At 36.5% G+C, this 129,889-nt stretch overlaps 9 protein-coding genes across 31 annotated transcripts; 4 read left to right on the top strand and 5 right to left on the bottom strand.

Moving 5' to 3' along the window:
• Window positions 1-4,286: 4,286 nt before the first annotated feature.
• Window positions 4,287-8,708, top strand: LOC110438801 (serine/threonine-protein kinase pim-1). The gene is made up of 7 exons (XM_021478439.3): window positions 4,287-5,933; window positions 6,455-6,823; window positions 7,106-7,200; window positions 7,380-7,430; window positions 7,566-7,938; window positions 8,231-8,404; window positions 8,496-8,708. The coding sequence occupies exons 1-7, from the start codon at window positions 5,756-5,758 to the stop codon at window positions 8,591-8,593; spliced, it is 1,338 nt and encodes a 445-aa protein (XP_021334114.1). The 5' UTR covers window positions 4,287-5,755; the 3' UTR covers window positions 8,594-8,708.
• Window positions 6,296-21,083, bottom strand: LOC110438803 (uncharacterized). Of its 14 annotated transcripts, none has more exons than XR_012384325.1 (10): window positions 20,659-21,083; window positions 20,368-20,574; window positions 18,441-18,583; window positions 17,151-17,199; window positions 15,765-15,818; window positions 15,454-15,540; window positions 13,874-13,944; window positions 13,137-13,242; window positions 12,605-12,642; window positions 11,808-12,478 (listed from the first exon to the last, which is right to left on the bottom strand). XR_012384325.1 is itself a non-coding variant. In XM_073910374.1 (8 exons), exons 1-8 carry the CDS (start codon window positions 20,833-20,835, stop codon window positions 12,367-12,369), a joined length of 927 nt encoding a protein of 308 aa, XP_073766475.1. In that variant the 5' UTR covers window positions 20,836-21,083; the 3' UTR covers window positions 11,698-12,366. The 14 variants fall into 14 exon arrangements, 1 of the variants encoding a protein (XP_073766475.1); XR_012384327.1 differs by having other exon boundaries at window positions 15,633-15,818; window positions 17,151-17,196; XR_012384322.1 differs by lacking the exons at window positions 15,765-15,818; window positions 17,151-17,199 and having other exon boundaries at window positions 11,698-12,478.
• A 23,099-nt stretch (window positions 21,084-44,182) lies between these two features.
• On the top strand, window positions 44,183-48,964 carry LOC796099 (serine/threonine-protein kinase pim-1-like). Its single transcript, XM_009304029.5, has 7 exons — window positions 44,183-46,179; window positions 46,688-47,056; window positions 47,339-47,433; window positions 47,613-47,663; window positions 47,799-48,171; window positions 48,464-48,637; window positions 48,753-48,964. The coding sequence occupies exons 1-7, from the start codon at window positions 46,002-46,004 to the stop codon at window positions 48,848-48,850; spliced, it is 1,338 nt and encodes a 445-aa protein (XP_009302304.2). The 5' UTR covers window positions 44,183-46,001; the 3' UTR covers window positions 48,851-48,964.
• A 2,983-nt stretch (window positions 48,965-51,947) lies between these two features.
• Window positions 51,948-58,245, bottom strand: LOC137496359 (zinc finger protein 335-like). 5 transcript variants are annotated; one of them, XM_073910414.1, is made up of 6 exons: window positions 57,360-57,426; window positions 55,971-56,024; window positions 55,660-55,746; window positions 53,347-53,452; window positions 52,813-52,846; window positions 52,541-52,702 (listed from the first exon to the last, which is right to left on the bottom strand). In XM_073910414.1, the coding sequence occupies exons 3-6, from the start codon at window positions 55,684-55,686 to the stop codon at window positions 52,591-52,593; spliced, it is 279 nt and encodes a 92-aa protein (XP_073766515.1). In that variant the 5' UTR covers window positions 55,687-55,746; window positions 55,971-56,024; window positions 57,360-57,426; the 3' UTR covers window positions 52,541-52,590. The 5 variants fall into 5 exon arrangements, with proteins under 5 accessions (XP_073766512.1, XP_073766516.1, XP_073766513.1 ...); XM_073910411.1 differs by lacking the exon at window positions 52,813-52,846 and having other exon boundaries at window positions 51,948-52,702; XM_073910415.1 differs by lacking the exons at window positions 52,813-52,846; window positions 55,971-56,024; window positions 57,360-57,426 and adding exons at window positions 54,084-54,154; window positions 55,839-55,928 and having other exon boundaries at window positions 51,948-52,702.
• A 297-nt stretch (window positions 58,246-58,542) lies between these two features.
• Window positions 58,543-77,779, bottom strand: LOC137496318 (zinc finger protein 335-like). 2 transcript variants are annotated; one of them, XM_073910389.1, is made up of 6 exons: window positions 77,696-77,779; window positions 75,069-75,272; window positions 74,346-74,498; window positions 74,109-74,270; window positions 73,102-73,364; window positions 58,543-58,780 (listed from the first exon to the last, which is right to left on the bottom strand). In XM_073910389.1, exons 2-6 carry the CDS (start codon window positions 75,082-75,084, stop codon window positions 58,640-58,642), a joined length of 735 nt encoding a protein of 244 aa, XP_073766490.1. In that variant the 5' UTR covers window positions 75,085-75,272; window positions 77,696-77,779; the 3' UTR covers window positions 58,543-58,639. The 2 variants fall into 2 exon arrangements, with proteins under 2 accessions (XP_073766490.1, XP_073766491.1); XM_073910390.1 differs by lacking the exon at window positions 75,069-75,272.
• A 212-nt stretch (window positions 77,780-77,991) lies between these two features.
• LOC110438804 (serine/threonine-protein kinase pim-1) lies at window positions 77,992-82,299 on the top strand. The gene is made up of 7 exons (XM_021478556.3): window positions 77,992-79,535; window positions 80,044-80,412; window positions 80,692-80,786; window positions 80,966-81,016; window positions 81,152-81,524; window positions 81,817-81,990; window positions 82,088-82,299. Exons 1-7 carry the CDS (start codon window positions 79,358-79,360, stop codon window positions 82,183-82,185), a joined length of 1,338 nt encoding a protein of 445 aa, XP_021334231.2. The 5' UTR covers window positions 77,992-79,357; the 3' UTR covers window positions 82,186-82,299.
• On the bottom strand, window positions 79,885-107,472 carry LOC137496355 (uncharacterized). 5 transcript variants are annotated; one of them, XM_073910384.1, is made up of 22 exons: window positions 107,108-107,270; window positions 105,545-105,610; window positions 104,802-104,907; window positions 104,077-104,157; window positions 102,872-102,994; window positions 101,889-102,012; window positions 92,557-92,717; window positions 92,354-92,481; window positions 89,656-89,674; window positions 89,411-89,527; window positions 89,098-89,174; window positions 87,495-88,991; window positions 87,248-87,367; window positions 87,022-87,164; window positions 86,727-86,866; window positions 85,298-85,372; window positions 85,013-85,099; window positions 83,293-83,374; window positions 83,044-83,109; window positions 82,302-82,468; window positions 82,067-82,201; window positions 79,885-80,398 (listed from the first exon to the last, which is right to left on the bottom strand). In XM_073910384.1, the coding sequence occupies exons 1-10, from the start codon at window positions 107,132-107,134 to the stop codon at window positions 89,511-89,513; spliced, it is 852 nt and encodes a 283-aa protein (XP_073766485.1). In that variant the 5' UTR covers window positions 107,135-107,270; the 3' UTR covers window positions 79,885-80,398; window positions 82,067-82,201; window positions 82,302-82,468; window positions 83,044-83,109; window positions 83,293-83,374; window positions 85,013-85,099; window positions 85,298-85,372; window positions 86,727-86,866; window positions 87,022-87,164; window positions 87,248-87,367; window positions 87,495-88,991; window positions 89,098-89,174; window positions 89,411-89,510. The 5 variants fall into 5 exon arrangements, with proteins under 5 accessions (XP_073766485.1, XP_073766489.1, XP_073766488.1 ...); XM_073910388.1 differs by lacking the exons at window positions 101,889-102,012; window positions 102,872-102,994; window positions 104,077-104,157; ... (1 more) ...; window positions 105,545-105,610; window positions 107,108-107,270 and adding exons at window positions 90,376-90,515; window positions 95,812-95,931 and having other exon boundaries at window positions 82,302-82,345; window positions 87,022-87,706; window positions 88,897-88,991; XM_073910387.1 differs by lacking the exons at window positions 82,302-82,468; window positions 87,248-87,367; window positions 101,889-102,012; ... (3 more) ...; window positions 105,545-105,610; window positions 107,108-107,270 and adding exons at window positions 90,376-90,515; window positions 95,812-95,931 and having other exon boundaries at window positions 85,302-85,372; window positions 92,314-92,481.
• On the top strand, window positions 97,370-100,435 carry LOC101883541 (serine/threonine-protein kinase pim-1). The gene is made up of 7 exons (XM_009304026.5): window positions 97,370-97,648; window positions 98,169-98,537; window positions 98,818-98,912; window positions 99,092-99,142; window positions 99,278-99,650; window positions 99,943-100,116; window positions 100,223-100,435. The coding sequence occupies exons 1-7, from the start codon at window positions 97,471-97,473 to the stop codon at window positions 100,318-100,320; spliced, it is 1,338 nt and encodes a 445-aa protein (XP_009302301.2). The 5' UTR covers window positions 97,370-97,470; the 3' UTR covers window positions 100,321-100,435.
• A 2,519-nt stretch (window positions 107,473-109,991) lies between the features above and the next one.
• Window positions 109,992-119,177, bottom strand: LOC141375630 (uncharacterized). The gene is made up of 5 exons (XM_073910391.1): window positions 118,300-119,177; window positions 116,218-116,323; window positions 112,305-112,446; window positions 112,014-112,220; window positions 109,992-110,226 (listed from the first exon to the last, which is right to left on the bottom strand). Exons 1-5 carry the CDS (start codon window positions 118,385-118,387, stop codon window positions 110,086-110,088), a joined length of 684 nt encoding a protein of 227 aa, XP_073766492.1. The 5' UTR covers window positions 118,388-119,177; the 3' UTR covers window positions 109,992-110,085.
• Window positions 119,178-129,889: the final 10,712 nt, after the last annotated feature.

Genomic DNA, 129,889 nt, shown 5'->3' with positions numbered 1-129,889 from the left:
AATAACAAGCTGTCGTGGCTTTAAATTAAAAAGAGCAATTATTTCCTCGTTAAATAAGTCTGCAAGTTCATATTCCATGGATATAGCGATGTTGTTGTAGAATTTGGACATTGACAATGCTAAGCGTGTCTTTATTCGCTTTATTAGATGCGCAGGAGGAAAAAAAAGTCTTTCAGCAGCGCATGTAGTCGCTGGTAGTGCTCTCCCAGTCAGAGCGAGTTTTGTGCTGTGAAATACAGCGCTGCGTGCAATAAACTCACATTCAGGCAGGCGAAGTAGGTCTGTATTCAAGTCAATAAAATAATAACTTTAATGAATAAAATATCTTCGTAAGAATGTGATGAGTTATTCACTTCTCTGCCAGAGACTGCTCTATGATTTAAAAACCGTTTTCAAACTGTATCGTTTAGACCTGGATCATTATTTTATATTAAATGTACTGTAGTTTATTGAGGATGTCTGATGACTAGCGAGAAACAACCGTAACCGTACCGAAGTGTTCTTAGAACAGTTTGGCATGATAGTGGAAAAGCAGCTAATAATATCCCACTCCTTTTGAAATTAGTTTGTAAAACTTCACTTATTTTACCTCTGTGACCCAAAAAGCTAGACTAACCCTAGCCTGAATCTGAAAGACATATGCGAGGAGGTCCCACCATCCTGCGAGGACATTTCTGTGAGGTAGATGCGGGAGATGATGAAGAGCAGGAGGGAAAAGGAGTGAAGTGCCTGACAGTCAGTCTTGATCTGGCCTCCTCATCAGCTGGTTTATAATCACTGTCACCTGTGTGTACAATTAAAATACATTCAAATATAGGAAATGATGAAATATATAGAATATAATCTGCACTCCACTGACCTTGATCATCAAGAGCGCCTGCATCAACAACGTCATCTTTTTCCTCTTCAGGCTGCTCCTCCTTCTTGACCTCAACCACTGCTCGAGCCTTGCTTTCAGATTTTCGAGGACTTCCCCGTCCATGTTTCCTTTGGCCTGGACCGTCAGCATGTGAGACAGCACTTCCAGAACGAGAACCAAAAAAAAGCCTGTAGGCATCAGTACTGCTGGAAATTTTAAATCAGCATAATCCAGTTGTGCCTTTTATTTCGTAACTATTTAGTGCTGATTTGGTGTATTTGTAAGTGAGATGGCTTCTGGAAAAATAAACATAAGAGGGAATTTGTTTTAATCTATTGGGAACTGATTGGAGGTCACTACAACAGACGAATTTGGATCTAAAAAGCCTCTACAAAGTGCCCAAAGGTATTTTCGCAAGCCCTAGATATAGACTCAAGAAGAACTGTGTGCTTTAAAACGGAGAAAACAATGGAGCTGATATTAATAAAAAAAATGTCAAACATTTTATGAATTTGTACTTCAGTTTAATAAGCAGCAATACCACTGAACATCACTGTACCACTGAACAAATACAGTGTTCTTTCAACAACAGCGTGTGGAACTTCTAGCTTTATATATTTTCATTTAACACACTGAAGAATTCAATCAAGAATACAAATTAGAACTTGTGAATCAGAATCAAATCAAACTGTGACACAAAACTGAGAGCCAAAGAAGCTAAACCCAACCAAAGCATCATTCTTGTGCAGCATTACACCCCAACTTTGTACCATTGAAGAAGATATGATCTCCAGGTGGCACGGTAGCTCAGTGGTTAGCACTGTCGCCTCACAGCAAGAGGTTGGCTGGTTCGAGTTCCGACTGGGCCAGTTTACATTTCTGTGTGGAGTTTGTATGTTCCCCTTATTGTAGGCATAGGTTTCCTCCCAAAGACATGATAAAGGTTGAGGGCAAACTTTATAGTGGCTTGAAAAAGCCTGTTAAAAGTAGATTATTTAGTTTGAAAAAGTGTCAAGATGACAAAAAGAATGTTGAAGATCCTTGCAGTCAACAATTTAACCATTTAAAGACTGAAACAAGACAGTCCAGCATGAGTTGTTAGCAAGATTCTAGCATGAATTGTTACTAGTATGTTTCTAGCATGAATTAAACAAGGATCAGTGTTTTCTCATCATCCTTTTTATCGTTGCTTTATTAATTTGATTATTTGAATCAGTTTTTACCTGTGAAATGATTTTGACTACTGAATAAAGTGAACACATTGCTTAATATAAGAATGTTCAGGTCATCAGGTCACCGACTTTTTATAATTCTATTTTCAGGAGCCACCAAACCAGGGCATGGATCATGGAGACCTCGAGTGGAACTGAAGGACTTGATGATAGTAAACAACTGTTTTCCTGTTTGTGTTGATATTATAATTATGTGTTAATACTGTCTAAAGTGATTTTGATATTATTATTATTATTATGTGATAATAATGTTTAAAGTGATTTCCTTTTTATTCAAGACAGACTTTGTGTAGTGAGAAGCAGTGGTGTAAAGTAACACTACAAATACTTAAACTGCTGTAATTGAGGACATTTTCTCAGAAATTGTAATTTACTTAGTAGTTTTAAAAATGTGTGTTGCCTTGACTACATTTTCAGTGCTGTATCGGTGCTTTTACTCCACTACTTTAACCTGTAGTCACTACTTTATTTTGTCTTGTCTATGGGAATAGGAAAAATCAGTCTTGAGATTCCTGTCCAGTTAAATCGCACACAGAAAGTAAATCGCAACATAAAGATCTACCTCAAGACTTGGGCGATTTATAATTGCAGCAAACTGTTTGCAAGCATTAAAATTGTCCAAAATCTTTATACTCAATGACCCAGAGACTGTTTAGATGCATGTCACTGATGAGAAGATCATGGGTGTTTACTGTATGATGACCGAAATGGCCTTAAACACCCAGCAGGCACAAGACCTCAACACGACATCAGACTGACGTTGTCTTCCAATGTCATGGAGACGCTGCATTTTGTTTGGAAATGAAAATCGGATGTCCAACCTAAAATCAACGTCTAAAGATGTTACAGCTTGAGGTTGTGTGGACGTTACCACAATGACAGCTATCAGATGTTGGATTTTGGTCAGTATTTGACATCAACGTGATGTTGGTTTAAGATATTGGCTTGATGCTTTTATAACATAACCTAAAATCAACCAAATATCAACGTCACTTGACATCATTATTGTACATCAAAATGTCTTTAGACGATGACTGGACATTGAATTATGGTCGCCAATGCATCAGCTTTTTACAGCGTAATACTTACTACTCTCGAGTACTTTAGAAAGGACTGTTTTTTACTCATACTTTAAGTAATATTAACAACAGATAATTTTACTCTACTTGCACTAAATTTATAGGCAAGTCATGGTACTTTTACTGTACTCTTTCCACCACTGATCATATGCAGCAGACAACAGCTTTGTAAAACCAGAATTGTACAATATTATAGCACAACTAATGCAAGAAAATCAGTGTTAGATTCAGATAAAGAGGCTTTGATTTCTTTGGTTTGCATTTAAAGTTCCTGTTTGTAGCCATGTTTAAAGAAAGACATCTGTAAAACTAAAGAAGCTAAAGATGAAACAGCAAATGATCAAAACCTTCTTTATAAGCATTTTAGCTACAGCTAGCAACTGTTTCATAGCAATATGACGTCAATCCTCCAGCCTACAGATACAGACTGTCATTAAAGCAGCATCCACAGAGACATGTCCATTATTCTTCTTAAATACAGTTTTCTCTATACATATTTATTTTACCTTTACAAGGCTAAACATTGTAGGAACACAAAGATAAATTTCTTTCACTATTTACAAAGGCTATAAATGAAACTTACAAAAAATTATAAATGACTGATGATTCTGGAAGAAGTCTGTGTTACTTCTCATGGCAGTTTGTGATGTTAATTTGGAGCTGAGATAAGTTTCTGATGTTCCGTCTGTCTCTGTGTGTGTGTGTGTGTGTTGATAATGTGTGTGTCGTGGTTCTACTCAACAGTAAACACTAAACGTCATGCTGGATGCCCTGCTGGTTGCAGTTGTTGGATGCCATGACAGTGTTAGCATGTAGCATGTTCACACAAAATCAGTACAGTTCGCAGTTAAAACAATTTTCTACCTTTTTGTAACTCTATAAAACCTAATGTCAACAAAATCTTCAATCTACACGAATATTAATCATTATTCCAACCTGGTAGCATTCACATCAGTCCAGTGGTTTCTTCGGCTAGAGTGGGTTATTTTGGTGAATGAATCTGTGGTTGAAATGAATTGTGAGAGTCGATTCATTGACCTGTTCATAAATGCAACCGTTGCTTTGTTACTGAATAAATGTCTTATTCACTTAAAACAGGGCTTTACTGCCACCTACTGGCGGGCTCAGTTAATGCATGGAAAACATAATTTTGACTATAGTTGTATATTTTTCTTTATACTTTATTCTAAACATTATTCATGTAAAAAAAGAAGAATTCATAAAGGTAAAGAATTCACAGAAAATGTTTATTTAAATTGCAAATAGTGTGCTTAAATGAAGAGACTGAATTTAAATGAATTTAGAGTGTGCCACTCTAAACAGTTAGGAACCACTGATATACAGTCTAGATAATAGGTCATACCCATGATATCGAAAATGAGCTCAGATTCAATGCAAAAGTAGTGTAACATTACAATAGAGACGGAAATATTGCAATACTGTAAACAATTACTTTCAAATGACAGAAACTAATTAAATATTAAGTGCTATATTTTGAAAGAAATTTGCAAATGAAAGCAAAACCCAGGATGGCAATAAATAAATGGCTGTAAGTAACTGTCAGCTCTTATCTATGGTTTTCTAATGTTGTCACTAATGTTAATTGAGAAGAAGTTTTAGATAAAAATTTTTTTACAAGTCCAGTTACATACAAACATTACTAAATTAGTTAATTTAAATTAAAAACATAATGAGTCACTAAATACCACACAGATATCCTTTAAAACTATTATTAAAATGAGAAATTACATCGTGAAAGACTTATTTTATCTTTGCCATAATCACAGTAAATAATATTTGACTGGACATTTTTCAAGACACTTCTAAACAGCTTAAAATGACATTTAAAGGCTTAACTAGGTTAGTTAGGGTAACTAGGCAGGTTAGGGTAATTAGGCAAGTTATTGTATAATGATGGTTTGTTCTGTGGACCATTGGGAAAAAAAAGCTTAAATGGGCTAATAATATGACGTTAAAATGTTTTTATTTATTTTTTATTTTTTATAAAAACTGCTTTTATTGTAGCCAAAACAAATAAGACTTAATAATAAGTAATATTTATACTATACTCAATAAATAATAAAACTGCAGAAGAAAAATATCAGACATACTGTGAAAATTTCATTGCTCTCTTAAATGTAATTTTGGAAATATTTAATAGAGAAAAAATTAAAAGGTTTCCCAGAGGTGGCTTGCAGCAGGAAGAGCATCTGCTGTGTAAAACATATGCTGGAAAAGTTGGTGGTTCAATCTGCTGTGTCGACTAAGATTAATAATGGGACTAAACTGAAAAGAAAAAGGGGGGATAATAATTCTGACCTAAGTGTGTGTGTGTGTGTGTGTGTGTATAACGTGGATGTGTGGGCACTTTAAGGCAAATTAGCCAACATTAGTTGTTTGAGTTATTGTGTTTTAAAAAGTCCCCGCGTGTTTTGAAAATGTTCTTTCGCGTTCCAAATGGAACCACGTAACTCTGACATCATCAGTGGCTAATTAACGCTGACTGAATCAAGCAGAAACCCTCATTGCTTCTTTCGACGACTAGTAGTTCAGTATTTACTGCGATTCCACACAACGGTGATAAAATGGCTTTTTCAAAGTTAATTTCCCGTTTAAAGAAAGCGTTCGGTATCAAGTGTGCACACGAACCACCCCGTGAGCCACTCGCATCCACCGGCAACATGACAGAAAACCACCGTCATCCGATAACCGATGACCCGCCCCTCTTCCAAGCCTGTTTCCCCAGAAGAGCTACTGTTGATGGTAAATTAGGTTTATGAATTTTAATTACTAAAACAATGCTAAAACACACCGAAAATGTCAGAGTAGCTGTTTAAAGATAAGAAATAAAATTGACTAGAAACATTTAAGAATTTTAGGTAGTTTCTTAAAAGGGACAGTTCACGTAAACGTGAATATTCTGTCATAATTCACTCCTAAAACCTGTTTCAGGTGCTTTCTTGTGTTGAACACAAATACTGAATTCAGCCATTGACTTCCAGTATTTTGAGTTCCTACAGTGAAGTTTAATGGCTGCTGATTTCAGGAATATTCTTCAGAATAGGTCTATTTTTGTGTTTAAAAGAAGAAATTCATAATTAATTTTATTTATGCCTTTAGATATATAGTTTAAACATACTTTTTTATTGCTAATTATCACTTCAATACAGAAAAACTGCAAGATTATAATAAAATACATTGAGTGATGTCTTTGCAAATTAACTTCAAATATCTAGTCAAGAGAGTTACAGAATCATATTAATGATATTCCTTCCCCTCTTTAGATCCGCTCCCTGCACTGGAGATCCATGACCTACAGGACGAGCCGATCAGTAGCTCGAAATTCTTTCACACTGCTGTGAACAATCTGGAGCTGGAGGTTCTCCAACCTTCAATTCCTGATGCTCCAGCAGAAGAAGACTTGAACTTCACTGTGAAATCTGAAGTGAACAGCTTTGAATCTCCAGTGAGCCAGCAGTTCTCAACAGATGGCATCTTTGAAGCGTTCAGCGGAGACTCTGTGCAGGTTGACATTGACTCTGCACTGGATGAAGACTCGGAGTCTTCACTGAACCAGAAGGTCTCACAAGATGACTCCGCTGATGATTCTGCACTGAGTCTTACAGCAGATGATGAGACCTGTTTGGACAATAGTAAGTTTATTGCTAGAATTCATAACATTTGTTTAGGCTTATCAAACATTTTAAAATTATACAGTTGAAGTCGAAATTATTCGCCCTCCTGTGATTTTATTCCATTTTCAAATATTTCCCAAATTATTTTTAACAGAGTAAAGAAGTTTTCACTTCCTTCATTTCCTATAATCTTTTTTCTTATGGAGAAAGTCTTATTTGTTGTAAACTCTGTGTTTTATTTGGTTTATAATTGAATAAGATTTTGTGTCCAGTCAGCTAAATGTTCTTCTTTTTTAACAGATGACATCAGCTCCCGCTACAATCTGGGAAAGCAGCTCGGTGAAGGAGGTTTCGGCTCCGTTTTTGAGGGGATCCGCATACAGGATGGTCTGCAGGTATTCATTTCTGTAGACTCAAATTCTTTGATGAAGTTCACTATTTAAAGAACATCATCAGAAACATGCTTTCATTGTTTTGACATTTCTGAGAATTCAAATTGATGAAACCTCTGTTCAGGATTTGAATGAAATGATCTGGATGCACATGTTAATTGTTCGCTTATTTCTTTAAACAGGTGGCTGTTAAATTTGCCCAGATGACACCACGTATGCGAGATCTCTGCTCTGTAAGTACACTACACTTTCTGTTTTTCTCTTCTCAGTCACTGTGTTCAACTCAAAATGTCTTATATTTAATATTAGACAACAGGCTGTGGTTAAAAATCCTTGTTTGAAAACCAACATCATTATTTTGTTTTCAGTCTCATGACCAGCCACCTCTAGAGATCACCTTGGCAAGTATGGCCAGCAGTGGCTCCAGGTGTGCCAATATAATTCAGCTCCTTGACTGGCAGGTCTTCAAAGACCATTATGTCATGGTCATGGAGCGGCCTACGCCAAGTATGGACCTGGAGGCATTCCTGCAACTCAACGGAGGCGTCCTCACCGAGCAAACGGCACAAACTATCATGGGCCAAGCTGTTCATGCTGCCAATGTTTGCTGCTACCGGGAAGTATTCCACAGAGACATTAAGCTGCAAAACCTGCTTGTAAACCCAAACACACTGGAGGTCAAGCTGATTGACTTCGGCTGCGGAGATTACATGATGGAATCAGCATACTCCACCTTTTCTGGTAGGTGTTTTGAATAGGGTTGTCAAAAGTATCGACTTTGGGACTGACATTTTAAAAATGTCCAATTGAACGCTGTTAAACACCACTGATTGGCCATTGGTGTTCACATGCTCAGCAAATATGACTGTGATGAGTGTCAGTATCGATACTTTTAACAACACTAGTTATGAATGTACATAAGCATTATTAATATACGGTTTAAAAGCTCAGTAATTAGCACACCTGAAACCCATCTGGTATATATATCAACATGATGCTGACACAGAGATTTAACTAAATGTCTCTCCTCCAGGCACAGAAGCGTACATGCCGCCAGAGTTTTACAAAAGAGGATGTTACCATGCCAAACCAGCAACTGTCTATTCTCTTGGGGTTCTTCTCTTCACAATGCTGCATGGAGATTTTCCAACGACGTATGACCTGTACTACCTGGAGCATGACTGGTCCAAATTTACCCTCTCTCAAGGTGAGATGTTCATCAAAGAACAAGTTAAAAAACAGTTTACTAATAATAATAATAATAATAATAATCTCACCTCTCCTTTTGTTTTTCACAGAATGCTGTGATCTGATGTGGGCTTGTCTGCAGCAGATTCCAGAGCACAGAATTCTTCTAGGACAGATGTCTTACCACGACTGGTTCATGCTGGAGTAGCCAGTTGACACCTTTGTTGTTTAAATATAGTGTCTTGTTATTGTATTATTCACTTCTTTATTGTTACAGTTGTTTTTGTGTATGTCTATAATAAAAATATATATTTTTGAACTCACTTGTGATGTGGCTTATATTGTGATCTAGTCCCAGTGACAAAAATCTGGCATGAGGTTTGAACAGCATCCAGTCATTTATAACACACACTGCAGTTGCCACTGGCGTCATTAAGGCGCACTTTTAGAACTACACTTTTAAAGAATACAGTCCAGCGCTGCCCTTTACCTGACCCAAAACCTAAACATATCAGTCACTGCGACATCAGCAAATCATACATATGTCCAATGTTTTACAGTGAAATCAGAGCTGTTTTTAGAAATGTTTTAAAAGAGAAACATCGTAACATGAGAATGTGACATTCAATACAAAACATCTGCATTTTCACAATAAGAGCACCCAGTTTTATTAAGTTCATTGAGTATTCACCGCCCTCATGACAATTGTGCTTCTCAAACAAAATATTCAGTGGTATTTCTTTAAAGTCAATTCTGATAGTGTAGTTTGTGCAGACACACTGAGGTTTATCGTGTTCAGAAGTCTGAATCATCCACATTATTTTATACGCCTCCAAAAACACGTTTACTACACGAATGTCCAGCGTTTGCTAAACAAATAGACTGTTCAACCCTTTACGTTATTAATTTCTTACAACATCTCCAACTATGCTAAAAGCAACGAGTTCTATAGGAAGATGTTGTAAGAAAGTAATAATGTAAAGGGTTGAACAGTCTATTTAGTACTGTGTTTTGGGAAACGGGAGTGACAACTGTATGAAATCCAAAAGTTTGCATTCTTAATCACCTGTTTCTAAATGGTCTGTCTCTAAAAGTGAGGGGGACGTATGCCCCGTCCCCCACGGTTGCTACGCCCCTGCTTACATCTCCAACTATGTTAAAAGCAACAGTTTCTATAGGAAGAAGAAGAAGAAGAAGAAGAAGAAGAAGAAGAGGTAACATTTATTTTGATGGTTCATTTAAGTTTTGTCATTAGATTATAAGTAGACTGTTGGGTTTGGGTTAGGGTTAGTGTAAGTTGACATGTACTAGCAAAGTTTCTTTTAGTCAGTTAAATGTCTGTCAAAGGAGCATATCAAGCTGATTATATTATCAACAGATATTAAGCAGACAGTCTACTAATACTCAAATGGACCATCAATATAAAGTGTTACCCCATTCTTTAATAATGCCCTAGAAAAAAGAAAATCAGCTTCATTTTCATCTCTAATAGTCCACATTTTCTGTAAGGCTGGTGGTGAACTTTATTCAACCTTCTACCAAACTGAGGTACAAGTAAATCTAATCTTTGTTTAAGATGTTTGTCAGATTGATAAATAATTTAGAGATTATCAATTCAATTTCTAAACATCAGAGCATTTTAAACAGCAGCTAGTGTGTGAGATGTGCTCAACCATCACTGCTTCATGTTTGGGTTTTCACAGACAGATTAATCTCTATTATGATTTGGAGTTGTAAAATGGATGAAGTGTGGTCATATTTGTGATTTGATTTACCTGGATTGATCATCTGGTTCCTCTGAAACACAGGCTGTAGATGGAGAAGAGCTCCGGACTGCAGGTTTGATGGTGGATTTTGGTAAAAGAGGAGCTGATTTTACTCCGCTGACGTCTCTTGAGGCTGTTAGAGAAAAACAAACATTTCACATTTCTATTTATTATTTTCAGTCACAAACTCATTATTAAACACAATATCCACAGATTTTTTCATTCACTCGTTTTCTTTTCGGCTTAGTACCTTTGTTAATCAGGAGTCGCCACAGCAGAATGAACCGCCAACTTATACAGCATACAGTATGTTTTACACAGCGGATGCTCTTCTAGCTGCAACCAAGCACTGATACACACCTATACACTCTTGCATTCACACACATTAACTACTGCTAATTTAGCTTATTCAATTCACCAATTGAATTGTCCTTTGACTCTGGGGGAAACCGGAGCACCCGGAGGAAACCCACATGAACACGGGGAGAACATGCAAACTTCACACAGAAATGCCAACTAATCCAGCTGGGGGCTTGAACCAGCAATCTTCTTGCTGTGAGGTGAAAGTGCTACCCACTGAGCCACCGTGTCATCATTCCACTGATTACAGCACAGCAAAATACTTCAAAACCACCAAAGATGATTATAAAAGGATAAAAGCAATGTTAAAGTAATTCTCCCTGAAGAACAAAACATTTGAATCTTTCAGTTGGATTCAAGCTGGAAAAACTATTACTGAGCATTAAAAAATCATCTAAAGACTGAGAAAATAGACCCCATATTCTATTGCTGATTAAATTATCACTGTATGTGTCGTATTATTATTAACTAAATGTATGAATAATGAATTAAATGCAGCTGAAATAGAATACAGCCCTGGTTTTACATTACAAAACATAAACACACACAATCCAAGAAGTTGCTTCAATGTAATGGCAGGATTTACACTATGATTATCCAAAAAACAAATGAAAAAACCATTCAAACTCACCATGCGTCAGTGGAACAAGAAGAAAGAAAACCAGCTCAATTCTCCTGTGATATTGATGTGTGTAGAGGACTCTATTGGGATAAATAAAGCTCAGACCAGACAAGCTGCAGCATTTTAGATCATCTAAAGAGGTTTCACAGCAGATGATGGAAGTTCAGCCTGGAGAACATTGCAGTAGCCTAATATACAAATCACAAGTGCTTGGACAAAAGGTTACGCAGCCTGCTCTGTTACAAAGTGTCTGATCCTTCTAATTTTCTGTAAAGAAAACAAAGCTTGCACAATCATGCAGGTTATGTGACCACTGAAGGACAGCTGAGCATCAAGACTTCTGACTGAATTAAAGGTATAATTGTAGATGACCCTAGCTGAATAGTGAAGTTCAGATGTCTTTGTCTTAGTAGCTTTAAAATTGAATATCATTTATAAAAATAGAAAGTTTGATGGATTCTTGATAGTGAATGTACAAAACAAACAAAAGATAAAAAAAAACTGATCTGAACTTTCAGACGCAACTTAAAGTACATGCATAAGACACTGAATAGAAACAAAAATCAATATGTACACGAGTATAAATATTATTAAATCATATGCAGCAGACAACAGCTTTGTAAAACCAGAATTGTACAATATTATAGCACAACTAATGCAAGAAAATCAGTGTTAGAATCAGATAAAGAGGCTTTGATTTATTTGGTTTGCATTTAAAGTTCCTGTCTGTAGCCATGTTTAAAGAAAGACATATCTGTAAAACTGAAGAAGCTAAAAATGAAACAGCAAATGATCAAAACCTTCTTTGTAAGAATTTTAGCTACAGCTAGGAACTGTTTCATAGCAATATGACGTCAATCCTCCAGCCTAACGTTATATACAGACTGTCATTAAAGCAGCATCCACAGAGACATGTCCATTATTCTTCTTAAATACAGGATTCTCTATACTTATTTCTTTTTCAAGGCTAAAGATACATTTCTTTCAATATTTACAAAGGCATAAATCATATTTTGAGAGGATCTAACTGTACATTCACCTTATAAATGACTGATGATTGTGGAAGAAGTTTGTGTTACTTATGATCAGCGCAGTTTGTGATGCTCATTTGGAGCTGAGATGAGCTTCAGATATTCTTCTGTCTGTCTGTCTGTGTGTGTGCGTGTGTGTGTGTGTGTGTGTGTGTGTGTGTGTGTGTTGATGTTGTTCATAAATAATGTGTGTGTCGTGTTTCTACTCCTCAATAAAAGTGATGACATCATACTGGATGCCCTGCTCTTGCAGTTGTTCCAGTTGTTCAGGTGTGGCTTCAGTGTAAACCGAGTCATTGCTGCATCTGCAATAGCTAAACACACACATTGAGCAAATTTAATCATAATAAGAGTAAAAAAAAATTGAATTGTAAGCGATTTGTAGCATTTGTGTTTAATCATTTGTATGATGTTATTTTACGTTTGATCAATTTCTGTACCTTACTGTAAAAAATGCTGGCTTCCTCACAATTCCTTTCTGTTTTCCCAACAGAAAACAAGTTAACGTAATTATTCTTATGAAATTAAGTGAATTAAACATAAAACAATTAAGTTGTCCCCAAAAGTGGTGCTGTTTTAACTAATTTAAGTCGTTTGAACAAGCTGAAAAGTCATTTTTTGGGTGCTGAATACTGTTAGACTCCCCAGAAAACCATAAAGCGCAGTTTATTTGTATTTTAATATTTGCGCTATTGTATTTTTCTATGCTTTTAAATTGTTTAATATATTTGATGTGGATACACTCCACTTCATGAACAAAACATCCCAATCATGATAAAATGAACAATTCTTTCTAAATAAAGCTATTTAAGTCATCTGGTTAAATGGTATTCATATGACAATATATAAACATCGCAGAAAAACTAAATATCACAAAGTCATTTATTTACAGTCTCATGCAGCCATGAAAGCTTGTAGTAAATAGTTCTGTTTTTTGCATTTTAAGTAAAGGTAAAAGGTGAAAGGTCATACCAGTGACCGCTGAATGAGCGACTGCTTCCAGATCTTCAGGGGCCACAACCTGCTGTTCAGTGGTGATGGGGACATACTGAATCTGTCCATCCTGAGACAGAGCAATCTGACACACAACACAGAGGAGATTTACACTGACACCAGGGAACATTTAAACAAAAATATGTACTACAAACAGAATTTGTTTTCCTTTTTGTCTTTAAAAATGTACTGAATACAGGATAGCTTTGTCAAAACTGTCGTACCCATTCAGATGAGTCTGTGAAAAAGGCCGAAAAATGCTGTACTATTCACGTCAGGCCAGTAGTTGGCAATTTCTCTTTATAAAATACACTATGTGCATGCAAACATATGATGTTTATAGTTTTGTTTTATTGTGAGGTAATCTGTAATCTACACTTACATGCCATGTAATCTACAAAGCCAAAATTTTTATTTAAATCTGTAGCATTTTCAAAAATTTGGTCTTCCAAAACCAATTTTCGAAGATTTGTGTTTTCAGGCCTCTCAAAATGCCATTGTTATGTAAATAAATGTTCAAAATGGAAAAAGACAAGAAAAAAAACAAAACAATAAAAGTTTCTGATTTAGTTAAGACATACATCATGCATTGGTTTTAATGTTAATGCTAAGTAAACACAAACAGTTCAAGTACCTATAAGAAATCATGTCACATTTGAATTACAGCAATTACAACGTGAACAAAGTAAATAATTGTGCTTGTATTGGCTCTGAACTCAATCTGTTGTTTCTGTAGAAACGTCCCATCATGTTCATACTGAATGTGAGTGATTTGCCCGTCCCCCATCTGCAATTCAAAGTCAGGGTTTCAGTCCTAATGATGAAACATAACATCCAACAGACCATACAAGTGGGGTCTCTAAGTTCTCTAAGTTATCCAGAGTTTGGGAAAAAAAACTAAGTAAAGTGGTTGGGAGTAAGAGTTGTTATATTGTAAGGGAGTAAGTTGTTGTATATATTGTTTTGGAGGTTAGTTTTGCGTTTTTATTTTCCTTACCACTCTCTCTCAGCTTCTCACTCCACTATTAGGTTTCTTTCTGGTTTAGGTAACTGACCATCATTGTTATGACAGTGCCAGATCCACCAATCCCTGGATGAGCCAGTGTGTGATGTGCGCTCTGCCTCGGCGTACTTTTGGGTGCCACGTTTTTGCATTTATGCCATGCTTAGGTTATTAGGTGATTTATTATCTTTATTATTATTTATTATTCACTGTGGTAATTCAAGTTTACTTGTTAAACTTCGCTGGGTTTGAGTAAATGCTTTGATGGTTGTTGTGTGATTCTAAACTGAGCCTTATGACCTTTTTGTTAGGTTTGTTTTAGTTTAGATTGATTTAGTTAGGATTAGTTTGAGTTTTGCCCCCTGTGTAGTTTAGAGTTTTGTAGTTTAATTAGTTTAGATCGGGTGTCGTGAATGAAGTTATCGATTCTATTTTCATTATTTATTTTTGACGCAAAGTTTAGACGTTAGATTTAAGGATTGTTTTGTTTTGTTAATTTCTTTGATTTGGCTTTGATTTGGCTTACATTCATTGTGTACTCAGAGAATTTTGTAAATGTATATTTCTTTTTCCATTATTATTGTTACATCTTTTGCTTAAACCATTGATTAAAATGCTTAAATTCTGAATCAATTCCTGCCTCATCCTTAATCTGTCACACACATTACATTTGTCCCACCTAAATGTTATAGCATTCATTTTAAACATCATAAAATCATAACAAGAAGTAAGAAATATAGTCTTGTCAAAGATGTCAACATTAAGGCAGTTTTTTATTAAAACAAAATATGAAAGTGAAAAAGAGAAATAAGCTTGTCTTTATATTATTTTACATATTTTAGGGAGAAACTCACTTAATTTTAACTTTTTTGCAGTGTAATGACTGTCATACTTTTTACAATGATTAAGAGGAGACACAAACTAAAATATACTTCAGTGTAACAATAGATAATAGACTTTAGAATTTTGTCAGACATATTTAAAACAAGAATCATTTGATAACATGTTCGTAAACTCTATTTAAAGATCATAGTTTAGCACCAAAATACTAATAAATTATTATTTGAAATCTTTATACTTTCCACTATCCTTCAAACCACTAATTTTTTCTCATTTGTCTGCAAAATCTTTAGACAAAAAGGTTTAAAACCTTAAAACTAGGGCAGGAAAAAAATCACTTATTATTTTATATATTATAGTAAATGTAGATCAAAATAAAAATCTCTTCAAAACCAAACTTTAGAGTGTGTGTTTACTGCTTGTCTGAAAAAAGCTTTATTAATTGAGTCATACCTCAGTGACCTGGTTGTCTCTGGTCATTAAGTGCTGTACGGTCTGTCCATCTACTGTTGTGATCTGCTGAATATATGTTGCCTCCTTCTAAGAAAAGAAGCATTTTGTCAAAAACATGCCTCTAAAACCTGAGTTTATATTACATTTATACATTTACCACTTTATAAAATCTAAACCACCTTGCATTAGATACAAGATCAAATGTAATACTCTTCTTTGCGATTTTCCATAACCACCCAACATTAAATACAGGCTGTAAATGAGAAAGTCAGAAAGACTTTGATCCTGAGCCACAATGATGTGTTTCTGACCCAGCGCTTGCTGTAATCTCTCTGGGCTGATGACCGTTTGACCCGCCTGCAAATCTATAAATCACAGAAGAAGTAATTTAATGCAACAAAGTAACAAGATGTGTCTAATAAACAGACCAGGGCTGTGTGACTACAGAGTAGAGGAACTATGACGTCACCTTGTAGGCCAATCGGCTTCTAGCATAAAACTGGTTCCTTTCAATAAAATCCCCATAAGATTTTCCCATAGACTTCTCGAAGATTGCAAATAATTAGCTCTGTGTTCAAACACAGTTCATTACACTTACACGTTTTGTCCAACAGGATAATCCTCACACGACATTTATACAGACCTACAGTACATGCCTTTTGGATAGTTTCTCAATGAGAAATACATTTGTTTTGCTTTACAGTTATATAAGTTTTAAAACATGTACTGTACGTTTTAGAAATGTGCCTATATATTCTTATCATAAGACATGTTTAAATAAGTGTATTGCCTGCGTGCACATAGCCTGTTAACCTTAGTGAAAACTTAGCTATGACAAATCCCATATTCTTTTTCATAAACGACAGAAATGAGGGGCAAGTCTGTCAAACGCCTGCAAATGCCATCATGGATAGAGAACATTAACATTCTTTTTTGTTATGACGTACAGAGAAAAGCAGCCCATACAGTCACATATGATATACGTTCTAAGGTGAGTGTAAAAGAGTTTCAGGAGGAGTATAAATATTGCATTTATAGTTAAAAATTTGTTCAGATGAAGAAAAAAAGAGAAAAAAGAAAAAAAAACCATTAGATGTATGTTAATGTAAAATAATCATGTTTAAATGTCAGTAAATATTTATATATTTTTACAAATTTATTAACAACTTTGCATTACTGAGAGCAGGAAAGAGACCGGGTGTCCTATGGTAAGCAGAATCTTTATTAAATAGCTTTATTTAAATAAATGATACCCTAACCCTAATGAAATTAATGAATCTGTCATGATGGTCATTATCTTCACACAATATGAAGGCCCAATAAGAAAAAAACTACAACCTATATAAAATATGATTTATGAAAACACTTTCACCAAATAACAGACAAATCCAAATGTCCAACACAAGCTGTAAATTTGGGCTGCATTCCAGACAAGCTCACCTCAAAGACGTATAATGTCTCTGATAAAAAAAAAAATTCAAAAGTGGAATTTATCTAATGTATTTTGTGTCGTAAAATAAAATGTGAAAGTATCTTGAGTTTGTGGTAGCCACAAGCCTTATTTAAGCGATTTAACCAAAATCACATTTAAGAAGCCCATTGACTTCGGGACAAGGGAACCGGAACTCGCTTCTGGGTTTTTGCAACAAATTGACATCATAGTTCCTCCATTCAATTATATTCATTCCAGCACTTACTCTGCAGTGTAGCTAAAGTTTCTTCATCATTGTTGATGATGATGGTCTGCTGTGACGGGACGAAGCGAGCCGTTACGGTTGAACCAAAAAATAATTTTTGAGAGTTTCAATGAGGAACAATGTGTTTCTGTGTCGTTTACACTTTTACACTGGCAATTTATTACAGTTTCAGCTAAAAATCTTTTTTTTTTAAAATCCCCCGCATCTGAGATAGCCTGTGGGTGTGTAAATTGCCATTTCTTTTAAAGGTGCAGTAGGTGATCTTCCACAATGCTAACAGCTTAGCATTAATCTCTGAATTACAGTACTCTGAATCCTAGCCGTCCAGAGCCACGCCTCCTGAAACAGGAGCACGCTCACCTTAAAGATGACAGCATAACCCTCTCTTGTGTGTTAAAAGTGACTAGTGCTTGTCCGGCGGTGTGCTGGAATTACACTCATTACTAAGCCAAACTGACATGCTATTTCAGAGCGAATATTTAGAGTTGCATGGTAAACATTATAGGGAGAGGCTAGGCAGAATAGCGGTACTTACTTGTGTTTTGTTGTTAAACTAATTCAAATCTACATTATCGATGCTGTTAAAGGTCCCTTATGAAACTGAAAATAGAGTTATCAATCTTTCACCGGAAGATTTTAGTGGCTGAACAACACTTCTGTGAAGATATAACCCATTTGTAACAACAACATACATCGTTACATCCGCTTTGCGTGAAGCTAAAATAATTTTAAAACAAAACATTACCTGTCTAAGAGAAATCCTTCAGCCATGGTGTCATCCTTTCTTCAGTGTGCAAAGGTAACCCCAGTATTGATTCAGGTTTTTAAAAAGTTTTGATTCAGCATGTTTTTGCCGATCGCGCACGCGAGTTCTCTCACTCTCTCGTGAACGCGCAGTTCGTCTATGCACAAACAGCTGTCGACGGAGCTGCGTACAAACGGCTGCGCAGTTGTTTAAATCTGCATTTGCTGACAGACAGTTTGAGCTGCTTATCGGAATTCCATGAGATGTCAGCCTGACTATTTAATTGAATTAACATTTTTTTAGTTTTATGCCTTACCCAAAATATAAAAATGCATATAAACACATTTAGATCATTAACTTTAATCAGTACAATTGGAATGTGAAGAGACTTTCAACCAGCACAACAACAACTGCTTCTGAAGACAGACACCTACTGCACCTTTAAGTTGGGAAAGCATTTATGGTTGTATCTGTATTAATAATGTAAACAGTACAAATTTTAAGATTTGCTAATTTATTTGAACGACTCTTTCTCAGTTGCTCACCTTTGGCCACACACCTGGCAGGAGTAAGGCCTCTTGTTGGTGTGTGTCATCATGTGGCGTCGCAGGTCTTTCATGTTTTTAGAGGCAAAACTGCAGCTGGTGCATTTATGAGGTCTCAAATATGCATGCAAGGCCATGTGAGTCTAGGATAAAAATATATATGTACACATTTATATTTATTATACACAGGCAGAGACTTTAATCCAAAGCTACTTCCCCTACACTTACGTTTTGTCAGTCTGTGCTCTTTTTTAAACACAATGTTATATTGAAGTGCCTTCATTTTGTTTTGGAAGTCAAATGATTTACACCCATTTGAAACAGATTCTGAATCTTTTCTCAGTGTCTGAAACAAATAATTTAAGGATGCTGTCTCTTTAATAGCTACATTCAGAGAGGGTATTATTTTCTGAAATCTGAATATCATCTTTGAAAGCTCCTTATAGGGATAGTTTACCACATTTTGAAGAAAGCAGGAAACCTGTAAACATTGACCTCCATAGTAGGAAAAACAAATACTGTAAAAGTAAATGGCTACAGGTTTCCAGTAGCCTTTAAAATATAATGTTTAGGGTTTAAAAGAAGAAAGAAACTAAAATGGATGAACTTAAGTAAATAATGAGTAATTTTTTTTGGCAGACTTGTTTTTACTTTAAGTGCTCACCGGCCACTTTATTAGGTAAACCTTACTAGTACCAGGTTGGACTCAGAATGCATTTAAAACTGTCCTAATCCTTTATGGCATAGATTCAACAAGGGACTGAAAATATTCCTTAGAGATTTGGGTTCATATTGATATGACAGCATCACGCAGTTGCGGCAGATTTATTGGCTGCCAATCCATGATGTGAATCTCCTGTTCCACAACATCCCAAATGTGCTCTATTGGATTGAGAGCTGGTGACTGTAGAGGCCATTTAAGTACAGTGAACTCATTGTCATGTTCAAGAAACCAGTCTGAGATGATCCACGCTTTATGACATGGTGCTTTATCCTGCTGGAAGTAGCCATCAGAAAATAAGTACACTGTGTTCATAAGGGGATGGACATGGTCAGCAACAATACTCAGGTTGGCTGTGGCATCGACACAATGCTCAATTGATACTAATGAACCCAAAGTGTGCCAGGAAAATATCCCCCACAGCATTAAACCAAAACCACCACCTACAGCCTGAACCAGTGATACAAGGCAGGATGGATCCATGTTTTGATGTTGTTGACGCCAAATTCTGACCCTACCTTTAAAATGTTGCAGCAGAAATTGAGACTTATCAGACGAGGCAATTTTTTCCTGTCTTGTATTGTCCAACTTTGATGAGCCTCTATGAATTGTAGCCTCAGTTTCCTGTGTTTAGCTGACAGGAGTGACACCCGGTGTGGTCTTCTGCTGCTGCTGTAGCCCATGTGCTCAAGGTTTGACGTGTTGTGCATTTAGAGATGCTCTTCTGCATACCTCGGTTGTAACGAGTAGTTATTTGACTTACTTTTGCCATTCTATCAGCTGGAACCAGTCTGGCCATTCTCCTCTGACCTCTGGCATCAACAAGGCATTTGTGCCCAAATAACTGCCGCTCACTTGAGATTTTCTCTTTTTCTGACCATTCTTTGTTAACTTAATCCCATTTGATCAGAAGTTTCCTTTCTATCCGATTCTAATGCTCGGTTTGAACTGCAGCAGATTGTCTTGACCATGTCTTCGTGCCTAAAAACATTGAGTTGCTGCCATGTGATTGTCTGAACTGAAATTTAATGTTAATGAGCAGTTGGACAGGTGTACATAATAAAGTGGCCGGTGAGTGTATATTTATGATGCATTATGTTCTTTAAAACTTCGCAAATCCTTTACAAACAGCCACATTACACATTACAAGAAAAGCAGTATCTGAAAAAAAGCAGCATAAAAAATGAAAAGCTCAACCCAACACACCTTGACTTCTGGCCAAGAAGGTGCTGCGAAATCACAGTCGGGGCATTTGAATGTTTTGGGGTCGATGTGCGCCCTCTTGTGGTTCTCCATGTCCGATCGGCCATGGAAAGCCTCCATGCAGATGCGACATGAGAAGCGCTTGGTGTTCAGCTGTTGAGAATGGGGTGATGAAGACAGCGGAGGAGATGCTGGAGCTTCACTGCTGAGCTGCAGAAAGAGGATTTAATCAATTTAACTTTCCATTAGGACTATTGGTTATTCTATCTGAATTCTTACAAAACACAGTCTCACCTCCACCTGCTGCAGGACTCCGTCTGTCAAGCCTGAGCTAACGTAAAACTTCTCTTTATTTTCTTTGAGAGGTGTAGAGATGGACAAGGGCTCAGTACTCACTTCCATCACCTGAGGCTCTGCTGAGGGCTCCTCTAAACTGCTGTCAAACACACACAGACAAACAAACACACACATTTATGACATAAATACCTCACATTGGTGATTAGGAAATATCATAACCTTTCAAATTGTGCAAAATACTATAAAATATTGTAGGGATTGTTTAGAGTTTAACCCAAAGAATGACCAGTCTGGTAGATGAAGAAGAGCCGGAGTCAGAGATTTAAAAAAAAATAAATTAAGTTTACTGAAGATAGTTTGCAGTTTCATTCGCAGAAGCCAGCTTCAACACTCTCAATGAGTTCCTAGGCCGCTCTGCTTACAGTTTCAACAATCGAACAATTATACTCTTTACACAAGTCCAGAAAGGGTGGGATCCAGGTAAACAGTCCTCATTGGTTACAACAGAAATAGAAAATTCCAAATACATGCGTCAAAGAAACATAGTATCTACTTCCAGATATGGATGGCCTTAGTGTGTGCGTCAAAGAAAGCCTTGTATTTGTATCCAGATATGGATGGCGACCTGATGCCTAGAGGTGAGGTCGCCCTAAGTTATTAGGAGCTGATCTCCAACCTGTAAAAAGCTAAACCATGAACACAATAGACACAAAAGACCATCTGTGTTAAAGACTCAAGGATGTTTCTTGTACGTTCAGCTGTGTTATCAGGCTGGTTCAAGACTGTTTCCATCAACAGTCTGCTGCAATATCTTGGCTACACACAGTCACAGTCTGTCTCCACACAAAAAGGAATTACATTACTATTAATTATACTCAAAAACAGATCAATCAAACAGCTATAAAATTATAGGCAATATATCAGGACAATAAAACAGGTGTCTTCTTCTCCTCTGTATTGGACCTCTAGTCATAGGAACAGATAGAGAGAGAGAGAGAGAGAGAGAGAGAGAGAGAGAGAGAGAGAGAGAGAGAGGTCTCTATGACCTATGACCTGGTTTGAGTGTCTCCTGAAAACAAAGTTAAAATAGACAGGCAAAAAGAGAAACAAGGACACAGAACATTCTTACAGTAAGCAGTTTTAACTTATTCATTAGTTAAAATCAATTCACAGTTAAATACTGAGAAACAGGATGATGAAAAGGATAAACGATGGTCCATGAGGAGACGAATTGGAAAGCAGAAATCCGAATCCTTCAGTCCCCCCTTTTGACCCGAATGGAGTCCAAACTCCACTTCCGGTCAGCCAGTGAGGTCACTAAGGAGAGTGAAAGTAATGACTCATGCTCCCTTAATAAGTTTGCAGAGCTTTCTTCACCCCTTTTTGGACAAGCTGGAACCTAAAAATTCCAGTCCCCAAGCTAAGGGCTCTTTCACTCTCCACCCACAAAAGGAGTTCACGCTTCTCATCATCGGTGGGATTAAGGGTCCTGCAAGCAGAAGTAAATACATACAAAAAACAACAACAGCGGACCAAAGTCCAGAATGTGAACACAAATGCACAAGCCCTAAAAGTCCTCCAGAAGTAAACAACTCATAATTTCCATCGATACTTCCTCTGATGAATCTACAACTTGCTCCAACTCTAAATCCAAACATACAGGCTAATTCTAGTGCTCAGAGATCCTCTGATCAGACACAAAAGGTCATCCACTCGACCTAAGCCACACAGGATTTAAATTCATGACCTGCAAAAACATCTTTATCTTCACCAGTCTTAAAAGCTTCATCAGCGTGTTCACTACTTCAAATTAGAATAATGAAGCATTTTTACATTAACACACATTAAACATGCCAACAGCACAGTAGTCCAATTCAGCACCATTACCATGTTTAATCATCACCTTGCTGAACTCCATGTCAGTCAAGTCCACTTAAAATATATTTTTATTCAAATAATAATGTGATTGTAGTGATGCAACACATTCCTCTGTATTATTGATAGGAAGTGTACAAGCACCCTTGTCCTGGCCATAATGAGCCAAATTCACCTTCACAGTTAACAAACTAATATCAAATCCACTCTCTGGAAGCCGGGCTAAATGAATTGAGCCAGACCCTCAGTCACCTCAAAGAAACTAGATATAGATATTACCTGTTACCTAAAGACCAAGAAATATGTAATGGTTTTTACAAACTATTAATCCAAGTCATTAACATGCAATAAGAGGGATTGTGAATCCATTTCTTTTGTTCCCACGTTTTAGGGGTTTAACAAAATCTTAGTCAAATTCAACAAAGATCAAACCTGAGTAATTCAAACTCAAGCATCTTTTAACAGAAATAAGACTAAACCTTATAATAATCTTCTCAACTTGTCATTTGTACCATTTACTTTACTCTGACTAAACCATTCAACATAACCAGAAGCAAACAGTATGATTTTGTATAAAATTCATTTGATTCTTACTGTCTGGTCAATTAGAAATGCTCACAGGTTAGCTATTTGCTCAAACTATTGATTATTTGAAAATCTTTCATACATGTCATTTGACAGTAAAACCTGTTTGAAAGCATTACCAATTGAACAAGAACAGACTGAGTTAACAACTCTTTTACCACATATAATCAAGACTCTTGCTTGGATATGGACTACAAAATTTTCATTTAAAGACAGTCTAAGTTACTGTAAAACTTGTCAGTATTCACAATAATAATATTGACTTGAGTTGACTTGACTGCTTAAAAATGCTGTTAAAGTTCAAGCTGCATTTTTGTTTCCTTAAATGTTAATTTTCGCTGCAGCAGTATAAATACTTCTTACTGAATTCAACCATCAGATGCAAATACTTTCATTCAACTTTATCTCTCTGTTCTACACAACATCCAAACAATTATGTTCCTCTACCATTGAGGACACACACACATAGACAGCGTGATTTACTGCAGCATTTGCCTTTAACACAAATGACTTCAACTCAATTCTCTGCTTATTTTTCCTATGCTAGAGTGAGGATGCTTTCTGGACTATTGTGGTTAGTGACTTAGCCAATGTCACTGTTTAAATGCCATCAAGTCTAAAATATTTAACATTAATATTCAGATAGCAAAGAATTAACTGTATTTAACCTTTAAACTTCTCAGTCAATTTCGACATGGGTTTGTAACCTGAAATGGATGGCAGTCTTCAATTTCACAGCTATAAGCTAATAAAACTTGTTTTAAAATTATTATTATTCCAGAGAGTAATCTGAATCAGGAAAAGAAGTCATTATTAATGATTGCAAACAGAGCTGGATAACCCATCCATTTAAAGCTCATCTCATGGTCTGCATCATCTTTACATCAGATTCACTCAGCATTATTGACTTCTGCAATGTCTGGCATTTCGCTTATACAATCTGTAATAATATAACACTTATTCCAGAGGTTAGTGACAATATTCATACAACAGGGACAAATCATTCCCTCAGGACAATAAGCATTATTGTACCATAGATATGAATATTGTGACAGCTCATCACTAATTTTGCTTTAGGTGTTGAACTCGCACAAATTTATTCTTAAAATTCTCTGTCCAGTTTCAACTGGATTTACATGATCTTTTATCAAGTTTCAAAGTTTCTGTTCATAATCAATGTCTTTTCTGAGACAATCAGCTGGTGCATTTTGTTTTCTTAATATCGTTGCTAAGCAAGTCGATAGCAGAAACAAAACACAACTCATGGCTTCACTCAAACAGTCTCTGTCTCTCTGTTTCATGCACATAAATTTTCAATAGTCTTAGACTATAACATTAAAATTATTACAATTCAGAATCTTTAATCATTCACCAACGTTCCAAATGTCAAAAGTTTTTATCTCTCAAAACTCAGTTGGAACTATTTAAAGACTAAGAGAATTTCTTGTAATTATTTACCTTAACTGCTTAGTTCCATTCAGCTGTGTTATCCAAACCATCTCACAGCCAGTTTTTATCTTTAGCCAGCACCATCTCGAAAATGTCCTTTGCCATGAATAAGGACCTGCATCAGTAAAATACTATGAAAAATCAGACACATCAGTTAAAAATCATCTCAGCTTCACATTCAGAAATTCTGCATTCTTAAAATTCAGACATATAAAATATCCAGTGCTGTTAAAGCAGCCAACCACATTGATATTGGTAAATTTTTAAGAAACTTTACTGTCTCCAATGGTTCTTGAAAGCCCATTGCCATTATCTTTTTACCAATCATCTCCTTCAGGGTATCATACCCTGGCATAGTCCGTTGATGCTTGTCACAAGGACAGACATGTCCTCAATAAAGGCAGGATTCTCGTGATCAGGTCTGGATGGGGCCACTGAGGCAGACTACTGTAACTTCAAACAGTTCCCCTCTAAGGATGCTTTAGGCCGATAGAGCATAACCCCAGTCCAGCACCATCTTTCACATTAAACATCCCCCTTTTCGGGTAGATGCCCCGGGGTTTACGAGGGGTCCCATGCCTTAGGTTGTTTTCCGCTTTGGCCAAGGGAAAATCTTACCCGTCTTAGGGAACCCCCCTTCGTGCCCACCGGTCAACTGCCACTCACACTGCAAGCTCCTGTGCAGGCCTCCTTCTTGATTCAGAATTTTCTACATGGGAAAGTGCAGTCAAGAACCATGAAAGCCATTGAGACTACCTACTAGAATTCAAACATTGAGACAGGTTAATCAAACACTTAAATCAACTGAATATCAAGCTGAGATTATTCAGGGAGTTTAGATATCACCCTGATTCATTCAGTGTCAGGGTCTGCTACCTCAGTATAGCCATCAGGCCCTGTATGTGATGGTGGAGACTAAAGATAAGACAAAAGTTACAAACAGTAATAAACCACTGAAGACAAGACAAGAAATTTCCAAACAGTAATAACAACTGTTCAAATTAATTATCTCTATAGCTCAGCGGGTATATTAGTGTTTTTCAAGATGCTTTAACAAAAGCATTTTCATTCATTCATTTCTCTGTTCACTTAGTCCCTTTATTAATCCAGGGTCGCCACAGCGGAATGAACTGCCAACCTATCCAGCACGTTTTTATGCAGCTGGTGCCCTTTCCAGCCGAAACCCATCACTGGGAAAACAAACAAAAAAACATTTTGCAATCTCTTATTTGTTAACCTTGATTTTTAATTACTAATACCTCTATTAGTGTATACAAATTGAAATGTAGAATTTCTGTATTCATTCTAGCATTTCCTTTGCATCTGTGTTTTGTGATTTCCAACTGAGCACTGTGCTTATCAATTGTTATGGAACAGGCAAATAGCAGCTCTAAGCTGACATCTAATGAGAGAGAAAGAGAGTTTTGAGCAATCCAGAATGAAAATGCATGTTTACTAAATTTAAACATACATTAAACATAACATTAACTTCAAAAACATAATTTCATTGTAATATCTATCATAAAACAGAGTTGACATGCATTTTCAAAGTAATGCTGTTACAGTCAACAATAGTTTTAGATCTTTCAGGGGTTAACTGCATCCATCAAAGTATTATTTGAAACCCCCATTTATGTTACATTTATATTATTAAAAATATATATATATATCCAACCATAAAGCTGCTTGTTTGCACAGACTTACATGGCACATTTTCATTCAGACATGTCTCTGTTACTTTTACAGCCAAAACTCAGTCAAAAGTCATGGTGAGGGCTAAACCAAGATAACAGTGCAGTCACACAGAATCTTATGTTCTGAGACAAAACATAAGCTATTCTTTATTCCCATAATGTTACTGTCAGTTTCTGTGCTTAGTTTTTGCTACTAGCCCCTCAATATTTAGATTTTAGCTTTTCAATGACAATTAAATGTCAAAGGGATACTTTTTTCCCCCCTTAAAATCAGTTCTAAAATCATTTTAAACCTGAGAGCTTAGCTGAGCCATTTACTGCATTCTGCTCTCATCTATTTCTTTTTAATTCTGAGTTCAACACCAAAAGCAAGAAGAAATTGAGAGGGCACTCTTACCAACAGCGCTTGGCTTCTGCTTGATGAATCTGCAAACCATCCCAAGATGTGCAAACTGTCCAGACCGGTCTAATCCAGTTAGGGTCATATTTTTCTCGGGATTGCTCCTGGTGCATCATTGGTCAATCAACCTCACCCTGATATTTGTAGGTATCTTGTCTGACTTTTGTGGCCACTACTATCTAATGGATCTCTATTATAATGTTATTTTTATTCAATTATTTCTTTCCCTAATAATCTGACCTACACTATTCTTATGGCATGCCTTTTGTCTGTGATGCAGTTAGATAGCAGTGGTGGAACTCAATTACAATCTCGGGTTAATTTAGTTCACTACTAAATAGAAAACCAGTCCAGGTTTTATGCCCGAGAATGTCCCAAAAGCCTCCTAAACACCCATCAAATGAGTACCCTAACTCCGGGTGAAGGAGAAGGTACACCTCTCAACTACTGTTACACTTATCAGTATCGCTATAGGTGTACCACAAAATGCACCAGCTCGCTAAGGGATTCCACAGCAATCTACCACAAAATTCTGTGAATCCACCGGCGCCTTTCATTTACGTCTAAATGAGAACCAAAAACGTTCCGTTACTACCCACTACTTCACAGACAATCCCTAGTCTATAATTTTTAAATCTTCCTACCTTCATTTTGTTGATTGATCAATGGTGTTACCAGTAAACAAGTGCCACGCGTCCTCCACCAAAACTGTAGGGATTGTTTACAGCTTAACCCAAAGAATGACCAGTCTGGTAGATGAAGAAGAGCCGGAGTCAGAGATTTAAAAAAAAATAAATTAAGTTTACTGAAGATAGTTTGCAGTTTCATTCGCAGAAGCCAGCTTCAACACTCTCAATGAGTTCCTAGGCCGCTCTGCTTACAGTTTCAACAATCGAACAATTATACTCTTTACACAAGTCCAGAAAGGGTGGGATCCAGGTAAACAGTCCTCATTGGTTACAACAGAAATAGAAAATTCCAAATACATGCGTCAAAGAAACATAGTATCTACTTCCAGATATGGATGGCCTTAGTGTGTGCGTCAAAGAAAGCCTTGTATTTGTATCCAGATATGGATGGCGACCTGATGCCTAGAGGTGAGGTCGCCCTAAGTTATTAGGAGCTGATCTCCAACCTGTAAAAAGCTAAACCAGGAACACAATAGACACAAAAGACCATCTGTGTTAAAGACTCAAGGATGTTTCTTGTACGTTCAGCTGTGTTATCAGGCTGGTTCAAGACTGTTTCCATCAACAGTCTGCTGCAATATCTTGGCTACACACAGTCACAGTCTGTCTCCACACAAAAAGGAATTACATTACTATTAATTATACTCAAAAACAGATCAATCAAACAGCTATAAAATTATAGGCAATATATCAGGACAATAAAACAGGTGTCTTCTTCTCCTCTGTATTGGACCTCTAGTCATAGGAACAGATAGAGAGAGAGAGAGAGAGAGAGAGAGGTCTCTATGACCTATGACCTGGTTTGTGTGTCTCCTGAAAACAAAGTTAAAATGGACAGGCAAAAAGAGAAACAAGGACACAGAACATTCTTACAGTAAGCAGTTTTAACTTATTCATTAGTTAAAATCAATTCACAGTTAAATACTGAGAAACAGGATGATGAAAAGGATAAACGATGGTCCATGATGAGACGAATTGGAAAGCAGAAATCCGAATCCTTCAATATTTAGCAAATAAAATGTACATTAAATGTATTTTTTAATTTTATTGTTGCATCTACAGGTCACATGGTGTAAACAAAATCAACTTTTTAAAGATATGGATCTCTTATTAATGGAAAAATAGATTTTACAAGATGCATTTGCACAACTTTTTTAGTTTTTGTGTTCATCTTGATATTCTGAATCCACAAGCCCTCTGTGAAACCACACACACTATAACCTTCCAGATAAAACCACCTTTGTGTCACTGTGTGATTGTTGGCATTATTTATTGTGAGAAAATGAGTTTAAGTCTCATAACACTTCACAATAATATTTAATCAACACAATATCGCAGTTTTACACACATTTGTAATGGAAAATGCACCTATTGTCTGTTTTTGACATTCAGTAGTAGTACCTGTGTGTTGTCTCCTCAGAGATCTGCTCCACCACACTGAAATCAGTACCTTCATATGCACCAATGCCAATCTGTGCCACTTCCTGTTCCACTTCCTGTGCCACAGCAGTCTCCTCTTGCTCCACAGCCATCTCGAATGCCTCCTGCACCAGAGTGTCTCCATTTTCTGACACATGGAAGGTTACAATCTTTTGAGGCTGTAAGGATTAGCCTTCACTCAGGAACCAGATCAGGAACACGACCCTGTCTCCAGAGCTTTATCATCTGTTTTCAGCACCGCCACCTGAGAACAGAGATTAAACTGATCATTCGCTATGGAAAAATAATCATTTGTGAATCTTACTTTTTTACAAATTTTATTGACTACCTACAAAGCCCTAAAAAACTTAGCTCGCCAGTATTTGGGGGAGCTCCTGGTGTATTATAGCCCCTCACACCCACTATGCTCAATTAATTCTGGACACTTGATTATTCCCAGAATATCAAAGTCAACTGTAGGCGGTAGATCTTTCTGTCAGTTTAAAACTAGATTAAATACACATCTCTGTGCATTAGCATACACATCAAACACAAATGCTTTTAAAATCTAAATCCTCCAAAGGATGTTTACTCTGCATTATTTAGAACAACTGGAGCCAGGAACACTTCCCAAAAGACATTACAATTTGAACAGCATCTGCACTTATGTTAGTCTGTTTGACTTTCCTTCCTGCAGCTTCTTCACAATGAACGTGTTCTCCAGCCTCCGGCGCCTAGACTGCAGCTCAGCACGAAAATTTCAACTGGGCCTGGTTTCTTAAGGTTTTTTCTTTTACTTTCGTCAATTGTTGAAGTTTGTTCCTTTTCGCTGTCGCCACTGGCTTGCATGGTTCAGGACTTGTAGAGCTGCACATTGATGGATTTGCTCTTTACTGTTTGGACTTTCAGCAGTGAAAATTAAACCACACTGAACTGAACTAAAACTCTGAAAACTGGACTGACACAGTTTCAATTTACTAGAACTTCTATGTTAAGCTGCTTTGACACAATCTACATTGTAATAGAAGTATAGAATTGAAGATGCACTGAAGTGAATTTACGTATGGCCTAATGTCAGATGTCATTAGTGTCCCACTCTTTGATGGACACCAAATTCAAGGACTTTTAAATCATTAATTATTTTAAGTCGGGCATCTTTGCAATTCAGACCCCAGCATACATAGTGCCACGAAAATCCTTCCTGTACTTAACATTTCACTAACACTTAATGTTCATTAAAATGTTATAATTATGATGTTTTGAATGTGTCATTTTAAAACATGTTGACTGTTTTAAACAACTTTAAAAAACTTTAATACACCTAGTAGAATTCAGTACTGGTAATATTCAAATGTGGTACCTGAAGTATAGATAAATTTCATTATTTGTCATTTGTAAAAGATGAATTTCTTATTTTCTTTCCACTCAGTTTTTTGAAAGCAGTAATTGTTAAAATAACACCATCGACTTTAAATTAGGGTTGGGCGATGTCAACCATTTGGCAAAGTACAATGTCTAATGTGAAACATCGCAATGGATGATGGCATCGTCACCAGTGGTGAATTAATTATTTATGAATATTAAATTAATTTATAACAAATTAATTATTTGTAGCCTACCGTTTCAACTACCTGACCCGCATGGTCTTTGTTTTACCCATAACTAAGTGCATGACAGAGTGTGTGTGTGTGGTCACATGATGTGCGTTTTCAGTGGTGTAGTGTGGATAGAGATCTTTTCAGAAATGCTAGGTGAAATGCCAGTGTGAACGTGGATTGTTTTGTTCTGAAATGCCATTTTAAACTAAGACGTATTAGTGTAAACAGGGCATGTGTATTTTTCGCAAGCGGGTTGCTGCTGCGACAAGGCAAGGTAGATGATTGTGATGTCGGCTCAGCATTGTGATGTCTATCGGCCATTGGCAATGGATGATGGCATCGTCTATCTACTATTGATACCTAAAAATCATGCACTTTTAAGGACCTATGTTTGTTTGCAAGTACATTCCAGGCTTTGTATTCATATGTCTGAAATTCAAGTACTTTCAAGAAGCATGGGAACCCTGCAGTTTATATTTCAATAGAATTATGACTTATTCCAATACAAAATACCAATGTGCCACACAATACCTGTAGTTCTCTGTTGTTTTTCGTGTACAGCAGCAGATCTAAAGCATTTTAAGGTGAGAGGTCTGAGTTCTGGGCTATTAGAGAAGGTAAACATTTATTTAAATGAGCAATCTGAATATTATTATCACAATGTGAATGGTGTAATATGTGTAGATGAATTTTTAAAAATACACACATATTTTAGATATAATCACTGATCTACTGATAACTTTTCTACTGACCTTGCTCGTAAATGATGGTAGTGTTGCTCAGTGCATCTTGGGATACAGATGTGTTCCCTATGGACTCCATGGTTTAGAGAGTAAGAGGGTCCACTGTTACCTTTAGGTTTAAAAACAAATCAATATCAAATAATCGATGGTTTGCTGTTTATTAAATGATTTTGAATGCAATAATTAGTGGTTCTTTGGCTCCATAAAGTGCATTTAAAATCCTTTAATACATGGCAAGTCATTGTTTATATCACTAATTACATGGTCATTTGCCAGGTTATTCATTCATTCATTTTCTTTTTGGCTTTGTCCCTTTATTAAAAAAGGTTGCCACAGCGGAATCAACCGCCAACTTATCCAGCATATGTTTTACGCAGCAGATGCCCTTCCAGCCACAACCCATCACTGGGAAACCCATACACACTCATTTACACACACACATACACAATGGACAATTTAGCCTACCCAATTTACCTGTACCGCATGTCTTTGGACTGTGGGGGAAACCGGAGCACCCGTAAGAAACCCATGCAAACGCAGGGAGAACATGCAAACTCCACACAGAAACGCCAACTGACCCAGCCGAGGCTCGAACCAGCGACCTTCTTGCTGTGAGGCGACAGCACTACCTACTGCGCCACTGCGTCGCCTCATTTGCCAGGTTATATATTTGTCTTTGCAGTTTGATATTTGTCTAAAATCTTTTGTGTGTATATGAGATGGCATATCTAATAACTGATAATAACATGTCAGCTTTCTCTCTACAAATATTTGAGAATTCTGTTAAGGTGGTTGACCCCAACAACTCCCTGGTGAAGCACATGATGATGTTCTCATGGTAAGAAGAGAAATGTGTCTCAGCTAAAAAGCTCCAGCAACTCTCATTGAGTTACTATAGTTACTACTAATGTTTGAGGGTGGCAAAAACATTTAGAACTGTGACCAAAACAGACCTACAGGTAACTGTGCATTCAGCATATCAGACTTATATATACTAATATATAATAAGCATAATATATACTGTATCTTCCTGAAAATAAGTAGCATTTTTTTCCCTTTTTTATCTAAAAACAAAATAGTGACATACATTTAAAAGTGATTTACATAATGCATTTCACATCAAGTAAGCAAAACATTCATACATTAGTTTAGACTTTCGGGAAAATATACTAGAATTTTTCTGCCCATTACATACAAGATGCACATCCATGTACTCACAATGGTCCCTTGAAATTCCTGGTTTTCATGCTGTAACCTCAGCTCCTCAATCTGCTCCAGGGTGAAAACAGGTGTCTGCTGTCGCCGGATCGGCTCATCTGGATGTGTTCCACTCCACTCTTTAAAAGTCTCAGGGTGGCGACACTGCACATGTAGCCGCAGGTTCTTCCTGTGTCACATCGTGAAGTGGCACATTTTACAGGAGAAGGGCGTTTCTGGGTAAAGATGAACAGACATGATCAGAAAACATTCCACCAATTTAACTGAGGAATAATTGATGACAGGCATTAAATTGTTAGAAAAATACTGCAACTTTAATAGATCAGAGTCATTTATCCCACTTGTACTACAGTTAGCACACCTAGAGACATTGTTGTATTTAAACTACTGCTGTGTGTGGGACCAGATTCTTAGCTATCTCAGAAAAAGCCTATAGTTTTACTGTGATTAGATTTTTGCCATTTGTGGTCTATGAAACAATTGAAACCATTCAGTATAATGCCTGCCTGGAACTACTTTAGCTGTTTGCTTCCATGAAAATAAATTGCAGACCTCAAAATGTTGATCAGAATCAAATACTGAACAGCCCTGTTTCATTAATTGTAAGGCAAGGCAAGTTTATTTATATAGCACATTTCATACACAGGGCAAATTAAAGTGCTTTACATAAACAAGAATAAAAGAAACAAGTATAAGAAAAATGAAGACAAATAATAAAAATGATTTAAAAAAAAAACATAAAAACAGGTAAAATGTGATATAAAAGAATGAAAAAGAAGAGAAAAACATATAAGTGCGATTTGTTGGACGTAGCTCAGTGCTCATTCAGTAAAGGCACAGCAGAACAGATGTGTTTTCAGTCTTGATTTGAATGTGCCTACTGTTGGAGTACATCTGATCATTTCTGGAAGCTGATTCCAGCAGCGAGAGGCATAGTGGCTGAAAGCTGATTCACCCTGCTTTGACTGAACTCTTGGAATTTCTAGTTTATATGATCCTAAAGATCTGAGTGATCTGTTAGGTTTGTATTCAGTGAGCATATTTGTAATGTATTGAGGTCCTAGGCCATTTAAAGTCTATTCTGAATGTAACTGGGAGCCGGTGTAAACACCTGAGGACAGGTGTCATGTGCTCCGATTTTCTGGTTCTGGTCAGAATCCTGGCCGCAGCGTTCTGGATGAGCTGTAACTGTCCGACTGTCTTTTTAGGAAGACCAATGAGGAGTCCATTACGGTAATCCACCCTGCTGCTGATAAAAGCATGAACAAGTTTCTCTAAGTCTTCACTGGAAACAAAGCATCTGACTCTTGCAATGATAGTATGCTGATTTACTAACTGCTTTGACATGACTATTGAAACTCAGATCTGACTCCAGAGTCACACCAATATTCTTGACCTTATTTTTTTTGTTGTTTGACCTTTAGTGCCAAGGTACACATTCACCTTGAGAAACTCATCTCTATTCCCAAATGCAATGACTTCAGTTTTCTCTTTGTTTAACTGAAGTAAATTTTGGCACATCCAACTATTAATTTCATCAATGCACTGGTAGAGGGTGTCAATGGGGCTGTAGTCATTAGGCAGTAAGGCTAGGTAGATCTGAGTGTCATCAGCATAGCTGTGGTAGATTTTTTTTTTTTTTCATTATTTGGCTCAGAGGGAGCATGTAAAGGCTGAACAGGAGAGGTGCCAGAATCGAGCCTTGTGGGACTCCACATGTCATGGGTGTCCACTTCGACCTATGGTCACCTATACTGACATGGTAACCTCTACCTTCAAGGTAAGATCTAAACCATTTGAGGACCGTGCCAGACAGCCCAAACCAGTTTTCCAGCCAATCCAGAAGTATGCTGTGATCTATTGCCTGAATCTGTATTTAGGCGTATATCATTGATTAGCTTTATAAGAGCGCTCTCCGTACAGTGATGTGCTCTGAAACCAGACTGAAAATTGTCTAAACACCTCTTGAAGCTAAAGAACTTGTTAACCTGGTTAAAAACAACTTTTTCAATGATTTTGCCAATGAAAGGGAGATTTAAGATTGGCCTGTAATTGCTCAATAAGGTGTTATCCCGCTTGCTCTTCTTCAAGAGGTGTTTAACAACTGCAGTTTTAAGTGAGTTTGGAAAAATCCCTGAGAGAAGTTGTAATGAAAAATTGCAAACTCGATTGAGCAAATCATACATTCTCATGCATATCATGTCAGGGAGGCATGGTCTGATCTTTAGTAAATCTCTGCCAAAAGCCAGAGGGCGCTCTCACAGAAGCCCCATGATGAAATGCCCATAAAGAAACCCAGGAAATACCACTAGCGCTTGTTGAATAAAAAGAATATTGTACTATTTTCATTGATTTATTATGTCTAATAAACACAAGACTATGAAATACTCTTCCAGAAAGATTTATTTTAAACAATCGACTGTTATGAAGTGAGACTGGAGTAACAACATACTGTTTGGTGATGTCACTGGCCCATGAACATTTCCAAGCTGTTGTCAAACTATTTCATAACTGTAGCACTTTGTTGCTGTTAAAAAGCAATTCAATCATATATTAACGTTAAACCGGCTGCTATAACATTATTTATCAATATCTGGACTTTATTGGATTCTCTGAAGCTACAGAAATTAACCATGTACAACATGAAATAGGTTAGGACCTTGAATAGGTTGTTTACATACCTTTAAATCAGTGTTGCTCAATCATGTTCCTGGAGGACCACTAACACTGCATGTTTTGGATGTCTCCTTTGTCACATCCATTACAGGTCTTTCAGTCTCTGCTAATGAGCTGAAGTGGCACAAACAGCTGTCATTATCACAGAATGATTACCTCTGTCATTTGGAGTTTTGCATAGCTTATCAGTGTACAATGACTCTGTGTAGTGTGTAGTAAACGCTACTGCATCTGAACACATGTGCTGGATGTTTACTAGAACCGGCTTTACTGACAAAATGTGCATGAAAATTGTCTGCTATTAATCGCCCAGCCCTTCATGAAGTATAAACATTCCTGATAATTACAACACTAACCAGTGTGTTTAATGGTGATGTGGGACACCAGGAAGTCTTCTTTGTTCATTGAATGCTTGCACACTTCACTTCTTTGTTGGTGTGGGACAGCTGATGATTGAGCAGGTGCTTTTTGTTATTACAGGTGTAATCGCAGAACTCACACTTGACTTTTCTCCCCATAGACTTCCATTTATACACACGCGAATGCGTCAGACCGAAAACGCAGGGTCATGTGTTAAGTTTCTCAGTTCGCTGTGGTGCACAGTTCAAACTTGGTGAACTCTGACCTGCGAAATCGCATCACTTGACTACGTGAGACTAGTCGAGGATCAAAACATGACATCCCTGGACAGAAATTTAAAACATGGAGCAATCGCTCCATAGAACATGGAAACTCAGGCACTTTGGAAACCTGTGAAAGGTGGACACAAGACTGTTGTCACATAAAAAACTGCCCTCATGAGACTGGTCAGAGTTAGTAAAATATAATGTCAATAAAATAATTTTTTTAATATTATTTCTGCATCTTGAATCTTACCACATCTATCTTTCGGCTCCTAAAAAGAAGAAACAAGAACACCGTAATCAGGTGTGAATTTTACGAATATATACATATACACACAGTTGAAGTCAGAATTATTAGTCCCCCTGTTTTTTTCCCCAATTTCTGTTTAACAGAGAGAAGATTTTTTTTCAACACATTTCTAAACATAATAGTTTTAATAACTCATTTCAAATAACTGATTTTTTTCATCTTTGCCATGATGACAGTCAATAATATTTGACTAGATATTTTTCAAGACACTTAAAATGATCTTTAAAAAATTAAAACAATTTTTATTCTAGCTGAAATAAAAGAAATAAGACTTTCTCGAGAAGAAAAACTGTTATCAGACATACTGTGAAAACTTCCTTGCTCTGTTAAACATCATTTGGAAAATATATATAAAAAAGGAAAAAAAATTCTAAATGGGACTATTAATTCTGAACTCAACTGTATATGTGTGTATGTGTGTGTATATATATATAATGTCTCTACCGTAATCTATGCAAAAGTTATTGTATTCCAACTGATGAGAGGTGCTGTACAAGCCACAGTGACCGATCATTGTTTTCATGTTTCACTATTCTTTTGTTTGATCAAACATAATTCACTGTGTTTGGACCACGTCAGACATATAAAAGGATTACTTATGCACATCACCTTAAAAACAGAGGAGAAATGGCCCTGAAGCACACAGCATAAGGTAAGAGATGACAGCTGTCTGTGCTATCTGGGGCTGCTTAGTGATCATAAATGTATTGTTTTCATTTCTGCACCATGGAAACACAGCGATTCATTCGGCAACTGTTTGATATGTGAATATAATTCAGTAAAAAGAATGCTAAAACCGTATGAGCACTGGCAAGAACTTTCATTTGAGATGTAACTTGTACATGTGTCATATGAATAAAAATATGAAAACGAACCAATGTAAAACACCCAGCTAAGGTATCCAAAATACTGTGTATTTAAGTGTAAATAACTTTTGTACAGTAGAATAAAAACAAAATTATGCATATGTGCATAAAATATAGATTCTACACTTTCAAACGAAACCACCTACGGGGGTCTGGTGCAATGCTAGCCCTTTAAATCGTAAAGCGAAAGTCGTTGACTGGGTCCGTTAAAGCTATGATTGATCTTCTGTCTTTTAGCTTGCTTTAGTAAAAGGGTTAAAGGGATCTTGTGTGAGGTCATTGATGATGAACTCATTTTTGCACTTGGTTTAAGATAAATGTTTTTGCTTCATTTTGTTTGGTGTTACTTGAAATTGTACTGATTGTTGGATTTTTTTTTATAATAAAATACTTTTAAAATCTCAAAATCTCTCTGGCTGTTTCTCAATATGCATTCTTCAGTGGTCTTGCGTCCTCGTGTTTTTGTGTAACGTCATCATCAGCTGCCAAAGTTCAGTTCCAATACTCAAGACTGCAAGAACAGAGGACGCGTGAAACTTCCCAGATGTGTTCTTGATATCGAGGACACACCGATGCAGACTTGAGCACTGATCTCACTCTGGAAGTCCCAGAAGTCATTGCGACTGGAGGTGGGAAGCGCAGCATTGTATACAGATTTATTATTAAAGTTCATAGATATCACTTATTTACCTCAGGAGTTTCCCTTAAATGAAACGGTGAATATAAACATTAGGATGGACATCTTAATAAAGGAATAAACAAATTAAGGGTGTTTGTTTGCTGAAATTCATATTAAAATCAGTTTCATTTATATTGTGCAACGTGTATTTATAATGTTTTTATGCATAGTATAGATTTTGAAAAAGGGAAAAACAATAAATCGTTGTATGAGTGCTGTAATGTTTAAAAAAAATTTCATGTGGTCATGTGGCCATCAGGAAGAATGCAGCATCTCATTTCTCACAGGACGTGTTGTCTGTTCTCACTGTCTCCCAAGTTTGTTCTTCTGGGGACACCTGGCAAGACCGGTCTCCACAAGAACGCAAGTTTGTTCTCTGCGTTCTTGGAATTAAGAAACAGCCTCTGTCTCGATCCTCTCTATTTCACAGGTTCAACCCCTTTTTGATTGCTATTGGCTGTAGTATCGGTCAATCCTCATTATCTTGGGTGATGTGGCGGGTTCTGCAGCCAATCTGAGTGGTCGCCAGGTTTTTAAAAGGATGACAATTGAGACGCCGTACAGAGGCATTTGCGTTCCTGCCTTGTTGTTTGTTTTAATCTGCCTCTTGTTATTTCTTTTGTTTTTGGTATGAGTTGACAAAGATGACATTGCCATCTTGCCTACTTCCATTATTTTTATTCTTCATCTGTGATCGTTTGTTGATAAACTTTGCAGTTGCCCCAAAGGATTTGGAGAGGAAATGTCACGCGACTAACATTCTTACAACACCTAGCGAACCTGGGCTGTTTCTCAATATGCGTTCTTGTCTATACTTGCGTTCTTGTGTCCTTGTGAAACGTCATCAACCGTCACCAAAGTACTGTTCCAATTCAAAGCTCACATCTTGCCAAATACAGATAAAATTCCCGGATGTGTACTTGCTCTGCGTTTTTCATCAAAGATGCTTCGAGAGGTGACTTGTGCAACTTGGGAAGCTCAGAGAATGCATTGCAGCTAAACCAGCAAACGCTAATGGCAGAGGGGAAAACCCACACGGTTTAAAAAATACTCCTTTACTGTGTCACAAAATAAAGCGTTAAAAGTTTTTTCAGGCAGAATGTAGTTGTTTAAACTCGAATCGTCAGTTTATTCACAAAGATAGAGCGTTTTTGACGATGTGCCTCAGGTTATGCGAACTCCAACTCCCAGCCTGCTAGCGGGAGCTCCTTCATCACCTCCCCCACCGAGAAGAGCTTTACTTCGGCCAGTCCATCTCGGATGTACCGCTGGATCTCATCACTCCATTGTAGTTAAAACATGATTTTTAATTCATCTTGTGAATATCTAGCGGACATTTTTTGGTCTTTAAATCTATCATTTGTTCTCAGGTGTATTATTTTGGCAGTATTATTTTGTTACCTTTTATAATTGTTTTTATTTAGGTTACCATGTTGTATGTTGTTTATCTTTGTTAGGCTAATTGTTTGACATTATCTTTATTTGTTATTGTGTATACACTTGTATAATTACCATTGCCGTTTATTAAATCTGATAATCAAAGAAACGTGTCTGTATATAATAACTCATTTTACTTCACATTTATATGAATATATGTATACATAATGTAGATTTATAATGTTAATATAATATTAATTAAAGGGTCGTGCTTGATATAGTTAAATCATTTTATTGTTAATGTACAGTGAAACTGATGAATCCATGGTGAGTGAGGTAAGTGACGTTATAAAGTACACTGCAGTTCCATTTGAAGAAGTACCCGACTTGTGTCCTTGCGTCCTCAGGAGTTCGTTCTTCCAAGTCTGAACTTGGCAAGTCTGAACTTCCAAGGACGCAAGTGCAATTTTTGCGTACTTGAAATTGAGAAATAGCCCAGGTTTAGGAGTGAGCGCTGTCTTTGTATTTTTCTGTTTGGTTGGGTTAGAGTAGGTAAGTTAGGCCAGGCACACGCTGAAGACTGGTTTTTCGATTATTTTGTTTTCAGTTAGGTAAAAAGGTTAAGCGGAGTTAGTTTGTTTTTGTTATTTTCTTTTCTTTCACCGACACTTTTGTCCTTTTCCCCTGCAGGGTTTATTGTTTTTGGATTATTCTTGTTCATATAAACTGTGTATAATTAACCTTTTGTAGTATTTGTTGTTATCTATATTCTTCTTCTTTATTATTACTATTTTCTGTTTAACTTTGATTTTGTATAATAAATTATTATTTTTTGGCAGTATTTTGGATGATGCATGGTTTTCATTTTCTCCCGCATTACACAGAATGGTCTATGGTACAATATAAATGTTACATACTTCAGTCTCTAGATTAACATCAAGAAGTCATAACAAGTAGTAAAACAATACTTACTTGCGATTCATGTATTTTTTGTACTTCTTTTGAAGGAAGCGTTTGGAAGGTCGTCCTCATTTTTTTGGGCAGGAACTCAAGATCATCGAGGCTGGTGTTTAATGAAGTATCTCTGTTCTCAGAATCTGACTGGCTGACTCCTTTTTCCACTACTGTCCCATTGGAAAACGAAAAAGATCTGTTCTCCAATCCAAAGGAACTTGCTTCTTCAGGAGCTCGAGGATCCTCTGTATTGTTGGTTTTAGATGGTGCTGCTGGTGACTCTGTTTATAAAATTTAGTGTTATCCCACTCATATGAAAGTTGCTATTTAAACATTTTCACACTTAAATAATGCTTGACCATGTTAGTAGGTTTGGCATGCTGTCCCGAAAGAGAACCCAGAGCTCAGAGATAGATGAGCCCGAGGCTGCCTTCTGGTCAATGACCATTTAGAGGGATATGAGATCAGGTAGTTCTCGAGAGCTCCCCCCGATTCATTTGGCCTATTCCTTGATTAATAAAGACAGCTCTGAAGGAATTGACCGCCAACGACACCAGTGCATACTTAATTAGAGAAGCTTGGTATTAAGTGCCTTTGACTGTTACTATTATTTAATTCAATTGTGTCACATGTCTTTGACTGTGGGAGGAAACCGGAGTACCTGGAGGAAACCCACGCAAACACAGGGAGAACATGTAAACTCCGCACAGAAATGCCGACTGGCCCAGCCAGGACTTGAACCATGCTGTCAGGTAGCAGTGTCAGCCACTGAGCCACCGTGTAGCCCGATCTTAGAGTTGTGGAAGTGGGAGAAGGGATGAATGGATGGGGGGAGGTCTTCCAAAGCGAAGATAGGGAGAAAAGTTAGGCTGGATATTTATGTTAAATTTTGAATAATCCGATTAGCAAGATAATGATTACTGATAGGGACCAGCTGTCAATCATATCACACTCCTCTTGAAATTAGTTTGTGAAACTTCACTTATTATACCTCTGTGACCCAAAAAGCTAGATTAACCCTAACCTGAATCTGGAAGAAATTTGCGATGAGGTCCCACTATCCTGTGAGGATGTTTCCGTGAGGTAGATGCGTTAGATGATGAAGAGCAGGAGGGAGGAGGAGTGAAGTGCCTGACAGCCAGTCTGGACCTGGACTCCTCATCAGCTGGTTTATAATCACTGTCACCTGTATGTACAATTAAAATACATTCAAATATAGGAAATGATGAAATATATTGAATGCAATCTGCACTCCACTGACCTTGATCATCAAGAGCGCCTGCATCAACAACGTCATCTTCTTCCTCTTCAGGCTGCTCCTCCTTCTTGACCTCAACCACTGCTCCAGCCTTGCTTTCAGATTTTTTTGGCCTGGACCGTCAGCATGCGAGACAGCACCTCCAGAACGAGAACCTAAAAAAAAAAGCCTGTAGGCATCAATGCTGATGGAAATTTAAAGTGAGCATAATCCAGTTGTGCCTTTTATTTAGAATTCGTAACTATTTAGTGCTGATTTGGTGTATTCGTAAGTGAGATGGCTTCTGAAAAATAAACTTAAGGCGGAATTTGTTTTAATCTATTGGGAACTGATTGGACGTCACTACAACAGACGAATTTGGATCTAAAAAGCCTCTACAAAGTGCCCAAAAGTATTTTCGCAAGCCCTAGATATAGACTCAAGAAGAACTGTGTGCTTTAAAACGGGGAAAACAATGGAGCTGTTATTAATCAAACAAATTTGTCAAACATTTTATGTATGTGTATTTCAGTTTAATAAGCAGCAATACCACTGAACACCACTGTACCACTGAACAAATACAGTGTTCTTTCAACAACAGCGTGTGTGGAACTTACATTTTAACTTCTAGCTTTATATATTTTCAGGTTAACACACTGAAGAATTCAATCAAGAATACAAATTAGAACTTGTGAATCAGAATCAAATCAAATTGTAACACAAAACTGAAAGCCAAAGTAGCCACACCCAACCAAAGCATCATTCTTGTGCAGCATTACACTCCAACTTTGTACCATTGAAGAAGATATGATCTCCAGGTGGCACGGTAGCTCAGTGATTAGCACTGTCGCCTCACAGCAAGAGGTTGGCTGGTTCGAGTTCCGGCTGGGCCAGTTTACATTTCTGTGTGGGGTTTGTATGTTCCCCTTATTGTAGGCATAGGTTTCCTCCCAAAGACATGATAAAGGTTGAAGACAAACTTTATAGTGGCTTGAAAAAGCCTGTTAGAAGTAGATTATTTAGTTTGAAAAAGTGTCAAGATGACAAAAAGAATGTTGAAGATCCTTGCAGTCAACAATTTAACCATTTAAAGACGGAAACAAGACAGTCCAGCATGAGTTGTTAGCAAGATTCTAGCATGAATTGTTACTAGTATGTTTCTAGCATGAATTTAAACAAGGATCAGTGTTTTCTCATCATCCTTATTATCGTTGCTTTATTAATTTGATTATTTGAATCAGTTTTTACCTGTGAAATGATTTTGACTACTGAATAAAGTGAACACATTGCTTAATATAAGAATGTTCAGGTCATCAGGTCACAGACTTTTTATAATTCTATTTTCAGGAGCCACCAAACCAGGGCATAGATCATGGAGACCTCGAGTGGAACTGAAGGACTTGATGATAGTAAACAACTGTTTTCCTGTTTGTGTTGATATTATAATTGTGTTAATACTGTCTAAAGTGATTTTGATATTATTATTATTATTATGTGTTAATAATGTTTAAAGTGATTTCCTTTTTATTCAAGACAGACTTTGTGTAGTGAGAAGCAGTGGTGTAAAGTAACACTACAAATACTTAAACTGCTGTAATTGAGGACATTTTCTCAGAAATTGTAATTTACTTAGTAGTTTTAAAAATGTGTGTTGCCTTGAGTACATTTTCAGTGCTGTATCGGTGCTTTTACTCCACTACTTTAACCTGTAGTCACTACTTTATTTTGTCTTATCTATGGGAACATGAAAAATCAGTCTTGTGATTCCTGTCCAGTTAAATCGCACACAGAAAGTAAATCGCAACATAAAGATCTACCTCAAGACTTGGGCGATTTATAATTGCAGCAAACTGTTTGCAAGCATTAAAATTGTCCAAAATCTTTATACTCAATGACCCAGAGACTGTTTAGATGCATGTCACTGATGAGAAGATCATGGGTGTTTACTGTATGATGACCGAAATGGCCTTAAACACCCAGCAGGCACAAGACCTCAACACGACATCAGACTGACGTTGTCTTCCAATGTCATGGAGACGCTGCATTTTGTTTGGAAATGAAAATCGGATGTCCAACCTAAAATCAACGTCTAAAGATGTTACAGCTTGAGGTTGTGTGGACGTTACCACAATGACAGCTATCAGATGTTGGATTTTGGTCAGTATTTGACATCAACGTGATGTTGGTTTAAGATATTGGCTTGATGCTTTTATAACATAACCTAAAATCAACCAAATATCAACGTCACTTGACATCATTATTGTACATCAAAATGTCTTTAGACGCTGACTGGACATTGAATTATGGTCGCCAATGCATCAGCTTTTTACAGCGTAATACTTACTACTCTCGAGTACTTTAGAAAGGACTGCTTTTTACTCATACTTTAAGTAATAAATACAACAGATAATTTTACTCTACTTGCACTAAATTTATAGGCAAGTCATGGTACTTTTACTTAAGTATGATATTTCTGTACTCTTTCCACCACTGATCATATGCAGCAGACAACAGCTTTGTAAAACCAGAATTGTACAATATTATAGCACAACTAATGCAAGAAAATCAGTGTTAGATTCAGATAAAGAGGCTTTGATTTCTTTGGTTTGCATTTAAAGTTCCTGTTTGTAGCCATGTTTAAAGAAAGACATCTGTAAAACTAAAGAAGCTAAAGATGAAACAGCAAATGATCAAAACCTTCTTTATAAGCATTTTAGCTACAGCTAGCAACTGTTTCATAGCAATATGACGTCAATCCTCCAGCCTACAGATACAGACTGTCATTAAAGCAGCATCCACAGAGACATGTCCATTATTCTTCTTAAATACAGTTTTCTCTATACATATTTATTTTACCTTTACAAGGCTAAACATTGTAGGAACACAAAGATAAATTTCTTTCACTATTTACAAAGGCTATAAATGAAACTTACAAAAAATTATAAATGACTGATGATTCTGGAAGAAGTCTGTGTTACTTCTCAGGGCAGTTTGTGATGTTAATTTGGAGCTGAGATAAGTTTCTGATGTTCCGTCTGTCTCTCTCTGTGTGTGTGTGTTGATAATGTGTGTGTCGTGGTTACTCAACAGTAAACACTAAACGTCATGCTGGATGCCCTGCTGCTGGTTGCAGTTGTTGGATGCCATGACAGTGTTAGCATGTAGCATGTTCACACAAAATCAATACAGTTCGCAGTTAAAACAATTTTTTACCTTTTTTGTAACTCTATAAAACCTAATGTCAACAAAATCTTCAATCTACAAGAATATTAATCATTATTCCAACCTGGTAGCATTCACATCGGTCCAGTGGTTTCTTCGGCTAGAGTGGGTTATTTTGGTGAATGAATCTGTGGTTGAAATGAATTGTGAGAGTCGATTCATTGACCTGTTCATAAATGCAACCGTTGCTTTGTTACTGAATAAATGTCTTATTCACTTAAAACAGGGCTTTACTGCCACCTACTGGCGGGCTCAGTTAATGCATGGAAAACATAATTTTGACTATAGTTGTATATTTTTCTTTATACTTTATTTTAACATTATTCATGTAAAAAAAGAAGAATTCATAAAGGTAAAGAATTCACAGAAAATGTTTATTTAAATTGCAAATAGTGTGCTTAAATGAAGAGACTGCAGTCTGAGCGGAAAAGAGAATGGAGAAGGATGTTAGGAGTATGCCACTCTAAACAGTTAGGAACCACTGATATACAGTCTAGATAATAGGTCATACCCATGATATCGAAAATGAGCTCAGATTCAATGCAAAAGTAGTGTAACATTACAATAGAGACGGAAATATTGCAATACTGTAAACAATTACTTTCAAATGACAGAAACTAACTAAATATTAAGTGCTACATTTTGGTAGTAATTTGCAAATGAAAGCAAAACCCAGGATGGTAATAAATAAATGGCTGTAAGTAACTGTCAGCTCTTATCTATGGTTTTCTAATGTTGTCACTAATGTTAATTGAGAAGAAGTTTTAGATAAAAAATTTTTTCAAGTCCAGTTACATACAAACATTACTAAATTAGTTCATTTAAATTAAAAACATAATGAGTCACTAAATACCACACAGATATCCTTTAAAACTATTATTAAAATGAGAAATTACATCGTGAAAGACTTATTTTATCTTTGCCATAATCACAGTAAATAATATTTGACTGGACATTTTTCAAGACACTTCTAAACAGCTTAAAATGACATTTAAAGGCTTAACTAGGTTAGTTAGGGTAACTAGGCAGGTTATGGTAATTAGGCAAGTTATTGTATAATGATGGTTTGTTCTGTGGACCATTGGAAAAAAAATAGCTTAAATGGGCTAATAATATGACGTTAAAATGTTTTTATTTATTTTTTATTTTTTATAAAAACTGCTTTTATTCTAGCCAAAACAAATAAGACTTAATAATAAGTAATATTTATACTATACTCAATAAATAATAAAACTGCAGAAGAAAAATATCAGACATACTGTGAAAATTGTATTGCTCTCTTAAATGTATTTTGGAAATATTTAATAGAGAAAAAATTAAAAGGTTTCCCAGAGGTGGCTTGCAGCAGGAAGAGCATCTGCTGTGTAAAACATATACTGGAAAAGTTGGTGGTTCAATCTGCTGTGTCGACTAAGATTAATAATGGGACTAAACTGAAAAGAAAAAGGGGGGATAATAATTCTGACCTAAGTGTGTGTGTGTGTGTGTATAACGTGGATGTGTGGGCACTTTAAGGCAAATTAGCCAACATTAGTTGTTTGAGTTATTGTGTTTTAAAAAGTCCCCGCGTGTTTTGAAAATGTTCTTTCGCGTTCCAAATGGAACCACGTAACTCTGACATCATCAGTGGCTAATTAACGCTGACTGAATCAAGCAGAAACTCTCATTGCTTCTTTCGACGACTAGTAGTTCAGTATTTACTGCGATTCCACACAACGGTGATAAAATGGCCTTTTCAAAGTTAATTTCCCGTTTAAAGAAAGCGTTCGGTATCAAGCGTGCACACGAACCACCCCGTGAGCCACTCGCATCCACCGGCAACATGACAGAAAACCACCGTCATCCGATAACCGATGACCCGCCCCTCTTCCAAGCCTGTTTCCCCAGAAGAGCTACTGTTGATGGTAAATTAGGTTTATGAATTTTAATTACTAAAACAATGCTAAAACACACCGAACATGTCAGAGTAGCTGTTTAAAGATAAGAAATAAAACTGACTAGAAACATTTAAGAATTTTAGGTAGTTTCTTAAAAGGGACAGTTCACATAAACGTGAATATTCTGTCATAATTCACTCCTAAAACCTGTTTCAGGTGCTTTCTTGTGTTGAACACAAATACTGACTTCCAGTATTTTGAGTTCCTACAGTGAAGTTTAATGGCTGCTGATTTCAGGAATATTCTTCAGAATAGGTCTATTTTTGTGTTTAAAAGAAGAAATTCATAATTAATTGTATTTATGCCTTTAGATATATAGTTTAAACATACTTTTTTATTGCTAATTATCACTTCAATACAGAAAAACTGCAAGATTATAATAAAATACATTGAGTGATGTCTTTGCAAATTAACTTCAAATATCTAGTCAAAAGAGTTACAGAATCATATTAATGATATTCCTTCCCCTCTTTAGATCCGCTCCCTGCACTGGAGATCCATGACCTACAGGACGAGCCGATCAGTAGCTCGAAATTCTTTCACACTGCTGTGAACAATCTGGAGCTGGAGGTTCTCCAACCTTCAATTCCTGATGCTCCAGCAGAAGAAGACTTGGACTCCACTGTGAAATCTGAAGTGAACAGCTTTGAATCTCCAGTGAGCCAGCAGTTCTCAACAGACGGCATCTTTGAAGCGTTCAGCGGAGACTCTGTGCAGGTTGACATTGACTCTGCACTAGATGAAGACTCGGAGTCTTCACTGAATCAGAAGGTCTCACAAGATGACTCCGCTGATGATTCTGCACTGAGTCTTACAGCAGACGATGAGACCTGTTTGGACAATAGTAAGTTTATTGCTAGAATTCATAACATTTGTTTAGGCTTATCAAACATTTTAAAATTATACAGTTGAAGTCAAAATTATTCGCCCTCCTGTGATTTTTTTCCATTTTCAAATATTTCCCAAATTATTTTTAACAGAGTAAAGAAGTTTTCACTTCCTTCATTTCCTATAATCTTTTTTCTTAGGGAGAAAGTCTTATTTGTTGTAAACTCTGTGTTTTGTTTGGTTTATAATTTAATAAGATTTTGTGTCCAGTCAGCTAAATGTTCTTCTTTTTTAACAGATGACATCAGCTCCCGCTACAATCTGGGAAAGCAGCTCGGTGAAGGAGGTTTCGGCTCCGTTTTTGAGGGGATCCGCATACAGGATGGTCTGCAGGTATTCATTTCTGTAGACTCAAATCCTTTGATGAAGTTCACTATTTAAAGAACATCATCAGAAACATGCTTTCATTGTTTTGACATTTCTGAGAATTCAAATTGATGAAACCTCTGTTCAGGATTTGAATGAAATGATCTGGATGCACATGTTAATTGTTCGCTTATTTCTTTAAACAGGTGGCTGTTAAATTTGCCCAGATGACACCACGTATGCAAGATCTCTGCTCTGTAAGTACACTACACTTTCTGTTTTTCTCTTCTCAGTCACTGTGTTCAACTCAAAATGTCTTATATTTAATATTAGACAACAGGCTGTGGTTAAAAATCCTTGTTTGAAAACCAACATCATTATTTTGTTTTCAGTCTCATGACCAGCCACCTCTAGAGATCACCTTGGCAAGTATGGCCAGCAGTGGCTCCAGGTGTGCCAATATAATTCAGCTCCTTGACTGGCAGGTCTTCAAAGACCATTATGTCATGGTCATGGAGCGGCCTACGGCAAGTATGGACCTGGAGGCATTTCTGCAACTCAACGGAGGCGTCCTCACCGAGCAAACGGCACAAACTATCATGGGCCAAGCTGTTCATGCTGCCAATGTTTGCTGCTACCGGGAAGTATTCCACAGAGACATTAAGCTGCAAAACCTGCTTGTAAACCCAAACACACTGGAGGTCAAGCTGATTGACTTCGGCTGCGGAGATTACATGATGGAATCAGCATACTCCACCTTTTCTGGTAGGTGTTTTAAATAGGGTTGTCAAAAGTATCGACTTTGGGACTGACATTTTAAAAATGTCCAATTGAACGCTGTTAAACACCACTGATTGGCCATTGGTGTTCACATGCTCAGCAAATATGACTGTGATGAGTGTCAGTATCGATACTTTTGACAACACTAGTTATGAATGTACATAAGCATTATTAATATACGGTTTAAAAGCTCAGTAATTAGCACACCTGAAACCCATCTGGTATATTTATCAACATGATGCTGACACAGAGATTTAACTAAATGTCTCTCCTCCAGGCACAGAAGCGTACATGCCGCCAGAGTTTTACAAAAGAGGATGTTACCATGCCAAACCAGCAACTGTCTATTCTCTTGGGGTTCTTCTCTTCACATTGCTGCATGGAGATTTCCCAACGACGTATGACCTGTACTACCTGGAGCATGACTGGTCCAAATTTACCCTCTCTCAAGGTGAGATGTTCATCAAAGAACAAGTTAAAAAACAGTTTACTAATAATAATAATAATAATAATAATAATAATAATAATAATAATAATAATCTCACCTCTCCTTTTGTTTTTCACAGAATGCTGTGATCTGATGTGGGCTTGTCTGCAGCAGATTCCAGAGCACAGAATTCTTCTAGGACAGATGCCTTACCACGACTGGTTCATGCTGGAGTAGCCAGTTGACACCTTTGCTGTTAATATATAGTGTCTTGTTATTGTATTATTCACTTCTTTATTGTTACAGTTGTTTTTGTGTATTTCTCTAATAAAAATATATATTTTTGAACTCACTTGTGATGTGGCTTATATTGTGATCTAGTCCCAGTGACAAAAATCTGGCATGAGGTTTGAACAGCATCCAGTCATTTATAACACACACTGCAGTTGCCACTGGCGTCATTAAGGCGCACTTTTAGAACTACACTTTTAAAGAATACAGTCCAGCGCTGCCGTTTACCTGACCCAAAACCTAAACATATCAGTCACTGAGACATCAGCAAATCATACATATGTCCAATGTTTTACAGTGAAATCAGAGCTGTTTTTAGAAATGTTTTAAAAGAGAAACATCGTAACATGAGAATGTGACATTCAATACAAAACATCTGCATTTTCACAATAAGAGCACCCAGTTTTATTAAGTTCATTGAGTATTCACCGCCCTCATGACAATTGTGCTTCTCAAACAAAATATTCAGTGGTATTTCTTTAAAGTCAATTCTGATAGTGTAGTTTGTGCAGACACACTGAGGTTTATCCAGTGTTCAGAAGTCTGAATCATCCACATTATTTTATACGCCTCCAAAAACACGTTTACTACACGAATGTCCAGCGTTTGCTAAACAAATAGACTGTTCAACCCTTTACGTTATTAATTTCTTACAACATCTCCAACTATGCTAAAAGCAACGAGTTCTATAGGAAGATGTTGTAAGAAAGTAATAATGTAAAGGGTTAAACAGTCTATTTATAGTAATGTGTTTTGGGAAACGGGAGTGACAACTGTATGGAATTCAAAAGTTTGCATTCTTAATCACCTGTTTCTAAATGGTCTGTCTCTAAAAGTGAGGGGGACGTATGCCCCGTCCCCCACGGTTGCTACGCCCCTGCTTACAACATCTCCAACTATGTTAAAAGCAACAGGTTTTATAGGAAGAAGAAGAAGAAGAAGAAGAAGAAGAAGAAGAGGTAACATTTATTTTGATGGTTCATTTAAGTTTTGTCATTAGATTATAAGACTGTTGGGTTTGGGTTAGGGTTAGTGTAAGTTGACATGTACTAGCAAAGTTTCTTTTAGTCAGTTAAATCTCTGTCAAAGGAGCATATCAAGCTGATTATATTATCAACAGATTTTAAGCAGACAGTCTACTAATACTCAAATGGACCATCAATATAAAGTGTTACCCCATTCTTTAATAATGCCCTAGAAAAAAGAAAATCAGCTTCATTTTCATCTCTAATAGTCCACATTTTCTGTAAGGCTGGTGGTGAACTTTATTCAACCTTCTACCAAACTGAGGTACAAGTAAATCTAATCTTTGTTTAAGATGTTTGTCAGATTGATAAATAATTTAGAGATTATCAATTCAATTTCTAAACATCAGAGCATTTTAAACAGCAGCTAGTGTGTGAGATGTGCTCAACCATCACTGCTTCATGTTTTGGTTTTCACAGACAGATTAATCTCTATAATGATTTGGAGTTGTAAAATGGATGAAGTGTGGTCATATTTGTGATTTGATTTACCTGGATTGATCAGCTGGTTCGTCTGAAACACTGGCTGTAGATGGAGAAGAGCTCCGGACTGCAGGTTTGATGGTGGATTTTGGTAAAAGAGCAGCTGATTTTACTCCGCTGACGTCTCTTGAGGCTGTTAGAGAAAAACAAACGTTTTAACATTTCTATTTATTATTTTTAGTCACAAACTCATTATTAAACACAATATCCACTGATTTTTTCATTCACTCGTTTTCTTTTCGGCTTAGTACCTTTGTTAATCAGGAGTCGCCACAGCAGAATGAACCGCCAACTTATACAGCATACAGTATGTTTTACACAGCGGATGCTCTTCTAGCTGCAACCAAGCACTGGTACACACCTATACACTCTTGCATTCACACACATTAACTACTGCTAATTTAGCTTATTCAATTCACCAATTGAATTGTCCTTTGACTCTGGGGGAAACCGGAGCACCCGGAGGAAACCCACATGAACACGGGGAGAACATGCAAACTTCACACAGAAATGCCAACTAATCCAGCTGGGGGCTTGAACCAGCAATCTTCTTGCTGTGAGGTGAAAGTGCTACCCACTGAGCCACCGTGTCATCATTCCACTGATTACAGCACAGCAAAATACTTCAAAACCACCAAAGATGATTATAAAATGATAAAAGCAATGTTAAAGTAATTCTCCCTGAAGAACAAAACATTTGAATCTTTCAGTTGGATTCAAGCTGGAAAAACTATTACTGAGCATTAAAAAATCATCTAAAGACTGAGAAAATAGACCCCATATTCTATTGCTGATTAAATTATCACTGTATGTGTCGTATTATTATTAACTAAATGTATGAATAATGAATTAAATGTAGCTGAAATAGAATACAGCCCTGGTTTTACATTACAAAACATAAACACACACAATCCAAGAAGTTGCTTCAATGTAATGGCAGGATTTACACTATGATTATCCAAAAAACAAATGAAAAAAACATTCAAACTCACCATGCGTCAGTGGAACAAGAAGAAAGAAAACCAGCTCAATTCTCCTGTGATATTGATGTGTGTAGAGGACTCTATTGGGATAAATAGAGCTCAGACCAGACAAGCTGCAGCATTTTAGATCATCTAAAGAGGTTTCACAGCAGATGATGGAAGTTCAGCCTGGAGAACATTGCAGTAGACTAATATACAAATCACAAGTGCTTGGACAAGAAGTTCACAGCCTGCTCTGTTACAAAGTGTCTGATCCTTCTAATTTTGTGTAAAGAAAACAAAGCTTGCACAATCATGCAGGTTATGTTACCACTGAAGGACAGCTGAGCATCAAGACTTCTGAATGAATTAAAGGTATAATTGTAGATGACCCTAGCTGAATAGTGAAGTTCAGATGTCTTTGTCTTAGTAGCTTTAAAATAGAGCATCATTTATAAAAGTTTGATGGATTCTTGGTAGTGAATGTACAAAACAAACCAAAGATAAAAACTGATCTGAACTTTCAGACGCAACTTAAAATACATGCATAAGACACTGAATAGGAACAAAAATCAATATGTACACGAGTATAAATATTATTAAATCATATGCAGCAGACAACAGCTTTGTAAAACCAGAATTGTACAATATTATAGCACAACTAATGCAAGAAAATCAGTGTTAGAATCAGATAAAGAGGCTTTGACTTATTTGGTTTGCATTTAAAGTTCCGGTCTGTAGCCATGTTTAAAGAAAGACATATCTGTAAAACTGAAGAAGCTAAAAATGAAACAGCAAATGATCAAAACCTTCTTTGTAAGAATTTTAGCTACAGCTAGGAACTGTTTCATAGCAATATGACGTCAATCCTCCAGCCTAACGTTATATACAGACTGTCATTAAAGCAGCATCCACAGAGACATGTCCATTATTCTTCTTAAATACAGGATTCTCTATACTTATTTCTTTTTCAAGGCTAAAGATACATTTCTTTCAATATTTACAAAGGCATAAATCATATTTTGAGAGGATCTAACTGTACATTCACCTTATAAATGACTGATGATTGTGGAAGAAGTTTGTGTTACTTATGATCAGCGCAGTTTGTGATGCTCATTTGGAGCTGAGATGAGCTTCAGATATTCTTCTGTCTGTCCGTGTGTGTGTGTGTGTGTGTGTGTTGATGTTGTTAATAAATAATGAGTGTGTCGTGTTTCTACTCCTCAATAAAAGTGATGACATCATACTGGATGCCCTGCTCTTGCAGTTGTTCCAGTTGTTCAGGTGTGGCTTCAGTGTAAACCGGGTCATTGCTGCATCTGCAATAGCTAAACACACACATTGAGCAAATTTAATCATAATAAGAGTAAAAAAAATTGAATTGTAAGCGATTTGTAGCATTTGTATTTAATCATTTGTATGATATCAATTTCTGTACCTTACTGTAAAAAATGCTGGCTTCCTCACAATTCCTTTATGTTTTCCCAACAGAAAACAAGTTAACGTAATTATTCTTATGAAATTAAGTGAATTAAACATAAAACAATTAAGTTGTCCCCAAAAGTGGTGCTGTTTTAACTCATTTTAAAGTCGTTTGAACAAGCTGAAAAGTCATTTTTTGGGTGCTGAATTCTGTTAGACTCCCAACAAAACAATACAGCTCAGTTTATTTGTATTTTAATATTTGCGCTATTGTATTTTTCTATGCTTTTAAATTGTTTAATATATTTGATGTGGATACACTCCACTTCATGAACAAAACATCTCAATCATGATAAAATGAACAATTCTTTCTAAATAAAGCTATTTAAGTTATCTGGTTAAATGGTATTCATATCACAATATCCAAACATCACAGAAAAACTAAATATCACAAAGTCATTTATTTACAGTCTCATGCAGCCATGAAAGCTTGTAGTAAATAGTTCTGTTTTTTGCATTTTAAATAAAGGTAAAAGGTGAAAGGTCATACCAGTGACCGCTGAATGAGCGACTGCTTCCAGATCTTCAGGGGCCACAACCTGCTGTTCAGTGGTGATGGGGACATACTGAATCTGTCCATCCTGAGACAGAGCAATCTGACACACAACACAGAGGAGATTTACACTGACACCAGGGAACATTTAAACAAAAATATGTACTACAAACAGAATTTGTTTTCCTTTTTGTCTTTTAAAATGTAATGAATACAGGACAGCTTTGTCAAAACTGTCGTCCCCATTCAGATGAGTTTGTGAAAAAGGCCGAAAAATGCTGTACTATTCACGTCAGGCCAGTAGTTGGCAATTTCTCTTTATAAAATACACTATGTGCCTGCAAACATATGATGTCTATAGTTTTGTTTTATTGTGAGGTAATCTGTAATCTACACTTACATGCCATGTAATCTACAAAGCCAAAATTTTTATTTAAATCTGTAGCATTTTCAAAAATTTGGTCTTCCAAAACCAATTTTCAAAGATTTGTGTTTTCAGGCCTCTCAAAATGCCATTGTTATGTAAATAAATGTTCAAAATGGAAAAAGACAAGAAAAAAAACAAAACAATAAAAGTTTCTGATTTAGTTAAGACATACATCATGCATTGGTTTTAATGTTAATGCTAAGTAAACACAAACAGTTCAAGTACCTATAAGAAATCATGTTACATTTGAATTACAGCAATTACAACGTGAACAAAGTAAATAATTGTGCTTGTATTGGCTCTGAACTCAATCTGTTGTTCCTGTAGAAACGTCCCATCATGTTCATACTGAATGTGAGGGATTTGCCCGTCCCCCATCTGCAATTCAAAGTCAGGGTTTCAGTCATAATGATGAAACATAACATCCAACAGACCATACAAGTGGGGTCTCTAAGTTCTCTAAGTTATCCAGAGTTTGGGAAAAAAAACTAAGTAAAGTGGTTGGGAGTCATTGTTATATTGTAAGGGAGTAAGTTGTTGTATATATTGTTTTGGAGGTTAGTTTTGCGTTTTTATTTTCCTTACCACTCTCTCTCAGCTTCTCACTCCACTATTAGGTTTCTTTCTGGTTTAGGTAACTGACCATCATTGTTATGACAGTGCCAGATCCACCAATCCCTGGATGAGCCAGTCTGTGGTGTGCGCTCTGCCTCGGCGTACTTTTGGGTGCCACATTTTTGCATTTATGCCATGCTTAGGTTATTAGGTGATTTATTATCTTTATTATTATTTATTATTCACTGTGGTAATTCAAGTTTACTTGTTAAACTTCGCTGGGTTTGAGTAAATGCTTTGATGGTTGTTGTGTGATTCTAAACTGAGCCTTATGACCTTTTTGTTAGGTTTGTTTTAGTTTAGATTGATTTAGTTAGGATTAGTTTGAGTTTTGCCCCCTGTGTAGTTTAGAGTTTTGTAGTTTAATTAGTTTAGATCGGGTGTCGTGAATGAAGTTATCGATTCTATTTTCATTATTTATTTTTGACGCAAAGTTTAGACGTTAGATTTAAGGATTGTTTTGTTTTGTTAATTTCTTTGATTTGGCTTTGATTTGGCTTACATTCATTGTGTACTCAGAGAATTTTGTAAATGTATATTTCTTTTTCCATTATTATTGTTACATCTTTTGCTTAAACCATTGATTAAAATGCTTAAATTCTGAATCAATTCCTGCCTCATCCTTAATCTGTCACACACATTACATTTGTCCCACCTAAATGTTATAGCATTCATTTTAAACATCATAAAATCATAACAAGAAGTAAGAAATATAGTCTTGTCAAAGATGTCAACATTAAGGCAGTTTTTTATTAAAACAAAATATGAAAGTGAAAAAGAGAAATAAGCTTTCTTTATATTATTTTACATATTTTAGGGAGAAACTCACTTAATTTTAACTTTTTTGCAGTGTAATGACTGTCATACTTTTTACAATGATTAAGAGGAGACACAAACTAAAATATAATTCAGTGTAACAATAGATAATAGACTTTAGAATTTTGTCAGACATATTTAAAACAAGAATCATTTGATAACATGTTCGTAAACTCTATTTAAAGATCATAGTTTAGCACCAAAATACTAATAAATTATTATTTGAAATCTTTATACTTTCCACTATCCTTCAAACCACTAATTTTTTCTCATTTGTCTGCAAAATCTTTAGACAAAAAGGTTTAAAACCTTAAAACTAGGGCAGGAAAAAAATCACTTATTATTTTATATATTATAGTAAATGTAGATCAAAATAAAAATCTCTTCAAAACCAAACTTTAGAGTGTGTGTTTACTGCTTGTCTGAAAAAAGCTTTATTAATTGAGTCATACCTCAGTGACCTGGTTGTCTCTGGTCATTAAGTGCTGTACGGTCTGTCCATCTACTGTTGTGATCTGCTGAATATATGCCGCCTCCTCCTAATAAAAGAAGCATTTTGTCAAAAACATGCCTCTAAAACCTGAGTTTATATTACATTTATAGATTTACCACTTTATAAAATCTAAACCACCTTGCATTAGATACAAGATCAAATGTAATACTCTTCTTTGTGATTTTCGATAACCACCCAACATTAAATACAGGCTGTAAATGAGAAAGTCAGAAAGACTTTGATCCTGAGCCACAATGATGTGTTTCTGACCCAGCGCTTGCTGTAATCTCTCTGGGCTGATGACCGTTTGACCCGCCTGCAAATCTATAAATCACAGAAGAAGTAATTTAATGCAACAAAGTAACAAGATGTGTCTAATAAACAGACCAGGGCTGTGTGACTACAGAGTAGAGGAACTATGACGTCACCTTGTAGGCCAATCGGCTGCTAGCATAAAACTGGTTCCTTTCAATAAAATCCCCATAAGATTTTCCCATAGACTTCTCGAAGATTGCAAATAATTAGCTCTGTGTTCAAACACAGTTCATTACACTTACACGTTTTGTCCAACAGGATAATCCTCACACAACATTTATACAGACCTACAGTACATGCCTTTTGGATAGTTTCTCAATGAGAAATACATTTGTTTTGCTTTACAGTTGTTATATAAGTTTTAAAACATGTACTGTACGTTTTAGAAATGTGCCTTTAGATTCTTATCATAAGACATGTTTAAATAAGTGTATTGCCTGCGTGCACATAGCCCGTTAAACTTAGTGAAAACCTAGCTATGACAAATCCCATATTCTTTTTCATAAACGACAGAAATGAGGGGCAAGTCTGTCAAACGCCTGCAAATGCCATCATGGATAGAGAACATTAACATTATTTTTTGTTATGACGTACAGAAAAAAGCAGCCCATACAGTCACATATGATATACGTTCTAAGGTGAGTGTAAAAGAGTTTCAGGAGGAGTATAAATATTGCATTTATAGTTAAAAATTTGTTTAGATGAAGAAAAAAAAATAAAAAAGAAAAAAAATCATTAGATGTATGTTAATGTAAAATAATCATGTTTAAATGTCAGTAAATATTTATATATTTTTACAAATTTATTAACAACTTTGCATTACTGAGAGCAGGAAAGAGACCGGGTGTCCTATGGTAAGCAGAATCTTTATTAAATAGCTTTATTTAAATAAATGATACCCTAACCCTAATGAAATTAATGAATCTGTCATGATGGTCATTATCTTCACACAATATGAAGGCCCAATAAGAAAAAAAAACTACAACCTATATAAAATATGATTTATGAAAACACTTTCACCAAATAACAGACAAATCCAAATGTCCAACACAAGCTGTAAATTTGGGCTGCATTCCAGACAAGCTCACCTCAAAGACGTATAATGTCTCTGATAAAAAAAAAATTCAAGAGTGGAGTATATCTAATGTATTTTGTGTCGTAAAATAAAATGTGAAAGTATCTTGAGTTTGTGGTAGCCACAAGCCTTATTTAAGCGATTTAACCAAAATCACATTTAAGAAGCCCATTGACTTCGGGACAAGGGAACCGGAACTCGCTTCTGGGTTTTTGCAACAAATTGACATCATAGTTCCTCCATTCAATTATATTCATTCCAGCACTTACTCTGCAGTGTAGCTAAAGTTTCTTCATCATTGTTGATGATGATGGTCTGCTGTGACGGGACGAAGCGAGCCGTTACAGTTGAACAAAAAAATAATTTTTGAGAGTTTCAATGAGGAACAATGTGTTTCTGTGTCGTTTACACTTTTACACTGGCAATTTATTACAGTTTCAGCTAAAAATCTTTTTTTTAAAAATCCCCCGCGTCTTAGATAGCCTGTGGGTGTGTAAATTGCCATTTCTTTTAAAGGTGCAGTAGGTGATCTTCCACAATGCTAACAGCTTAGCATTAATCTCTGAATTACAGTACTCTGAATCCTAGCCGTCCAGAGCCACGCCTCCTGAAACAGGAGCACGCTCACCTTAAAGATGACAGCATAACCCTCTCTTGTGTGTTAAAAGTGACTAGTGCTTGTCCGGCGGTGTGCTGGAATTACACTCATTACTAAGCCAAACTGACATGCTATTTCAGAGCGAATATTTAGAGTTGCATGGTAAACATTATAGGGAGAGGCTAGGCAGAATAGCGGTACTTACTTGTGTTTTGTTGTTAAACTAATTCAAATCTACATTATCGATGCTGTAAAAGGTCCCTTATGAAACTGAAAATAGACTTATCAATCTTTCACCGGAAGATTTAAGTGGCTGAACAACACTTCTGTGAAGATATAACCCATTTGTAACAACAACATACAACGTTACATCCGCTTTGCGTGAAGCTAAAATAATTTTAAAACAAAACATTACCTGTCTAAGAGAAATCCTTCAGCCATGGTGTCATCCTTTCTTCAGTGTGCAAAGGTAACCCCAGTATTGATTCAGGTTTTTAAAAAGTTTTGATTCAGCATGTTTTTGCCGATCGCGCACGCGAGTTCTCTCACTCTCTCGTGAACGCGCAGTTCGTCTATGCACAAACAGCTGTCGACGGAGCTGCGTACAAACGGCTGCACAGTTGTTTAAATCTGCATTTGCTGACAGACAGTTTGAGCTGCTTATCGGAATTCCATGAGATGTCGGCCTGACTATTTAATTGAATCAACATTTTTTTAGTTTTATGCCTTACCCAAAATATAAAAATGCATATAAACACATTTAGATCATTAACTTTAAGCAGTACAATTGGAATGTGAAGAGACTTTCAACCAGCACAACAACAACTGCTTCTGAAGACAGACACCTACTGCACCTTTAAGTTGGGAAAGCATTTATGGTTGTATCTGTATTAATAATGTAAACAGTACAAATTCTAAGATTTGCTAATTTATTTGAATGATTGCTCACCTTTAGGCGCACACCTGGCAGGAGTAAGGCTTCTTGTTGGTTTGTGTCATCATGTGGCGTCGCAGGTCTTTCGTGTTTTTAGAGGCAAAACTGCAGCTGGTGCATTTATGAGGCCTCAAATATGCATGCAAGGCCATGTGAGTCTAGGATAAAAATATATATGTACACGTTTATAATAATTACACACAGGCAAAGACTTTAATCCAAAGCTACTTCCCCTACACTTACGTTTTGTCAGTCTGTGCGCTTTTTTAAACACAATGTTATATTGAAGTGCCTTCATTTTGTTTTGGAAGTCAAATGCTTTACACCCATTTGAAACAGATTCTGAATCTTTTCTCAGTGTCTGAAACAAATAATTTAAGGATCCTGTCTCTTTAATAGCTACATTCAGAGAGGGTATTATTTTCTGAAATCTGAAAATCATCTTTGAAAGCTCCTTATAGGGATAGTTTACCACATTTTGAAGAAAGCAGGAAACCTGTAAACATTGACCTCCATAGTAGGAAAAACAAATACTGTAAAAGTAAATGGTTACAGGTTTCCAGTAGCCTTTAAAATATAATGTTTAGGGTTTAAAAGAAGAAAGAAACTAAAATGGATGAACTACTTAAGTAAATAATGAGTAATTTTTTTTGGCAGAATTGTTTTTACTTTAAGTGCTCACCGGCCACTTTATTAGGTAAACCTTACTAGTACCAGGTTGGACTCAGAATGCATTTAAAACTGCCCTAATCCTTTATGGCATAGATTCAACAAGGGACTGAAAATATTCCTTAGAGATTTGGGTTCATATTGATATGACAGCATCACGCAGTTGCGGCAGATTTATTGGCTGCCAATCCATGATGTGAATCTCCTGTTCCACAACATCCCAAATGTGCTCTATTGGATTGAGAGCTGGTGACTGTAGAGGCCATTTAAGTACAGTGAACTCATTGTCATGTTCAAGAAACCAGTCTGAGATGATCCACGCTTTATGACATGGTGCTTTATCCTGCTGGAAGTAGCCATCAGAAAATAAGTACACTGTGTTCATAAGGGGATGGACATGGTCAGCAACAATACTCAGGTTGGCTGTGGCATCGACACAATGCTCAATTGATACTAATGAACCCAAAGTGTGCCAGGAAAATATCCCCCACAGCATTAAACCAAAACCACCACCTACAGCCTGAACCAGTGATACAAGGCAGGATGGATCCATGTTTTCATGTTGTTGACGCCAAATTCTGACCCTACCTTTAAAATGTTGCAGCAGAAATTGAGACTTATCAGACGAGGCAATTTTTTCCTGTCTTGTATTGTCCAACTTTGATGAGCCTCTATGAATTGTAGCCTCAGTTTCCTGTGTTTAGCTGACAGGAGTGACACCCCGTGTGGTCTTCTGCTGCTGCTGTAGCCCATGTGCTCAAGGTTTGACGTGTTGTGCATTTAGAGATGCTCTTCTGCATACCTCGGTTGTAACGAGTAGTTATTTGACTTACTTTTGCCATTCTATCAGCTGGAACCAGTCTGGCCATTCTCCTCTGACCTCTGGCATCAACAAGGCATTTGTGCCCAAATAACTGCCGCTCACTTGAGATTTTCTCTTTTTCTGACCATTCTTTGTTAACTTACAGATGGTTATGCATGAAAATCCCATTTGATCAGAAGTTTCCTTTCTATCCGATTCTAATGCTCGGTTTGAACTGCAGCAGATTGTCTTGACCATGTCTTCGTGCCTAAAAACATTGAGTTGCTGCCATGTGATTGTCTGAACTGAAATTTAATGTTAATGAGCAGTTGGACAGGTGTACATAATAAAGTGGCCGGTGAGTGTATATTTATGATGCATTATGTTCTTTAAAACTTCGCAAATCCTTTACAAACAGCCACATTACACATTACAAGAAAAGCAGTATCTGAAAAAAGCAGCATAAAAAATGAAAAGCTCAACCCAACACACCTTGACTTCTGGCTAAGAAGGTGCTGCAAAATCACAGTCGGGGCATTTGAATGTTTTGGGGTCGATGTGCGCCCTCTTGTGGTTCTCCATGTCCGATCGGCCATGGAAAGCCTCCATGCAGATGCGACATGAGAAGCGCTTGGTGTTCAGCTGTTGAGAATGGGGTGATGGAGACAGCGGAGGAGATGCTGGAGCTTCACTGCTGAGCTGCAGACAGAGGATTTAATCAATTTAACTTTCCATTAGGACTATTGGTTATTCTATCTGAATTCTTACAAAACACAGTCTCACCTCCACCTGCTGCAGGTTTCCGTCTGTCAAGCCTGAGCTAACGTAAAACTTCTCTTTATTTTCTTTGAGAGGTGTAGAGATGGACAAGGGCTCAGTACTCACTTCCATCACCTGAGGCTCTGCTGAGGGCTCCTCTAAACTGCTGTCAAACACACACAGACAAACAAACACACACATTTATGACATAAATACCTCACATTGGTGATTAGGAAATATCATAACCTTTCAAATTGTGCAAAATACTATAACATATTTAGCAAATAAAATGTACATTAAATGCATTTTTTTTATTTTATTGTTGCATCTACAGGTCACATGGTGTAAACAAAATCCACTTTTTAAAGATATGGATCTCTTATTAATGGAAAAATAGATTTTACAAGATGCATTTGCACAACTTTTTTAGTTTTTGTGTTCATCTTGATATTCTGAATCCACAAGCCCTCTGTGAAATCACACACACTATAACCTTCCAGATAAAAGCACCTTTGTGTCACTGTGTGATTGTTGGCATTATTTATTGTGAGAAAATGAAAGTCTCATAACACTTCACAATAATATTTAATCAACACAATATCGCAGTTTTACACACATTTGTAATGGAAAAATGGAAAAATAATCATTTGTGAATCTTACTTTTTTTACAAATTTTATTGACCACCTACAAAGCCCTGAACAGCTTAGCTCGCCAGTATTTGGGGCAGCTCCTGGTGTATTATAGCCCCTCACAGCCAATATGCTCAATTAATTCTGGACACTTGATTATTCCCAGAATATCAAAGTCAACTGTAGGCGGTAGATCTTTCTGTCAGCTTAAAACTAGATTAAAGACACATCTCTGTGCATTAGCATACACATCAAACACAAATGCTTTTGAAATCCAAATCCTCTAAAGGATTTTTACTCTGCATTATTTAGGACAACTGGAGCCGGGAACACTTCCCAAAAGACATTATAATTTGAACAGCATCTGCACTTATGTTAGTTTGTTTGACTTTCCTTCCTGCAGCTTCTTCACAATGAACGTGTTCTCCAGTCTCCGGCGCCTAGACTGCAGCTCAGCACGAAAATTTCAACTGGGCCTGGTTTCTTAAGGTTTTTTCTTTTACTTTCGTCAATTGTTGAAGTTTGTTCCTTTTCACTGTTCCTTTTCACTGTCGCCACTGGCTTGCATGGTTCAGGATTTGTGGAGCTGCACTTTGATGGATTTGCTCTTTACTGTTTGGACTTTCAGCAGTGAAAATTAAACCACACTGAACTGAACTAAAACTCTGAAAACTGGACTGACACAGTTTCAATTTACTAGAACTTCTATGTTAAGCTGCTTTGACACAATCTACATTGTAATAGAAGTATAGAATTGAAGATGCACTGAAGTGAATTTACGTATGGCCTAATGTCAGATGTCATTAGTGTCCCACTCTTTGATGGACACCAAATTCAAGGACTTTTAAATCATTCATTATTTTAAGTCGGGCATCTTTGCAATTCAGACCCCAGCATACATAGTGCCACGAAAATCCTTCCTGTACTTAACATTTCACTAACACTTAATGTTCATTAAAATGTTATAATTATGATGTTTTGAATGTGTCATTTTAAAACATGTTGACTGTTTTAAACAACTTTAAAAAACTTTAATACACCTAGTAGAATTCAGTACTGGTAATATTCAAATGTGGTACCTGAAGTATAAATAAATTTCATTATTTGTCATTTGTAAAAGATGAATTTCTTATTTTCTTTCCACTCAGTTTTTTGAAAGCAGTAATTGTTAAAATAACACCATCGACTTTAAATTAGGGTTGGGCGATGTCAACCATTTGGCAAAGTACAATGTCTATTGTGAAACATCGCAATGGATGATGGCATCGTCACCAGTGGTGAATTAATTATTTATGAATAATGAATTAATTCATAACAAATTAATAATGTGTAGCCTACCGTTTCAACTACCTGACCCGCATGGTCTTTGTTTTACCCATAACCAAATCATATATAAATAAAGATAAGTTGCACACAAAATACCACCTGTCAATAACTTTTTCCGCAGGACTCTGGCATGAATAGGCAGAGTGATCTGTGTCGTTATAATGGCATCGACAAACCTGAAAGTGACAGATTGATTGATAGATACAAGACTGAAGAGTCCTTAGTTAGAGACAAGTTTGATTAAAGATTACTAATAATAACTATAATTTAATAACTATAGTGAGACGTGATCCAGCGGTACATCCTTGATAAACTGTCCGACGTGCACTGCTCCCTGGGGTTTTGTGCTCAAAGCACTTGCTGACTGCCTGGAGCTTAGATGTGCGAGTATGCTAGAGTGCATGACAGAGTGTGTGTGTGTGGTCACATGATGTGCGTTTTCAGTGGTGTAGTGTGGATAGAGATCTTTTCAGAAATGCTAGGTGAAATGCCAGTGTGAACGTGGATTGTTTTGTTCTGAAATGCCATTTTAAACTAAGACGTATTAGTGTAAACAGGGCGTGTGTATTTTTCGCAAGCGGGTTGCTGCTGCGACAAGGCAAGGTAGAAGATTGTGATGTCGGCTCAGCATTGTGATGTCTATCGGCCATTGGCAATGGATGATGGCATCGTCTATCTACTATTGATACTTAAAATTCATGCACTTTTCAATTCAATTCAATTTAATTCAACTGTTTATTGTCATGTGCACAGTAAGGTAACACGTCTCCCTGTACAATGAGATTCTTACTTTGCCGTCCACAGTGAAGTCATACACACAACATACACATCATACACAACATACACATAAATACACATATATACACAGAAGTGACCAAAGATTAAATGTAAAATATAAGTATATAAATATCTATGAAAGTAAACAATATGTAAACCTGATTTGAGTAATGAAAAAGATGTAAACAGTGTACAGTGTTTTTTGTTTTGTTTTTTATTGTGCTTATTATGCAAAAAGTGCCTAGCGCAATTGGATTATGTGCAAAAAAAGAATAAAGAATAAAATGCAAAATGCATAAAATAAAGTGCAAAATGGGATGGAGTATGTAGTGTTGTACTGAGCAGAAAAAGAGACTGTTATGTGCGTTGGTTATCTGTTTAGAAGTCTGATGGCTGAGGACCTATAGGACCTTTTAAGGACCTATGTTTGTTTGCAAGTACATTCCAGGCTTTGTATTCATATGTCTGAAATTCAAGTACTTTCAAGAAGAATGGGAACCCTGCAGTTTATATTTCAATAGAATTATGACTTATTCCAATACAAAATACCAATGTGCCACACAATACCTGTAGTTCTCTGTCGTTTTTCGTGTACAGCAGCAGATCTAAAGCATTTTAAGGTGAGAGGTCTGAGTTCTGGGCTATTAGAGAAGGTAAACATTTATTTAAATGAGCAATCTGAATATTATTATCACAATGTGAATGGTGTAATATGTGTAGATGAATTTTTAAAAATACACACATATTTTAGATATAATCACTGATCTACTGATAACTTTTCTACTGACCTTGCTCGTAAATGATGGTAGTGTTGCTCAGTGCATCTTGGGATACAGATGTGTTCCCTGTGGACTCCATGGTTTAGAGAGTAAGAGGGTCCACTGTTACCTTTAGGTTTAAAAACAAATCAATATCAAATAATCGATGGTTTGCTGTTTATTAAATGATTTTGGATGCAATGATTAGTGGTTCTTTGGCTCCATAAAGTGCATTTAAAATCCTTTAATACATGGCAAGTCATTGTTTATATCACTAATTACATGGTCATTTGCCAGGTTATTTATTCATTCATTCATTCATTTTCTTTTTGGCTTTGTCCCTTTATTAAAAAAGGTTGCCACAGCGGAATCAACCGCCAACTTATCCAGCATATGTTTTACGCAGCAGATGCCCTTCCAGCCACAACCCATCACTGGGAAACCCATACACACTCATTTACACACACACATACACAATGGACAATTTAGCCTACCCAATTTACCTGTACCGCATGTCTTTGGACTGTGGGGGAAACCGGAGCACCCGTAAGAAACCCATGCAAACGCAGGGAGAACATGCAAACTCCACACAGAAACGCCAACTGACCCAGCCGAGGCTCGAACCAGCGACCTTCTTGCTGTGAGGCGACAGCACTACCTACTGCGCCACTGCGTCGCCTCATTTGCCAGGTTATATTTTTGTCTTTGCAGTTTGATATTTGACTAAACTCTTTTGTGTGTATATGAGATGGCAAATCTAATAACAGATAATAACATGTCAGCTTTCTCTCTACAAATATTTGAGAATTCTGTTAAGGTGGTTGACCCCAACAACTCCCTGGTGAAGCACATGATGATGTTCTCATGGTAAGAAGAGAAATGTGTCTCAGCTAAAAAGCTCCAGCAACTCTCATTGAGTTACTATAGTTACTACTAATGTTTGAGGGTGGCAAAAACATTTAGAACTGTGACCAAAACTGACCTACAGGTAACTGTGCATTCAGCATATCAGACTTATATATACTAATATATAATAAGCATAATATATACTGTATCTTCCTGAAAATAAGTAGCATTTTTTTCCCTTTTTTATCTAAAAACAAAATAGTGACATACATTTAAAAGTGATTTACATAATGCATTTCACATCAAGTAAGCAAAACATTCATACATTAGTTTAGACTTTCGGGAAAATATACTAGAATTTTTCTGCCCGTTACATACTAGATGCACATCCATGTACTCACAAAGGTCCCTTGAAATTCATGGTTTTCATGCTGTAACCTCAGCTCCTCAATCTGCTCCAGGGTGAAAACAGGTGTCTGCTGTCGCCGGATCGGCTCATCTGGATGTGTTCCACTCCACTCTTTAAAAGTCTCAGGGTGGCGACACTGCACATGTAGCCGCAGGTTCTTCCTGTGTCACATCGTGAAGTGGCACATTTTACAGGAGAAGGGCGTTTCTGGGTAAAGATGAACAGACATGATCAGAAAACATTCCACCAATTTAACTGAGGAATAATTGATGACAGGCATTAAATTGTTAGAAAAATACTGCAACTTTAATAGATCAGAGTCATTTATCCCACTTGTACTACAGTTAGCACACCTAGAGACATTGTTTTATTTAAACTACTGCTGTGTGTGGGACCAGATTCTTAGCTAGATCAGAAAAAGCCTATAGTTTTACTGTGATTTGATTTTTGCCATTTGTGGTCTATGAAACAATTGAAACCATTCAGTATAATGCCTGCCTGGAGCTACTTTAGCTGTTTGCTTCCATGAAAATAAATTGCAGACCTCAAAATGTTGATCAGAATCAAATACTGAACAGCCCTGTTTCATTAATTGTAAGGCAAGGCAAGTTTATTTATATAGCACATTTCATACACAGTGGCAAATTAAAGTGCTTTACATAAACAAGAATAAAAGAAACAAGTATAAGAAAAATGAAGACAAATAATAAAAATGATTTTAAAAAACATAAAAACAGGCAAAATGTGATATAAAAGAATGAAAAAGAAGAGAAAAACATAAAAGTGCGATTTGTTGGACGTAGCTCAGTGCTCATTCAGTAAAGGCACAGCAGAACAGATGTGTTTTCAGTCTTGATTTGAATGTGCCTACTGTTGGAGCACATCTGATCATTTCTGGAAGCTGATTCCAGCAGCGAGAGGCATAGTGGCTGAAAGCTGATTCACCCCGCTTTGACTGAACTCTTGGAATTTCTAGTTTATATGATCCTAAAGATCTGAGTGATCTGTTAGGTTTGTATTCAGTGAGCATATTTGTAATGTATTGAGGTCCTAGGCCATTTAAAGTCTATTCTGAATGTAACTGGGAGCCGGTGTAAACACCTGAGGACAGGTGTGATGTGCTCCGATTTTCTGGTTCTGGTCAGAATCCTGGCCGCAGCGTTCTGGATGAGCTGTAACTGTCCGACTGTCTTTTTAGGAAGACCAATGAGGAGTCCATTACGGTAATCCACCCTGCTGCTGATAAAAGCATGAACAAGTTTCTCTAAGTCTTCACTGGAAACAAAGCATCTGACTCTTGCAATGTTTTTGAGATGATAGTATACTGATTTACTGACTGCTTTGACATGACTATTGAAACTCAGATCTGACTCCAGAGTCACACCAATATTCTTGACCTTATTTTTTTGTTGTTTGACCTTTAGTGCCAAGGTACACATTCACCTTGAGAAACTCATCTCTATTCCCAAATGCAATGACTTCAGTTTTCTCTTTGTTTAACTGAAGTAAATTTTGGCACATCCAACTATTAATTTCATCAATGCACTGGTAGAGGGTGTCAATGGGGCTGTAGTCATTAGGCAGTAAGGCTAGGTAGATCTGAGTGTCATCAGCATAGCTGTGGTAGATTTTTTATTTTTTTTTCATTATTTGGCTCAGAGGGAGCATGTAAAGGCTGAACAGGAGAGGTGCCAGAATCGAGCCTTGTGGGACTCCACATGTCATGGGTGTCCACTTCGACCTATGGTCACCTATACTGACATGGTAACCTCTATCTTCAAGGTAAGATCTAAACCATTTGAGGACCGTGCCAGACAGCCCAAACCAGTTTTCCAGCCAATCCAGAAGTATGCTGTGATCTATTGCCTGAATCTGTATTTAGGCGTATATCATTGATTAGCTTTATAAGAGCGCTCTCCGTACAGTGATGTGCTCTGAAACCAGACTGAAAATTGTCTAAACACCTCTTGAAGCTAAAGAACTTGTTAACCTGGTTAAAAACAACTTTTTCAATGATTTTGCCAATGAAAGGGAGATTTAAGATTGGCCTGTAATTGCCCAATAAGGTGTTATCCAGGTTGCTCTTCTTCAAGAGTTGTTTAACAACTGCAGTTTTAAGTGAGTTTGGAAAAATCCCTGAGAGAAGTTGTAATGAAAAATTGCAAACTCGATTGAGCAAATCATACATTCTCATGCATATCATGTCAGGGAGGCATGGTCTGATCTTTAGTAAATCTCTGCCAAAAGCCAGAGGGCGCTCTCACAGAAGCCCCATGATGAAATGCCCATGAAGAAACCCAGGAAATACCACTAACCCTTGTTGAATAAAAAGAATATTGTACTATTTTCATTGGTTTATTATGTCTAATAAACACAAGACTATGAAATACTCTTCCAGAAAGATTTATTTTAAACAATCGACTGTTATGAAGTGAGACTGGAGTAACAACATTCTGTGTGGTGATGTCACTGGCACATGAACATTTCCAAGCTGTTGTCAAACTATTTCATAACTGTAGCACTTTGTTGCTGTTAAAAAGCAATTCAATCATATATTAACGTTAAACCGGCTGCTATAACATTATTTATCAATATCTGGACTTTATTGGATTCTCTGAAGCTACAGAAATTAAACATGTACAACATGAAATAGGTTAGGACCTTGAATAGGTTGTTTACATACCTTTAAATCAGTGTTGCTCAACCATGTTCCTGGAGGACCACTAACACTGCATGTTTTGGACGTCTCCTTTGTCACATCCATTACAGGTCTTTCAGTCTCTGCTAATGAGCTGAAGTGGCACAAACAGCTGTCATTATCACAGAATGATTATCTCTGTCATTTGAGTTTTGCATAGCTTATCAGTGTACAATGACTCTGTGTAGTGTGTAGTAAACGCTACTGCATCTGAACACATGTGCTGGATGTTTACTAGAACCGGCTTTACTGACAAAATGTGCATGAAAATTGTCTGCTATTAATCGCCCAGCCCTTCATGAAGTATAAACATTCCTGATAATTACAACACTAACCAGTGTGTTTAATGGTGATGTGGGACACCAGGAAGTCTTCTTTGTTCATTGAATGCTTGCACTCTTCACTTCTTTGTTGGTGTGGGACAGCTGATGATTGAGCAGGTGCTTCTTGTTATTACAGGTGTAATCGCAGAACTCACACTTGACTTTTCTCCCCATAGACTTCCATTTATACACACGCGAATGCGTCAGACCGAAAACGCAGGGTCATGTGTTAAGTTTCTCAGTTCGCTGTGGTGCACAGTTCAAACTTGGTGAACTCTGACCTGCGAAATCGCATCACTTGACTACGTGAGACTAGTCGAGGATCAAAACATGACATCCCTGGACAGAAATTTAAAACATGGAGCAATCGCTCCATAGAACATGGAAACTCAGGCACTTTGGAAACCTGTGAAAGGTGGACACAAGACTGTTGTCACATAAAAAACTGCCCTCATGAGACTGGTCAGAGTTAGTAAAATATAATGTCAATAAAATAATTTTTTTAATATTATTTCTGCATCTTGAATCTTACCACATCTATCTTTCGGCTCCTAAAAAGAAGAAACAAGAACACCGTAATCAGGTGTGAATTTTACGAATATATACATATACACACAGTTGAAGTCAGAATTATTAGTCCCCCTGTTTTTTTTTCCCCAATTTCTGTTTAACAGAGAGAAGATTTTTTTTCAACACATTTCTAAACATAATAGTTTTAATAACTCATTTCTAATAACTGATTTTTTTCATCTTTGCCATGATGACAGTCAATAATATTTGACTAGATATTTTTCAAGACACTTAAAATGATCTTTAAAAAATTAAAAAAATTTTATTCTAGCTGAAATAAAAGAAATAAGACTTTCTCGAGAAGAAAAACTATTATCAGACATACTGTGAAAACTTCCTTGCTCTGTTAAACATCATTTGGAAAATATATATAAAAAAGGAAAAAAAATTCTAAATGGGACTATTAATTCTGAACTCAACTGTATATGTGTGTATGTGTGTGTATATATATAATGTCTCTACCGTAATCTATGCAAAAGTTATTGTATTCCAACTGATGAGAGGTGCTGTACAAGCCACAGTGACCGATCATTGTTTTCATGTTTCACTATTCTTTTGTTTGATCAAACATAATTCACTGTGTTTGGACCACGTCAGACATATAAAAGGATTACTTATGCACATCACCTTAAAAACAGAGGAGAAATGGCCCTGAAGCACACAGCATAAGGTAAGAGATGACAGCTGTCTGTGCTATCTGGGGCTGCTTAGTGATCATAAATGTATTGTTTTCATTTCTGCACCATGGAAACACAGCGATTCATTCGGCAACTGTTTGATATGTGAATATAATTCAGTAAAAAGAATGCTAAAACCGTATGAGCACTGGCAAGAGCTTTCATTTGAGATGTAACTTGTACATGTGTCATATGAATAAAAATATGAAAACGAACCAATGTAAAACACCCAGCTAAGGTATCCAAAATACTGTGTATTTAAGTGTAAATAACTTTTGTACAGTAGAATAAAAACAAAATTATGCATATGTGCATAAAATATAGATTCTACACTTTCAAACGAAACCACCTACGGGGGTCTGGTGCAATGCTAGCCCTTTAAATCGTAAAGCGAAAGTCGATGACTGGGTCCGTTAAAGCTATGATTGATCTTCTGTCTTTTAGCTTGCTTTAGTAAAAGGGTTAAAGGGATCTTGTGTGAGGTCATTGATGATGAACTCATTTTTGCACTTGGTTTAAGATAAATGTTTTTGCTTCATTTTGTTTGGTGTTACTTGAAATTGTACTGATTGTTGGATTTTTTTTTATAATAAAATACTTTTAAAATCTCAAAATCTCTCTGGCTGTTTCTCAATATGCATTCTTCAGTGGTCTTGCGTCCTCGTGTTTTTGTGTAACGTCATCATCAGCTGCCAAAGTTCAGTTCCAATACTCAAGACTGCAAGAACAGAGGACGCGTGAAACTTCCCAGATGTGTTCTTGATATCGAGGACACACCGATGCAGACTTGAGCACCGATCTCACTCTGGAAGTCCCAGAAGTCATTGCGACTGGAGGTGGGAAGCGCAGCATTGTATACAGATTTATTATTAAAGTTCATAGATATCACTTATTTACCTCAGGAGTTTCCCTTAAATGAAACGGTGAATATAAACATTAGGATGGACATCTTAATAAAGGAATAAACAAATTAAGGGTGTTTGTTTGCTGAAATTCATATTAAAATCAGTTTCATTTATATTGTGCAACGTGTATTTATAATGTTTTTATGCATAGTACAGATTTTGAAAAAGGGAAAAACAATAAATCGTTGTATGAGTGCTGTAATGTTTTAAAAAAATTTCATGTGGTCATGTGGCCATCAGGAAGAATGCAGCATCTCATTTCTCACAGGACGTGTTGTCTGTTCTCACTGTCTCCCAAGTTTGTTCTTCTGAGGACACCTGGCAAGACCGGTCTCCACAAGAACGCAAGTTTGTTCTCTGCGTTCTTGGAATTAAGAAACAGCCTCTGTCTCGATCCTCTCTATTTCACAGGTTCAACCCCTTTTTGATTGCTATTGGCTGTAGTATCGGTCAATCCTCATTATCTTGGGTGATGTGGCGGGTTCTGCAGCCAATCTGAGTGGTCGCCAGGTTTTTAAAAGGATGACAATTGAGACGCCGTACAGAGGCATTTGCGTTCCTGCCTTGTTGTTTGTTTTAATCTGCCTCTTGTTATTTCTTTTGTTTTTGGTATGAGTTGACAAAGATGACATTGCCATCTTGCCTACTTCCATTATTTTTATTCTTCATCTGTGATCGTTTGTTGATAAACTTTGCAGTTGCCCCAAAGGATTTGGAGAGGAAATGTCACGCGACTAACATTCTTACAACACCTAGCGAACCTGGGCTGTTTCTCAATATGCGTTCTTGTCTATACTTGCGTTCTTGTGTCCTTGTGAAACGTCATCAACCGTCACCAAAGTACTGTTCCAATTCAAAGCTCACATCTTGCCAAATACAGATAAAATTCCCGGATGTGTACTTGCTCTGCGTTTTTCACCAAAGATGCTTCGAGAGGTGACTTGTGCAACTTGGGAAGCTCAGAGAATGCATTGCAGCTAAACCAGCAAACGCTAATGGCAGAGGGGAAAACCCACACGGTTTTAAAAATACTCCTTTACTGTGTCACAAAATAAAGCGTTAAAAGTTTTTTCAGGCAGAATGTAGTTGTTTAAACTCGAATCGTCAGTTTATTCACAAAGATAGAGCGTTTTTGACGATGTGCCTCAGGTTATGCGAACTCCAACTCCCAGCCTGCCAGCGGGAGCTCCTTCATCACCTCCCCCACCGAGAACAGCTTTACTTCGGCCAGTCCATCTCGGATGTACCGCTGGATCTCATCACTCCATTGTAGTTAAAACATGATTTTTAATTCATCTTGTGAATATCTAGCGGACATTTTTTGGTCTTTAAATCTATCATTTGTTCTCAGGTGTATTATTTTGGCAGTATTATTTTGTTACCTTTTATAATTGTTTTTATTTAGGTTACCATGTTGTATGTTGTTTATCTTTGTTAGGCTAATTGTTTGACATTATCTTTATTTGTTATTGTGTATACACTTGTATAATTACCATTGCCGTTTATTAAATCTGATAATCAAAGAAACGTGTCTGTATATAATAACTCATTTTACTTCACATTTATATGAATATATGTATACATAATGTAGATTTATAATGTTAATATAATATTAATTAAAGGGTCGTGCTTGATATAGTTAAATCATTTTATTGTTAATGTACAGTGAAACTGATGAATCCATGGTGAGTGAGGTAAGAGACGTTATAAAGTACACTGCAGTTCCATTTGAAGAAGTACCCGACTTGTGTCCTTGCGTCCTCAGGAGTTCGTTCTTTCAAGTCTGAACTTGGCAAGTCTGAACTTCCAAGGACGCAAGTGCAATTTTTGCGTACTTGAAATTGAGAAATAGCCCAGGTTTAGGAGTGAGCGCTGTCTTTGTATTTTTCTGTTTGGTTGGGTTAGAGTAGGTAAGTTAGGCCAGGCACACGCTGAAGACTGGTTTTTCGATTATTTTGTTTTCAGTTAGGTAAAAAGGTTAAGCGGAGTTAGTTTGTTTTTGTTATTTTCTTTTCTTTCACCGACACTTTTGTCCTCTTCCCCTGCAGGGTTTATTGTTTTTGGATTATTCTTGTTCATATAAACTGTGTATAATTAACCTTTTGTAGTATTTGTTGTTATCTATATTCTTCTTCTTTATTATTACTAATTTCTGTTTAACTTTGATTTTGTATAATAAATTATTATTTTTTGGCAGTATTTTGGATGATGCATGGTTTTCATTTTCTCCCGCATTACACAGAATGGTCTATGGTACAATATAAATGTTACATACTTCAGTCTCTAGATTAACATCAAGAAGTCATAACAAGTAGTAAAACAATACTTACTTGCGATTCATGTATTTTTTGTACTTCTTTTGAAGGAAGCGTTTGGAAGGTCGTCCTCATTTTTTTGGGCAGGAACTCAAGATCATCGAGGCTGGTGTTTAATGAAGTATCTCTGTTCTCAGAATCTGACTGGCTGACTCCTTTTTCCACTACTGTCCCATTGGAAAACGAAAAAGATCTGTTCTCCAATCCAAAGGAACTTGCTTCTTCAGGAGCTCGAGGATCCTCTGTATTGTTGGTTTCAGATGGTGCTGCTGGTGACTCTGTTTATAAAATTTAGGGTTATCCCACTCATATCAAAGTTGCTATTTAAACATTTTCACACTTAAATAATGCTTGACCATGTTAGTAGGTTTGGCATGCTGTCCCGAAAGAGAACCCAGAGCTCAGAGATAGATGAGCCCGGGGCTGCCGTCTGGTCAATGACCATTTAGAGGGATATGAGATCAGGTAGTTCTCGAGAGCTCCCCCCGATTCATTTGGCCTATTCCTTGATTAATAAAGACAGCTCTGAAGGAATTGACCGCCAACGACACCAGTGCATACTTAATTAGAGAAGCTTGGTATTAAGTGCCTTTGACTGTTACTATTATTTAATTCAATTGCGTAACATGTCTTTGACTGTGGGAGGAAACCGGAGTACCTGGAGGAAACCCACGCAAACACAGGGAGAACATGTAAACTCCGCACAGAAATGCCGACTGGCCCAGCCAGGACTTGAACCATGCTGTCAGGTAGCAGTGTCAGCCACTGAGCCACCGTGTAGCCCGATCTTAGAGTTGTGGAAGTGGGAGAAGGGATTGAATGGATGGGGGGAGGTCTTCCAAAGCGAAGATAGGGAGAAAAGTTAGGCTGGATATTTATGTTAAATTTTGAATAATCCGATTAGCAAGATAATGATTACTGATAGGGACCAGCTGTCAATCATATCACACTCCTCTTGAAATTAGTTTGTGAAACTTCACTTATTATACCTCTGTGACCCAAAAAGCTAGATTAACCCTAACCTGAATCTGGAAGAAATTTGCGATGAGGTCCCACTATCCTGCGAGGATGTTTCCGTGAGGTAGATGCGTTAGATGATGAAGAGCAGGAGGGAGGAGGAGTGAAGTGCCTGACAGCCAGTCTGGACCTGGACTCCTCATCAGCTGGTTTATAATCACTGTCACCTGTGTGTACAATTAAAATACATTCAAATATAGGAAATGATGAAATATATTGAATGCAATCTGCACTCCACTGACCTTGATCATCAAGAGCGCCTGCATCAACAACGTCATCTTCTTCCTCTTCAGGCTGCTCCTCCTTCTTGACCTCAACCACTGCTCCAGCCTTGCTTTCAGATTTTTTTTGGCCTTGACCGTCAGCATGCGAGACAGCACCTCCAGAACGAGAACCTAAAAAAAAAAAAGCCTGTAGGCATCAATGCTGATGGAAATTTAAAGTTAGCATAAACCAGTTGTGCCTTTTATTTAGAATTTGTAACTATTTAGTGCTGATTTGGTGTATTCGTAAGTGAGATGGCTTCTGAAAAATAAACATAAGGCGGAATTTGTTTTAATCTATTGGGAACTGATTGGACGTCACTACAACAGACGAATTTGGATCTAAAAAGCCTCTACAAAGTGCCCAAAAGTATTTTCGCAAGCCCTAGATATAGACTCAAGAAGAACTGTGTGCTTTAAAACGGGGAAAACAATGGAGCTGATATTAATAAAAAAAATGTCAAACATTTTATGAATGTGTATTTCAGTTTAATAAGCAGCAATACCACTGAACACCACTGTACCACTGAACAAATACAGTGTTCTTTCAACAACAGCGTGTGTGGAACTTACATTTTAACTTCTAGCTTTATATATTTTCATTTAACACACTGAAGAATTCAATCAAGAATACAAATTAGAACTTGTGAATCAGAATCAAATCAAATTGTAACACAAAACTGAAAGCCAAAGTAGCCATACCCAACCAAAGCATCATTCTTGTGCAGCATTACACTCCAACTTTGTACCATTGAAGAAGATATGATCTCCAGGTGGCACGGTAGCTCAGTGGTTAGCACTGTCGCCTCACAGCAAGAGGTTGGCTGGTTCGAGTTCCGGCTGGGCCAGTTTACATTTCTGTGTGGAGTTAGTATGTTCCCCTTATTGTAGGCATAGGTTTCCTCCCTAAGACATGATAAAGGTTGAAGACAAACTTTATAGTGGCTTGAAAAAGCCTGTTAGAAGTAGATTATTTAGTTTGAAAAAGTGTCAAGATGACAAAAAGAATGTTGAAGATCCTTGCAGTCAACAATGTAACCATTTAAAGACAGTCCAGCATGAGTTGTTAGCAAGATTCTAATAATGTTACTAGTATGTTTCTAGCATGAATTAGCATGTTGTTAGCATGATTCTAGCATGAATTAGCATGTTGTTTCTGTCTTTCAATAAGTCTCAAACAAGGATCAGTGTTTTCTCATCATCCTTTTTATCGTTGCTTTATTAATTTGATTATTTGAATCAGTTTTTACCTGTGAAATGATTTTGACTACTGAATAAAGTGAACACATTGCTTAATATAAGAATGTTCAGGTCATCAGGTCACCGACTTTTTATAATTCTATTTTCAGGAGCCACCAAACCAGGGCATGGATCATGGAGACCTCGAGTGGAACTGAAGGATTTGATGATAGTAAACAACTGTTTTCCTGTTTGTGTTGATATTATAATTGTGTTAATACTGTCTAAAGTGATTTTGATATTATTATTATGTGTCAATTCTGTCTAAAGTGATTTTGAAATTATTATATTATGTGTTAATAATGTTTAAAGTGATTTCCTTTTTATTCAAGACAGACTTTGTGTAGTGAGAAGCAGTGGTGTAAAGTAACACTACAAATACTTAAACTGCTGTAATTGAGGAGCTTTTTTCAGAAATTGTAATTTACTAAGTAGTTTTAAAAATGTGTGTTGCCTTGAGTACATTTTCAGTGCTGTATCGGTGCTTTTACTCCACTACTTCAACTAGTCACTACTTTATTTTGTCTTGTCTATGGGAATATGAAAAATCAGTCTTGTGATTCCTGTCCAGTTAAATCGCACACAGAAAGTAAATCGCAACATAAAGATCTACCTCAAGACTTGGGCGATTTATAATTGCAGCAAACTGTTTGCAAGCATTAAAATTGTCCAAAATCTTTAATCAAATCAATGACCCAGAGACTGTTTAGATGCATGTCACTGATGAGAAGATCATGGGTGTTTACTGTATGATGACCGAAATGGCCTTAAACATCCAGCAGGCACAAGACCTCAACACGACATCAGACTGACGTTGTCTTCCAATGTCAAGGAGACGCTGCATTTTGTTTGGAAATGAAAATCGGATGTCCAACCTAAAATCAACGTCTAAAGATGTTACAGCTTGAGGTTGTGTGGACGTTACCACAATGACAGCTATCAGATGTTGGATTTTGGTCAGTATTTGACATCAACGTGATGTTGGTTTAAGATATTGGCTTGATGCTTTTATAACATAACCTAAAATCAACCAAATATCAACGTCACTTGACATCATTATTGTACATCAAAATGTCTTTAGACGCTGACTGGACATTGAATTAGGGTTGCCAATGCATCAGCTTTTTACAGCGTAATACTTACTACTCTGGAGTACTTTAGAAAGGGCTTCTTTTTACTCATACTTTAAGTAATAAATACAACAGATAATTTTACTCTACTTGCACTACATTTATAGGCAAGTAATGGTACTTTTACTTAAGTATGATCTTTCTGTACTCTTTCCACCACTGATCATATGCAGCAGACAACAGCTTTGTAAAACCAGAATTGTACAATATTATAGCACGACAGCTGCAAGAAAATCAGTGTTAGATTCAGATAAAGAGGCTTTGATTTATTTGGTTTGCATTTAAAGTTCCTGTCTGTAGCCATGTTTAAAGAAAGACATCTGTAAAACTGAAGAAGCTAAAGATATAACTGCAAATGATCAAAACCTTCTTTATAAGCATTTTAGCTACAGCTAGGAACTGTTTCATAGCAATATGACGTCAATCCTCCAGCCTACCGTTATATACAGACTGTCATTAAAGCAGCATCCACAGAGACATGTCCATTATTCTTCTTAAATACTGTATTCTCTATACATATTTATTTTACCTTTACAAGGCTAAAAATTGTAGGAACACAAAGATAAATTTCTTTCACTATTTACAAAGGCTATAAATAAAACTTACAAAAAATTATAAATGACTAATGATTCTGGAAGAAGTCTCTGTTACTTCTCAGGGCAGTTTGTGATGTTAATTTGGAGCTGAGATAAGTTTCTGATATTCCGTCTGTGTGTGTGTGTGTTGATAATAAATAATGTGTGTGTCGTGTTTCTACTCAACAGTAAACACTAAACGTCATGCTGGATGCCCTGCTGCTGGTTGCAGTTGTTGGATGCCATGACAGTCTTAGCATGTAGCATGTTCACACAAAATCAGTACAGTTCGCAGTTAAAACAATTTTTTACCTTTTTTGTAACTCTATAAAACCTAATGTCAACAAAATCTTCAATCTACAAGAATATTAATCATTATTCCAACCTGGTAGCATTCACATCGGTCCAGTGGTTTCTTCGGCTAGAGTGGGTTATTTTGGTGAATGAATCTGTGGTTGAAATGAATTGTGAGAGTCGATTCATTGACCTGTTCATAAATGCAACCGTTGCTTTGTTACTGAATAAATGTCTTATTCACTTAAAACAGGGCTTTACTGCCACCTACTGGCGGGCTCAGTTAATGCATGGAAAACATAATTTTGACTATAGTTGTATATTTTTCTTTATACTTTATTTTAACATTATTCATGTAAAAAAAGAAGAATTCATAAAGGTAAAGAATTCACAGAAAATGTTTATTTAAATTGCAAATAGTGTGCTTAAATGAAGAGACTGCAGTCTGAGCGGAAAAGAGAATGGAGAAGGATGTTAGGAGTATGCCACTCTAAACAGTTAGGAACCACTGATATACAGTCTAGATAATAGGTCATACCCATGATATCGAAAATGAGCTCAGATTCAATGCAAAAGTAGTGTAACATTACAATAGAGACGGAAATATTGCAATACTGTAAACAATTACTTTCAAATGACAGAAACTAACTAAATATTAAGTGCTACATTTTGGTAGTAATTTGCAAATGAAAGCAAAACCCAGGATGGTAATAAATAAATGGCTGTAAGTAACTGTCAGCTCTTATCTATGGTTTTCTAATGTTGTCACTAATGTTAATTGAGAAGAAGTTTTAGATAAAAAATTTTTTCAAGTCCAGTTACATACAAACATTACTAAATTAGTTCATTTAAATTAAAAACATAATGAGTCACTAAATACCACACAGATATCCTTTAAAACTATTATTAAAATGAGAAATTACATCGTGAAAGACTTATTTTATCTTTGCCATAATCACAGTAAATAATATTTGACTGGACATTTTTCAAGACACTTCTAAACAGCTTAAAATGACATTTAAAGGCTTAACTAGGTTAGTTAGGGTAACTAGGCAGGTTATGGTAATTAGGCAAGTTATTGTATAATGATGGTTTGTTCTGTGGACCATTGGAAAAAAAATAGCTTAAATGGGCTAATAATATGACGTTAAAATGTTTTTATTTATTTTTTATTTTTTATAAAAACTGCTTTTATTCTAGCCAAAACAAATAAGACTTAATAATAAGTAATATTTATACTATACTCAATAAATAATAAAACTGCAGAAGAAAAATATCAGACATACTGTGAAAATTGTATTGCTCTCTTAAATGTATTTTGGAAATATTTAATAGAGAAAAAATTAAAAGGTTTCCCAGAGGTGGCTTGCAGCAGGAAGAGCATCTGCTGTGTAAAACATATACTGGAAAAGTTGGTGGTTCAATCTGCTGTGTCGACTAAGATTAATAATGGGACTAAACTGAAAAGAAAAAGGGGGGATAATAATTCTGACCTAAGTGTGTGTGTGTGTGTGTATAACGTGGATGTGTGGGCACTTTAAGGCAAATTAGCCAACATTAGTTGTTTGAGTTATTGTGTTTTAAAAAGTCCCCGCGTGTTTTGAAAATGTTCTTTCGCGTTCCAAATGGAACCACGTAACTCTGACATCATCAGTGGCTAATTAACGCTGACTGAATCAAGCAGAAACTCTCATTGCTTCTTTCGACGACTAGTAGTTCAGTATTTACTGCGATTCCACACAACGGTGATAAAATGGCCTTTTCAAAGTTAATTTCCCGTTTAAAGAAAGCGTTCGGTATCAAGCGTGCACACGAACCACCCCGTGAGCCACTCGCATCCACCGGCAACATGACAGAAAACCACCGTCATCCGATAACCGATGACCCGCCCCTCTTCCAAGCCTGTTTCCCCAGAAGAGCTACTGTTGATGGTAAATTAGGTTTATGAATTTTAATTACTAAAACAATGCTAAAACACACCGAACATGTCAGAGTAGCTGTTTAAAGATAAGAAATAAAACTGACTAGAAACATTTAAGAATTTTAGGTAGTTTCTTAAAAGGGACAGTTCACATAAACGTGAATATTCTGTCATAATTCACTCCTAAAACCTGTTTCAGGTGCTTTCTTGTGTTGAACACAAATACTGACTTCCAGTATTTTGAGTTCCTACAGTGAAGTTTAATGGCTGCTGATTTCAGGAATATTCTTCAGAATAGGTCTATTTTTGTGTTTAAAAGAAGAAATTCATAATTAATTGTATTTATGCCTTTAGATATATAGTTTAAACATACTTTTTTATTGCTAATTATCACTTCAATACAGAAAAACTGCAAGATTATAATAAAATACATTGAGTGATGTCTTTGCAAATTAACTTCAAATATCTAGTCAAAAGAGTTACAGAATCATATTAATGATATTCCTTCCCCTCTTTAGATCCGCTCCCTGCACTGGAGATCCATGACCTACAGGACGAGCCGATCAGTAGCTCGAAATTCTTTCACACTGCTGTGAACAATCTGGAGCTGGAGGTTCTCCAACCTTCAATTCCTGATGCTCCAGCAGAAGAAGACTTGGACTCCACTGTGAAATCTGAAGTGAACAGCTTTGAATCTCCAGTGAGCCAGCAGTTCTCAACAGATGGCATCTTTGAAGCGTTCAGCGGAGACTCTGTGCAGGTTGACATTGACTCTGCACTGGATGAAGACTCGGAGTCTTCACTGAACCAGAAGGTCTCACAAGATGACTCCGCTGATGATTCTGCTCTGAGTCTTACAGCAGATGATGAGACCTGTTTGGACAATAGTAAGTTTATTGCTAGAATTCATAACATTTGTTTAGGCTTATCAAACATTTTAAAATTATACAGTTGAAGTCAAAATTATTCGCCCTCCTGTGATTTTATTCCATTTTCAAATATTTCCCAAATTATTTTTAACAGAGTAAAGAAGTTTTCACTTCCTTCATTTCCTATAATATTTTTTTCTTATGGAGAAAGTCTTATTTGTTGTAAACTCTTTTATTTGGTTTATAATTGAATAAGATTTTGTGTCCAGTCAGCTAAATGTTCTTCTTTTTTAACAGATGACATCAGCTCCCGCTACAATCTGGGAAAGCAGCTCGGTGAAGGAGGTTTCGGCTCTGTTTTTGAGGGGATCCGCATACAGGATGGTCTGCAGGTATTCATTTCTGTAGACTCAAATTCTTTGATGAAGTTCACTATTTAAAGAACATCATCAGAAACATGCTTTCATTGTTTTGACTTTTCTGAGAATTCAAATTGATGAAACCTCTGTTCAGGATTTGAATGAAATGATCTGGATGCACATGTTAATTGTTCGCTTATTTCTTTAAACAGGTGGCTGTTAAATTTGCCCAAATGACACCACGTATGCAAGATCTCTGCTCTGTAAGTACACTACACTTTCTGTTTTTCTCTTCTCAGTCACTGTGTTCAACTCAAAATGTCTTATATTTAATATTAGACAACAGGCTGTGGTTAAAAATCCATGTTTGAAAACCAACATTATTATTTTGTTTTCAGTCTCATGACCAGCCACCTCTAGAGATCACCTTGGCAAGTATGGCCAGCAGTGGCTCCAGGTGTGCCAATATAATTCAGCTCCTAGACTGGCAGGTCTTCAAAGACCATTATGTCATGGTCATGGAGCGGCCTACGCCAAGTATGGACCTGGAGGCATTCCTGCAACTCAACGGAGGCGTCCTCACCGAGCAAACGGCACAAACTATCATGGGCCAAGCTGTTCATGCTGCCAATGTTTGCTGCTACCGGGAAGTATTCCACAGAGACATTAAGCTGCAAAACCTGCTTGTAAACCCAAACACACTGGAGGTCAAACTGATTGACTTCGGCTGCGGAGATTACATGATGGAATCAGCATACTCCACCTTTTCTGGTAGGTGTTATAAATAGGGTTGTCAAAAGTATCGACTTTGGGACTGACATTTTAAAAATGTCCAATTGAACGCTGTTAAACACCACTGATTGGCCATTGGTGTTCACATGCTCAGCAAATATGACTGTGATGAGTGTCAGTATCGATACTTTTGACAACACTAGTTATGAATGTACATAAGCATTATTAATATACGGTTTAAAAGCTCAGTAATTAGCACACCTGAAACCCATCTGGTATATATATCAACATGATGCTGACACAGAGATTTAACTAAATGTCTCTCCTCCAGGCACAGAAGCGTACATGCCGCCAGAGTTTTACAAAAGAGGATGTTACCATGCCAAACCAGCAACTGTCTATTCTCTTGGGGTTCTTCTCTTCACATTGCTGCATGGAGATTTCCCAACGACGTATGACCTGTACTACCTGGAGCATGACTGGTCCAAATTTACCCTCTCTCAAGGTGAGATGTTCATCAAAGAACAAGTTGAAAATCAGTTTATTAATAATAATAATAATAATAATAATAATAATCTCACCTCTCCTTTTGTTTTTCACAGAATGCTGTGATCTGATGTGGGCTTGTCTGCAGCAGATTCCAGAGCACAGAATTCTTCTAGGACAGATGCCTTACCACGACTGGTTCATGCTGGAGTAGCCAGTTGACACCTTTGCTGTTAATATATAGTGTCTTGTTATTGTATTATTCACTTCTTTATTGTTACAGTTGTTTTTGTGTATGTCTCTAATAAAAATATATATTTTTGAACTCACTTGTGATGTGGCTTATATTGTGATCTAGTCCCAGTGACAAAAATCTGGCATGAGGTTTGAACAGCATCCAGTCATTTATAACACACACTGCAGTTGCCACTGGCGTCATTAAGGCACACTTTTAGAACTACACTTTTAAAGAATACAGTCCAGCGCTGACCCAAAGCCTAAACATATCAGTCACTGCGACATCAGCAAATCATCCATATAAAATTCCAATATTTTACTGTGAATTCAGAACTGTTTTTAGAAATGTTTTAAAATACAAACATCGTAACATGAGAATGTGACATTCAGATGAGTCTGTGAAAAGGCCGAAAAATGCTGTACTATTTATGTCAGGCCAGTAGTTGGCAATTTCTCTTTATAAAATACACTATGTGCCTGCAAACATATGATGTTTATAGTTTTGTTGTATTGTTAAGTAATCTGTAATCTACACTTACATGCCATGTAATCTACAAAGAAAACATTTTAATTTAAATCTGTAGCATTTTCAAAAACTTGGTCTTTCAAACCAATTTTCAAAGGTTTGTTTTCAGGCCTCTCAAAATGTTTAACAAAACAAAACAATAAAAGTTTCTGATTTAGTTAAGACATACATCATGCATTGGTTTTACTGTTAATGTTAAGTAAACACAAACAGTTCAAGTATTTATAAGTAATCATGTTACATTTGAATTACAGTAATTACAACATGAACAAAGTAAACAAGTGTGCCAGTATTGGCTCTGAACTCAACCTGTTGTTCCTGTAGAAACATCCCATCATGTTCATACTGAATGTGAGTGATTTGCCAGTCCCCCATCTGCAATTCAAAGTCAGGGTTTTAGTCATGATGATGAAAAAGCATCCAACAGACCATAAAAAGCTAAAAATGCTTCTTGGGTTGCAGTTACAGATCAGATGAGCCATCAGTGAACTGTTCTTTAAAAACCATGAGGAGTTCTGGACTCTTGGGTTATGAATGATGTAAAGCACAAAGACTAACCTGAATGTGTTTCCCATGATACCAGCACATACTCTCTTGGGAGCAAATGCTGAACTACATCCTGAGAGATGATATACTGGACCTGAGAAAAGGGAGTGGAAGAGGCAGTAAATTTAATTTTGCCATTTAACACAAGGAAATATGAGGCTTAAGGCGCTTACTGGTGTTATTTTCAAGAGTCAAAACTATAAGTGTGATTTAGCTTTAGTTTTTTATCATATATTAAAATATGTCCTGTATACTTCATCCCTAATCAAACATACACTGCAAAACTTTCTTCTTGGTCTCTAAGTAATTAAAAGATTGGGAAAAAACAAAACAAAGTAAAGTGGTTGGGAGTAAGATTCATTAAAACTATATATTGTTTTGGATGTTACTTTTGTGTATTTATTTTCCTCACCCTTCTCTCTCAGCTTCTCGCTCCACTCTTAGTTTTCTTATAGGTTCAGTTAACCGTCCATCATTATTATGATGGTGCCAGATCAACGAATCCCCGGATGAGTCGCGGAGATTTAAAGCTGCTAAAGATCAGTGTTTGGTGTGCGCTCTGCCTCGGCATACCTTTGGGTGCCACGCTGTTGCATTTTCTGTCATGCTTAGGCTATTAGATGATTTATTATTTTTATTATTATTTGTTATTTACTGTGGTAATTCGAGTTTACTTGTTAAACTTTGCTGGGTTTGAGTAAAGGCTTTGATGGTTGTTGTGTGATTCTAAACTGAACCTTATGACCTTCTTGTAAGGTTTGTTTTAGTTTAGATTGATTTTTTTAGGATTAGTTTGAGTTTCGCCCCCTGTGTAGTTTTGAGTTTGTAGTTTAATTAGTTTACATCGGGTGTCGTGACTGAAGATATAGATTTTATTTTCATTATTTATTTTTGTCGCCTAGTTTAGACATTAGATTTAAGGATTGTTTTGTTTTGTTAATTTCTTTAATTTGGCTTATCATTGTTGTTTTCGTTTAAAGACAATATTGTAAATGTTTATTTCTTTTTCTACTATTATTGTTACATCTTTTGTTTAAACCATTGAGTAAAATGCTTAAATTCTGAATCAATTCCTGCCTCATCCTTAATCTGTCGCACACATTACATGTGTCTCACCTTAATGTTACAGCATTCCTTTTAAACATCATAAACTCACAACAACAAGAAAAAAATATAGTCTTGTTTTCACAAAAAGATGTCAACATTAAGGCAGCTTTTCATTAAAACAAAATATGAAAGTGCAAAAGCAAAATAAGCTTGTTTTTATATTATTTTGCGTGTTTTTAGGAGAAAATCACTTAAACCTAACTTTTTTGTAGACTGTCAAACTTTTTACAATGATTATGAGAAGACACAAACTAAAATATAATTCAGTGTAACAACAGATAATAGACCTAAGAATCTTATCAGACATATTTAAAACAAGAATCATTTGATAACATGTTCGTAAACTCTATTTTAATATCATAGTTTAGCACCAAAATACTAATAAATTATTATTTGAAATTTTTATACTTTCCACTATTCTTCAAACTACTAAATTTTGCTACTTTGTCTGCAAAAGTGTTTAAACAAAAAGGTTTAAAACCTTAAAACTAGGGCAGGAAAAAAAATCACTTATTATTTTATATATTTTACTAAATGTAGTTCAAATAAAAAATCTGTTCAAAACCAAACTGTTAAATGTGTGTTTACTGTTTATTTGAAAACAGCTTTAATAAATGAGTCTTACCTCAGTGACCTGGTTGTCTCCAGTCATTAAGTGCAGTATGGTCTGTCCATCTACTGTTGTGATCTGCTGAATATATGCTGCCTCCTCCTAAGAAGCGTTTTGTCAAAAACATGCCTTTAAAACCTGAATTTATATTACATTTATACATTTACCACTTTATAAAATCTAAACCACCTTGCATTAGATACAATCTCAAATGTAATACTCTTCTTTGTGATTTTCCATAACCACCCAACATTAAATACAGGCTGTGAATGAGAAAGTCAGAAAGACTTTGATCCAGACCCACAATGGTGTGTTCCTGACCCAACGCTTGCTGTAACCTCTCTGGGCTGATGACCGTTTGACCCGCCTGCAAATCTATAAATCACAAAAGAAGAAATATAATGAAACAAAGTAACAAGATGTGTCTAATAAACAGACCAGGGCTGTGTGACTACAGTAATAGAGTGGAGGAACTATGTGTCACCTTGTAGGCCAATCGGCTGCTAGCATAAAACTGGTTCCTTCAATAAAATCCCCATAAGATTTTCCCATAGACTTCTCGAAGATTGCAAATAATTAGCTCTGTGTTCAAACACAGTTCATTACACTTACACGTTTTGTCCAACAGGATAATCCTCACACGACATATTACGACATTATACATATCACGACATTATACAGACCTACAGTACATGCCTTTTGGATAGTTTCTCAATGAGAAATACATTTGTTTTGCTTTACAGTTGGTGTATACGTTTTCAAACATGTACTGTACTGTTTTAGAAATGTGCCTATATTTTCTTATCATAAGACATGTTTAAATAAGAGTATTGCCTGCGTGCACATAGCCCATTAACCGTAGTGAAAACCTAGCTATGACTGTCAATTACAAATCCCATATTCTTTTTTATAGACGACAGAAATGAGGTCTATCAAAAAGTCTATTAAACCGCTGCAAATGTGGTCATGGATAGAGAACATCAATATTCTTTTTTGTTATGAAGTACTGAGAAAAGCAGCCCATACAGTCACATATGATATACGTTCTAAGGTGAGTATAAATGAGTTTCAGGAGGAGTGTAAATATTGCATTTATAATTAAACATTTGTTCAGATGAAGAAAAAAGACAAAAAATCATTAGATAGTGAATATTTATATATATTTTACAAATTTATTCACAACTTTGTATTACTGAAAGCAGGGAAGAGACAGTGTCCTATGGTAAGCAGAATCTTTATTAAATAGCTTTATTTAAATAAATGATACTCTAACCCTGATGAAACAAATGAATCTGTCATAATGGTCCCTACTAGTCATTATCTACACACAATATGAAGGCCCAATAAGAAAAAATACAACAACCTATATAAAATATGATTTATGAAAACACTTCCACCAAATAACAGACAAATCCAAATGTCCAACACAAGCTGTAAATTTAAAGCGGGTTGCATTCCAGACCAGTTCAGCTCGAAGACGTATAATGTCTCTGATAAACAAATAAAATCATAAGTGGGATGTATCTGATGTGTTTTGTGTCGTAAAATAAAGTGTGAAAGTATCTTGAGTTTGTGGTAGCAACAAACCTTATTTAAGCGATTTAACCAAAATCACATTTTAAAAAACCCATTGACTTTGGGACAAGGGAACCGGAACTCGCTTCAGGATTTTTGCATAAAAATTGACGTCATAGTTCCTCCACTCAATTATATTCATTCCAGGACTTACTCTGCAGTGTGGCTAAAGTTTCTTCATCGCTGTTGATGATGATGGTCTGCCGTGAGGGGACGGAGCGAGCTTTACGGGGAGACAGCTCCTAAGTGTGAAGCCTCTCCATGTGAAACTTCAGATGTCCGTTACGGTTGAACCTAAAAATTATTTATGAGAGTTTCAATATGAGGGGCAATGTGTTTCTTTGTTTAATTTGGGGAAACATTTATGATTGTGTCTGTATTAATAATGTAAACAGTACAAATTCTAAGATTTGCTAATTTATTTGAATGATTCTTTCTCAGTTGCTCACCTTTGGCCGCACACCTGGCAGGAGTAAGACTTCTCGTTGGTGTGTATCATCATGTGACGTCGCAGGTCTTTCATGTTTTTAGAGGCAAAACTGCAGCTGGTGCATTTATGAGGCCTCAAATATGCATGCAAGGCCATGTGAGTCTAGGATAAAAATATATATACACATTTATATTTATTATACACAGGCAGAGACTTTAATACAAAGCTACTTCACCTACACTTACGTTTTGTCAGTCTGTGCGCTTTTTTAAACACAATGTTATATTAAAGTTCCTTCATTTTGTTTTGCAAGTCAAATGATTTACACCCATTTGCAACAGATTCTGAATCTTTTCTCAGAGTGTCTGAAACAAATAATTTAAGGATCCTGTCTCTATAGCTACATTCAGAGAGGGTATTATTTTCTGAAATCTGAAAAATCTTTTCCTCATAGGGATAGATATGCAAATAATAAGTTACACAATAAGTTACATATCAATATAAATGCGGGGCGAGGCGATGGATCCCGATGCCAGCTCAGCACCGTGAAGTTTGTCGGCCATCTGCGATGGAAGATGGCATCGACTATCGGCACAACCCCAGCGTCTGGGGTCGAAGAGTGTTTCACTTCATAATAAGTCTCAGTTATTATAAATGAGTTCTTCCTGTGTTGCATTGTGAAGTGGCACAAAAGGGCTTTTTACCTGGGTAAAGACAAACAGACATGATCAGAAAACATTCCACCAATTTAACTAAGGCATAATTGTTGACAGGCATTGAATTGTTAGAAAAGTACTGCAACTTCAATAGATCAGAGTCATTTATCCCACTTGTACTACAGTTACCACACCTAAAGCCTATAGTTTTACTGTGATGAGATTTCTGCCATTTGTGGTCTATGAAACAATTGAAATCATTCAGCATAGTGCCTGCCTGGAACTTCTTTAGCTGTTTGCTTCCATAAAAATTAATTGCAGACCTCAAAATGTTCATTAGCCAATCAGAATCAAATATTGAACAGCCCTGTTTCATTATTGGTAATGAAAAATTGCAAACTCGATTGAGCAAATCATACATTCTCATGCATATCTTGTCAGGGAGGCATGGTGTGATCTATAGTAAATCTCTGCCAAAAGCCAGAGGGCGCTCTCACAGAAACCCCAAATGCCCATAAAGAAACCCAGGAAATACCACTAGCGCTTGTTGAATAAACAGAATATTGTACTATTTTGAATTCTCTGAAGCTACAGAAATTTAACATGCAAAACATGAAATAGGTTAGGACCTTAAATAGGTTGTTTACATACCTTTAAATCAGTGTTTCTCAACCACGTTCCTGGAGGACCACCAACACTGCATGTTTTGGATGTCTTATTTGTCACATCCATTACAGGTCTTTCAGTCTCTGCTAAAGAGCTGATGATCTGACTCAGGTGTGTTTGTTTAGGAAGATTTGGAAAATGTGCAGAGCTGGTGGTCCTCCAGGGACGTGGTTAAGAAACACTGCCCTAAATGGTCTGTAATGCCGTAATTTCAAGTGCAGCCTTTATTACACAAAGTTTGAGAAGTGATGCAGCTGTCATTATCACAGAATGATTATTTCTTTGTCATTATCAATAGATTAAATCTAATCAGAGTTTTGCATAGCTTATCAGTGTACAATAACTCAGTGTAGTGTGTAGTAAAAGCTACTGCATCTGAACGCATGTGCTGGATGTTTATTAGAACCAGCTTTACTGAGAAAATGCACAAATTATTGTCTGCTATTAATCGTCCAGCCCTATCTGAAGTATAAACAGTCCTAATAATTAAAAACATCACTCTCCGGTGTGTTTAATGGCGATGTTAAACACCAGGAAGTCTTCTTTGCTTGTTGAATACTTGCACTCTTCACATTTGAAAGGTTTGTCGTCGGTGTGGGACAGCTGATGATTGAGCAAATGCTTCTTGTCATTTCAGGACAAGAACTCGCAGAACTCACACTTAAACCTGACAAAGGATCACAGATAGAAAGAGATACTATGACTGTTCATCAAACAAGTAAACATTTTTATAGAGAAACAAACATATATACTTGTCCAGACATCTCACTTACAGGCTGTTGCCACTGTTTTCTTTGTGTGTGAGAAGATGCATTTTGAAAGTGTACCGCTTCTTGAAGGATTTCCCAAACTGCAAAGCAACACATTTACACTAGTGTTAACATAGTAAATGAAAAGCAGTGTTTCCTGACTGTGTCAGAGCTGCTCTACAGAGAATCACTTCCTTCAACAATTACTATTATATTGAAGGGACTGAATCCTCATTAAACCAAAGATAACAAAACAGGCATTCGGTGGAATTGAACATGTCTTATGAACTCAGCTTTTTTCCCTCCAGAGTTTATTTGCAGCATTCAAAAGCGTTACCTTGTCACACATGTGTGGTTTCTCTGTGCTGTGTGTCTTCATGTGTTGTGTCAGGCGTTTCTGCATGGGGTATACTCGACTGCAGATGGGACATGGAAACTCAGACACTTTGGAAACCTGTGAAGGGTTGAAACAAGACTGTTCTCGCATGAAAAACTCTGACCCCATCAGACTGTTCAGAGTTAGTAATATATCATGTCAATAAAATAAATTTTTAAATATTATTTCTGCATCTTGAATCTTACCACATCTATCTTTCGGCTTCTAAAAAGAAGAAACAAGAACACTGTAATCAGGTGTGAATTTTATGAATATGTTTTGTAATAACATGCAGACATTTTATTTAATTTTATATATAAATATATATACACACACAGTTGAAGTCAGAATTATTAGCCCCGCTGTTTATTTTTATTCCCAATTTCTGTTTAACAGAGAGAAGAGTTTTTCATCACATTTCTAAACATAATAGTTTTAATAACTCATTTCTAATAACTGATTTATTTAATCTTTGCCATGATGACAGAACATAATATTTGACTACATATTTTTCAAGACACTTCTAAACAGCTTAAAGTGACATTTAAAGGCTTAACTAGGTTAATTAGTTTAACAAGGCAGGTTAGGGTAATTAGGCAAGTTATTGTATAATGATGGTTTGTTCTATAGACTATCTGAAAAAAATATAGCTTACAGGGGCTAATAATTTTGACCTTAAAATGTTCTTTAAAAAATTAAAACTGTTTTTATTCTAGCCGAAATAAAACAAATAAGACTTTCTCCAGAAGAAATATTATTATTAGACATGCTGTGAAAATTTCCTTTCTCTGTTAAACATCATTTGGGAAATATACACACCAGTGCATACTCAATTAGAGAAGCTTGGTATTAAGTGCCTTTGACTGTTACTATTATTTAATTCAATTGCGTAACATGTCTTTGACTGTGGGAGGAAACCGGAGTACCTGGAGGAAACCAACGCAAACACAGGGAGAACATGTAAATGCTGCCCAGAAATGCCGACTGGCCCAGCTAGGACTTGAACCAGCGACCTTCATGCTGTCAGGTAGCATGGCTAGCCACTGAGCCACCGTGTTGCCCGATCCTAGAATTGAGGAGGTGGGAGAAGGGATGAATGGGTTGGGTCTTCCAAAGCGAATCTAGGGAGTAAAGCTAAGCTGGATATTTATGTTAAATTTGGAATAATACGATTGGCAGGATTATGATTACTGATAGGGACCGGCTGTCAATAGCCGCTTTTCCACTATCTTGCTGAAGCGTTCTATAAGTAGAACTGTGCAAAACGAGGCCAGACAGCACGGATAAGGTTTCATTTCCTACAACAAAGCTCTTTAAAACATTACACAAAACGCATACGTAAACGTAAACGGCTCCCTTTGTTCAATTCATTTGTTCATTCAGAAAAATAAACAATGATAAGGCAACAATAATAGAGCATTTGTGTAGTGGCAGAAATATCATTTTGGACAGGCCTTGTCAAAAGTGAGCAAAACTTTCAATAATAAAATTATAGCACTTAAATTATTTCATTTTTAACAATCAATTATATTATGCAGTATTTTTATATTAAAAGTTGCTAATGATATAAAATATACTACATTTTGATGGTAAAATATAACCATTTAAGTGATGGCTGTTATTTGTTTCCGTATTCAAACATTAAATAATGAATGCAGCAAGTGAAATAATAAACGAATATGAAACAACACATATATTGCAGCATTTAAAGCATATAAAGGACTATTATATTTAGCAAAATGCTGCTCTTTTACCTTTTTATTTTGATCATTTTATTTTTATTATTATAATTATTTTTGTGTTCATAATTAACTAAAAAGTTGTAGGCAAATTATTGCTTGACGTTTTAAAAAATATTTGCATAGCTATTAAAGATCACAGAGAATAAAAAAAAACAAAAACACAGAAACATGTTACACGCTCCATAAATGTCATATAACTTATGTATAACTGAATCATATAATTGCCTATAGCTGAAATGATGAAAAATGCTTATTTTATTTTTATAAAACATGTCAAAACATATTGATATTTTATGACTAAAAGCAATACTGACATTTAAGAATCCATATTTATTTAATTCATTCATTCTTTTGACTTGTTTATTAGTGCATATATAGGCTACAATATAAATCATACAACAGTACCTTGGACAGTTACAGTGCCCCTCCGTAAAACTTTCAAGCAAAGTCTTTTGGACGGCCGACATTACAACACGCCGTCCTTCAGGTGGTCTCGCCGGTATTAAAATAACAAGCTGTCGTGGCTTTAAATTAAAAAGAGCAATTATTTCCTCGTTAAATAAGTCTGCAAGTTCATATTCCATGGATATAGCGATGTTGTTGTAGAATTTGGACATTGACAATGCTAAGCGTGTCTTTATTCGCTTTATTAGATGCGCAGGAGGAAAAAAAAGTCTTTCAGCAGCGCATGTAGTCGCTGGTAGTTCTCTCCCAGTCAGAGCGAGTTTTGTGCTGTGAAATACAGCGCTGCGTGCAATAAACTCACATTCAGGCAGGCGAAGTAGGTCTGTATTCAAGTCAATAAAATAATAACTTTAATGAATAAAATATCTTCGTAAGAATGTGATGAGTTATTCACTTCTCTGCCAGAGACTGCTCTATGATTTTAAAACCGTTTTCAAACTGTATCGTTTAGACCTGGATCATTATTTTATATTAAATGTACTGTAGTTTATTGAGGATGTCTGATGACTAGCGAGAAACAACCGTAACCGTACCGAAGTGTTCTTAGAACAGTTTGGCATGATAGTGGAAAAGCAGCTAATAATATCCCACTCCTTTTGAAATTAGTTTGTAAAACTTCACTTATTTTACCTCTGTGACCCAAAAAGCTAGACTAACCCTAGCCTGAATCTGAAAGACATATGCGAGGAGGTCCCACCATCCTGCGAGGACATTTCTGTGAGGTAGATGCGGGAGATGATGAAGAGCAGGAGGGAAAAGGAGTGAAGTGCCTGACAGTCAGTCTTGATCTGGCCTCCTCATCAGCTGGTTTATAATCACTGTCACCTGTGTGTACAATTAAAATACATTCAAATATAGGAAATGATGAAATATATAGAATATAATCTGCACTCCACTGACCTTGATCATCAAGAACGCCTGCATCAACAACGTCATCTTTTTCCTCTTCAGGCTGCTCCTCCTTCTTGACCTCAACCACTGCTCCAGCTTTGCTTTCAGATTTTCGAGGACTTCCCCGTCCATGTTTCCTTTGGCCTGGACCGTCAGCATGTGAGACAGCACTTCCAGAACGAGAACCAAAAAAAAAGCCTGTAGGCATCAGTACTGCTGGAAATTTAAAATCAGCATAATCCAGTTGTGCCTTTTATTTCGTAACTATTTAGTGCTGATTTGGTGTATTTGTAAGTGAGATGGCTTCTGGAAAAATAAACATAAGAGGGAATTTGTTTTAATCTATTGGGAACTGATTGGAGGTCACTACAACAGACGAATTTGGATCTAAAAAGCCTCTACAAAGTGCCCAAAGGTATTTTCGCAAGCCCTAGATATAGACTCAAGAAGAACTGTGTGCTTTAAAACGGAGAAAACAATGGAGCTGATATTAATAAAAAAAATGTCAAACATTTTATGAATGTGTATTTCAGTTTAATAAGCAGCAATACCACTGAACACCACTGTACCACTGAACAAATACAGTGTTCTTTCAACAACAGCGTGTGGAACTTCTAGCTTTATATATTTTCATTTAACACACTGAAGAATTCAATCAAGAATACAAATTAGAACTTGTGAATCAGAATCAAATCAAACTGTGACACAAAACTGAGAGCCAAAGAAGCTAAACCCAACCAAAGCATCATTCTTGTGCAGCATTACACCCCAACTTTGTACCATTGAAGAAGATATGATCTCCAGGTGGCACGGTAGCTCAGTGGTTAGCACTGTCGCCTCACAGCAAGAGGTTGGCTGGTTCGAGTTCCGACTGGGCCAGTTTACATTTCTGTGTGGAGTTTGTATGTTCCCCTTATTGTAGGCATAGGTTTCCTCCCAAAGACATGATAAAGGTTGAGGGCAAACTTTATAGTGGCTTGAAAAAGCCTGTTAAAAGTAGATTATTTAGTTTGAAAAAGTGTCAAGATGACAAAAAGAATGTTGAAGATCCTTGCAGTCAACAATTTAACCATTTAAAGACTGAAACAAGACAGTCCAGCATGAGTTGTTAGCAAGATTCTAGCATGAATTGTTACTAGTATGTTTCTAGCATGAATTAAACAAGGATCAGTGTTTTCTCATCATCCTTATTATCGTTGCTTTATTAATTTGATTATTTGAATCAGTTTTTACCTGTGAAATGATTTTGACTACTGAATAAAGTAAACACATTGCTTAATATAAGAATGTTCAGGTCATCAGGTCACCGACTTTTTATAATTCTATTTTCAGGAGCCACCAAACCAGGGCATGGATCATGGAGACCTCGAGTGGAACTGAAGGACTTGATGATAGTAAACAACTGTTGTCCTGTTTGTGTTGATATTATAATGATGTGTTAATACTGTCTAAAGTGATTTTGATATTATTATTATTATTATGTGTTAATAATGTTTAAAGTGATTTCCTTTTTATTCAAGACAGACTTTGTGTAGTGAGAAGCAGTGGTGTAAAGTAACACTACAAATACTTAAACTGCTGTAATTGAGGACATTTTCTCAGAAATTGTAATTTACTTAGTAGTTTTAAAAATGTGTGTTGCCTTGAGTACATTTTCAGTGCTGTATCGGTGCTTTTACTCCACTACTTTAACCTGTAGTCACTACTTTATTTTGTCTTGTCTATGGGAATAGGAAAAATCAGTCTTGAGATTCCTGTCCAGTTAAATCGCACACAGAAAGTAAATCGCAACATAAAGATCTACCTCAAGACATGGGCGATTTATAATTGCAGCAAACTGTTTGCAAGCATTAAAATTGTCCAAAATCTTTATACTCAATGACCCAGAGACTGTTTAGATGCATGTCACTGATGAGAAGATCATGGGTGTTTACTGTATGATGACCGAAATGGCCTTAAACACCCAGCAGGCACAAGACCTCAACACGACATCAGACTGACGTTGTCTTCCAATGTCAAGGAGACGCTGCATTTTGTTTGGAAATGAAAATCGGATGTCCAACCTAAAATCAACGTCTAAAGATGTTACAGCTTGAGGTTGTGTGGACGTTACCACAATGACAGCTATCAGATGTTGGATTTTGGTCAGTATTTGACATCAACGTGATGTTGGTTTAAGATATTGGCTTGATGCTTTTATAACATAACCTAAAATCAACCAAATATCAACGTCACTTGACATCATTATTGTACATCAAAATGTCTTTAGACGCTGACTGGACATTGAATTATGGTTGCCAATGCATCAGCTTTTTACAGCGTAATACTTACTACTCTCGAGTACTTTAGAAAGGGCTGATACTTTAAGTAATATTAACAACAGATAATTTTACTCTACTTGCACTAAATTTATAGGCAAGTCATGGTACTTTTACTTAAGTATGATATTTCTGTACTCTTTCCACCACTGATCATATGCAGCAGACAACAGCTTTGTAAAACCAGAATTGTACAATATTATAGCACAACTAATGCAAGAAAATCAGTGTTAGATTCAGATAAAGAGGCTTTGATTTCTTTGGTTTGCATTTAAAGTTCCTGTTTGTAGCCATGTTTAAAGAAAGACATCTGTAAAACTAAAGAAGCTAAAGATGAAACAGCAAATGATCAAAACCTTCTTTATAAGCATTTTAGCTACAGCTAGGAACTGTTTCATAGCAATATGACGTCAATCCTCCAGCCTACCGTTATATACAGACTGTCATTAAAGCAGCATCCACAGAGACATGTCCATTATTCTTCTTAAATACAGTTTTCTCTATACATATTTATTTTACCTTTACAAGGCTAAACATTGTAGGAACACAAAGATAAATTTCTTTCACTATTTACAAAGGCTATAAATGAAACTTACAAAAAATTATAAATGACTGATGATTCTGGAAGAAGTCTGTGTTACTTCTCATGGCAGTTTGTGATGTTAATTTGGAGCTGAGATAAGTTTCTGATGTTCCGTCTGTCTCTGTGTGTGTGTGTGTTGATAATGTGTGTGTCGTGGTTACTCAACAGTAAACACTAAACGTCATGCTGGATGCCCTGCTGCTGGTTGCAGTTGTTGGATGCCATGACAGTGTTAGCATGTAGCATGTTCACACAAAATCAGTTCAGTTCGCAGTTAAAACAATTTTTTACCTTTTTGTAACTCTATAAAACCTAATGTCAACAAAATCTTCAATCTACAAGAATATTAATCATTATTCCAACCTGGTAGCATTCACATCGGTCCAGTGGTTTCTTCGGCTAGAGTGGGTTATTTTGGTGAATGAATCTGTGGTTGAAATGAATTGTGAGAGTCGATTCATTGACCTGTTCATAAATGCAACCGTTGCTTTGTTACTGAATAAATGTCTTATTCACTTAAAACATGGCTTTACTGCCACCTACTGGCGGGCTCAGTTAATGCATGGAAAACATAATTTTGACTATAGTTGTATATTTTTCTTTATACTTTATTTTAACATTATTCATGTAAAAAAAGAAGAATTCATAAAGGTAAAGAATTCACAGAAAATGTTTATTTAAATTGCAAATATTGTGCTTAAATGAAGAGACTGCAGTCTGAGCGGAAAAGAGAATGGAGAAGGATGTTAGGAGTATGCCACTCTAAACAGTTAGGAACCACTGATATACAGTCTAGATAATAGGTCATACCCATGATATCGAAAATGAGCTCAGATTCAATGCAAAAGTAGTGTAACATTACAATAGAGACGGAAATATTGCAATACTGTAAACAATTACTTTCAAATGACAGAAACTAACTAAATATTAAGTGCTACATTTTGGTAGTAATTTGCAAATGAAAGCAAAACCCAGGATGGTAATAAATAAATGGCTGTAAGTAACTGTCAGCTCTTATCTATGGTTTTCTAATGTTGTCACTAATGTTAATTGAGAAGAAGTTTTAGATAAAAAATTTTTTTCAAGTCCAGTTACATACAAACATTACTAAATTAGTTCATTTAAATTAAAAACATAATGAGTCACTAAATACCACACAGATATCCTTTAAAACTATTATTAAAATGAGAAATTACATCGTGAAAGACTTATTTTATCTTTGCCATAATCACAGTAAATAATATTTGACTGGACATTTTTCAAGACACTTCTAAACAGCTTAAAATGACATTTAAAGGCTTAACTAGGTTAGTTAGGGTAACTAGGCAGGTTAGGGTAATTAGGCAAGTTATTGTATAATGATGGTTTGTTCTGTGGACCATTGGAAAAAAAAAAAAGCTTAAATGGGCTAATAATATGACGTTAAAATGTTTTTATTTATTTTTTATTTTTTATAAAAACTGCTTTTATTCTAGCCAAAACAAATAAGACTTAATAATAAGTAATATTTATACTATACTCAATAAATAATAAAACTGCAGAAGAAAAATATCAGACATACTGTGAAAATTTCATTGCTCTCTTAAATGTAATTTTGGAAATATTTAATAGAGAAAAAATTAAAAGGTTTCCCAGAGGTGGCTTGCAGCAGGAAGAGCATCTGCTGTGTAAAACATATGCTGGAAAAGTTGGTGGTTCAATCTGCTGTGTCGACTAAGATTAATAATGGGACTAAACTGAAAAGAAAAAGGGGGGATAATAATTCTGACCTAGTGTGTGTGTGTATAACGTGGATGTGTGGGCACTTTAAGGCAAATTAGCCAACATTAGTTGTTTGAGTTATTGTGTTTTAAAAAGTCCCCGCGTGTTTTGAAAATGTTCTTTCGCGTTCCAAATGGAACCACGTAACTCTGACATCATCAGTGGCTAATTAACGCTGACTGAATCAAGCAGAAACCCTCATTGCTTCTTTCGACGACTAGTAGTTCAGTATTTACTGCGATTCCACACAACGGTGATAAAATGGCCTTTTCAAAGTTAATTTCCCGTTTAAAGAAAGCGTTCGGTATCAAGCGTGCACACGAACCACCCCGTGAGCCACTCGCATCCACCGGCAACATGACAGAAAACCACCGTCATCCGATAACCGATGACCCGCCCCTCTTCCAAGCCTGTTTCCCCAGAAGAGCTACTGTTGATGGTAAATTAGGTTTATGAATTTTAATTACTAAAACAATGCTAAAACACACCGAACATGTCAGAGTAGCTGTTTAAAGATAAGAAATAAAACTGACTAGAAACATTTAAGAATTTTAGGTAGTTTCTTAAAAGGGACAGTTCACATAAACGTGAATATTCTGTCATAATTCACTCCTAAAACCTGTTTCAGGTGCTTTCTTGTGTTGAACACAAATACTGAATTCAGCCATTGACTTCCAGTATTTTGATTCCTACAGTGAAGTTTAATGGCTGCTGATTTCAGGAATATTCTTCAGAATAGGTCTATTTTTGTGTTTAAAAGAAGAAATTCATAATTAATTGTATTTATGCCTTTAGATATATAGTTTAAACATACTTTTTTATTGCTAATTATCACTTCAATACAGAAAAACTGCAAGATTATAATAAAATACATTGAGTGATGTCTTTGCAAATTAACTTCAAATATCTAGTCAAAAGAGTTACAGAATCATCTTAATGATATTCCTTCCCCTCTTTAGATCCGCTCCCTGTACTGGAGATCCATGACCTACAGGACGAGCCGATCAGTAGCTCGAAATTCTTTCACACTGCTGTGAACAATCTGGAGCTGGAGGTTCTCCAACCTTCAATTCCTGATGCTCCAGCAGAAGAAGACTTGGACTCCACTGTGAAATCTGAAGTGAACAGCTTTGAATCTCCAGTAAGCCAGCAGTTCTCAACAGACGGCATCTTTGAAGCGTTCAGCGGAGACTCTGTGCAGGTTGACATTGACTCTGCACTGGATGAAGACTCGGAGTCTTCACTGAATCAGAAGGTCTTACAAGATGACTCCGCTGATGATTCTGCACTGAGTCTTACAGCAGATGATGAGACCTGTTTGGACAATAGTAAGTTTATTGCTAGAATTCATAACATTTGTTTAGGCTTATCAAACATTTTAAAATTATACAGTTGAAGTCAAAATTATTCGCCCTCCTGTGATTTTTTTCCATTTTCAAATATTTCCCAAATTATTTTTAACAGAGTAAAGAAGTTTTCACTTCCTTCATTTCCTATAATCTTTTTTCTTAGGGAGAAAGTCTTATTTGTTGTAAACTGTGTTTTGTTTGGTTTATAATTTAATAAGATTTTGTGTCCAGTCAGCTAAATGTTCTTCTTTTTTAACAGATGACATCAGCTCCCGCTACAATCTGGGAAAGCAGCTCGGTGAAGGAGGTTTCGGCTCCGTTTTTGAGGGGATCCGCATACAGGATGGTCTGCAGGTATTCATTTCTGTAGACTCAAATTCTTTGATGAAGTTCACTATTTAAAGAACATCATCAGAAACATGCTTTCATTGTTTTGACATTTCTGAGAATTCAAATTGATGAAACCTCTGTTCAGGATTTGAATGAAATGATCTGGATGCACATGTTAATTGTTCGCTTATTTCTTTAAACAGGTGGCTGTTAAATTTGCCCAGATGACACCACGTATGCGAGATCTCTGCTCTGTAAGTACACTACACTTTCTGTTTTTCTCTTCTCAGTCACTGTGTTCAACTCAAAATGTCTTATATTTAATATTAGACAACAGGCTGTGGTTAAAAATCCTTGTTTGAAAACCAACATCATTATTTTGTTTTCAGTCTCATGACCAGCCACCTCTAGAGATCACCTTGGCAAGTATGGCCAGCAGTGGCTCCAGGTGTGCCAATATAATTCAGCTCCTTGACTGGCAGGTCTTCAAAGACCATTATGTCATGGTCATGGAGCGGCCTACGCCAAGTATGGACCTGGAGGCATTCCTGCAACTCAACGGAGGCGTCCTCACCGAGCAAACGGCACAAACTATCATGGGCCAAGCTGTTCATGCTGCCAATGTTTGCTGCTACCGGGAAGTATTCCACAGAGACATTAAGCTGCAAAACCTGCTTGTAAACCCAAACACACTGGAGGTCAAACTGATTGACTTCGGCTGCGGAGATTACATGATGGAATCAGCATACTCCACCTTTTCTGGTAGGTGTTTTAAATAGGGTTGTCAAAAGTATCGACTTTGGGACTGACATTTTAAAAATGTCCAATTGAACGCTGTTAAACACCACTGATTGGCCATTGGTGTTCACATGCTCAGCAAATATGACTGTGATGAGTGTCAGTATCGATACTTTTGACAACACTAGTTATGAATGTACATAAGCATTATTAATATACGGTTTAAAAGCTCAGTAATTAGCACACCTGAAACCCATCTGGTATATTTATCAACATGATGCTGACACAGAGATTTAACTAAATGTCTCTCCTCCAGGCACAGAAGCGTACATGCCGCCAGAGTTTTACAAAAGAGGATGTTACCATGCCAAACCAGCAACTGTCTATTCTCTTGGGGTTCTTCTCTTCACATTGCTGCATGGAGATTTCCCAACGACGTATGACCTGTACTACCTGGAGCATGACTGGTCCAAATTTACCCTCTCTCAAGGTGAGATGTTCATCAAAGAACAAGTTAAAAAACAGTTTACTAATAATAATAATAATAATAATAATAATAATAATAATAATCTCACCTCTCCTTTTGTTTTTCACAGAATGCTGTGATCTGATGTGGGCTTGTCTGCAGCAGATTCCAGAGCACAGAATTCTTCTAGGACAGATGCCTTACCACGACTGGTTCATGCTGGAGTAGCCAGTTGACACCTTTGCTGTTAATATATAGTGTCTTGTTATTGTATTATTCACTTCTTTATTGTTACAGTTGTTTTTGTGTATTTCTCTAATAAAAATATATATTTTTGAACTCACTTGTGATGTGGCTTATATTGTGATCTAGTCCCAGTGACAAAAATCTGTCATGAGGTTTGAACAGCATCCAGTCATTTATAACACACACTGCAGTTGCCACTGGCGTCATTAAGGCGCATTTTTAGAACTACACTTTTAAAGAATACAGTCCAGCGCTGCCCTTTACCTGACCCAAAACCTAAACATATCAGTCACTGAGACATCAGCAAATCATACATATGTCCAATGTTTTACAGTGAAATCAGAGCTGTTTTTAGAAATGTTTTAAAAGAGAAACATCGTAACATGAGAATGTGACATTCAATACAAAACATCTGCATTTTCACAATAAGAGCACCCAGTTTTATTAAGGTCATTGAGTATTCACCGCCCTCATGACAATTGTGCTTCTCAAACAAAATATTCAGTGGTATTTCTTTAAAGTCAATTCTGATAGTGTAGTTTGTGCAGACACACTGAGGTTTATCCAGTGTTCAGAAGTCTGAATCATCCACATTATTTTATACGCCTCCAAAAACATGTTTACTACACGAATGTCCAGCGTTTGCTAAACAAATAGACTGTTCAACCCTTTACGTTATTAATTTCTTACAACATCTCCAACTATGCTAAAAGCAACGAGTTCTATAGGAAGATGTTGTAAGAAAGTAATAATGTAAAGGGTTGAACAGTCTATTTATAGTAATGTGTTTTGGGAAACGGGAGTGACAACTGTATGGAATTCAAAAGTTTGCATTCTTAATCACCTGTTTCTAAATGGTCTGTCTCTAAAAGTGAGGGGGACGTATGCCCCGTCCCCCACGGTTGCTACGCCCCTGCTTACAACATCTCCAACTATGTTAAAAGCAACAGGTTTTATAGGAAGAAGAAGAAGAAGAAGATGAAGAAGAAGAGGTAACATTTATTTTGATGGTTCATTTAAGTTTTGTCATTAGATTATAAGACTGTTGGGTTTGGGTTAGGGTTAGTGTAAGTTGACATGTACTAGCAAAGTTTCTTTTAGTCAGTTAAATCTCTGTCAAAGGAGCATATCAAGCTGATTATATTATCAACAGATATTAAGCAGACAGTCTACTAATACTCAAATGGACCATCAATATAAAGTGTTACCCCATTCTTTAATAATGCCCTAGAAAAAAGAAAATCAGCTTCATTTTCATCTCTAATAGTCCACATTTTCTGTAAGGCTGGTGGTGAACTTTATTCAACCTTCTACCAAACTGAGGTACAAGTAAATCTAATCTTTGTTTAAGATGTTTGTCAGATTGATAAATAATTTAGAGATTATCAATTCAATTTCTAAACATCAGAGCATTTTAAACAGCAGCTAGTGTGTGAGATGTGCTCAACCATCACTGCTTCATGTTTTGGTTTTCACAGACAGATTAATCTCTATAATGATTTGGAGTTGTAAAATGGATGAAGTGTGGTCATATTTGTGATTTGATTTACCTGGATTGATCAGCTGGTTCGTCTGAAACACTGGCTGTAGATGGAGAAGAGCTCCGGACTGCAGGTTTGATGGTGGATTTTGGTAAAAGAGCAGCTGATTTTACTCCGCTGACGTCTCTTGAGGCTGTTAGAGAAAAACAAACGTTTTAACATTTCTATTTATTATTTTTAGTCACAAACTCATTATTAAACACAATATCCACAGATTTTTTCATTCACTCGTTTTCTTTTCGGCTTAGTACCTTTGTTAATCAGGAGTCGCCACAGCAGAATGAACCGCCAACTTATACAGCATACAGTATGTTTTACACAGCGGATGCTCTTCTAGCTGCAACCAAGCACTGGTACACACCTATACACTCTTGCATTCACACACATTCACTACTGCTAATTTAGCTTATTCAATTCACCAATTGAATTGTCCTTTGACTCTGGGGGAAACCGGAGCACCCGGAGGAAACCCACATGAACACGGGGAGAACATGCAAACTTCACACAGAAATGCCAACTAATCCAGCTGGGGGCTTGAACCAGCAATCTTCTTGCTGTGAGGTGAAAGTGCTACCCACTGAGCCACCGTGTCATCATTCCACTGATTACAGCACAGCAAAATACTTCAAAACCACCAAAGATGATTATAAAAGGATAAAAGCAATGTTAAAGTAATTCTCCCTGAAGAACAAAACATTTGAATCTTTCAGTTGGATTCAAGCTGGAAAAACTATTACTGAGCATTAAAAAATCATCTAAAGACTGAGAAAATAGACCCCATATTCTATTGCTGATTAAATTATCACTGTATGTGTCGTATTATTATTAACTAAATGTATGAATAATGAATTAAATGTAGCTGAAATAGAATACAGCCCTGGTTTTACATTACAAAACATAAACACACACAATCCAAGAAGTTGCTTCAATGTAATGGCAGGATTTACACTACGATTATCCAAAAAACAAATGAAAAAAACATTCAAACTCACCATGCGTCAGTGGAACAAGAAGAAAGAAAACCAGCTCAATCCTCCTGTGATATTGATGTGTGTAGAGGACTCTATTGGGATAAATAGAGCTCAGACCAGACGAGCTGCAGCATTTTAGATCATCTAAAGAGGTTTCACAGCAGATGATGGAAGTTCAGCCTGGAGAACATTGCAGTAGACTAATATACAAATCACAAGTGCTTGGACAAGAAGTTCACAGCCTGCTCTGTTACAAAGTGTCTGATCCTTCTAATTTTGTGTAAAGAAAACAAAGCTTGCACAATCATGCAGGTTATGTGACCACTGAAGGACAGCTGAGCATCAAGACTTCTGAATGAATTAAAGGTATAATTGTAGATGACCCTAGCTGAATAGTGAAGTTCAGATGTCTTTGTCTTAGTAGCTTTAAAATAGAGCATCATTTATAAAAGTTTGATGGATTCTTGGTAGTGAATGTACAAAACAAACCAAAGATAAAAACTGATCTGAACTTTCAGACGCAACTTAAAATACATGCATAAGACACTGAATAGGAACAAAAATCAATATGTACACGAGTATAAATATTATTAAATCATATGCAGCAGACAACAGCTTTGTAAAACCAGAATTGTACAATATTATAGCACAACTAATGCAAGAAAATCAGTGTTAGAATCAGATAAAGAGGCTTTGACTTATTTGGTTTGCATTTAAAGTTCCGGTCTGTAGCCATGTTTAAAGAAAGACATATCTGTAAAACTGAAGAAGCTAAAAATGAAACAGCAAATGATCAAAACCTTCTTTGTAAGAATTTTAGCTACAGCTAGGAACTGTTTCATAGCAATATGACGTCAATCCTCCAGCCTAACGTTATATACAGACTGTCATTAAAGCAGCATCCACAGAGACATGTCCATTATTCTTCTTAAATACAGGATTCTCTATACTTATTTCTTTTTCAAGGCTAAAGATACATTTCTTTCAATATTTACAAAGGCATAAATCATATTTTGAGAGGATCTAACTGTACATTCACCTTATAAATGACTGATGATTGTGGAAGAAGTTTGTGTTACTTATGATCAGCGCAGTTTGTGATGCTCATTTGGAGCTGAGATGAGCTTCAGATATTCTTCTGTCTGTCCGTGTGTGTGTGTTGATGTTGTTAATAAATAATGTGTGTGTCGTGTTTCTACTCCTCAATAAAAGTGATGACATCATACTGGATGCCCTGCTCTTGCAGTTGTTCCAGTTGTTCAGGTGTGGCTTCAGTGTAAACCGGGTCATTGCTGCATCTGCAATAGCTAAACACACACATTGAGCAAATTTAATCATAATAAGAGTAAAAAAAATTGAATTGTAAGCGATTTGTAGCATTTGTATTTAATCATTTGTATGATATCAATTTCTGTACCTTACTGTAAAAAATGCTGGCTTCCTCACAATTCCTTTATGTTTTCCCAACAGAAAACAAGTTAACGTAATTATTCTTATGAAATTAAGTGAATTAAACATAAAACAATTAAGTTGTCCCCAAAAGTGGTGCTGTTTTAACTCATTTTAAAGTCGTTTGAACAAGCTGAAAAGTCATTTTTTGGGTGCTGAATTCTGTTAGACTCCCAACAAAACAATACAGCTCAGTTTATTTGTATTTTAATATTTGCGCTATTGTATTTTTCTATGCTTTTAAATTGTTTAATATATTTGATGTGGATACACTCCACTTCATGAACAAAACATCTCAATCATGATAAAATGAACAATTCTTTCTAAATAAAGCTATTTAAGTCATCTGGTTAAATGGTATTCATATCACAATATCCAAACATCACAGAAAAACTAAATATCACAAAGTCATTTATTTACAGTCTCATGCAGCCATGAAAGCTTGTAGTAAATAGTTCTGTTTTTTGCATTTTAAGTAAAGGTAAAAGGTGAAAGGTCATACCAGTGACCGCTGAATGAGCGACTGCTTCCAGATCTTCAGGGGCCACAACCTGCTGTTCAGTGGTGATGGGGACATACTGGATCTGTCCATCCTGAGACAGAGCAATCTGACACACAACACAGAGGAGATTTACACTGACACCAGGGAACATTTAAACAAAAAATATGTACTACAAACAGAATTTGTTTTCCTTTTTGTCTTTTAAAATGTAATGAATACAGGACAGCTTTGTCAAAACTGTCGTCCCCATTCAGATGAGTTTGTGAAAAAGGCCGAAAAATGCTGTACTATTCACGTCAGGCCAGTAGTTGGCAATTTCTCTTTATAAAATACACTATGTGCATGCAAACATATGTTGTTTATAGTTTTGTTTTATTGTGAGGTAATCTGTAATCTACACTTACATGCCATGTAATCTACAAAGCCAAAATTTTTATTTAAATCTGTAGCATTTTCAAAAATTTGGTCTTCCAAAACCAATTTTCGAAGATTTGTGTTTTCAGGCCTCTCAAAATGCCATTGTTATGTAAATAAATGTTCAAAATGGAAAAAGACAAGAAAAAAAACAAAACAATAAAAGTTTCTGATTTAGTTAAGACATACATCATGCATTGGTTTTAATGTTAATGCTAAGTAAACACAAACAGTTCAAGTACCTATAAGAAATCATGTCACATTTGAATTACAGCAATTACAACGTGAACAAAGTAAATAATTGTGCTTGTATTGGCTCTGAACTCAACCTGTTGTTCCTGTAGAAACGTCCCATCATGTTCATACTGAATGTGAGGGATTTGCCCGTCCCCCATCTGCAATTAAAAGTCAGGGTTTCAGTCCTAATGATGAAACATAACATCCAACAGACCATACAAGTGGGGTCTCTAAGTTCTCTAAGTTATCCAGAGTTTGGGAAAAAAAACTAAGTAAAGTGGTTGGGAGTAAGAGTTGTTATATTGTAAGGGAGTAAGTTGTTGTATATATTGTTTTGGAGGTTAGTTTTGCGTTTTTATTTTCCTTACCACTCTCTCTCAGCTTCTCACTCCACTATTAGGTTTCTTTCTGGTTTAGGTAACTGACCATCATTGTTATGACAGTGCCAGATCCACCAATCCCTGGATGAGCCAGTGTGTGGTGTGCGCTCTGCCTCGGCGTACTTTTGGGTGCCACGTTTTTGCATTTATGCCATGCTTAGGTTATTAGGTGATTTATTATCTTTTTTATTATTCACTGTGGTAATTCAAGTTTACTTGTTAAACTTCGCTGGGTTTGAGTAAATGCTTTGATGCTTGTTGTGTGATTCTAAACTGAGCCTTATGACCTTTTTGTTAGGTTTGTTTTAGTTTAGATTGATTTAGTTAGGATTAGTTTGAGTTTTGCCCCGTGTAGTTTAGAGTTTTGTAGTTTAATTAGTTTAGATCGGGTGTCGTGAATGAAGTTATCGATTCTATTTTCATTATTTATTTTTGACGCAAAGTTTAGACGTTAGATTTAAGGATTGTTTTGTTTTGTTAATTTCTTTGATTTGGCTTTGATTTGGCTTACATTCATTGTGTACTCAGAGAATTTTGTAAATGTATATTTCTTTTTCCATTATTATTGTTACATCTTTTGCTTAAACCATTGAGTAAAATGCTTAAATTCTGAATCAATTCCTGCCTCATCCTTAATCTGTCACACACATTACATTTGTCCCACCTAAATGTTATAGCATTCATTTTAAACATCATAAAATCATAACAAGAAGTAAGAAATATAGTCTTGTCAAAGATGTCAACATTAAGGCAGTTTTTTATTAAAACAAAATATGAAAGTGAAAAAGAGAAATAAGCTTTCTTTATATTATTTTACATACTTTAGGGGGAAACTCACTTAATTTGGACTTTTTTGCAGTGTAATGACTGTCATACTTTTTACAATGATTAAGAGGAGACACAAACTAAAATATAATTCAGTGTAACAATAGATAATAGACTTTAGAATCTTATCAGACATATTTAAAACAAGAATCATTTGATAACATGTTCATAACTATATTTAAAGATCATAGTTTAGCACCAAAATACTAAGAAATTATTATTTGAAATCTTTATACTTTCCACTATCCTTCAAACCACTAATTTTTTCTCATTTGTCTGCAAAATCTTTAGACAAAAAGGTTTAAAACCTTAAAACTAGGGCAGGAAAAAATCACTTATTATTTTATATATTTTAGTAAACGTAGTTCAAAATAAAAATCTCTTCAAAACCAAACTTTAGAGTGTGTGATTACTGCTTGTCTGAAAAAAGCTTTATTAATTGAGTCATACCTCAGTGACCTGGTTGTCTCTGGTCATTAAGTGCTGTACGGTCTGTCCATCTACTGTTGTGATCTGCTGAATATATGTTGCCTCCTTCTAAGAAAAGAAGCATTTTGTCAAAAACATGCCTCTAAAACCTGAGTTTATATTACATTTATACATTTACCACTTTATAAAATCTAAACCACCTTGCATTAGATACAAGATCAAATGTAATACTCTTCTTTGTGATTTTCCATAACCACCCAACATTAAATACAGGCTGTAAATGAGAAAGTCAGAAAGACTTTGATCCTGAGCCACAATGATGTGTTTCTGACCCAACGCTTGCTGTAATCTCTCTGGGCTGATGACCATTTGACCCGCCTGCAAATCTATAAATCACAAAAAAAGAAATATAATGCAACAAAGTAACAAGATGTGTCTAATAAACAGACCAGGGCTGTGTGACTACAGAGTAGAGGAACTATGATGTCACCTTGTAGGCCAATCGGCTTCTAGCATAAAACTGGTTCCTTTCAATAAAATCCCCATAAGATTTTCCCATAGACTTCTCGAAGATTGCAAATAATTAGCTCTGTGTTCAAACACAGTTCATTACACTTACACGTTTTGTCCAACAGGATAATCCTCACACGACATTTATACAGACCTACAGTACATGCCTTTTGGATAGTTTCTCAATGAGAAATACATTTGTTTTGCTTTACAGTTATATAAGTTTTAAAACATGTACTGTACGTTTTAGAAATGTGCCTTTAGATTCTTATCATAAGACATGTTTAAATAAGTGTATTGCCTGCGTGCACATAGCCTGTTAACCTTATTGAAAACCTAGCTATGACAAATCCCATATTCTTTTTCATAAACAACAGAAATGAGGGGCAAGTCTGTCAAACGCCTGCAAATGCCATCATGGATAGAGAACATTAACATTCTTTTTTGTTATGACGTACAGAGAAAAGCAGCCCATACAGTCACATATGATATACGTTCTAAGGTGAGTGTAAAAGAGTTTCAGGAGGAGTATAAATATTGCATTTATAGTTAAAAATTTGTTCAGATGAAGAAAAAAAGAGAAAAAAGAAAAAAAAACCATTAGATGTATGTTAATGTAAAATAATCATGTTTAAATGTCAGTAAATATTTATATATTTTTACAAATTTATTAACAACTTTGCATTACTGAGAGCAGGAAAGAGACCGGGTGTCCTATGGTAAGCAGAATCTTTATTAAATAGCTTTATTTAAATAAATGATACCCTAACCCTAATGAAATTAATGAATCTGTCATGATGGTCATTATCTTCACACAATATGAAGGCCCAATAAGAAAAAAAAACTACAACCTATATAAAATATGATTTATGAAAACACTTTCACCAAATAACAGACAAATCCAAATGTCCAACACAAGCTGTAAATTTGGGCTGCATTCCAGACAAGCTCACCTCAAAGACGTATAATGTCTCTGATAAAAAAAAAATTCAAAAGTGGAGTATATCTAATGTATTTTGTGTCGTAAAATAAAATGTGAAAGTATCTTGAGTTTGTGGTAGCCACAAGCCTTATTTAAGCGATTTAACCAAAATCACATTTAAGAAGCCCATTGACTTCGGGACAAGGGAACCGGAACTCGCTTCTGGGTTTTTGCAACAAATTGACATCATAGTTCCTCCATTCAATTATATTCATTCCAGCACTTACTCTGCAGTGTAGCTAAAGTTTCTTCATCATTGTTGATGATGATGGTCTGCTGTGACGGGACGAAGCGAGCCGTTACAGTTGAACAAAAAAATAATTTTTGAGAGTTTCAATGAGGAACAATGTGTTTCTGTGTCGTTTACACTTTTACACTGGCAATTTATTACAGTTTCAGCTAAAAATCTTTTTTTTAAAAATCCCCCGCGTCTTAGATAGCCTGTGGGTGTGTAAATTGCCATTTCTTTTAAAGGTGCAGTAGGTGATCTTCCACAATGCTAACAGCTTAGCATTAATCTCTGAATTACAGTACTCTGAATCCTAGCCGTCCAGAGCCACGCCTCCTGAAACAGGAGCACGCTCACCTTAAAGATGACAGCATAACCCTCTCTTGTGTGTTAAAAGTGACTAGTGCTTGTCCGGCGGTGTGCTGGAATTACACTCATTACTAAGCCAAACTGACATGCTATTTCAGAGCGAATATTTAGAGTTGCATGGTAAACATTATAGGGAGAGGCTAGGCAGAATAGCGGTACTTACTTGTGTTTTGTTGTTAAACTAATTCAAATCTACATTATCGATGCTGTAAAAGGTCCCTTATGAAACTGAAAATAGACTTATCAATCTTTCACCGGAAGATTTAAGTGGCTGAACAACACTTCTGTGAAGATATAACCCATTTGTAACAACAACATACAACGTTACATCCGCTTTGCGTGAAGCTAAAATAATTTTAAAACAAAACATTACCTGTCTAAGAGAAATCCTTCAGCCATGGTGTCATCCTTTCTTCAGTGTGCAAAGGTAATCCCAGTATTGATTCAGGTTTTTAAAAAGTTTTGATTCAGCATGTTTTTGCCGATCGCGCACGCGAGTTCTCTCACTCTCTCGTGAACGCGCAGTTCGTCTATGCACAAACAGCTGTCGACGGAGCTGCGTACAAACGGCTGCACAGTTGTTTAAATCTGCATTTGCTGACAGACAGTTTGAGCTGCTTATCGGAATTCCATGAGATGTCGGCCTGACTATTTAATTGAATCAACATTTTTTTAGTTTTATGCCTTACCCAAAATATAAAAATGCATATAAACACATTTAGATCATTAACTTTAAGCAGTACAATTGGAATGTGAAGAGACTTTCAACCAGCACAACAACAACTGCTTCTGAAGACAGACACCTACTGCACCTTTAAGCTGGGAAAGCATTTATGGTTGTATCTGTATTAATAATGTAAACAGTACAAATTCTAAGATTTGCTAATTTATTTGAATGATTGCTCACCTTTAGGCGCACACCTGGCAGGAGTAAGGCTTCTCGTTGGTTTGTGTCATCATGTGGCGTCGCAGGTCTTTCGTGTTTTTAGAGGCAAAACTGCAGCTGGTGCATTTATGAGGCCTCAAATATGCATGCAAGGCCATGTGAGTCTAGGATAAAAATATATATGTACACGTTTATAATAATTACACACAGGCAAAGACTTTAATCCAAAGCTACTTCCCCTACACTTACGTTTTGTCAGTCTGTGCGCTTTTTTAAACACAATGTTATATTGAAGTGCCTTCATTTTGTTTTGGAAGTCAAATGCTTTACACCCATTTGAAACAGATTCTGAATCTTTTCTCAGTGTCTGAAACAAATAATTTAAGGATCCTTTCTCTTTAATAGCTACATTCAGAGAGGGTATTATTTTCTGAAATCTGAAAATCATCTTTGAAAGCTCCTTATAGGGATAGTTTACCACATTTTGAAGAAAGCAGGAAACCTGTAAACATTGACCTCCATAGTAGGAAAAACAAATACTGTAAAAGTAAATGGTTACAGGTTTCCAGTAGCCTTTAAAATATAATGTTTAGGGTTTAAAAGAAGAAAGAAACTAAAATGGATGAACTACTTAAGTAAATAATGAGTAATTTTTTTTGGCAGAATTGTTTTTACTTTAAGTGCTCACCGGCCACTTTATTAGGTAAACCTTACTAGTACCAGGTTGGACTCAGAATGCATTTAAAACTGCCCTAATCCTTTATGGCATAGATTCAACAAGGGACTGAAAATATTCCTTAGAGATTTGGGTTCATATTGATATGACAGCATCACGCAGTTGCGGCAGATTTATTGGCTGCCAATCCATGATGTGAATCTCCTGTTCCACAACATCCCAAATGTGCTCTATTGGATTGAGAGCTGGTGACTGTAGAGGCCATTTAAGTACAGTGAACTCATTGTCATGTTCAAGAAACCAGTCTGAGATGATCCACGCTTTATGACATGGTGCTTTATCCTGCTGGAAGTAGCCATCAGAAAATAAGTACACTGTGTTCATAAGGGGATGGACATGGTCAGCAACAATACTCAGGTTGGCTGTGGCATCGACACAATGCTCAATTGATACTAATGAACCCAAAGTGTGCCAGGAAAATATCCCCCACAGCATTAAACCAAAACCACCACCTACAGCCTGAACCAGTGATACAAGGCAGGATGGATCCATGTTTTCATGTTGTTGACGCCAAATTCTGACCCTACCTTTAAAATGTTGCAGCAGAAATTGAGACTTATCAGACGAGGCAATTTTTTCCTGTCTTGTATTGTCCAACTTTGATGAGCCTCTATGAATTGTAGCCTCAGTTTCCTGTGTTTAGCTGACAGGAGTGACACCCCGTGTGGTCTTCTGCTGCTGCTGTAGCCCATGTGCTCAAGGTTTGACGTGTTGTGCATTTAGAGATGCTCTTCTGCATACCTCGGTTGTAACGAGTAGTTATTTGACTTACTTTTGCCATTCTATCAGCTGGAACCAGTCTGGCCATTCTCCTCTGACCTCTGGCATCAACAAGGCATTTGTGCCCAAATAACTGCCGCTCACTTGAGATTTTCTCTTTTTCTGACCATTCTTTGTTAACTTAATCCCATTTGATCAGAAGTTTCCTTTCTATCCGATTCTAATGCTCGGTTTGAACTGCAGCAGATTGTCTTGACCATGTCTTCGTGCCTAAAAACATTGAGTTGCTGCCATGTGATTGTCTGAACTGAAATTTAATGTTAATGAGCAGTTGGACAGGTGTACATAATAAAGTGGCCGGTGAGTGTATATTTATGATGCATTATGTTCTTTAAAACTTCGCAAATCCTTTACAAACAGCCACATTACACATTACAAGAAAAGCAGTATCTGAAAAAAAGCAGCATAAAAAATGAAAAGCTCAACCCAACACACCTTGACTTCTGGCCAAGAAGGTGCTGCGAAATCACAGTCGGGGCATTTGAATGTTTTGGGGTCGATGTGCGCCCTCTTGTGGTTCTCCATGTCCGATCGGCCATGGAAAGCCTCCATGCAGATGCGACATGAGAAGCGCTTGGTGTTCAGCTGTTGAGAATGGGGTGATGAAGACAGCGGAGGAGATGCTGGAGCTTCACTGCTGAGCTGCAGAAAGAGGATTTAATCAATTTAACTTTCCATTAGGACTATTGGTTATTCTATCTGAATTCTTACAAAACACAGTCTCACCTCCACCTGCTGCAGGACTCCGTCTGTCAAGCCTGAGCTAACGTAAAACTTCTCTTTATTTTCTTTGAGAGGTGTAGAGATGGACAAGGGCTCAGTACTCACTTCCATCACCTGAGGCTCTGCTGAGGGCTCCTCTAAACTGCTGTCAAACACACACAGACAAACAAACACACACATTTATGACATAAATACCTCACATTGGTGATTAGGAAATATCATAACCTTTCAAATTGTGCAAAATACTATAAAATATTGTAGGGATTGTTTAGAGTTTAACCCAAAGAATGACCAGTCTGGTAGATGAAGAAGAGCCGGAGTCAGAGATTTAAAAAAAAATAAATTAAGTTTACTGAAGATAGTTTGCAGTTTCATTCGCAGAAGCCAGCTTCAACACTCTCAATGAGTTCCTAGGCCGCTCTGCTTACAGTTTCAACAATCGAACAATTATACTCTTTACACAAGTCCAGAAAGGGTGGGATCCAGGTAAACAGTCCTCATTGGTTACAACAGAAATAGAAAATTCCAAATACATGCGTCAAAGAAACATAGTATCTACTTCCAGATATGGATGGCCTTAGTGTGTGCGTCAAAGAAAGCCTTGTATTTGTATCCAGATATGGATGGCGACCTGATGCCTAGAGGTGAGGTCGCCCTAAGTTATTAGGAGCTGATCTCCAACCTCTAAAAAGCTAAACCATGAACACAATAGACACAAAAGACCATCTGTGTTAAAGACTCAAGGATGTTTCTTGTACGTTCAGCTGTGTTATCAGGCTGGTTCAAGACTGTTTCCATCAACAGTCTGCTGCAATATCTTGGCTACACACAGTCACAGTCTGTCTCCACACAAAAAGGAATTACATTACTATTAATTATACTCAAAAACAGATCAATCAAACAGCTATAAAATTATAGGCAATATATCAGGACAATAAAACAGGTGTCTTCTTCTCCTCTGTATTGGACCTCTAGTCATAGGAACAGATAGAGAGAGAGAGAGAGAGAGAGAGAGAGAGAGAGAGAGAGAGAGGTCTCTATGACCTATGACCTGGTTTGAGTGTCTCCTGAAAACAAAGTTAAAATAGACAGGCAAAAAGAGAAACAAGGACACAGAACATTCTTACAGTAAGCAGTTTTAACTTATTCATTAGTTAAAATCAATTCACAGTTAAATACTGAGAAACAGGATGATGAAAAGGATAAACGATGGTCCATGAGGAGACGAATTGGAAAGCAGAAATCCGAATCCTTCAGTCCCCCCTTTTGACCCGAATGGAGTCCAAACTCCACTTCCGGTCAGCCAGTGAGGTCACTAAGGAGAGTGAAAGTAATGACTCATGCTCCCTTAATAAGTTTGCAGAGCTTTCTTCACCCCTTTTTGGACAAGCTGGAACCTAAAAATTCCAGTCCCCAAGCTAAGGGCTCTTTCACTCTCCACCCACAAAAGGAGTTCACGCTTCTCATCATCGGTGGGATTAAGGGTCCTGCAAGCAGAAGTAAATACATACAAAAAACAACAACAGCGGACCAAAGTCCAGAATGTGAACACAAATGCACAAGCCCTAAAAGTCCTCCAGAAGTAAACAACTCATAATTTCCATCGATACTTCCTCTGATGAATCTACAACTTGCTCCAACTCTAAATCCAAACATACAGGCTAATTCTAGTGCTCAGAGATCCTCTGATCAGACACAAAAGGTCATCCACTCGACCTAAGCCACACAGGATTTAAATTCATGACCTGCAAAAACATCTTTATCTTCACCAGTCTTAAAAGCTTCATCAGCGTGTTCACTACTTCAAATTAGAATAATGAAGCATTTTTACATTAACACACATTAAACATGCCAACAGCACAGTAGTCCAATTCAGCACCATTACCATGTTTAATCATCACCTTGCTGAACTCCATGTCAGTCAAGTCCACTTAAAATATATTTTTATTCAAATAATAATGTGATTGTAGTGATGCAACACATTCCTCTGTATTATTGATAGGAAGTGTACAAGCACCCTTGTCCTGGCCATAATGAGCCAAATTCACCTTCACAGTTAACAAACTAATATCAAATCCACTCTCTGGAAGCCGGGCTAAATGAATTGAGCCAGACCCTCAGTCACCTCAAAGAAACTAGATATAGATATTACCTGTTACCTAAAGACCAAGAAATATGTAATGGTTTTTACAAACTATTAATCCAAGTCATTAACATGCAATAAGAGGGATTGTGAATCCATTTCTTTTGTTCCCACGTTTTAGGGGTTTAACAAAATCTTAGTCAAATTCAACAAAGATCAAACCTGAGTAATTCAAACTCAAGCATCTTTTAACAGAAATAAGACTAAACCTTATAATAATCTTCTCAACTTGTCATTTGTACCATTTACTTTACTCTGACTAAACCATTCAACATAACCAGAAGCAAACAGTATGATTTTGTATAAAATTCATTTGATTCTTACTGTCTGGTCAATTAGAAATGCTCACAGGTTAGCTATTTGCTCAAACTATTGATTATTTGAAAATCTTTCATACATGTCATTTGACAGTAAAACCTGTTTGAAAGCATTACCAATTGAACAAGAACAGACTGAGTTAACAACTCTTTTACCACATATAATCAAGACTCTTGCTTGGATATGGACTACAAAATTTTCATTTAAAGACAGTCTAAGTTACTGTAAAACTTGTCAGTATTCACAATAATAATATTGACTTGAGTTGACTTGACTGCTTAAAAATGCTGTTAAAGTTCAAGCTGCATTTTTGTTTCCTTAAATGTTAATTTTCGCTGCAGCAGTATAAATACTTCTTACTGAATTCAACCATCAGATGCAAATACTTTCATTCAACTTTATCTCTCTGTTCTACACAACATCCAAACAATTATGTTCCTCTACCATTGAGGACACACACACATAGACAGCGTGATTTACTGCAGCATTTGCCTTTAACACAAATGACTTCAACTCAATTCTCTGCTTATTTTTCCTATGCTAGAGTGAGGATGCTTTCTGGACTATTGTGGTTAGTGACTTAGCCAATGTCACTGTTTAAATGCCATCAAGTCTAAAATATTTAACATTAATATTCAGATAGCAAAGAATTAACTGTATTTAACCTTTAAACTTCTCAGTCAATTTCGACATGGGTTTGTAACCTGAAATGGATGGCAGTCTTCAATTTCACAGCTATAAGCTAATAAAACTTGTTTTAAAATTATTATTATTCCAGAGAGTAATCTGAATCAGGAAAAGAAGTCATTATTAATGATTGCAAACAGAGCTGGATAACCCATCCATTTAAAGCTCATCTCATGGTCTGCATCATCTTTACATCAGATTCACTCAGCATTATTGACTTCTGCAATGTCTGGCATTTCGCTTATACAATCTGTAATAATATAACACTTATTCCAGAGGTTAGTGACAATATTCATACAACAGGGACAAATCATTCCCTCAGGACAATAAGCATTATTGTACCATAGATATGAATATTGTGACAGCTCATCACTAATTTTGCTTTAGGTGTTGAACTCGCACAAATTTATTCTTAAAATTCTCTGTCCAGTTTCAACTGGATTTACATGATCTTTTATCAAGTTTCAAAGTTTCTGTTCATAATCAATGTCTTTTCTGAGACAATCAGCTGGTGCATTTTGTTTTCTTAATATCGTTGCTAAGCAAGTCGATAGCAGAAACAAAACACAACTCATGGCTTCACTCAAACAGTCTCTGTCTCTCTGTTTCATGCACATAAATTTTCAATAGTCTTAGACTATAACATTAAAATTATTACAATTCAGAATCTTTAATCATTCACCAACGTTCCAAATGTCAAAAGTTTTTATCTCTCAAAACTCAGTTGGAACTATTTAAAGACTAAGAGAATTTCTTGTAATTATTTACCTTAACTGCTTAGTTCCATTCAGCTGTGTTATCCAAACCATCTCACAGCCAGTTTTTATCTTTAGCCAGCACCATCTCGAAAATGTCCTTTGCCATGAATAAGGACCTGCATCAGTAAAATACTATGAAAAATCAGACACATCAGTTAAAAATCATCTCAGCTTCACATTCAGAAATTCTGCATTCTTAAAATTCAGACATATAAAATATCCAGTGCTGTTAAAGCAGCCAACCACATTGATATTGGTAAATTTTTAAGAAACTTTACTGTCTCCAATGGTTCTTGAAAGCCCATTGCCATTATCTTTTTACCAATCATCTCCTTCAGGGTATCATACCCTGGCATAGTCCGTTGATGCTTGTCACAAGGACAGACATGTCCTCAATAAAGGCAGGATTCTCGTGATCAGGTCTGGATGGGGCCACTGAGGCAGACTACTGTAACTTCAAACAGTTCCCCTCTAAGGATGCTTTAGGCCGATAGAGCATAACCCCAGTCCAGCACCATCTTTCACATTAAACATCCCCCTTTTCGGGTAGATGCCCCGGGGTTTACGAGGGGTCCCATGCCTTAGGTTGTTTTCCGCTTTGGCCAAGGGAAAATCTTACCCGTCTTAGGGAACCCCCCTTCGTGCCCACCGGTCAACTGCCACTCACACTGCAAGCTCCTGTGCAGGCCTCCTTCTTGATTCAGAATTTTCTACATGGGAAAGTGCAGTCAAGAACCATGAAAGCCATTGAGACTACCTACTAGAATTCAAACATTGAGACAGGTTAATCAAACACTTAAATCAACTGAATATCAAGCTGAGATTATTCAGGGAGTTTAGATATCACCCTGATTCATTCAGTGTCAGGGTCTGCTACCTCAGTATAGCCATCAGGCCCTGTATGTGATGGTGGAGACTAAAGATAAGACAAAAGTTACAAACAGTAATAAACCACTGAAGACAAGACAAGAAATTTCCAAACAGTAATAACAACTGTTCAAATTAATTATCTCTATAGCTCAGCGGGTATATTAGTGTTTTTCAAGATGCTTTAACAAAAGCATTTTCATTCATTCATTTCTCTGTTCACTTAGTCCCTTTATTAATCCAGGGTCGCCACAGCGGAATGAACTGCCAACCTATCCAGCACGTTTTTATGCAGCTGGTGCCCTTTCCAGCCGAAACCCATCACTGGGAAAACAAACAAAAAAACATTTTGCAATCTCTTATTTGTTAACCTTGATTTTTAATTACTAATACCTCTATTAGTGTATACAAATTGAAATGTAGAATTTCTGTATTCATTCTAGCATTTCCTTTGCATCTGTGTTTTGTGATTTCCAACTGAGCACTGTGCTTATCAATTGTTATGGAACAGGCAAATAGCAGCTCTAAGCTGACATCTAATGAGAGAGAAAGAGAGTTTTGAGCAATCCAGAATGAAAATGCATGTTTACTAAATTTAAACATACATTAAACATAACATTAACTTCAAAAACATAATTTCATTGTAATATCTATCATAAAACAGAGTTGACATGCATTTTCAAAGTAATGCTGTTACAGTCAACAATAGTTTTAGATCTTTCAGGGGTTAACTGCATCCATCAAAGTATTATTTGAAACCCCCATTTATGTTACATTTATATTATTAAAAATATATATATATATCCAACCATAAAGCTGCTTGTTTGCACAGACTTACATGGCACATTTTCATTCAGACATGTCTCTGTTACTTTTACAGCCAAAACTCAGTCAAAAGTCATGGTGAGGGCTAAACCAAGATAACAGTGCAGTCACACAGAATCTTATGTTCTGAGACAAAACATAAGCTATTCTTTATTCCCATAATGTTACTGTCAGTTTCTGTGCTTAGTTTTTGCTACTAGCCCCTCAATATTTAGATTTTAGCTTTTCAATGACAATTAAATGTCAAAGGGATACTTTTTTTTCCCCTTAAAATCAGTTCTAAAATCATTTTAAACCTGAGAGCTTAGCTGAGCCATTTACTGCATTCTGCTCTCATCTATTTCTTTTTAATTCTGAGTTCAACACCAAAAGCAAGAAGAAATTGAGAGGGCACTCTTACCAACAGCGCTTGGCTTCTGCTTGATGAATCTGCAAACCATCCCAAGATGTGCAAACTGTCCAGACCGGTCTAATCCAGTTAGGGTCATATTTTTCTCGGGATTGCTCCTGGTGCATCATTGGTCAATCAACCTCACCCTGATATTTGTAGGTATCTTGTCTGACTTTTGTGGCCACTACTATCTAATGGATCTCTATTATAATGTTATTTTTATTCAATTATTTCTTTCCCTAATAATCTGACCTACACTATTCTTATGGCATGCCTTTTGTCTGTGATGCAGTTAGATAGCAGTGGTGGAACTCAATTACAATCTCGGGTTAATTTAGTCCACTACTAAATAGAAAACCAGTCCAGGTTTTATGCCCGAGAATGTCCCAAAAGCCTCCTAAACACCCATCAAATGAGTACCCTAACTCCGGGTGAAGGAGAAGGTACACCTCTCAACTACTGTTACACTTATCAGTATCGCTATAGGTGTACCACAAAATGCACCAGCTCGCTAAGGGATTCCACAGCAATCTACCACAAAATTCTGTGAATCCACCGGCGCCTTTCATTTACGTCTAAATGAAAACCAAAAACGTTCCGTTACTACCCACTACTTCACAGACAATCCCTAGTCTATAATTTTTAAATCTTCCTACCTTCATTTTGTTGATTGATCAATGGTGTTACCAGTAAACAAGTGCCACGCGTCCTCCACCAAAACTGTAGGGATTGTTTACAGCTTAACCCAAAGAATGACCAGTCTGGTAGATGAAGAAGAGCCGGAGTCAGAGATTTAAAAAAAAATAAATTAAGTTTACTGAAGATAGTTTGCAGTTTCATTCGCAGAAGCCAGCTTCAACACTCTCAATGAGTTCCTAGGCCGCTCTGCTTACAGTTTCAACAATCGAACAATTATACTCTTTACACAAGTCCAGAAAGGGTGGGATCCAGGTAAACAGTCCTCATTGGTTACAACAGAAATAGAAAATTCCAAATACATGCGTCAAAGAAACATAATATCTACTTCCAGATATGGATGGCCTTAGTGTGTGCGTCAAAGAAAGCCTTGTATTTGTATCCAGATATGGATGGCGACCTGATGCCTAGAGGTGAGGTCGCCCTAAGTTATTAGGAGCTGATCTCCAACCTGTAAAAAGCTAAACCAGGAACACAATAGACACAAAAGACCATCTGTGTTAAAGACTCAAGGATGTTTCTTGTACGTTCAGCTGTGTTATCAGGCTGGTTCAAGACTGTTTCCATCAACAGTCTGCTGCAATATCTTGGCTACACACAGTCACAGTCTGTCTCCACACAAAAAGGAATTACATTACTATTAATTATACTCAAAAACAGATCAATCAAACAGCTATAAAATTATAGGCAATATATCAGGACAATAAAACAGGTGTCTTCTTCTCCTCTGTATTGGACCTCTAGTCATAGGAACAGATAGAGAGAGAGAGAGAGAGAGAGAGAGAGAGAGAGGTCTCTATGACCTATGACCTGGTTTGAGTGTCTCCTGAAAACAAAGTTAAAATAGACAGGCAAAAAGAGAAACAAGGACACAGAACATTCTTACAGTAAGCAGTTTTAACTTATTCATTAGTTAAAATCAATTCACAGTTAAATACTGAGAAACAGGATGATGAAAAGGATAAACGATGGTCCATGATGAGACGAATTGGAAAGCAGAAATCCGAATCCTTCAATATTTAGCAAATAAAATGTACATTAAATGCATTTTTTAATTTTATTGTTGCATCTACAGGTCACATGGTGTAAACAAAATCAACTTTTTAAAGATATGGATCTCTTATTAATGGAAAAATAGATTTTACAAGATGCATTTGCACAACTTTTTTTAGTTTTTGTGTTCATCTTGATATTCTGAATCCACAAGCCCTCTGTGAAATCACACACACTATAACCTTCCAGATAAAACCACCTTTGTGTCACTGTGTGATTGTTGGCATTATTTATTGTGAGAAAATGAGTTTAAGTCTCATAAAACTTCACAATAATATTTAATCAACACAATATCGCAGTTTTACACACATTTGTAATGGAAAATGCACCTATTGTCTGTTTTTGACATTCAGTAGTAGTACCTGTGTGTTGTCTCCTCAGAGATCTGCTCCACCACACTGAAATCAGTACCTTCATATGCACCAATGCCAATCTGTGCCACTTCCTGTTCCACTTCCTGTGCCACAGCAGTCTCCTCTTGCTCCACAGCCATCTCGAATGCCTCCTGCACCAGAGTGTCTCCATTTTCTGACACATGGAAGGTTACAATCTTTTGAGGCTGTAAGGATTAGCCTTCACTCCCAGAGCCAGATCAGGAACACGACCCTGTCTCCAGAGCTTTATCATCTGTTTTCAGCACCGCCACCTGAGAACAGAGATTAAACTGATCATTCGCTATGGAAAAATAATCATTTGTGAATCTTACTTTTTTACAAATTTTATTGACTACCTACAAAGCCCTGAACAGCTTAGCTCGCCAGTATTTGGGGGAGCTCCTGGTGTATTATAGCCCCTCACAACCACTATGCTCAATTAATTCTGGACACTTGATTATTCCCAGAATATCAAAGTCAACTGTAGGCGGTAGATCTTTCTGTCAGTTTAAAACTAGATTAAAGACACATCTCTGTGCATTAGCATACACATCAAACACAAATGCTTTTGAAATCCAAATCCTCTAAAGGATTTTTACTCTGCATTTTTTTAGGACAACTGGAGCCGGGAACACTTCCCAAAAGACATTATAATTTGAACAGCATCTGCACTTATGTTAGTTTGTTTGACTTTCCTTCCTGCAGCTTCTTCACAATGAACGTGTTCTCCAGTCTCCGGCGCCTAGACTGCAGCTCAGCACGAACATTTCAACTGGGCCTGGTTTCTTAAGGTTTTTTCTTTTACTTTCGTCAATTGTTGAAGTTGGTTCCTTTTCGCTGTCGCCACTGGCTTGCATGGTTCAGGACTTGTGGAGCTGCACTTTGATGGATTTGCTCTTTACTGTTTGGACTTTCAGCAGTGAAAATTAAACCACACTGAACTGAACTAAAACTCTGAAAACTGGACTGACACAGTTTCAATTTACTAGAACTTCTATGTTAAGCTGCTTTGACACAATCTACATTGTAATAGAAGTATAGAATTGAAGATGCACTGAAGTGAATTTACGTATGGCCTAATGTCAGATGTCATTAGTGTCCCACTCTTTGATGGACACCAAATTCAAGGACTTTTAAATCATTAATTATTTTAAGTCGGGCATCTTTGCAATTCAGACCCCAGCATACATAGTGCCACGAAAATCCTTCCTGTACTTAACATTTCACTAACACTTAATGTTTATTAAAATGTAATAATTATGATGTTTTGAATGTGTCATTTTAAAACATGTTGACTGTTTTAAACAACTTAAAAAACTTCAATACACCTAGTAGAATTCAGTACTGGTAATATTCAAATGTGGTACCTGAAGTATAGATAAATTTCATTATTTGTCATTTGTAAAAGATGAATTTCTTATTTTCTTTCCACTCAGTTTTTTGAAAGCAGTAATTGTTAAAATAACACCATCGACTTTAAATTAGGGTTGGGCGATGTCAACCATTTGGCAAAGTACAATGTCTAATGTGAAACATCGCAATGGATGATGGCATCGTCACCAGTGGTGAATTAATTATTTATGAATAATGAATTAATTCATAACAAATTAATTATTTGTAGCCTACCGTTTCAACTACCTGACCCGCATGGTCTTTGTTTTACCCATAACCAAATCATATATAAATAAAGATAAGTTGCACACAAAATACCACCTGTCAATAACTTTTTCCGCAGGACTCTGGCATGAATAGGCAGAGAGATCTGTGTCGTTATAATGGCATCGACAAACCTGAAAGTGAAAGATTGATTGATAGATTCAAAAGAACAAAGAGTCCTAAGATAGAGACAAGTTTGATTAAAGATTACTAATAATAACTATAATTTAATAACTATAGTGAGACGTGATCCAGCGGTACATCCTTGATATACTGTCCGACGTGCACTGCTCCCTGGGGTTTTGTGCTCAAAGCACTTGCTGACTGCCTGGAGCTTAGATGTGTGAGTATGCTAGAGTGCATGAGAGAGTGTGTGTGTGTAGTCACATGATGTGCGTTTTCAGTGGTGTAGTGTGGAAAGAGATCTTTTCAGAAATGCTAGGTGAAATGCCAGTGTGAACGTGGATTGTTTTGTTCTGAAATGCCATTTTAAACTAAGACGTATTAGTGTAAACAGGGCGTGTGTATTTTTCGCAAGCGGGTTGCTGCTGCGACAAGGCAAGGTAGAAGATTGTGATGTCGGCTCAGCATTGTGATGTCTATCGCCATTGGCAATGAATGATGGCATCGTCTATCTACTATTGATACTTAAAATTCATGCACTTTTAAGGACCTATGTTTGTTTGCAAGTACATTCCAGGCTTTGTATTCATATGTCTGAAATTCAAGTACTTTCAAGAAGCATGGGAACCCTGCAGTTTATATTTCAATAGAATTATGACTTATTCCAATACAAAATACCAATGTGCCACACAATACCTGTAGTTCTCTGTTGTTTTTCGTGTACAGCAGCAGATCTAAAGCATTTTAAGGTGAGAGGTCTGAGTTCTGGGCTATTAGAGAAGGTAAACATTTATTTAAATGAGCAATCTGAATATTATTATCACAATGTGAATGGTGTAATATGTGTAGATGAATTTTTAAAAATACACACATTTTAGATATATAATTACTGATCGACAACTGATAACGTTTCTACTGACCTTGCTCGTAAATGATGGTAGTGTTGCTCAGTGCATCTTGGGATACAGATTTGTTCCCTATGGACTCCATGGTTTAGAGAGTAAGAGGGTCCACTGTTACCTTTAGGTTTAAAAACAAATCAATATCAAATAATCGATGGTTTGCTGTTTATTAAATGATTTTGAATGCAATAATTAGTGGTTCTTTGGCTTCATAAAGTGCATTTAAAATCCTTTAATACATGGCAAGTCATTGTTTATATCACTAATTACATGGTCATTTGCCAGGTTATTTATTCATTCATTCATTCATTTTCTTTTTGGCTTTGTCCCTTTATTAAAAAAGGTTGCCACAGCGGAATCAACCGCCAACTTATCCAGCATATGTTTTACGCAGCAGAATATACTAGAATTTTTCTGCCCATTACATACAAGATGCACATCTATGTACTCACAATGGTCCCTTGAAATTCCTGGTTTTCATGCTGTAACCTCAGCTCCTCAATCTGCTCCAGGGTGAAAACAGGTGTCTGCTGTCGCCGGGTCGGCTCATCTGGATGTGTTCCACTTCACTCTTTAAAAGTCTCAGGGTGGCGACACTGCACATGTAGCCGCAGGTTCTTCCTGTGTCACATCGTGAAGTGGCACATTTTACAGGAGAAGGGCGTTTCTGGGTAAAGATGAACAGACATGATCAGAAAACATTCCACCAATTTAACTGAGGAATAATTGATGACAGGCATTAAATTGTTAGAAAAATACTGCAACTTTAATTGATCAGAGTCATTTATCCCACTTGTACTACAGTTACCACACCTAGAGACATTGTTGTATTTAAACTACTGCTGTGTGTGGGACCAGATTCTTAGCTAGCTCAGAAAAAGCCTATAGTTTTACTGTGATTAGATTTTTGCCATTTGTGGTCTATGAAACAATTGAAACCATTCAGTATAATGCCTGCCTGGAACTACTTTAGCTGTTTGCTTCCATGAAAATAAATTGCAGACCTCAAAATGTTGATCAGAATCAAATACTGAACAGCCCTGTTTCATTAATTGTAAGGCAAGGCAAGTTTATTTATATAGCACATTTCATACACAGTGGCAAATTAAAGTGCTTTACATAAACAAGAATAAAAGAAACAAGTATAAGAAAAATGAAGACAAATAATAAAAATGATTTAAAAAAAAAAAAAAACAGGTAAAATGTGATATAAAAGAATGAAAAAGAAGAGAAAAACATAAAAGTGCGATTTGTTGGACGTAGCTCAGTGCTCATTCAGTAAAGGCACAGCTAAACAGATGTGTTTTCAGTCTTGATTTGAATGTGTCTACTGTTGGAGTACATCTGATCATTTCTGGAAGCTGATTCCAGCAGCGAGAGGCATAGTGGCTGAAAGCTGATTCACCCCGCTTTGACTGAACTCTTGGAATTTCTAGTTTATATGATCCTAAAGATCTGAGTGATCTGTTAGGTTTGTATTCAGTGAGCATATTTGTAATGTATTGAGGTCCTAGGCCATTTAAAGTCTATTCTGTATGTAACTGGGAGCCGGTGTAAACACCTGAGGACAGGTGTCATGTGCTCCGATTTTCTGGTTCTGGTCAGAATCCTGGCCGCAGCGTTCTGGATGAGCTGTAACTGTCCGACTTTCTTTTTAGGAAGACCAATGAGGAGTCCATTACAGTAATCCATCCTGCTGCTGATAAAAGCATGAACAAGTTTCTCTAAGTCTTCACTGGAAACGAAGCATCTGACTCTTGCAATGTTTTTGAGATGATAGTATGCTGATTTACTAACTGCTTTGACATGACTATTGAAACTCAGATCTGACTATAGAGTCACACCAATATTCTTGACCTTATTTTTTTGTTGTTTGACCTTTAGTGCCAAGGTACACATTCACCTTGAGAAACTCATCTCTATTCCCAAATGCAATGACTTCAGTTTTCTCTTTGTTTAACTGAAGTAAATTTTGGCACATCCAACTATTAATTTCATCAATGCACTGGTAGAGGGTGTCAATGGGGCTGTAGTCATTAGGCAGTAAGGCTAGGTAGATCTGAGTGTCATCAGCATAGCTGTGGTAGATTATTATTATTTTTTTCATTATTTGGCTCAGAGGGAGCATGTAAAGGCTGAACAGGAGAGGTGCCAGAATCGAGCCTTGTGGGACTCCACGTCATGGGTGTCCACTTCGACCTATGGTCACCTATACTGACATGGTAACCTCTACCTTCAAGGTAAGATCTAAACCATTTGAGGACCGTGCCAGACAGCCCAAACCAGTTTTCCAGCCAATCCAGAAGTATGCTGTGATCTATTGCCTGAATCTGTATTTAGGCGTATATCATTGATAAGCTTTATAAGAGCCCTCTCCGTACAGTGATGTGCTCTGAAACCAGACTGAAAATTGTCTAAACACCCCTTGAAGCTAAAGAACTTGTTAACCTGGTTAAAAACAACTTTTTCAATGATTTTGCCAATGAAAGGGAGATTTAAGATTGGCCTGTAATTGCTCAATAAGGTGTTATCCAGGTTGCTCTTCTTCAAGAGGTGTTTAACAACTGCAGTTTTAAGTGAGTTTGGAAAAATTCCTGAGAGAAGTTGTAATGAAAAATTGCAAACTCGATTGAGCAAATCATACATTCTCATGCATATCATGTCAGGGAGGCATGGTCTGATCTTTAGTAAATCTCTGCCAAAAGCCAGAGGGCGCTCTCACAGAAACCCCATGATGAAATGCCCATGAAGAAACCCAGGAAATACCACTAACCCTTGTTGAATAAAAAGAATATTGTACTATTTTCATTGATTTATTATGTCTAATAAACACAAGACTATGAAATACTCTTCCAGAAAGATTTATTTTAAACAATCGACTGTTATGAAGTGAGACTGGAGTAACAACATACTGTGTGGTGATGTCACTGGCCCATGAACATTTAAAAGCTGTTGTCAAACTATTTCATAACTGTATCACTTTGTTGCTGTTAAAAAGCAATTCAATCATATATTAACGTTAAACCGGCTGCTATAACATTATTTATCAATATCTGGACTTTATTGGATTCTCTGAAGCTACAGAAATTAACCATGTACAACATGAAATAGGTTAGGACCTTGAATAGGTTGTTTACATACCTTTAAATCAGTGTTGCTCAACCATGTTCCTGGAGGACCACTAACACTGCATGTTTTGGACGTCTCCTTTGTCACATCCATTACAGGTCTTTCAGTCTCTGCTAATGAGCTGAAGTGGCACAAACAGCTGTCATTATCACAGAATGATTATCTCTGTCATTTGAGTTTTGCATAGCTTATCAGTGTACAATGACTCTGTGTAGTGTGTAGTAAATGCTACTGCATCTGAACTAGGGATGGGAAGATTAACCGATATGTATCGATACGCGGTCATGCACGATGCGAGTGCATCGGTTGAGCAGCAGAGGATGAATGAAATTTTGGAAGCAAATCGAGATGCATCGGTTTTTGCGAGATGCATCGATTTTTTCGAGATACAGCTTATATTTTTAATATAGAATGTATTTTTTATTTATTAACAAGTGTTGTCAACCTGTTTTTGGCGCATAATTTAATCGACCTACATAAAGTAAGCCTTAGCAACGGATTTGCGGATGTGCACACACTACAACTCAGTGTAACGGGTGTGGATGAAGCTAGTGGAGCGCCCTCAGAAAGCGCGAGAAGCAAAACAAACATTTTATTCCCCACTGAGTTTTAAATCTAAAGTATGGCAAGCAACATTATGGATTTAAGGATGGACGACATGACAGGACAGATGCAATTTGTAAAATGTGCCGCGCATCTGTAAAATACGCGGGCAGTATGACTAATCTGATATCTCACTTGAAGCGGCGCCTCGGTGTTGTTGTGAAAGCATCTTCTAGTGTTTCTGCATCCCCGGCTTTCGCACTGCTTCAACCAGCTCCAAAAGTGGTGAGAAAAGCATTGAAAGTTTTTTTTTCCATGCGCAACAGTTCTGCTCGCTCTACGCCAATAACGAATGCTATTGCATTGTTCATCTGTAAAGATATTCAGCCTAGTGTCACGGAGAACGAAGGTTTTAAACACCTCCTCCTGTTAATTTTTATTTAATAATAATAATAATAATATTAATAATAATAATGATAAAAATAATTGGGTGTCACGGTGGCACAGTGGGTAGTTTGACCACCTCACAGCAAGAAGATTGCTGGTTTGTTATATTTTTATTAGCCTGTTGTTTACAGTGACAGTGATGTTTCAACGCAGCATAACACTGCTAGTTCACAACCTTAAGTTTTGAATAATCAGTGGCAAAATATATCTTTGTAAAACTTGTTTTCATAGTTGAAAAGTTAAATCACAATTCTTGTTGTGCAATGCTAAATTTATTTATGTTGAAAGAGTGCAAATATATATATATATATATATATATATATATATATTTTTAATATATATTGCACTTATACATTCTGTTTATCTTGAAAATACTTAAATAATATGTGCTATAGGTTCTAAAATGGCCCTCTACTGTAAACTGACACTCTGGCTCTGAGAAAAGAGCCAGTTTGTAAAAAAGTCTTGGTTTTGCTTGGTTAATAAATAATCAAACTCATTCAATGGCACAGCATCCTCTTTCACATCATCTCATAAACTTGATCTAATTAGTTAGTGCTGAAATATCGCATCGTATCGTGATATGGGTGTGAATCGTATCGTGTTGCATCGCAATATGTCACAAATGTATCGCTAATATATCGGATCGTAATCTTTGTATCGAGATGCGTATCGGATCGGCATTATAGCTTAGATGCCCAACCCTAATCTGAACACATGTGCTGGATGTTTACTAGAACCGGCTTTACTGACAAAATGTGCATGAAAATTGTCTGCTATTAAATCGCCCAGCCCTTCATGAAGTATAAACATTCCTGATAATTACAACACTAACCAGTGTGTTTAATGGTGATGTGGGACACCAGGAAGTCTTCTTTGTTCATTGAATGCTTGCACTCTTCACTTCTTTGTTGGTGTGGGACAGCTGATGATTGAGCAGGTGCTTCTTGTTATTACAGGTGTAATCGCAGAACTCACACTTGACTTTTCTCCCCATAGACTTCCATTTATACACACGCGAATGCGTCAGACCGAAAACGCAGGGTCATGTGTTAAGTTTCTCAGTTCGCTGTGGTGCACAGTTCAAACTTGGTGAACTCTGACCTGCGAAATGGCATCACTTGACTACGTGAGACTAGTCGAGGATCAAAACATGACATCTCTGGACAGAAATTTAAAACATGGAGCAATCGCTCCATAGAACATGGAAACTCAGGCACTTTGGAAACCTGTGAAAGGTGGACACTAGACTGTTGTCACATAAAAAACTGCCCTCATGAGACTGGTCAGAGTTAGTAAAATATAATGTCAATAAAAGAATTTTTTTAATATTATTTCTGCATCTTGAATCTTACCACATCTATCTTTCGGCTCCTAAAAAGAAGAAACAAGAACACCGTAATCAGGTGTGAATTTTACGAATATATACATATACACACAGTTGAAGTCAGAATTATTAGTCCCCCTGTTTATTTTTTCCCCAATTTCTGTTTAACAGAGAGAAGATTTTTTTTTTCAACACATTTCTAAACATAATAGTTTTAATAACTCATTTTTAATAACTGATTTTTTTCATCTTTGCCATGATGACAGTCAATAATATTTGACTAGATATTTTTCAAGACACTTAAAATGATCTTTAAAAATTAAAACAATTTTTATTCTAGCTGAAATAAAAGAAATAAGACTTTCTCGAGAAGAAAAACTATTATCAGACATACTGTGAAAACTTCCTTGCTCTGTTAAACATCATTTGGAAAATATATATAAAAAAGGAAAAAAAATTCTAAATGGGACTATTAATTCTGAACTCAACTGTATATGTGTGTATGTGTGTGTATATATATAATGTCTCTACCGTAATCTATGCAAAAGTTATTGTATTCCAACTGATGAGAGGTGCTGTACAAGCCACAGTGACCGATCATTGTTTTCATGTTTCACTATTCTTTTGTTTGATCAAACATAATTCACTGTGTTTGGACCACGTCAGACATATAAAAGGATTACTTATGCACATCACCTCAAAAACAGAGGAGAAATGGCCCTGAAGCACACAGCATAAGGTAAGAGATGACAGCTGTCTGTGCTATCTGGGGCTGCTTAGTGATCATAAATGTATTGTTTTCATTTCTGCACCATGGAAACACAGCGATTCATTCGGCAACTGTTTGATATGTGAATATAATTCAGTAAAAAGAATGCTAAAACCGTATGAGCACTGGCAAGAGCTTTCATTTGAGATGTAACTTGTACATGTGTCATATGAATAAAAATATGAAAACGAACCAATGTAAAACACCCAGCTAAGGTATCCAAAATACTGTGTATTTAAGTGTAAATAACTTTTGTACAGTAGAATAAAAACAAAATTATGCATATGTGCATAAAATATAGATTCTACACTTTCAAACGAAACCACCTACGGGGGTCTGGTGCAATGCTAGCCCTTTAAATCGTAAAGCGAAAGTCGATGACTGGGTCCGTTAAAGCTATGATTGATCTTCTGTCTTTTAGCTTGCTTTAGTAAAAGGGTTAAAGGGATCTTGTGTGAGGTCATTGATGATGAACTCATTTTTGCACTTGGTTTAAGATAAATGTTTTTGCTTCATTTTGTTTGGTGTTACTTGAAATTGTACTGATTGTTAGATTTTTTTTTATAATAAAATACTTTTA

This window comes from Danio rerio, chromosome 8, assembly GCF_049306965.1.
Source record: "Danio rerio strain Tuebingen ecotype United States chromosome 8, GRCz12tu, whole genome shotgun sequence".
NCBI classification, from domain to species: Eukaryota; Metazoa; Chordata; class Actinopteri; order Cypriniformes; family Danionidae; genus Danio; species Danio rerio.
This window is presented reverse-complemented; position numbering and strand designations above follow the sequence as displayed.

What these genes read in the sequence shown, in the direction of transcription:
- LOC137496359 (XM_073910412.1), bottom strand. Translation starts at nt 55,686, where the DNA reads ATGACCAGAGACAACCAGGTCACTGAG. An exon ending in GAGACAACCAGGTCACTGAG is followed by an intron (nt 53,453 to 55,659) that starts GTATGACTCAAT and finishes GTTGTGTGTCAG; the next exon opens with ATTGCTCTGTCTCAGGATGG. An exon ending in CGCTCATTCAGCGGTCACTG is followed by an intron (nt 52,703 to 53,346) that starts GTATGACCTTTC and finishes GTGTGTGTTTAG; the next exon opens with CTATTGCAGATGCAGCAATG.
- LOC110438804 (XM_021478556.3), top strand. Translation starts at nt 79,358, where the DNA reads ATGGCCTTTTCAAAGTTAATTTCCCGTTTAAAGAAAGCGTTCGGTATC. An exon ending in TGAGACCTGTTTGGACAATA is followed by an intron (nt 80,413 to 80,691) that starts GTAAGTTTATTG and finishes CTTTTTTAACAG; the next exon opens with ATGACATCAGCTCCCGCTAC. An exon ending in GCATACAGGATGGTCTGCAG is followed by an intron (nt 80,787 to 80,965) that starts GTATTCATTTCT and finishes TTCTTTAAACAG; the next exon opens with GTGGCTGTTAAATTTGCCCA.
- LOC110438803 (XM_073910374.1), bottom strand. Translation starts at nt 20,835, where the DNA reads ATGTGTGTGTTTGTTTGTCTGTGTGTGTTTGACAGCAGTTTAGAGGAG. An exon ending in AGAGGCCTTACTCCTGCCAG is followed by an intron (nt 15,541 to 18,454) that starts GTGTGTGGCCAA and finishes TTCTTTTCTTAG; the next exon opens with AAGGAGGCAACATATATTCA. An exon ending in CCAGCATTTTTTACAGTAAG is followed by an intron (nt 12,479 to 12,604) that starts GTACAGAAATTG and finishes GTGTGTGTTTAG; the next exon opens with CTATTGCAGATGCAGCAATG.
- LOC110438801 (XM_021478439.3), top strand. Translation starts at nt 5,756, where the DNA reads ATGGCTTTTTCAAAGTTAATTTCCCGTTTAAAGAAAGCGTTCGGTATC. An exon ending in CAGAAGAGCTACTGTTGATG is followed by an intron (nt 5,934 to 6,454) that starts GTAAATTAGGTT and finishes TCCCCTCTTTAG; the next exon opens with ATCCGCTCCCTGCACTGGAG. An exon ending in CAAATTTACCCTCTCTCAAG is followed by an intron (nt 8,405 to 8,495) that starts GTGAGATGTTCA and finishes TGTTTTTCACAG; the next exon opens with AATGCTGTGATCTGATGTGG.
- LOC796099 (XM_009304029.5), top strand. Translation starts at nt 46,002, where the DNA reads ATGGCCTTTTCAAAGTTAATTTCCCGTTTAAAGAAAGCGTTCGGTATC. An exon ending in CAGAAGAGCTACTGTTGATG is followed by an intron (nt 46,180 to 46,687) that starts GTAAATTAGGTT and finishes TCCCCTCTTTAG; the next exon opens with ATCCGCTCCCTGCACTGGAG. An exon ending in AGCATACTCCACCTTTTCTG is followed by an intron (nt 48,172 to 48,463) that starts GTAGGTGTTTTA and finishes TCTCTCCTCCAG; the next exon opens with GCACAGAAGCGTACATGCCG.
- LOC137496355 (XM_073910384.1), bottom strand. Translation starts at nt 107,134, where the DNA reads ATGACCAGAGACAACCAGGTCACTGAG. An exon ending in CGCTCATTCAGCGGTCACTG is followed by an intron (nt 104,158 to 104,801) that starts GTATGACCTTTC and finishes GTGTGTGTTTAG; the next exon opens with CTATTGCAGATGCAGCAATG. An exon ending in AGGCGTTCTTGATGATCAAG is followed by an intron (nt 92,482 to 92,556) that starts GTCAGTGGAGTG and finishes TTGTACACACAG; the next exon opens with GTGACAGTGATTATAAACCA.
- LOC137496318 (XM_073910389.1), bottom strand. An exon ending in CAAATTTCTTCCAGATTCAG is followed by an intron (nt 73,365 to 74,108) that starts GTTAGGGTTAAT and finishes TTTTATAAACAG; the next exon opens with AGTCACCAGCAGCACCATCT. An exon ending in AAAAAATACATGAATCGCAA is followed by an intron (nt 58,781 to 73,101) that starts GTAAGTATTGTT and finishes TTTTTATCCTAG; the next exon opens with ACTCACATGGCCTTGCATGC.
- LOC101883541 (XM_009304026.5), top strand. Translation starts at nt 97,471, where the DNA reads ATGGCCTTTTCAAAGTTAATTTCCCGTTTAAAGAAAGCGTTCGGTATC. An exon ending in GCATACAGGATGGTCTGCAG is followed by an intron (nt 98,913 to 99,091) that starts GTATTCATTTCT and finishes TTCTTTAAACAG; the next exon opens with GTGGCTGTTAAATTTGCCCA. An exon ending in AGCATACTCCACCTTTTCTG is followed by an intron (nt 99,651 to 99,942) that starts GTAGGTGTTTTA and finishes TCTCTCCTCCAG; the next exon opens with GCACAGAAGCGTACATGCCG.
- LOC141375630 (XM_073910391.1), bottom strand. Translation starts at nt 118,387, where the DNA reads ATGACCCTAACTGGATTAGACCGGTCTGGACAGTTTGCACATCTTGGG. An exon ending in GCAGAAGCCAAGCGCTGTTG is followed by an intron (nt 116,324 to 118,299) that starts GTAAGAGTGCCC and finishes TTACTGATGCAG; the next exon opens with GTCCTTATTCATGGCAAAGG. An exon ending in CTTCTTGGCCAGAAGTCAAG is followed by an intron (nt 110,227 to 112,013) that starts GTGTGTTGGGTT and finishes TTTTTATCCTAG; the next exon opens with ACTCACATGGCCTTGCATGC.